The 131,635-nt window shown below is 47.4% G+C and overlaps 2 protein-coding genes across 6 annotated transcripts; one reads left to right on the top strand and one right to left on the bottom strand.

Annotated features, from left to right (window-relative positions):
* The first annotated feature begins 11,128 nt into the window (after window positions 1-11,128).
* LOC138657313 (uncharacterized) lies at window positions 11,129-44,710 on the top strand. Of its 4 annotated transcripts, none has more exons than XM_069745022.1 (4): window positions 11,129-11,264; window positions 40,979-41,140; window positions 41,375-41,541; window positions 42,315-44,710. In XM_069745022.1, exons 2-4 carry the CDS (start codon window positions 40,990-40,992, stop codon window positions 43,626-43,628), a joined length of 1,632 nt encoding a protein of 543 aa, XP_069601123.1. In that variant the 5' UTR covers window positions 11,129-11,264; window positions 40,979-40,989; the 3' UTR covers window positions 43,629-44,710. The 4 variants fall into 4 exon arrangements, with proteins under 4 accessions (XP_069601123.1, XP_069601124.1, XP_069601125.1 ...); XM_069745023.1 differs by having other exon boundaries at window positions 11,156-11,468; XM_069745024.1 differs by having other exon boundaries at window positions 11,168-11,257.
* On the bottom strand, window positions 44,680-95,173 carry LOC138657314 (retinol dehydrogenase 14-like). Of its 2 annotated transcripts, none has more exons than XM_069745025.1 (6): window positions 94,949-95,173; window positions 54,620-54,859; window positions 49,015-49,104; window positions 48,531-48,722; window positions 46,915-47,024; window positions 44,680-45,064 (listed from the first exon to the last, which is right to left on the bottom strand). In XM_069745025.1, exons 1-6 carry the CDS (start codon window positions 95,103-95,105, stop codon window positions 44,867-44,869), a joined length of 987 nt encoding a protein of 328 aa, XP_069601126.1. In that variant the 5' UTR covers window positions 95,106-95,173; the 3' UTR covers window positions 44,680-44,866. The 2 variants fall into 2 exon arrangements, with proteins under 2 accessions (XP_069601126.1, XP_069601127.1); XM_069745026.1 differs by lacking the exon at window positions 94,949-95,173 and adding an exon at window positions 86,402-86,536.
* Window positions 95,174-131,635: the final 36,462 nt, after the last annotated feature.

The raw sequence follows: 131,635 nt of genomic DNA, 5'->3' as shown, positions 1-131,635 counted from the left end.
GGTCCAGGTTGGGGGCTATAGTCCATGGCATAGGGGAGGTGGATGGGGCAGGTTCACTGTGGGGGCTATAGTCCATGGCATAGGGGAGGTGGATGGGGCAGGTCCAGGGTGGGGGCTATAGTCCATGGCATAGGGGAGGTGGATGGGGCAGGTCCAGGGTGGGGGCTATAGTCCATGGCATAGGGGAGGTGGATGGGGCAGATCCATTGTGGGGGCTATAGTCCATGGCATAGGGGAGGTGGATGGGGCAGGTTCACTGTGGGGGCTATAGTCCATGGCATAGGGGAGGTGGATGGGGCAGGTCCAGGGTGGGGGCTATAGTCCATGGCATAGGGGAGGTGGATGGGGCAGATCCAGGGTGGGGGCTATAGTCCATGGCATAGGGGAGGTGGATGGGGCAGGTCCATTGTGGGGGCTATAGTCCATGGCATAGGGGAGGTGGATGGGGCAGATCCAGGTTGGGGGCTATAGTCCATGGCATCATAGTTCTCTTTCTCGCAGTCTATGGCATTCGCTCACATACCGCGCTGCTATCTCCACTGCTCTCTCTTCTTCCCCCAGCAAGATCTATGTTTTCTCTTCCTCCTTCATGGTGATGAAGTCTGGGAAGAGATGTGAGAGTCTCCTGAAGTGAGTGTCCCTCACTGCTGAGTATTTGGAGCAGTGTAGCAGGAAGTGGGTTTCGTCCTCTATGGCCTCCTGATCACAGTGTTGGCACAGTCTTTCCTCCCTGGGCTTGTAGCTCTGCCTGTGTCGGCCACATTCGATGGCCAGACTGTGGGCACTGAGTCTATATCGGCTCAGGATCTGGCGGTCTCTGGGGTCCGGGAGTTTCTCCAGATATGGGGCCAGTCTGTAGTCTCTCTGTAGGCTCCGGTACATGGTCAGTTTCTGTGAGCTGATGATATCATTCTTCCAGTCACTGACATACCTCTCCTGGCCTTCATCTGCCATCTTCCTAATTCCGGCTTTTGTCAGGTTGTTATATATATATATATATATATCACTGCTCCCCCTATATGTATATATATCACTGCTCCCCCTATATGTATATATATATATCACTGCTCCCCCTATATGTATATATATCACTGCTCCCCCTATATGTATATATATCACTGCTCCTCCTATATGTATATATATCACTGCTCCCCCTATATGTATATATATATCACTGCTCCCCCTATATGTATATATATCACTGCTCCTCCTATATGTATATATATCACTGCTCCTCCTATATGTATATATATCACTGCTCCCCCTATATGTGTATATATATCACTGCTCCCCCTATATGTATATATATCACTGCTCCCCCCATATGTATATATATCACTGCTCCCCCTATATGTATATATATCACTGCTCCCCCTATATGTATATATATCACTGCTCCCCCTATATGTATATATATCACTGCTCCCCCTATATGTATATATATCACTGCTCCCCCTATATGTATATATATCACTGCTCCCCCTATGTGTGTATATATCACTGCTCCCTCCATATATATGTATATATATATACTGTATGTATATATATATCACTGCTCCCCCTATATATATGCATATATATTTTACTGCTCCCCCTATGTATATTGTCACGATAATGTATAAAATGTAATATGATTTTTAGTTTTCCCTGTTAGCACACTGTGGGCTTTTGACCCTCCTTCTCTCTGTGTTTCTGCTTGCTGAGATGTGTGTGTGTATGGATCCCAAATCCCTCATTCCCTTCCACGAAAATAATTTTTACGACACCTGTAGCTGCAATAGACAATTGTACCAGCTAAAACTGGTCTGATATCTCTCTTAAGACAGGAGGTTCTTTGTTCTAATATAGTAAGATATTGGGCCACCGATTTGGGCTAGGAAAATAAGTACATATTGCTTACTTCCATCGGTAGATCTGCCAAACACTGTAAGCACGAGCCTCTAATCCCAACAGGTACAAAGTACGGATTTCTCCGGAACTGTGTGCCAACTAGCCCGAATTTGGTAACAATAGAAAGCCAATTGTAAAAGAAGATGAATTAGGGATGTGCTGTGATTCTGACATGTGCTGGAGTGAAGATGACAGTTATAAAAATTGTTGGAGAAAACTGAACAGCTGAGGAGAGGGGAGGGCCTTTAGTGATGTCACCAGGCTGCAGGTATAAGTGACTCCACTTAACCCAGCCTTCAGTTTTGCCTGAGGAGCTGTTCCAATCCAGACCTCCTGATGCACTGGGACATTTGGGGCTCCGCCTACCAGCATGGTTTTGCCTGAAATTATCTGAGCACATGTGAGTTTCATCTTTCTTCTTTAATCCATGTTATTTTACAATTGCTTTGTACATACTTTGTCTCATATTGTAACATCGTTATATACCTTGTTACTAGATGGTAGCTTGATTCTAACACATCAGCTATTCTAGAATATGTATGTAGTTTATTTATGAAGATTTTAGAATAATACATTGAATACACAGGATTCGGCTGGCCGCGACCAATTAGCGAAGCGTGTTTCAAATCCCGCCCCAATTCGCGGCCGGACTGCGCCTTTCGCTGATTGTTCGCGGCTGCCCACGTAGTATATTGCCCAGCCCGCGTAGTATATTGCCCAGCCCACGTAGTATGTTGCACAGCCCACGTAGTATATTGCACAGCCCACGCAGTATATCGCAATGTGGGCATCATATCCCTGTTAAAAAAAAGAATTAAAATGAAAAATAGTTCTATACTCACCTTCCGTTGGCCCCCGGATCACGGCGAAGCGGTTACCGACGCTCCTCGTGCACTCCGGTCTCAAGAGTGCATTGCGGTCTCACGAGATGATGACATAGCGGTTTCGCGAGACCGCTACATCATCATCTTGCGAGATTGCAATGCATGGAGCGGTCACCGGAGCGTCGCGAGGAGCGGGAAAGGCCTGTTCTGGATCCGAGGGGCCGACGGACGGTGAGTATATAACGATTTTTTTATTTTTAACATTAGATCTTTTTACTATTGATGCTGCATAGGCAGCATCAATAGTAAAAAGTTGGTCACACAGGGTTAATAGCAGGATTAACAGAGTGCGTAACACCACGGCATAACGCGGTCCGTTAGCGCTGCCATTAACCCTGTGTGAGCGCTGACTGGAGGGGATTATGGAGCGGGAACTGACTGCGGGGAGGAAGGAGCGGCCATTTTGCCGCCGGACTGTGCCCGTTGCTGATTGGTCGTGGCTGTTTTGCCACGACCAATCAGCGACTTGGATTTCCATGACAGACAGAGGCCGCGACCAATGAATATCCGTGACAGACAGACAGAAAGACAGAAGTGACCCTTAGACAATTATATAGTAGATAAACACTGCCTGTTCTTTTATGGAGTAAAATATTTAAAATACTAGCTTCGTTCTCCTGCTCTAAAATGTACCCTAAGTCTCCTGAAGGGAATTACTCTACTGTTTTGGGTTAGCTTCGGACCCGTTAATCGAAGCTGGTGGCAGCATATCTGGCTCTGTGCCTTTGGGAGTCGTGGTAGTGATGGCGGCGTTGATAATTATTGTTCTTGCCTGAGTGGGAGTAGTTATATCGCCCTCGCTGCAGCGTGCCCAATAGCCAGTACATAGCAGGCAGCCTTTCTGACGACTAATTACCCAGGGTGCAGTACCTAATCTGACCTGAGGGCAAAGGGGGCGCCAGAGAGCTGCAAGTTCTCAAGTGGAACTGTAAGCGGGATATACATAAATCCCTGCAGTTCGTGATATATTGAAGAGCAGTGGGATAACTAGAATAAGCCCCTGCTGTAAACTAAGAGGTCAATAGCCTTGTGTGTGTTTTCATCACATTGGAGCAGTGGAGGGATAACTAAGATAAGCCCCCCTGCACATGTGATAGTTATGGGCTGGCCAAAGGTCACCCCGTTCGTGGCATCTTGCTGACAGTCACGGTGCGAATCATGACAAAATTGCACAGTACCGCTCCTCCTGTATATATACACTGCACAGTACCGCTCCTGTATATATACACTGCACAGTACCGCTCCTGTATATATACACTGCACAGTACCACTCCTGTATATATACACTGCACAGTACCACTCCTGTATATATACACTGCACAGTACCGCTCCTGTATATATACACTGCACAGTACCACTCCTGTATATATATACACTGCACAGTACCGCTCCTCCTGTATATACAGTACAGATCAAAAGTTTAGACACATTCTCATTTAAAGATTTTTCTGTATTTTCATGACTATGAAAATTGAAAATTTACACTGAAGGTATCAAAACTATGAATTACCACATGTGAAAGTATATACTTAACAACTGCAATTATGTCTTATATTCTAGGTTCTTCAAAGTAGCCACCTTTTGCTTTGATGACTGCTTTGCACACTCTTGGCATTCTCTTGATGAAGAGGTAGTCACCGGGAATGGTCTTCCAACAATCTTGAAGGAGTTCCCAGAGATGCTCAGCACTTGTTGGCCCTTTTGCCTTCACTCTGCGTCCAGCTCACCCCAAACCATCTCGATTGGGTTCAGGTCTGGTGACTGTGGAGGCCAGGTCATCTGGAGTAGCCCCCCATCACTCTCCTTCTTGGTGAAATAGCCCTTACACGGCCTGGAGGTGTTTGGGGTCATTGTCCTGTTGAAAAATAAATGATGGTCCAACTAAACGCAAACCGGATGGAATAGCATGCCACTGCAAGATGCTGTGGTAGCCATGCTGGTTCAGTATGCCTTCAATTTTGAATAAATCCCCAACAGTGTCACCAGCAAAGCCCCCCCACACCATCACACTCCTCCTCCATGCTTCACGGTGGGAACCAGGCATGTAGAGTCCATCCGTTCACCTTTTCTGCTTCGCACAAAGACACTTTGGTTGGAACCAAAGATCTCAAATTTGGACTCATCAGACCAAAGCACAGATTTCCACTGGTCTAATGTCCATTCCTTGTGTTCTTTAGCCCAAACAAGTCTCTTCTGCTTGTTGCCTGTCCTTAGCAGTGGTTTTCTAGCAGCTATTTTACCATGAAGGCCTGCTGCACAAAGTCTCCTCTTAACAGTTGTTGTAGAGATGTGTCTGCTGCTAGAACCCTGTGTGGCATTGACCTGGTGTCACGATATTGTATGAAATATCATATAAGTTTTGTTTCTCTGCCAGCACACTTAGGGTGGGCGGTAACCCCCCCCTTTCCTTTAAGTCAGGGTTTAGCTTTTCTTTTCAATGGATGTAGAAGAGCTTGCCTTGTCAATGCATGTGGGGGAGTTTTATTGAAGAAAGGTATTTACGACTAGGCTCAAATCTGCCTCCAGCAGAAAACCGGATTAGAAGCTTCCAGAATCCATGAGAGTCTTTGTTCTATTATTGTAAGATATTGGACCAACGACTGGGGCTAAGAGAATATTAAATAGATATTGCTAAAGTCCATCGGAGCCTCTATCCATCACGGTAAACATGAGCTTCTAACTCCATCAGGTAAAAAGTAGGGATTTCTCTGTAATTATGCATCACACATAGGACATATTTGATCTCATTAGAATCCCAATGTTATTACGAGATGAATGCTGGGTTTTGTTATGACCATGACATGTTCTGTAGCGGAGTTACAGGCAGACAAATTTAGGTTAAAGTTAGTTAAACTGAAGAGGTAGGAGGGACGGGGTAAACCAACCCCTTTCTGTGATGCCACAGGCTGCAGCTATAAGTTTTTTTTGGCCAGACCCCAACAGTGAGTCTTTCTGCTGGAGCCCATGTGAGTGAGTCTGAGTCTTACCTGGGAAGCCCTGACTGCTAGCCTGATGCACTGGGACAGATGGAAACTCCACTAGCCTGGTTGCCTGCAATGCTCTGAACACATGTGAGTGTTACTTCTAATTTAACCCCTGCTTATTTTATAATTACCTTGTAAATATTTTCAATTGTAACATCTTTATATGACTTTTTATAAACACTGCCTGAAACTTTTGACGGAGTATAATATTTAATACTAGTCGTTCTTCATCCTCTAAAACGTACCCTAAGTCTCCTGAAGGGAATTGCGCTACTGTTTTGGGTTAGCTTCGGACCCGTTTAATCAAAGCTGGTGGCAGCATACATTTGTACTGGGTAGTTTGGTGTCGTTGTAGCGACTACGGCATTGATAATTATTGTTCCTGCCTGAGTGGGAGTAGTTCATCGCGTCGCTGCAGCGTGCCCAATAGCCAGTACATAGCAGGCAGCCTTTCTGGCGACTAATTACCCCAGGTGCAGTACCTAATCTGACCTGAGAGTAAGGGGGGCGCCAGAGAGCTGCAAGTGTTAAGTGGAACTGTAAGCGGGATATGCATAAATCTCTGCAGTTCGTGGTATATTGAAGAGCAGTGGGATACCTAGAATAAGTACCTGCTGTAAACTAAGAGGTCAATAGCCTTGTGTGTGTTTTTTTTTTCATCACATTGTGGAGTGGAGGGATAACTAAGCCCCCCTGCACATGTGATAGCCGTCTGTTGGCCTAAAGTCACCCCGATCCGTGATGTGGGGGGTGACGGTCACGGTGTGAATCGTGACAAATTGGTGGCAGCGGTGGGATTCATGACACCTGGTCTCTACTCTGAGCTGCTGTTACCCTGCGATTTCTGAGGTTGGTGACTCGGATAAACTTATCCTCAGAAGCAGAGGTGACTCTTGGTCTTCCTTTCCTGGGGCGGTCCTCATGTGAGCCAGTTTCTTTGTAGCGCTTGATGGTTTTTGCCACTGCACTTGGGGACACTTTGAAAGTTTTCCTAATATTTCGGATTGACTGACCTTCATTTCTTAAAGTAATGATGTCCACTCGTTTTCTTTACTTTGTTTTTTTTTTTTTCGCCATAATACAAATTCTAACGGTCTGTTCAGTAGGACTATCAGCTGTGTATCCACCAGACTTCTGCACAACACAACTGATGGTCCCAACCCCATTTATAAGGCAAGAAATCCCACTTATTAAACCTGACAGGGCACACCTGTGAAGTGAGAACCATTCCAGGTGACTACCTCTGGGAGCTCATCAAGAGAATGCCAAGAGTGTGCAAAGCAGTCATCAAAGCAAAAGGTGGCTACTTTGAAGAACCTAGAATATAAGACATATTTTCAGTTGTTTCACACTGTTTTGTTAAGTATATAATTCCACATGTGTTAATTCATAGTTTTGATGCCTTCAGTGTGAATGTCCAATTTTCATAGTCATGAAAATAAAGAAAAATCTTTAAATGAAACTTTTGGTCTGAACTGTATATACACTGCACAGTACCGCTCCTCCTGTCCTGTATATATACACTGCACAGTACAGCTCCTCCTGTCCTGTATATATACACTGCACAGTACCGCTCCTCCTGTCCTGTATATATACACTGCACAGTACCACTCCTCCTGTCCTGTATATATACACTGAACAGTACCGCTCCTCCTGTCCTGTATATATACACTGCACAGTACCGCTCCTCCTGTCCTGTATATATACACTGCACAGTACCACTCCTCCTGTCCTGTATATATACACTGAACAGTACCACTCCTCCTGTCCTGTATATATACACTGCACAGTACCACTCCTCCTGTCCTGTATATATACACTGAACAGTACCACTCCTCCTGTCCTGTATATATACACTGCACAGTACCACTCCTCCTGTCCTGTATATATACACTGCACAGTACCACTCCTCCTGTCCTGTATATATACACTGCACAGTACCACTCCTCCTGTCCTGTATATATACACTGCACAGTACCGCTCCTCCTGTATATATACCCTGCACAGTACCACTCCTCCTGTATATATACACTGCACAGTACCACTCCTCCTGTCCTGTATATATACACTGCACAGTACCGCTCCTCCTGTCCTGTATATATATACACTGCACAGTACCACTCCTCCTGTCCTGTATATATACACTGAACAGTACCGCTCCTCCTGTCCTGTATATATACACTGCACAGTACCGCTCCTCCTGTCCTGTATATATACACTACACAGTACCACTCCTCCTGTCCTGTATATATACACTGAACAGTACCACTCCTCCTGTATATATACACTGCACAGTACCGCTCCTCCTGTCCTGTATATATACACTGCACAGTACCGCTCCTCCTGTCCTGTATATATACACTGCACAGTACCACTCCTCCTGTATATATACACTGCACAGTACCGCTCCTCCTGTCCTGTATATATACACTGCACAGTACCGCTCCTCCTGTCCTGTATATATACACTGCACAGTACCGCTCCTCCTGTCCTGTATATATACACTGCACAGTACCGCTCCTCCTGTCCTGTATATATACACTGCACAGTACCACTCCTCCTGTATATATACACTGCACAGTACCGCTCCTCCTGTCCTGTATATATACACTGCACAGTACCACTCCTGTATATATACACACTGCACAGTACCACTCCTCCTGTCCTGTATATATACACTGCACAGTACCACTCCTCCTGTATATATACACTGCACAGTACCGCTCCTCCTGTATATATACACTGCACAGTACCGCTCCTCCTGTATATATACACTGCACAGTACCGCTCCTCCTGTATATATACACTGCACAGTACCACTCCTGTATATACACACTGCACAGTACCACTCCTCCTGTCCTGTATATATACACTGCACAGTACCCTCCTCCTGTATATATACACTGCACAGTACCACTCCTCCTGTCCTGTATATATACACTGCACAGTACCACTCCTCCTGTATATATACACTGCACAGTACCACTCCTCCTGTATATATACACTGCACAGTACCACTCCTCCTGTCCTGTATATATACACTGCACAGTACCACTCCTCCTGTATATACACACTGCACAGTACCGCTCCTCCTGTATATATACACTGCACAGTACCGCTCCTCCTGTCCTGTATATATACACTGCACAGTACCACTCCTCCTGTATATATACACTGCACAGTACCGCTCCTCCTGTCCTGTATATATACACTGCACAGTACCACTCCTCCTGTATATATACACTGCATAGTACCACTCCTCCTGTATATATACACTGCACAGTACCGCTCCTCCTGTATATATACACTGCACAGTACCGCTCCTCCTGTATATACACACTGCACAGTACCGCTCCTCCTGTATATATACACTGCACAGTACCGCTCCTCCTGTATATATACACTGCACAGTACCGCTCCTCCTGTATATATACACTGCACAGTACCGCTCCTCCTGTATATATACACTGCACAGTACCGCTCCTCCTGTATATATACACTGCACAGTACCGCTCCTCCTGTATATATACACTGCACAGTACCGCTCCTCCTGTATATACACTGCACAGTACCACTCCTGTATATATACACACTGCACAGTACCACTCCTCCTGTATATATACACTGCACAGTACCACTCCTCCTGTATATATACACTGCACAGTACCACTCCTGTATATATACACTGCACAGTACCGCTCCTCCTGTATATATACACTGCACAGTACCGCTCCTCCTGTATATACACTGCACAGTACCACTCCTGTATATATACACACTGCACAGTACCACTCCTCCTGTATATATACACTGCACAGTACCACTCCTCCTGTATATATACACTGCACAGTACCACTCCTCCTGTATATATACACTGCACAGTACCACTCCTCCTGTATATATACACTGCACAGTACCACTCCTCCTGTATATATACACTGCACAGTACCACTCCTCCTGTATATATACACTGCACAGTACCACTCCTCCTGTATATATACACTGCACAGTACCACTCCTCCTGTATATATACACTGCACAGTACCACTCCTCCTGTATATATACACTGCACAGTACCACTCCTCCTGTATATATACACTGCACAGTACCACTCCTGTATATATACACTGCACAGTACCACTCCTCCTGTCCTGTATATATACACTGCACAGTACCACTCCTCCTGTATATATACACTGCACAGTACCGCTCCTCCTGTCCTGTATATATACACTGCACAGTACCACTCCTCCTGTATATATACACTGCATAGTACCACTCCTCCTGTATATATACACTGCACAGTACCGCTCCTCCTGTATATATACACTGCACAGTACCGCTCCTCCTGTATATATACACTGCACAGTACCACTCCTCCTGTATATATACACTGCACAGTACCGCTCCTCCTGTATATATACACTGCACAGTACCGCTCCTCCTGTATATATACACTGCACAGTACCGCTCCTCCTGTATATATACACTGCACAGTACCGCTCCTCCTGTATATATACACTGCACAGTACCGCTCCTCCTGTATATATACACTGCACAGTACCGCTCCTCCTGTATATACACACTGCACAGTACCGCTCCTCCTGTATATACACTGCACAGTACCACTCCTGTATATATACACACTGCACAGTACCACTCCTCCTGTCCTGTATATATACACTGCACAGTACCACTCCTCCTGTCCTGTATATATACACTGCACAGTACCACTCCTCCTGTATATATACACTGCACAGTACCACTCCTCCTGTATATATACACTGCACAGTACCACTCCTCCTGTATATATACACTGCACAGTACCACTCCTCCTGTATATATACACTGCACAGTACCACTCCTCCTGTATATATACACTGCACAGTACCACTCCTCCTGTATATATACACTGCACAGTACCACTCCTCCTGTATATATACACTGCACAGTACCACTCCTCCTGTATATATACACTGCACAGTACCACTCCTCCTGTATATATACACTGCACAGTACCACTCCTCCTGTCCTGTATATATACACTGCACAGTACCACTCCTCCTGTCCTGTATATATACACTGCACAGTACCACTCCTCCTGTCCTGTATATATACACTGCACAGTACCACTCCTCGCGTCCTGTATATATACACTGCACAGTACCACTCCTCCTGTATATATACACTGCACAGTACCGCTCCTCCTGTATATATACACTGCACAGTACCACTCCTCCTGTATATATACACTGCACAGTACCACTCCTCCTGTATATATACACTGCACAGTACCACTCCTCCTGTCCTGTATATATACACTGCACAGTACCACTCCTCGCGTGTCCTCGGTATATGGGAGGGGTCGGTGACTCAGCAGGAAGTTAAGTTGTTGGATGGGAAAGTGTCAGAGCAGACATTTGTAAGGAGGAGCAGAGACTGCAGGACACCGTGATTACAGAAGAGCGCACAGTGTCGGACGGTGAACAGACTCCTGAGGTCACAGGTGACACCCCTGCTGACTTTTGACTTTTCTCCTGTCATTTCCATGTTTTCAGGATGAGTTGGTGACGTCTGACGCTGCTGCTGTCACCTGCACCCGACCACCGGGCAGAACAGCTGGACCCCATAGTGGGGTGTGGTGGCCCCGATATCACTGATCGTCTCTGGGGTCGTCAGTGCAGAAGACGAAGAATCCTGAATATAAGAAGTAAAAGAGCGCTTATCTCTCTGAAATGTCTCTGTACAGAATTAGACCGCCCTTCTCCTCAGTGTGATATAGTAATATATATATAGTAATATGGCCGCCCTTCTCCTCAGTGTGATATAGTAATATATATAGTAATATGGCCGCCCTTCTTCTCAGTGTGATATAGTAATATGGCCGCCCTTCTCCTCAGTGTGATATAGTAATATATATAGTAATATGGCCGCTCTTCTCCTCAGTGTGATATAGTAATATATATAGTAATATGGCCGCCCTTCTCCTCAGTGTGATATAGTAATATATATAGTAATATGGCCGCCCTTCTCCTCAGTGTGATATAGTAATATATATAGTAATATGGCCGCCCTTCTCCTCAGTGTGATATAGTAATATGGCCGCCCTTCTCCTCAGTGTGATATAGTAATATATATATATAGTAATATGGCCGCCCTTCTCCTCAGTGTGATATAGTAATATATATATATATAGTAATATGGGCGCCCTTCTCCTCAGTGTGATATAGTAATATATATAGTAATATGGCCGCCCTTCTCCTCAGTGTAATATATATAGTAATATGGCCGCCCTTCTCCTCAGTGTGATATAGTAATATATATAGTAATATGGCCGCCCTTCTCCTCAGTGTGATATAGTAATATGGCCGCCCTTCTCCTCAGTGTGATATAGTAATATATATAGTAATATGGCCGCCCTTCTCCTCAGTGTGATATAGTAATATATATATAGTAAAATGGCCGCCCTTCTCCTCAGTGTGATATAGTAATATATATATAGTAATATGGCCGCCCTTCTCAGTGTGATATAGTAATATGGCCACCCTTCTCCTCAGTATGATATAGTAATATGGCCGCCCTTCTCCTCAGTGTGATATAGTAATATATAAAGTTATATGGCCGCTCTTCTCCTCACTGTGATATACTAATATATATAGTAATATGGCCGCCCTTCTCCTCAGTGTGATATAGTAATATATATATAGTAATATGGCCGCTCTTCTCCTCAGTGTCATATAGTAATATATATATAGTAATATGGCTGCCCTTCTCTTCAGTGTGATATAGTAATAAATATAGTAATATGGGCGCCCTTCTCCTCAGTGTCATATAGTAATATGGGCGCCCTTCTCCTCAGTGTGATATAGTAACATATATAGTAATATGGCCGCCCTTCCCCTCAGTGTGATATAGTAATATATATATATATATAGTAATATGGCCGCCCTTCTCCTCAGTGTGATATAGTAATATATATAGTAATATGGCCGCCCTTCTCCTCAGTGTGATATAGTAATATGGCCGCCCTTCTCCTCAGTGTGATATAGTAATATATATATAGTAATATGGCCGCCCTTCTCCTCAGTGTGATATAGTAATATATATAGTAATATGGCCGCCCTTCTCCTCAGTGTGATATAGTAATATGGCCGCCCTTCTCCTCAGTGTGATATAGTAATATATATAGTAATATGGCCGCCCTTCTCCTCAGTGTGATATAGTAATATATATATAGTAATATGGCCGCCCTTCTCCTCAGTGTGATATAGTAATATGGCCGCCCTTCTCCTCAGTGTGATATAGTAATATATATATAGTAATATGGCCGCCCTTCTCCTCAGTGTGATATAGTAATATATATATATAGTAATATGGCCGCCCTTCTCCTCAGTGTGATATAGTAATATGGCCGCCCTTCTCCTCAGTGTGATATAGTAATATATATAGTAATATGGCCGCCCTTCTCCTCAGTGTGATATAGTAATATATATATAGTAATATGGCCGCCCTTCTCCTCAGTGTGATATAGTAATATATATATATATAGTAAAATGGCCGCCCTTCTCCTCAGTGTGATATAGTAATATATATATATAGTAATATGGCCGCCCTTCTCCTCAGTGTGATATAGTAATATATATATATATAGTAATATGGCCGCCCTTCTCCTCAGTATGATATAGTAATATGGCCGCCCTTCTCCTCAGTGTGATATAGTAATATGGCCGCCCTTCTCCTCAGTGTGATATAGTAATATATATATAGTAATATGGCCGCCCTTCTCCTCAGTGTGATATAGTAATATATATAGTAATATGGCCGCCCTTCTCCTCAGTGTGATATAGTAATATGGCCGCCCTTCTCCTCAGTGTGATATAGTAATATATATAGTAATATGGCCGCCCTTCTCCTCAGTGTGATATAGTAATATGGCCGCCTTTCTCCTCAGTGTGATATAGTAATATATATAGTAATATGGCCGCCCTTCTCCTCAGTGTGATATAGTAATATATATAGTAATATGGCCGCCCTTCTCCTCAGTGTGATATAGTAATATATATATAGTAATATGGCCGCTCTTCTCCTCAGTGTCATATAGTAATATATATATATATATATATATATATATATATATATATATATATATATATATATATATATATATAGTAGTATTGCCGCCCTTCTCCTCAGTGTGATATAGTAATATGGCCACTCTTCTCCTCAGTGTCATATAGTAATATATATAGTAATATGGCCGCCCTTCTCCTCAGTGTGATATAGTAATATATATAGTAATATGGCCGCCCTTCTCCTCAGTGTGATATAGTAATATATATATATAGTAATATGGCCGCCCTTCTCCTCAGTGTGATATAGTAATATATATAGTAATATGGCCGCCCTTCTCCTCAGTGTGATATAGTAATATATATAGTAATATGGCCGCCCTTCTCCTCACTGTGATATAGTAATATATATAGTAATATGGCTGCCCTTCTCTTCAGTGTGATATAGTAATAAATATAGTAATATGGGCGCCCTTCTCCTCAGTGTCATATAGTAATATGGGCGCCCTTCTCCTCAGTGTGATATAGTAACATATATAGTAATATGGCCGCCCTTCCCCTCAGTGTGATATAGTAATATGGCCGCCCTTCTCCTCAGTGTGATATAGTAATATGGCCGCCCTTCTCCTCAGTGTGATATAGTAATATATATATAGTAATATGGCCGCCCTTCTCCTCAGTGTGATATAGTAATATATATAGTAATATGGCCGCCCTTCTCCTCAGTGTGATATAGTAATATGGCCGCCCTTCTCCTCAGTGTGATATAGTAATATATATAGTAATATGGCCGCCCTTCTCCTCAGTGTGATATAGTAATATGGCCGCCTTTCTCCTCAGTGTGATATAGTAATATATATAGTAATATGGCCGCCCTTCTCCTCAGTGTGATATAGTAATATATATATATATATATATATATAGTAGTATTGCCGCCCTTCTCCTCAGTGTGATATAGTAATATGGCCACTCTTCTCCTCAGTGTCATATAGTAATATATATAGTAATATGGCCGCCCTTCTCCTCAGTGTGATATAGTAATATATATAGTAATATGGCCGCCCTTCTCCTCAGTGTGATATAGTAATATATATATAGTAATATGGCCGCCCTTCTCCTCAGTGTGATATAGTAATATATATATATATATATAGTAATATGGCCGCTCTTCTCCTCAGTGTCATATAGTAATATATATATAGTAGTATTGCCGCCCTTCTCCTCAGTGTGATATAGTAATATGGCCGCTCTTCTCCTCAGTGTCATATAGTAATATATATATAGTAGTATTGCCGCCCTTCTCCTCAGTGTGATATAGTAATATATATATAGTAATATGGCCGCCCTTCTCCTCAGTGTGATATAGTAATATATATATAGTAATATGGCCGCCCTTCTCCTCAGTGTGATATAGTAATATATATATATATATATAGTAATATGGCCGCCCTTCTCCTCAGTGTGATATAGTAATATATATAGTAATATGGCCGCCCTTCTCCTCAGTGTGATATAGTAATATATATAGTAATATGGCCGCCCTTCTCCTCAGTGTGATATAGTAATATATATAGTAATATGGCCGCCCTTCTCCTCAGTGTGATATAGTAATATATATAGTAATATGGCCGCCCTTCTCCTCAGTGTGATATAGTAATATATAGAGTAATATGGCCGCCCTTCCCCTCAGTGTGATATAGTAATATATATATAGTAATATGGCCGCCCTTCTCCTCAGTGTGATATAGTAATATATATAGTAATATGGCCGCCCTTCTCCTCAGTGTGATATAGTAATATGGCCGCCCTTCTCCTCAGTGTGATATAGTAATATATATAGTAATATTTCCGCCCTTCCCCTCAGTGTGATATAGTAATATATATAGTAATATGGCCGCCCTTCTCCTCAGTGTGATATAGTAATATATATATAGTAATATGGCCGCCCTTCTCCTCAGTGTGATATAGTAATATATATATATATATATATATATATATAGCCGCTCTTCTCCTCAGTGTCATATAGTAATATATATATATAGAAGTATTGCCGCCTTTCTCCTCAGTGTGATATAGTAATATGGCCGCCCTTCTCCTCAGTGTGATATAGTAGTATATATAGTAATATGGGCGCCCTTCTCCTCAGTGTGATATAGTAGTATATATAGTAATATGGGCGCCCTTCTCCTCAGTGTGATATAGTAATCTATATATAGTAATATGGGCGCCCTTCTCCTCAGTGTGATATAGTAATCTATATATAGTAATATGGCCGCCCTTCTCCTCAGTGTGATATAGTAATATGGCCGCCCTTCTCCTCAGTGTGATATAGTAATATGGCCGCTCTTCTCCTCAGTGTGATATAGTAATATATATAGTTATATGGCCGCTCTTCTCCTCAGTGTGATATAGTAATATATATAGTTATATGGCCGCTCTTCTCCTCAGTGTGATATAGTAATATATATAGTAGTATTGCCGCTATTCTCCTCAGTGTGATATAGTAATATATATAGTAATATGGCCGCCCTTCTCAGTGTGATATATATAATCTACTATATAAAGCTGAATGTGTGTGTGTGTGTGTGTGTATGTCCGGGATTGGCATCTGCACCGTCGCAGTTACAGCCACAAAATTTTGCACAGTCACATGTCTGGACCCCGAGAGCCTCATAGGCTATGTTATGAGGTGAAATTTTAACCCCGCGCTTTCCAATTCACCAAACAATTTTGCCCCTATCTACATAATGGTGAAAAGTGAAAGGAAAAGTGTTGGAGGCAAATTGACAGCTGCCAGATGTGAACAAGAGCGATGGCGCCAAAGAGTATATACCGTACAGTTGCTAAGGTGGGGCCCCGACATGGGATACTCACCACACACGGGGATATGAGCAAACACACAAAATGGGCCACACACTACCACGTGCTTGAACACATATACCACCCTCAGCACACATTTCACCACACATACACCAACCTCGCCACATAAAAGTCGAAACACAAAAGTCGCCACTCAAAACTCGCCATGCGCAAAACTCGCCACATGCAAAAACTAGGCTCACGCAAAACTCGCCACAAGTGCAAAACTCACCTCGTGGAAAACTCGCCACATGCAAAACTTGCACACGTGGAAAAATTGCCACATGCACAAAATTTGCAACACATGCAAAAGTTGCCTCACACAAAACTTGCACATACTCAAAAGGCACCACACATAAAACTCACCATGCGCAAAACTCGCCATGCGCAAATCTTGCTGCACACAACTTGCTACACTAACCTGTCACATGCAACTCGACACACAAAAAGTTGCTACACGCATGCCGCCACACGCAACTCAACACACACAACTTGACAAACGAAACTCGCCCTAAAACACACACAAGTCTGGTATTATCCTTCAAAAATAAAAATCTGATTAATAAGCAGACAAACTACAAGAGCAACAAATTATGTGTATGTGTGAGCTAATATATACTGCCAGGGGGAGGGCTTCCTGTTGGCTGGGGATTTATCAGGCTGCCAATTTAGCTTACAAATACTGAGGTAAAAATACTGAGCAAATAACGTGTGAACGAGGTCTAATTCAGGAGGAGATGACACACAGGTATATACTATATACAGGGGAGATGACACACAGGTATATACTATATACAGGAGGAGATGACACACAGATATATACTATATACAGGAGGAGATGACACACAGATATATGCTATATTCAGGAGGGATGACACACAGGTATATACTATATAGAGGAGGAGATGACATACAGGTACATAATATATACAGGAGGAGATGACTTACTGAGCAAATAACGTGTGAACGAGGTCTAATACAGGAGGAGATGACATACAGGTATAAACTATATACAGGAGGAGATGACACACAGGTATATACTATATACATGAGCAGATGACCTACAAGTATGTACTATATACAGGAGGAGATGACATACAGGTATATGCTATATATAGAAGATGACATACAGGTATATACTATATACAGGAGGAGATGACCTACAAGTATGTACTATATACAGGGGAGATGACACAGCAGGTATATACTATATACAGGGGAGATGACATACAGGTATATACTATATACAGGAAATGACATACAGGTGTATACTATATATAAGGGAGATGCAAACATGTATATACTGAGGTGAAAATGAGGGGTGTGAGGTGAAAATGAAAAGGTGTGAGTGCAAAATGAGAGGAGCGAGGGAAAATAGTGGAGTGATCGGAAAATGACAGATGTGAGGTCGAAATGACAAGTGTTAGGGGGGAATGAGAGGAGTGAGGGGGAAAATGAGAGGCGTGATGGGAAAATAAGAGAAGTGAGGTGCTATAACTAACCACAGATATTTACTATGCCCAGGCAACGCCGGGCTCTTCAGCTAGTATATATATATACATATACTATAGTAATATGGCCGTCCTTCTCAGTGTGATATAGTAATATGGCCGACCTTCTCTTCAGTGTGATATAGTAATATATATATAGTAATGACTGCCCTTCTCTTCAGTGTGATATAGTAATATATATAGTAATATGGCCGCCCTTCTCCTCAGTGTGATATAGTAAAATATATATAGTAATATGGCCGCCCTTCTCAGTGTGATATAGTAATATATATATATATATATATATATATATATATATATATATATATATATATATATATATATATATATATATATATATAGTAATATGGCCGCCCTTCTCAGTGTGATATAGTAATATATATATAGTAATATGGCCGTCCTTCTCAGTGTGATATAGTAATATATATATATAGTAATATGGCCGCCCTTCTCAGTGTGATATAGTAATATATATATAGTAATATGGCCGCCCTTCTCAGTGTGATATAGTAATATATATATATAGTAATGTGGCCACCCTTCTCCTCAGTGTGATATAGTAAAATATATATATTAATATGGCCGCCCTTCTCCTCAGTGTGATATAGTAATATATATATAGTAATATGGCCGCCCTTCTCCTCAGTGTGATATAGTATTATATATAGTAATATGGCCGCCCTTCTCCTCAGTGTGATATAGTATTATATATAGTAATATGGCCGCCCTTCTCAGTGTGATATAGTAATATATATATATATAGTAATATGGCCGTCCTTCTCCTCAGTGTGATATAGTAATATATATAGTAATATGGCCGTCCTTCTCCTCAGTGTGATATAGTAATATATATAGTAATATGGCCGTCCTTCTCCTCATTGTGATATAGTGTTATATAGTAATTAAAAGGCCTTTGATTCAGTGTGGCACCCGGGCTTCTTCCTGAAACTGCTGGAGAGTGGAATAGGAGGAAAGACCTACGATGTCATCAAAAGCTCCTACACAGAGAACCGCTGCAGCGTGAGTGTGAACGGCAAAAGAACGGCTTATTTCCAGCAGATCCGCGGAGTCAGACAAGGCTGCAGCCGAAGTCCAACGCTCTTCAATATCTACATCAACGAGCTGGCTACCGCCCTGGAATCCTCCTCAGCACCAGGTCTCACCCTCCACGATGCTCAGGTGAAATTCCTGCTGTATGCAGATGACCTGCTGCTGCTGTCACCAACCGAGAAAGGCCTCCAGGACAACCTGAAAATCCTAGAGAAATTCAGCTCCACCTGGGCTCTACCGGTCAACCTAAAGAAAACCAACACCATGGTGTTCCAGAGGAGAAAGAGAAGATCAGACCAACACCCATCATTCGTCCTCAACAACTGCGACCTCACAGGAACGGACAAATATACCTACCTGGGCCTAGAGATTCACCGGTCAGGGAGCTTCAAACAAGCCATAGAGACCCTGAAAGACAAGGCCTGCAAAACCTTCTATACCATCCGAAGGACACTCTGCCATCTGAAGCCACCAGTGAGGGTCTGGCTAAAAATCTTCGACTCCATCATCGCCCCAATCCTCCTGTATGGCAGCGAAGTCTGGGGTCCTCACACCTACCCTGACTGGTCAAAGTGGGACTCCAGTCCAACAGAAATATTCCACCTGGAATTCTGCAAGCACCTTCTCCAGGTCCATCGGAGCACCTCCAACAGTGCTTGTCGGGCCGAGCTGGGCAGATTCCCTATACACCTAACAGTTCTAAAGAGGGCGCTGTCATTCCGGGCTCACCTGCATAGGAGCAATCCAAGCTCCCATCACCATAAAGCCCTGATACATGAAGGTGAAACAGAAAAACCAGAACCCCCGGAACAGCCCAGCCAAACCGAACCGGACCAGAACACCAATCACAACAACCTGACAAAAGCCGGAATCAGGAAGATGGCAGACGAAGGCCAGGAGAGGTATGTCAGTGACTGGAAGAATGATATCATCAGCTCACAGAAACTGACCATGTACCGGAGCCTACAGAGAGACTACAGACTGGCCCCATATCTGGAGAAACTCCCGGACCCCAGAGACCGCCAGATCCTGAGCCGATATAGACTCAGTGCCCACAGTCTGGCCATCGAATGTGGCCAACACAGGCAGAGCTACAAGCCCAGGGAGGAAAGACTGTGCCAACACTGTGACCAGGAGGCCATAGAGGACGAAACCCACTTCCTGCTACACTGCTCCAAATACTCAGCAGTGAGGGACACTCACTTCAGGAGACTCTCACATCTCTTCCCAGACTTCATCACCATGAAGGAGGAAGAGAAAACATATATCTTGCTGGGAGAAGAAGAGAGAGCAGTGGAGATAGCAGCGCGGTATGTGAGCGAATGCCATAGACTGCGAGAAAGAGAACTATGATGCCATGGACTATAGCCCCCAACCTGGATCTGCCCCATCCACCTCCCCTATGCCATGGACTATAGCCCCCACAATGGACCTGCCCCATCCACCTCCCCTATGCCATGGACTATAGCCCCCACCCTGGATCTGCCCCATCCACCTCCCCTATGCCATGGACTATAGCCCCCACAATGGATCTGCCCCATCCACCTCCCCTATGCCATGGACTATAGCCCCCACAATGGACCTGCCCCATCCACCTCCCCTATGCCATGGACTATAGCCCCCACAATGGATCTGCCCCATCCACCTCCCCTATGCCATGGACTATACCCCCCACAGTGAACCTGCCCCATCCACCTCCCCTATGCCATGGACTATAGCCCCCACAATGGATCTGCCCCCATCCACCTTCCCTACAGCTCCTACCCAACATCCCCACAGTCCCTATCCCTATTGCCTTTATACACTTGCTTTGGCAAAACTGATATGTATTTGGTCCTGCCAATAAAGCTTCTTAGAATCTTGAATATGGCCGCCCTTCTCTTCAGTGTGATATAGTAATATATATATATATATATATATATATATATATATATATATATATATATATATATATATATATATATATATATATATAATTACAGTGGGGCAAAAAAGTATTTAGTCAGTCAGCAATAGTGCAAGTTCCACCACTTAAAAAGATGAGAGGCGTCTGTAATTTACATCATTGGGAGACAAACTGAGAAAAAAAAATCCAGAAAATCACATTGTCTGTTTTTTTAACATTTTATTTGCATATTATGGTGGAAAATAAGTATTTGGTCAGAAACAAACAATCAAGATTTCTGGCTCTCACAGACCTGTAACTTCTTCTTTAAGAGGCTCCTCTGTCCTCCACTCATTACCTGTAGTAATGGCACCTGTTTAAACTTGTTATCAGTATAAAGAGACACCTGTGCACACCCTCAAACAGTCTGACTCCAAACTCCACTATGGTGAAGACCAAAGAGCTGTCAAAGGACACCAGAAACAAAATTGTAGCCCTGCACCAGGCTGGGAAGACTGAATCTGCAATAGCCAACCAGCTTGGAGTGAAAAAATCAACAGTGGGAGCAATAATTAGAAAATGGAAGACATACAAGACCACTGATAATCTCCCTCGATCTGGGGCTCCACGCAAAATCCCACCCCGTGGGGTCAGAATGATCACAAGAACGGTGAGAAAAAATCCCAGAACCACGCGGGGGGACCTAGTGAATGAACTGCAGAGAGCTGGGACCAATGTAACAAGGCCTACCATAAGTAACACACTACGCCACCATGGACTCAGATCCTGCAGTGCCAGATGTGTCCCACTGCTTAAGCCAGTACATGTCCGGGCCCGTCTGAAGTTTGCTAGAGAGCATTTGGATGATCCAGAGGAGTTTTGGGAGAATGTCCTATGGTCTGATGAAACCAAACTGGAACTGTTTGGTAGAAACACAACTTGTCGTGTTTGGAGGAAAAAGAATACCGAGTTGCATCCATCAAACACCATACCTACTGTAAAGCATGGTGGTGGAAACATCATGCTTTGGGGCTGTTTCTCTGCAAAGGGGCCAGGACGACTGATCCGGGTACATGAAAGAATGAATGGGGCCATGTATCGTGAGATTTTGAGTGCAAACCTCCTTCCATCAGCAAGGGCATTGAAGATGAAACGTGGCTGGGTCTTTCAACATGACAATGATCCAAAGCACACCGCCAGGGCAACGAAGGAGTGGCTTCGTAAGAAGCATTTCAAGGTCTTGGAGTGGCCTAGCCAGTCTCCAGATCTCAACCCTATAGAAAACCTTTGGAGGGAGTTGAAAGTCCGTGTTGCCAAGCGAAAAGCCAAAAACATCACTGCTCTAGAGGAGATCTGCATGGAGGAATGGGCCAACATACCAACAACAGTGTGTGGCAACCTTGTGAAGACTTACAGAAAACGTTTGACCTCTGTCATTGCCAACAAAGGATATATTACAAAGTATTGAGATGAAATTTTGTTTCTGACCAAATACTTATTTTCCACCATAATATGCAAATAAAATGTTAAAAAAACAGACAATGTGATTTTCTGGATTTTTTTTTCTCAGTTTGTCTCCCATAGTTGAGGTCTACCTATGATGTAAATTACAGACGCCTCTCATCTTTTTAAGTGGTGGAACTTGCACTATTGCTGACTGACTAAATACTTTTTTGCCCCACTGTATATATATATATATATATATATATATATATATATATATATATATATATATACAGGTCCTTCTCAAAAAATTAGCATATAGTGTTAAATTTCATTATTTACCATAATGTAATGATTACAATTAAACTTTCATATACAGGTCCTTCTCAAAAAATTAGCATATAGTGTTAAATTTCATTATTTACCATAATGTAATGATTACAATTAAACTTTCATATATTATAGATTCATTATCCACCAACTGAAATTTGTCAGGTCTTTTATTGTTTTAATACTGATGATTTTGGCATACAACTCCTGATAACCCAAAAAACCTGTCTCAATAAATTAGCATATCAAGAAAAGGTTCTCTAAACGACCTATTACCCTAATCTTCTGAATCAACTAATTAACTCTAAACACATGCAAAAGATACCTGAGGCTTTTATAAACTCCCTGCCTGGTTCATTACTCAAAACCCCCATCATGGGTAAGACTAGCGACCTGACAGATGTCAAGAAGGCCATCATTGACACCCTCAAGCAAGAGGGTAAGACCCAGAAAGAAATTTCTCAACAAATAGGCTGTTCCCAGAGTGCTGTATCAAGGCACCTCAATGGTAAGTCTGTTGGAAGGAAACAATGTGGCAGAAAACGCTGTACAACGAGAAGAGGAGACCGGACCCTGAGGAAGATTGTGGAGAAGGACCGATTCCAGACCTTGGGGAACCTGAGGAAGCAGTGGACTGAGTCTGGTGTGGAAACATCCAGAGCCACCGTGCACAGGCGTGTGCAGGAAATGGGCTACAGGTGCCGCATTCCCCAGGTAAAGCCACTTTTGAACCATAAACAGCGGCAGAGGCGCCTGACCTGGGCTACAGAGAAGCAGCACTGGACTGTTGCTAAGTGGTCCCAAGTACTTTTTTCTGATGAAAGCAAATTTTGCATGTCATTCGGAAATCAAGGTGCCAGAGTCTGGAGGAAGACTGGGGAGAAGGAAATGCCAAAATGCCTGAAGTCCAGTGTCAAGTACCCACAGTCAGTGATGGTGTGGGGTGCCATGTCAGCTGCTGGTGTTGGTCCACTGTGTTTCATCAAGGGCAGGGTCAATGCAGCTAGCTATCAGGAGATTTTGGAGCACTTCATGCTTCCATCGGCTGAAATGCTTTATGGAGATGAAGATTTCATTTTTCAGCACGACCTGGCACCTGCTCACAGTGCCAAAACCACTGGTAAATGGTTTACTGACCATGGTATTACTGTGCTCAATTGGCCTGCCAACTCTCCTGACCTGAACCCCATAGAGAATCTGTGGGATATTGTGAAGAGAAAGTTGAGAGACGCAAGACCCAACACTCTGGATGAGCTTAAGGCGGCTATTGAAGCATCCTGGGCCTCCATAACATCTCAGCAGTGTCACAGGCTGATTGCCTCCATGCCACGCCGCATTGAAGCAGTCATTTCTGCCAAAGGATTCCCGACCAAGTATTGAGTGCATAACTGAACATTATTATTTGATGGTTTTTTTGTTTGTTATTAAAAAACACTTTTATTTGATTGGATGGGTGAAATATGCTAATTTATTGAGACAGGTTTTTTGGGTTATCAGGAGTTGTATGCCAAAATCATCAGTATTAAAACAATAAAAGACCTGACAAATTTCAGTTGGTGGATAATGAATCTATAATATATGAAAGTTTAATTGTAATCATTACATTATGGTAAATAATGAAATTTAACAGTATATGCTAATTTTTTGAGAAGGACCTGTATTATAGATTCATTATCCACCAACTGAAATTTGTCAGGTCTTTTATTGTTTTAATACTGATGATTTTGGCATACAACTCCTGATAACCCAAAAAACCTGTCTCAATAAATTAGCATATTTCACCCATCCAATCAAATAAAAGTGTTTTTTAACAACAAACAAAAAAACCATCAAATAATAATGTTCAGTTATGCACTCAATACTTGGTGGGGAATCCTTTGGCAGAAATGACTGCTTCAATGCGGCGTGGCATGGAGGCAATCAGCCTGTGACACTGCTGAGATGTTATGGAGGCCCAGGATGCTTCAATAGCGGCCTTAAGCTCATCCAGAGTGTTGGGTCTTGCGTCTCTCAACTTTCTCTTCACAATATCCCACAGATTCTCTATGGGGTTCAGGTCAGGAGAGTTGGCAGGCCAATTGAGCACAGTAATACCATGGTCAGTAAACCATTTACCAGTGGTTTTGGCACTGTGAGCAGGTGCCAGGTCGTGCTGAAAAATGAAATCTTCATCTCCATAAAGCATTTCAGCCGATGGAAGCATGAAGTGCTCCAAAATCTCCTGATAGCTAGCTGCATTGACCCTGCCCTTGATGAAACACAGTGGACCAACACCAGCAGCTGACATGGCACCCCACACCATCACTGACTGTGGGTACTTGACACTGGACTTCAGGCATTTTGGCATTTCCTTCTCCCCAGTCTTCCTCCAGACTCTGGCACCTTGATTTCCGAATGACATGCAAAATTTGCTTTCATCAGAAAAAAGTACTTGGGACCACTTAGCAACAGTCCAGTGCTGCTTCTCTGTAGCCCAGGTCAGGCGCCTCTGCCGCTGTTTATGGTTCAAAAGTGGCTTTACCTGGGGAATGCGGCACCTGTAGCCCATTTCCTGCACACGCCTGTGCACGGTGGCTCTGGATGTTTCCACACCAGACTCAGTCCACTGCTTCCTCAGGTTCCCCAAGGTCTGGAATCGGTCCTTCTCCACAATCTTCCTCAGGGTCCGGTCTCCTCTTCTCGTTGTACAGCGTTTTCTGCCACATTGTTTCCTTCCAACAGACTTACCATTGAGGTGCCTTGATACAGCACTCTGGGAACAGCCTATTTGTTGAGAAATTTCTTTCTGGGTCTTACCCTCTTGCTTGAGGGTGTCAATGATGGCCTTCTTGACATCTGTCAGGTCGCTAGTCTTACCCATGATGGGTTTTGAGTAATGAACCAGGCAGGGAGTTTATAAAAGCCTCAGGTATCTTTTGCATGTGTTTAGAGTTAATTAGTTGATTCAGAAGATTAGGGTAATAGGTCGTTTAGAGAACCTTTTCTTGATATGCTAATTTATTGAGACAGGTTTTTTGGGTTATCAGGAGTTGTATGCCAAAATCATCAGTATTAAAACAATAAAAGACCTGACAAATTTCAGTTGGTGGATAATGAATCTATAATATATGAAAGTTTAATTGTAATCATTACATTATGGTAAATAATGAAATTTAACACTATATGCTAATTTTTTGAGAAGGACCTGTAGTATTATATATAGTAATATGGCCGCTCTTCTCCTCAGTGTGATATAGTAATACATATATAGTAATATGGCCGCCCTTGTCCTCAGTGTGATATAGTAATATATATAGTAATATGGCCGCCCTTGTCCTCAGTGTGATATAGTAATATATATAGTAATATGGCCGCTCTTCTCCTCAGTGTCATATAGTAATATATATATAGTAGTATTGCCGCCCTTCTCCTCAGTGTGATATAGTAATATGGCCGCCCTTCTCCTCAGTGTGATATAGTAATATATAAAGTTATATGGCCGCTCTTCTCCTCAGTGTCATATAGTAATATATATATAGTAGTATTGCCGCCCTTCTCCTCAGTGTGATATAGTAATATATATAGTAATATGGCCGCCCTTCTCCTCAGTGTGATATAGTAATATATAAAGTTATATGGCCGCTCTTCTCCTCAGTGTCATATAGTAATATATATATAGTAGTATTGCCGCTCTTCTCCTCAGTGTCATATAGTAATATATATATAGTAGTATTGCCGCCCTTCTCCTCAGTGTGATATAGTAATATATATAGTAATATGGCCGCCCTTCTCCTCAGTGTGATATAGTATTATATATAGTAATATGGCCGCCCGTCTCCTTAGTGACAATATAATACCTCTGAACACCTTGTACTTCTGTGTCTTGCTCAGTGGTGGTCGGACTCTGCCTCCTCAACCCCAACCGTTTATCTGGATCTTTTTCCTCTGTAGACCAGGGACAATTTGGGACTTGTCCGTGTCGGGAAATCTCTTTTTGGCCATTTTGCCTGAGAACGAGCTGCTAATATTTCAATATACCCTGATAGGTGGGGCATCCTGAGGCCACACCCCCTCATTACACATGCAAACATCACCTGATCTGGTTCATCCAATCAGCATTTAGGGTTTTGCAAGTGGAGGTGAGAAATCTTAAAATGATGATTTGGTGACATGTTCACATGGACATACATAGATATTGTGACGTCCGAGAGACCGGGATACCCAGCACCGGACCAATGGGGTCTGTCTCTTGAGGGGGATGTCACGGGTGGCTTGACCCGGTGCTGTGGCCTCAAGCAATGCACAGTGTAAAGGGTATCATGAGGGAACAGGCACTTACTTGATCAGCAGCAGGTTCTCCCAGCGGTGATGATCCCAATCCTGGATAATAATAATAATAATAATAATTTTTATTTATATAGCGCCAACATATTCCGCAGCGCTTTACAAATTATAGAGGGGACTTGTACATACAATAGACATTACAGCATAACAGAAATACAGTTCAAAACAGATATCAAGAGGAGTGAGGGCCCTGCTCGCAAGCTTACAAACTATGAGGAAAAGGGGAGACACGAGAGGTGGATGGTAACAATTGCTATAGTTATTCGGACCAGCCATAGTGTAAGGCTTGGGTGTTCATGTAAAGCTGCATGAACCAGTTAATTAATTTTTTTTTTTTTTTTTTTTTAATATAGGCCACACAGGGATCGTTAGGTTAATGCATTGAGGCGGTAGGCCAGTCTGAACAAATGAGTTTTTAGGGCACGCTTAAAACTGTGGGGATTGGGGATTAATCGTATTATCCTAGGTAGTGCATTCCAAAGAATCGGCGCAGCACGTGTAAAGTCTTGGAGACGGGAGTGCGAGGTTCTGATTATTGAGGATGCTAACCTGAGGTCATCAGCGGAGCGGAGGGCACGGGTAGGGTGGTAGACTGAGACCAGAGAGGAGATGTAGGGTGGTGCTGAGCCATGGAGTGCTTTGTGGATGAGGGTAGTAGTTTTGTACTGGATTCTTGAGTGGATGGGTAACCAGTGTAATGACTGGCACAAGGTAGAGGCATCGGTGTAACGGTTGGTGAGGAATATGATCCTGGCAGCAGCATTCAGGACAGATTGGAGCGGGGAGAGTTTGGTAAGAGGGAGGCCGATTAGTAGAGAGTTACAATAGTCCAGACGAGAATGAATAAGTGAAACAGTAAGAGTTCTTGCAGAGTCGAAAGTAAGAAAAGGGCGAATTCTAGAAATGTTTTTGAGATGCAGGTAAGAAGAGCGAGCCAGTGATCGGATGTGGGGGGTGAATGAAAGGTCAGAATCAAGGATGACCCCAAGGCAGCGGGCATGTTGCTTTGGAGTAATGGTGGAACCGCAAACGGAGATGGCAATGTCAGGCAAAGGTAGGTTAGTAGAGGGAGAAAACACGAGGAGTTCAGTTTTTGACAGGTTTAGTTTCAGATAGAGGGAGGACATGATGCTAGAGACAGCGGTAAGACAATCACTGGTGTTTTCTAATAAGGCAGGCGTGAGATCAGGAGAAGAAGTGTATAGTTGGGTGTCGTCAGCATAGAGATGGTACTGGAAGCCAAATCTACTGATTGTTTGTCCAATAGGGGCAGTATACAAAGAGAAGAGGAGGGGGCCTAGGACTGATCCTTGAGGAACCCCAACAGTAAGTGGAAGGTGAGAGGAGGAGGAACCAGCGAAACATACAGTGAAGGATCGGTCAGAGAGATAGGAGGAGAACCAGGAGAGAACGGTGTCCTTGAGGCCGATGGAGCGGAGCATAGTGAGGAGGAGCTGATGATCCACAGTATCAAATGCTGCAGAGAGATCCAAGAGAATAAGCATGGAGTAGTGACCATTAGATTTAGCTGTTAGTAGGTCATTAGAGACTTTAGTGAGGGCAGTTTCAGTAGAGTGTAAAGAGCGGAAACCAGATTGAAGAGGGTCGAGAAGAGAGTTATCTGAGAGATAGCGGGTAAGACGGGAGTGGACCAGGCGTTCGAGGAGTTTAGAGATGAAGGGAAGATTAGAGACAGGTCTATAATTAGCGGCACAGTTTTGGTCGAGGGATGGTTTTTTAAGTAATGGATGTATGATGGCATGCTTAAATGAGGAGGGAAAAATACCGGAAGTGAGGGAAAGGTTGAATATTTTTGTTAGGTGAGAGGTGACAGCCGGGGAAAGGGACTGGAGGAAATGTGACGGAATGGGGTCACTGGTGCAAGTGGTCGGGCGAGAAGATGCAAGGAGCCTGCTTACTTCTTCTTCTGTAACTGGTTCAAAGTCAGAGAGTGAACTAGATGCAGTGGGGGAGGGAGGACAGTGCATGGTATGAAGAGATTGGGAGATGATTTCCTGTCGAATATGGTCAATTTTTTCTTTGAAGTAATTGGCCAGATTGTCAGCACGGAGATCCGTGGTTGGGGCCTGCGCTCTTGGGTTGAGTAGGGACTGGAACGTGTCAAAGAGACGTTTAGGGTTATTGGACAGGGAGGTGATGAGGGTGTTGAAGTAGGTTTGTTTGGAGAGGTGAAGGGCAGAATTGTATGTCTTTAGCATGAACTTATAATGGATGAAATCTTCGGGTAGATTAGATTTTCTCCACAGACGTTCTGCGCACCTGGAGCACCGCTGCAGGAAACGTGTTTGCAGCGTGTGCCACGGTTGTTGCCGTCTGTGCCGAGTTGTTTTATGTATAGGAGGAGCAGCTTCATCCAGGGCACTTTGCAGGGTTTCATTGTAATGCTTCAGAGCAGAATCAGGACATGAGATGGAGGAGATTGGGGCCAATGAGGACTGCAAGTTCTTCATAAGTTCCTGGGTGTTAATGGCCTGTATGTTTCTATAAGTGTGGAAAGTGGGGGTGACCTGAGCGGGATGGCAGTTCTTGATAGAGAATGAAAGAAGGTGGTGGTCAGAGAGTGGGAGAGGGGAGTTTGTGAAATCATCCACTGAGCAAAGCCGGGAGAAGACCAAGTCAAGGGAGTTTCCATCTTCATGTGTTGGCGAGTTAGTATGCTGCGAGAGGCCGAAAGAGGAGGTTAGAGCCAAAAGGTGAGAAGCAGATGGGGAGAGGGGAGAGGCAATAGGGATGTTGAAATCACCCATGATAAGGGTGGGGGTGTCACAGGAAAGAAAGTGTGGAAGCCAGGTGGCAAAGTGATCCAGGAACTGATGAGAGGGGCCGGGAGGACGATACACCACCACCACTCGCATGGAGAAGGGGACGTAGAGTCTGACCACATGGACCTCAAAGGAAGGGAAGACAAGTGAGGGTACTTGGGGGATAACTTGGAAAGTACATTTTGGTGAAAGGAGCAGACCAACGCCTCCACCTGCTCTGTTGTCCGATCTTGGGGTATGAGAAAAGTGTAGTGCACCATATGAAAGAGCAGCAGCAGCAGTGGTGTCTGACTGCTGGATCCAGGTTTCAGTAAGAGCCAGGAGATTAAGAGAATTAGAAAGGAAGAAGTCATGAATGAAGGAGAGTTTATTACACACAGAGCGAGAATTCCAAAGGGCACAATTCAAAGAGACAGAAGGCATGCAGGGAATATTAATAAGGTTAGAGGGGTTTCTGGGTGTAGCAATTGGGAGGTTTGACTGGCTATAACATGGGGGGCCGGGGTTTGGAGAGATGTCTCCAGCAACTAGGAGGAGGATCGAAAGAGTGAGCAGATGGTTAAGTGATTTGTGAGAGCGTCTCTTGTGTTGGATGGTGGGACTGAATGGATCTGCGCTGCTAAGCAATGTGAACAGAGCATGAGTGCTATACATAGGAGAGGCAAGGACAGAGGGGCCGATATGGATGGAGTGTAGAGAGTTAATGCAAGGGCGGTGAATGTGAGTGAATGCAGCAGCCAGGATATAGAATATGCAAATAAATATGGTGAGTATTTGTGTTGTTTCAAGTGAATAGGGAATAGATTTAGATTGTCTTACCTGTCTCCTAGATATATAGGATAGATGGCTATTGTCCAAATGAAAGACTGAGGCACTGAAACGTTTAACCAGTTTACTTTAACATAAAAGGACTTACAACCAGTCCTGTCACCGGAGTCTGTATGGGAACTCTGAGTTACTTTGACCCTGCCGGGGTCTTCGCCTCTTATTGTACGCAATATCTGTGTGGCCCTGCTGCTGTATGTGAACTGGCTGCCGGCCCAATCTGTCCCCTCCGGGTCCTGGTTCGACGGGCAACCCGAGTCCTTTTATCGGTTTACCCCCTCCGGGAGTACCGCTGAACTCTGTGTCTGTTGCTGCGTCCGGCCCTAGTGAAGCTGATATCACCTCACGTTTTTCCGGTTGCTGTATTATATGTAATGAATACAGCCACGGATCCGGTATCCGTCTTTGCGCCTGTTCTGGGTAGTGATTAATGCTACCCGGTTCTCACAATGTCCTTTTTCTCTGTCCCTCTTCTCCTCAGGCCGGTGATTTGGGCCTGGAAACCGTCATAGGGCTGTTAGAAATTCAGCTGTATGACCTCTCACTATCAGCTCCTTGGCCCAACTGCCATTTCTTCTCTCAGACCAGAATGGATCAAGGGGAGTCTCTGGAGCTCCCCCTTCTGGCCGGCGGTGGTAATGCAGTTTTGCTATCTTAGTATTTGTATTCAGTGTCAGTAACTATATTTGTGGCAAATACCCCTAGGGGTGCCACATTCCCCCTTAGTTAAGAACAGTATTCCGGGACTGTGGGACGATAACATTTTGAAATAACAATTAATATGTACAGAGTCTTAAAAATGAAAAGTTACAAAAACCACTCAAGGAAACAAAAATAGAGTTCTGTAAAAAGTCACTTCAAATAGCGTCCATTAATACAGTTCTATCCTTGAAGGTACTAGGAAAGGCACTGCACTTTGTGTCCAAGAATTTAGTTCCATTTTTCCAACGGAGTTACCAATATAAAGTCTAAAGAAAGTTCAAAAAGAGCAAAAAGCAAAGTTCAAAAAGCAGTCTTTCCGGAGCTTTGATTTAGCGCCTCCGGGCTGATAAAAAGTTCAAGAATATGCAAGAAGTTCATACAGACAAGTCTCTGTAGGTTCTAGGCTTAAACGTTGCAGAATGATAACAATGACTATAGTTTTATAGTTGGTAATCTGCATACCTGGCCGGTAATTGACCCTGGGTACTACGCTGTGATCTACGTAATAGCGGTGTCTCTTCATGTGGTGTACTACTGTCTACTGCGGATGTAGTATCTGCCCGCTCTGCTAAAGATAATTCCACGACTATGGAGTTGGCAAGTCCACCGTGAATGGGATTACTCTGACCAGGAATCTGTTCTTCCTGGCCTGGAACCTCCTGTAGTACGGGGTCAGCCTCTTCCTGTCTTGGGACTTCTGGTATTGGGTTCGGTGTTGGGTAAAAGGCCACCATGGGAGCCACTACTGCACCATGGTATGTTAGTAGGGTTTTGGGAAAGTCTCCTATACAGGTGTGATACATTTCCTCTTCTTTTTCCTTTACTGGTTGAACCTGTATGGGTTGAATAACTTCTGGTTCTGACTGGACAACTTCTGGCTCTTTCAATGCTTCCGGACACAATTTAAGATTGTCTCTTGACACTAGTACAGATGATAAGCCTCCGTTTTTGCTAATGAGACACATTTTAGGATTATCCATTCTTGTTGGTAAAACTGTGTAGGGTACGGCTTCCCACTGATTGTCTAGTTTATTGGTTCGACGATTTCTCTTGAGCACTTGGTCACCCGGTCTTAATGGGGTCGCTAGAGCATTCTGGTTGAAAGTTCGCTCTTGTCTTTCCCTAGTTTGCTGAAGGCTTCTTTCCACACTCTCTTGCACTTGGCGATACTGCTTTTGCCGTATGATATCCCAATTGGAGTCTTGAACTTCTGCGTCTGGTTTCAGAATTCCCATTTCTAGATCGATTGGTAATTGGCCGGGTCTTGCACGCATAAGGTAAGCTGGGGTGCAATTGGTGGAACTCACCGGGACATGATTATACAGATCCACCAAGTCAGGCAATTTCTCTGGCCATTGATTCCTTTCTGCCTCAGGTAAAGTCTTTAGTAGTTCTATTACAATATGGTTCATCTTCTCGCATAAGCCTTTTGTTTGTGGATGATAGGCCGCCGTCCGGATCTTTTTGCAACCATACATATTACAGAATTCTCTGAAGATCTCTGATTCAAAGGCTGTACCTTGGTCGGTGAGAACCTGTTCCGGATATCCATGGGGTCTACAAAAGTACGTTTGGAACGCTTTCGCTGCTGTTTTTGCTGTCAGATCTTTTACGGGTACTACTACCAAGAAGCGTGAATAATGGTCCACGATGGTCAAGGCATAGACATAGCCGGACCGGCTTGGTGTCAACTTCACGTGGTCCATGGCTACAAGTTCAAGTGGTTGTTTGGTGATTATGGGCTGCAGTGGTGCTCTTTGGTTCTTTTGATCGTTTCTTCTGAGGTTGCACAGGCCACAATTTCTGCACCACTGTTCGATTGATTTTCTCATCCCGACCCAATAAAATCTTTCTCTTAGAAGTACTTCTAACTTTTTCCAACCGAAGTGACCAGCACCATTATGGTAAGCTTCGAGGACCATCTTGACATCTTGTTTAGGCACGATAATCTGCCAAACCAATTCATGTGTTTTCGGATTGGTGTACCTTCTACAGAGCTTCCCTTGATACAGGAACATTTTGCCTCTCTCATACAGGAACATTTTGCCTCTCTCTTTCCAGAGTTGATGCGTCTCTTCTGGGGCATCCTCATCGGGATATGCACTTTGCTCAGTTAACAGTTCCTTCACCAACTTCACAGCCGGATTGCTGTCTTGGGTGTCAGCCCATCTATGGTGTGCTAACGGATTAAAATTCACCTCTTGTTGTTTCTGATAGGTAATTGACTGATGATGTTTTGCCTTGGGATGATGGAAGGCTGGTAGTTCAATTTCTTCAAGCTCCCCCGTTTCTTCTTCTACATCTCTCAAGTGTGGCATCCGGGATAGGGCATCGGCATTTCCATTCTTGCGACCTGCTCGATACTTGATCTTGAAGTTGTAATTAGATAACCGGGCTATCCATCGCTGTTCTAACGCACCTAATTTGGCTGTGTCCAGGTGGGTCAACGGATTGTTGTCAGTATAGACCATAAATTCTGCAGCAGCCAGATAGTGTTTGAAACGTTCAGTCACAGCCCAAACTACTGCCAGTAGTTCCAATTTGAAGGAGCTATAATTTTCTGGATTTCTTTCAGTAGGCCGGAGCTTTCTACTTGCAAAGGCGATGACTTTCTCCCGACCTTCTTGCTTTTGTGACAGCACCGCTCCTAGTCCCACATTACTGGCATCGGTGTAGAGGATGAAAGGTTGATGGTAATCTGGGTATGCCAGAACCTCTTCTCCGGTTAGTGCCTTCTTTAGTTGTTCAAAGGAGTCTTCCCTTTCATCGTTCCACTGAAAAGGAGGGTTTCGGTTTGAAGGTTTCTTCGTCTGCCCTACCAAGGCGTCTTGCAAGGGTGCTGCCAATTTGGTAAATCCTTTTATAAATCTGCGATAGTAACCCACCAATCCCAGGAATTGCCTCACTTCTTTTGCGTTGGTAGGTCTTGGCCAATCCCTTATGGCGCTTATTTTCTCGGGATCCGGTGCTACTCCCTCCGAACTCACGATGTGTCCCAGGTACTGTACCTTTGGCTTGAGAAGGTGACATTTGGATGGCTTGATTTTCATGCCATACCTGGATAAGGCTTCGAACACTTCTGCCAGGTCTATTAAGTGTTGTTCGTAAGTCTTTGAGTAGACGATCACATCATCTAGGTACAGAAGGACGGTCTCGAAGTTCTTGTGTCCGAGGCAGCATTCCATCAGCCGCTGGAAGGTACCGGATGCGTTGCAGAGTCCGAATGGCATGCGATTAAATTCACATAGACCCATTGGTGTGGTGAATGCCGTCTTTTCCTTATCTCTCTCAGCCACAGGGACTTGCCAATACCCGCTTGTTAAGTCTAAGGTGGAAAAATAATTAGCAGATTTCAAAGCAGTCAAGGACTCTTCTATCCTAGGCAAGGGGTAGGCGTCTTTATGGGTGATGTTATTAATCCGCCGGTAGTCTACGCACATTCTCATGGTTCCGTCCTTTTTTTTGACAAGCACTAGAGGGGCCGCCCAGGGGCTACAGCTGTCTCTTATTACCCCGGCCTGTTTCATCTCCATCAGCATATCTTTTGCACATTGATAGTGAGCGGGCGGTATGGGTCTATATCTTTTATTGGGGGATGGTCACTGGTGGGGATTGTGTGTTCTACCCCTTCTATCCGTCCGAAGTCCAATGGGTGTTTACTGAAGACTTGTTCATATTCCGTCACTAGCCTATACACCCCTTGTTTTTGATGGGTAGGTGTTGAATTTATGCCCACGTGTAGCTGTTGGCACCAATCCTCCAATTCTCCATCTGAGCCGTCGCCTTCCACCTGACAGGTTGGTTCTAAGGGCTCAATGGTTGTGATGGCATTGTTGTCAACAGTATATAGCTTTGCCATTGTAGCATACCTTGGCAAAGTGACCTCTTCCTCTCCACAGTTCAAAAGTCGTACCGGCACTCGTCCCCGGTGTACCTCGACTACCCCTCGTGCTGTGAGTATAGTGGGCCTGCTGTCGGTGTACACTGGTTCTATTAAGGCTTGATAATCTCGTCCCTTAGTACCAATGGCTGCTCTACACCATACCAGCATTTCTGTTTTTGGTGGGATTACAATAGATGTTGGATCACTTACCCTCACACTGCCGATTTCTCCACCTGCAACTTCTACCTGTTGCCTTAACATCAATACTTTTATTTCCCTCCGGAGAACTCTCTGCTGGCAGGATTGGGCAGTTTCAGCAATTTGCTGTAAGACAGAAATAACTTCGGAAAAGCAGTTCTCTAACACATTCATTCCTATCAATACAGTTGGTTCACAGTTCCGCCGGTCAACATCAACAACAATTTTATACCCTGTTTCTTCAATTCTACTTTACCAATCTTTATGGTCATCTCCCTGAATCCTAGTTTCGGTACCAACTTACCATTACTGGCCCATATATCTAGTTCAACATCAAAGGACCCTTTGTCAATATCTGCATCAGCCCAGTACCTCTTATAAAGGATATACGGTATAGATGAAATCTGGGAACCTGTGTCCAGCAAAGCGTTGAGGGGAATTCCGTCCAGCACGATAGGGATAATGGGTCGTCCTCCGATGTACCTGTCGTGCCAGGGTGTTGGGCCTTGAAAGTTCATTCCTGCGAAGCGGCCCGCATTCCCAGGGGATTCCCGTTTAAATCACAATCTCGTGCAAAGTGGCCTGGCTGCTGGCAACGGCGGCAAATGGGCTGTCCATCCGGTTGTTAGCGGTCGCGGGGTCGTCCTCTCCATGTCGGGTATCTCCGGGGTCTCATCCATGGAACATCCTCTCTACAGTTTGCCAACTCCATCTTGTGTCCTCTCATCTCCTGCATGGTTTTAGCCATTGAAGCAAAAACATCAGTTAAAGAGTCAAGCTTTTGTTGAAGAGCCTCATTAGTACTGGGCCCCAGGGGCTTAGCAATGGCCCCAGACATAGCTGATGTCACTGGCACTCCCTGTTGTTGAGGTGCCTCTGCCATGGGTTGCGCAGGATCCTGATCCCGAGGTGCCTCTGCCAGCTGGAGACGTATAGCGCTCTCCTTTAATTGGGCAAATGTCAATTCAGGGTTCTTAAAAACAAGCATGCTCACATGCCCCCGGTGAGAAGGGGTGTAGAGTCCCTCAATAAATTGATCTCTTAGCAGTTTATCCGCTCCGGTGTTAAAAATGGGTTCAGCCAGTGTAAGTGATTTAAGGGCTTCCTGCAGGTTTAAGGCAAAGTCTCTCACGCCCTCATTAGCTTTTTGTTTGCAATTAAAGAATCGTACTTTAGCTTTGCTGCTGGCCGTGGTTTCAAATGTAGCTTTTAATCCAGCAAATATGCGTTCAACAGTGCCTTTTAGATCAGCTGCCCATGCTGTGACTTCTCGCTTAGCATGGCCACTTAACTGCATCATCAGGAGACTAACACGCTGAACTTCACCCACAGGGAACATGTCAAAATGGGCCAGCATCTTTTCTCTGAAATCGTCAAGGGTATTAGGCTCACCTTCATACATTGGAAGCCATGGGCCACCCGGGGTATATGGCATCAGCACCGGCATGATGGGCGCCACTCCTTGCACCGCTGCGCTACCAGACGCTCTATCGACACTCTGTCTTTCAGCTGCATTAGCGCCGCCGGGTGCTGCGGCGTCTCCGTGCTGCGACATACTGTGCCCCCTTAGTTAATCCGGACCCTTCCGGTCCTCCGCTTCCGTCGGGATAGTGTAGATTCGTTCCGCTGTGCAGCAGGATTGGTTTTCCCCTTGCTCTGATGTCAGAGCACTCAGCTTGGTGCCGCCCACAATGACACGCCCCCTGCTGCTCCCACCCGCCGCGCGCTCTGTAATGGCGGATTCTGAAGTTTTTCAGTCAGACTGGGGCTCAAGTAATGGCGTAGCTCAATTAACAGTCTCGCGCCTAACGGTTATGAGGTGATTACCTCAGGGGATGGCGGCCATCTTTACTCCATTATAACCAATGGGGAAAAGTCACTTTCAATAGTTTTTAATGGGAAATGGAATTTTCTTTAATAAAGTCAATTTTCACGATTTTTCATCCAAGTTTTCAAAGTTTTGGGCTCCAATCACGGCACACAATACCCGGTATATGGGCTGGCTATATCCTGTTCGTGACACCAATTGTGACGCCCGAGAGACCGGGGTATCCAGCACCGGACCAATGGGGTCTGTCTCTTGAGGGGGATGTCACGGGTGGCTTGACCCGGTGCTGTGGCTTCAGGCAATGCACAGTGTAAGGGGTATCGTGAGGGGACAGGCACTTACTTGATCAGCAGCAGGTTCTCCCAGCGGTGATGATCCTGATCCTGGATAGATGGCTATTGTCCAAATGAAAGACTGAGGCACTGAAACGTTTAACCAGTTTACTTTAACATAAAAGGACTTACAACCAGTCCTGTCACCGGAGTCTGTATGGGAACTCTGAGTTACTTTGACCCTGCCGGGGTCTTCGCCTCTTATTGTACGCAATATCTGTGTGGCCCTGCTGCTGTATGTGAACTGGCTGCCGGCCCAATCTGTCCCCTCCGGGTCCTGGTTCGACGGGCAACCCGAGTCCTTTTATCGGCTTACCCCCTCCAGGAGTACCGCTGAACTCTGTGTCTGTTGCTGCGTCCGGCCCTAGTGAAGCTGATATCACCTCACGTTTTTCCGGTTGCTGTATTATATGTAATGAATACAGCCACGGATCCGGTATCCGTCTTTGCGCCTGTTCTGGGTAGTGATTAATGCTACCCGGTTCTCACAATGTCCTTTTTCTCTATCCCTCTTCTCCTCAGGCCGGTGATTTGGGCCTGGAAACCGTCATAGGGCTGTTAGTGAGAGGTCATACAGTTGAATCTCTATCAGCTCCTTAGCCCAACTGCCAGTTCTTCTCTCAGACCAAAATGGATCAAGGGGAGTCTCTGGAGCTCCCCCTTCTGGCTGGAGGAGGTAGTGCAGTCTTGCTATTTTAGTATTTGTATTCAGTGTCAGTAACTATATTTGTGGCAAATACCTCTAGGGGTGCCACAATATCATATATGAAGTTCTACTGTACCCCCATCGAAAATATTAGGTGGGGTCGCAGAAGAGCATATCTCACAACTTTGCAGCCTTTACAAAGTAACTTTCTTTATAGCAAAGCCCCTAGGATATCCGTTCATTTCCCCCATAAAATATAATGCCAACAAGTGTCCCAACCCCCCCCCCCCAAATCAATATGATACCCCCACCGTGAATTTCACCATAGTACCCAAACATACAGTATAATGACTGTACATTTACCCCCTTAACCCATCTGGCAAAGTTTGGTGACACCATCAGTGTAATTCCCCAACTGTGATCCCCACACATCCCTCCATACAGTATAATCGCCCCAACACAACCCTCCACACTGTTTATTGTCTTCCACTAGTCCTCCAAACAGTGTAATGACCCCACACTAACCTTCAGACTCTATAATTGCTTGCATCAAATATGATGGCCACCATATAGGCCAGCAAACAGTTTTATGACCCCTAAATAACTTTGCAAACAGTATAAAGGTCCCCACATAGCTTTCCAAACTGTTTAATGTGTCCCACATACCCCTCTGTTTTGTATAATGGCCCTCATATAGCTATCCAACTAATATAATGGCCCCGCATAGCCCTACAAATAGTATAATGGGCCCCACACAGCACTCCATATAGTATAATGGCCCCCACATAGCTTTCCATATAGTATAATGGGCCCCACATAGCCTTCCATATAGTATAATGGGCCCCACATAGCCTTCCATCTATATATATAATTGCCTAAGGGTTTTTCCGTCTGTCTGTCTGTCGGTCTGTCTGTCTGTCCTGGAAATCCCACGTCTCTGGCGGCCTCGACCAATCAGCGACATGCACAGCGACGATGATGTCATAAAGGACGTAGAAATCCCACGTTTCTGATTCAGCGACGGGCACAGTATCGACGTAGATTTCATAATGGTTGCCATGGCGACGATGATGTCATAAAGGTTGCCTCGACCAATCAGCGACGGGCACAGTCTGCCGCGAATTCTGGAATCATCATTATCCATATACTACGGGGACATGCATATTCTAGAATACCCGATGCGTTAGAATCGGGCCACAATCTAGTATAGTATAATGGGCCCCACGTAGCCTTCCATATAGTATAATGGGCCCCACGTAGCCTTCCATATAGTATAATGGGCCCCACGTAGCCTTCCATATAGTATAAGGCCCCACATAGCCTTCCATATAGTATAATGGGCCCCACATAGCCTTCCATACAGTATAATGGGCCCCACATGGCCTTCCATACAGTATAATGGGCCCCACATTGCCTTCCATACAGTATAATGGGCCCCACATTGCCTTCCATATAGTATAATGGGCCCCACAATGTTTTTATTGATTTAAAATAAAATTAAATATTCATCTCTCCCAGTTCCCCGTTGGTCCTGTCTCTACAGTGTGTGTGTGTGTTCCGAAGGCCTTCAATGCTCAGCACAGTGGGTGCGATGTAGTGATGTCATTGCACCAGCTGCGCTGAGACGCTGGGAGCTCAGACGTAGTGTCATGCACCATGTGGTAAAACTAAGTGCAGCAAGAAAGGATGAGGGAAAGGAAGCCCAGACTATAGGGAAAGGTGAGTGGAGACTTATAGGCAGATCTGATCACATCCTACCTGCCCCACCGTCCCTAAATTGTTTTATCTCTAAATGCTGAGCAGGAAACCTAAGCCCTGTATATCCCTTGAGCTAGGCCTTGGATAGGGGAGGGGAGGGGATAGCACTGGTCAGTCCCCACTGATAACTAACGACAACAAGGTAGACAAACATGGGGAATGAACTTTGCTTGAGCAGACTCAGAGAGGTAGCACCAAACGTCATCAAACAGCTCCAGAGAGGAAGTTAGCCGCCAAGCCATCACAAGGGAAAAATGTGAATATCACCGGCAATTCTCGGCAGCAGACTGGGGATTTATAAACACCCAGTTCCAGGTGTGTCCTCTAGAGCTGGAGAGGTTGCCACTGGGTCCAAGAGTCAGTAGGATTAACAATGTGCCTGCAAAGCAAACCACAGAGGCCTTCTGCAACCAGATGCAGCGCGACTATCTGTAGCATCTGACACACCCGTAGCACGTAGAGGGAAGATGATGAAGGGAATGGACGGCCCCTATTTTCCAATATTGCTTTCTTCTGTATCAGCATCCAGGATACTGATACAGTTGAAAGTGTGGTTTTTGGGCCCGGTGTCAGCAGCAGTATTGGGCCTTCCCCACTCACGGGCCTCATTGTGGCCGTGTGGTCTGCCACCATTGGCAATACACCACTATCTGCACTGCTGAAAACTCTGCACACAGTGTAATTTTGGGCCCCGTAGTGGTGTGTATTAGTAGGGCCCCTAGTCCTCGGTATTATGAGATACACGTACAGGTGTTATTGTCTTGAAGGTGATGTGCAGCCATTTTGTTGCCATAGGCCCCTTCAGGATGTCACCAGGCAGCGATGTGGAGACACTCACGTCCCTGTGCCTGCAGAACATTGCAGAGAACATGCAGAGCGTCTGGATGGCGGACTATATGGACAAGAACATGGAGGAGTACAACTTCCTATATATCGAGGGGCCCTTCAACCAGCTGGGTGAGTATATGGGTCACCCTACGAATCTGTCACATCTCCTCCACTAATCCAACGTACCTACTGGGGTAGATACATAGAATTTGATGCCCCCACTTTAGACGGTGGCCGGGAACTCATTATCACACCTAAACCTTTTAACTAATCCTGCAGGGATATGGACAAACTAGATTAGATACATGGTCTCCTGGCCCCTGTAGAGGTTTAGTGACCCTTTTTGTTCTCTGTCCTCCACAGCCGGGCCCTTGGTGCAGCAACTAATACGGATCCTCGGAGATTCTCATAAGTTGACTAAGGCCGGACTCCATCTGCTTCTCCATCCTCACCTGACTGAGCTGAGCCTGCGCCCATGTGCCAGCCTAGTCACTAAAGCCATGGTCCAACTCGTGACTGTCCGCTGTAAGGTGAGTGTAATCACCCTCTGCCACATAACACTCCTGTCCTCCTCCTCAGCCTATAACCCTCCGGCTACCCAGCTTTGGCCCTCATCAACTCCTGCTCCTCCCGCTGTGACTCTTCTGCTTCCCAACTCTGAACCCCTGCTGTCATTCTCCTCCCCAGCCTGTGAGCTTTTTTGTTGTCCTCCTTGTCCCCAGCCTTTGGACCCTCCTCTCCTCCTACTCCCCAGCTAGCAACCTTCCTGTCCTACTACTACCCAGCTTTTTCTGCACCCCCTCCTATCTCCTACTCCTCAGCCGTGACCCTTCTGACCTCCTCTTCTCCAACCTGTGACTCTCCTGTTGTCTTCCGTGCCTGTGATCACCCTCCTGCTCCCGTGCTTGTGATCATCGTCCTGCTCCCAGCCTTTGACCCTCCTATCTTCCTGCTTCCCAACCTGTGACCCTCCTTTTCCCCAGCCCATGACCCTTATGTCCTGCTGCTCCCCAGCCCGCGTCCTGCTCCCTAGCCTCTGACCCTCTGTTCTCTTACTCCCCAGCCTGTGTCCCTGTCACTCGCCAGTCCATGACACTACTGGTTCCTAGACTTTGACCCACCTGTTCCCCAACCTTTGACCCTCCTGCTCTCCGTCTGTGACTGTCCTGTCCCCCTCAACCTCATCCTGTTACCATCCTGCCCTGTCCAAGCCTGTGACCGACCTGTCCTCTCTATCCTATTGCCCTCCCTGCCCGTGACCAATCTTCCTCTTCTATTGACACATGTTCTTTGTTCCTTACAGTTCCTGATATCTCTGGACTTGCACTCCTGTAACCGGGTCCCCGCTGCCTCCCTGGCCTTGCTGGTGGAGCGCTTGCCTCGCCTCCAGAAGCTCTACCTCTCAGATACTCAGAGCGATTCACTCGTCTTGGCTGCCATTGGCAGCTTTTGTCAGAGACTCCGTGAGTTGGACTTATCACGATGTAAGAAGATTTCCGCATCCTCCCTGCTGACTTTAGTGTATGATTCAAGGACCGGACGGTTCTGCTGCCAGGCTTTGCGAGTGCTGCTCCTGCAGGATGTAATGCCAAAGGGAAACACTGAGCAGTGGGTCCATGCTGTATGTTTTGTATTACTGGCCCTCCCCTACCTAGAGCAGTTTGCCAACCCTTCTATGGCCGACGCCATGCGTCTTCTGTACCTCAGGAAGTTGAACCCTTCTAATTTCCCCCCAGAAAACTTTCCCTCATTGTCTGAGGTGGCCAAAACCAGACACGCCAGAGTGGGCAAAAAAGAGATCACGAGGACTGTGGCACAAGACACTGTACTATGTCTTAAAAAGCTTGAAGACCTGGATGAAGATGACGCGTGTACAGTGGGATCTTTGTGCCAAGGACTCGAAGAAGTTAGCATCGCCCTCAGTAACCAAACTGAAGGGTCATGGAGTCTTGTCCAGTGGCCAAATCTCACCCGCCTGATTCTGCACTGCCCTGAATGTCCCCAGAGGAGGCTGGAGGAGGTCCTGACCACAATCCATCCCATCAGTAAGAACTTGCGCCTCCTGTCACTGCAGAATCTGCTCTGGTGCCATGAGGAGTCCTTGTCCACCCTGGTAACCTGGTGCCCCAACCTTCAGAGCTTCCAGACTCACCTCACTGTGCCCCGTCATACTGCTTCACACAATGGCCCTGAGCTTCCTCCGTGGCCAGTTGACCCTATCTTGTTACCCCACCTGCACACCTTCAGCCTTCTCCTGGAGGGAGATGATGTTTTGCATCCCACCTTTCTACATAAACTTGGGGGATTCTTGGTATCTCTTTTAAAGGGTTGTCCTAAATTGGAGTCTTTGTCACTCTGTAGGATCCCGGCTCCTCTTGATGGGGTTTTCGAAGCAGTGTATGGGTCACATCAGCCTGAGCCTCTCCAGAAACTGCGGGAGGTGTCACTGTGCAGCAGTAATATCACCCAATGGGGGGTTTCTCTAATACTGAGGGCCAAAAATGACCTAAAGGCTCTTGACTTGTCTCATTGTAAGGACGTGACATGCAGAGACCACCACAAGCTGCAGGAAGGGGCGCGGAAGGACAAGCGGAGCGTGAGGATCACATGGCAGTGACGGGCACTGTATGGCAGTAATGCATGGACTGAGGTGACCTCACAAAGGCGGCAACATCATCACGGTTAACCTACCAGAGAACATATTGCTCCTGAATGTCTACTGTGGCGATAACCAAACCTCCGTGATGTCACAGGGTCCTGAGGAAGCTCGAGGGCCTTGATGAGGGCGACATGTCTACACCGCAACCCTAATCATGAATTTATAGATAGAGGTTGTACAGGCTGAGAAAAACATGACTGCTTAATGGTGCTGAGCTGTAAGGCTATGTGCACACGTTCAGGAATTCTAGCAGAAATTTCCGGAGAAAATCCGGACATTTCTGCCAGAATTCCGCTACAAATCTGCATGCAGAATTACCGCGGTTTTACCGCGGAAATACCGCGGATTTGCCGCGGAATTTGCGCGGATTTTCCCAAAAATTTCTCACTGCTTAGCCAGTGGGAAATCCGCGCAAATTCCGCAAAATTAATGGACATGCTCATTATTTTTCCGCAAAGCGTTTTTTTCGCGGAAAATAACGCTGCATGTGCATTAAAATTGCGGAATTCATGTTAAATGATTGGATGCTTAAAGTATGCGGATTATTTGCGGATTTATAGCGTTTTTATAGCGCAAAAACGCTTAAAATCCGCAAATAATCCGGAACGTGTGCACATAGCCTAATACCGGCCATCACCTGTGTGTGACAGGCTCTCTCTATCTGGAAGTAGGAGCCATATTTTTCTAATTCTGATGAATATGTTCCTTGCCTTTCCCCTGTACACATTCACACGTGAAGGGGAGTTCCTGAGGGTCCCATTAGTTACAGGTTGTGCTCTTACTGTCTGCATTGGAGATTTTTGTAGGCAGAGTCTACGTCGTGGTAAGATTTGAGTCCCTGCTATCTAGAATGTAAGCTCTTGTGGTTCAGACTCTCAGTGGGGTCCTTATGTCTGTTATCTAGTAAGTTCTCCTGTCCGCTCTCTACAATCCTCCTGTCACTTCTTTGTAGATTGTAAACTCTGGTGGCTCAGGATTTCCATAATTTGTAGAATTATTTTGCCTCTGATCATTTTATAAATTACACACGTTTTTATTGATCTTTTGTGATATTTGGGGGGCTCTCTGGGGTTTTACTACACAGTTCTCACCCTTTTTGGGGTATCTGTCCCATTGGTGGACAGGTCAGTGCCTCGGGCCTCGTCTTCTCTACAGTTTATGGAGAATCTCACGGTTTCTCTTACTCCAAGAGACTTTCATGATTTCCCCAGTTGACTATTGAGACCAGTCGCTGACTCGCAGGCCTCCCATAGTTTCCTGTTGATGGCCGGATCGTGAGTCTTCTCTGAGGGCAGCGCAATGGTGCAGTCACTATCTATGTACTTTCCATTCAGCCCCTCGGCCTCCTCTGATACGCAGCAGTAAATGGTGCTGGTGGCCCCCTCCTCCGCGGACTGAAAACAAGAAAAGGGTGAGCAAAACAACATGGGTGGGAATGATGGAAGAGAGGAGTGGAGGACAGAGAAACAAATGAGGCAGTGAGGACAGGAAGAAGGTAGTAAGGAGGAAGAGAACATAACGAGAAAGGAAGATGTAAGGACGCCCGATGGCAGCTGGGTGTAAGGAGGAAGAGAGAGGGTAAGAGCGGAGACAGGTTGGAGAATGCTAGGATATTAAGGGGAAGGACATGAGAAGGGACAGGAAGATGTAAAGACACACGATGGCAGGGTGTATGGAGGAAGAGATGGAGTAAGAGTGGAGACAGGTTGGAGAATGCTAGGATATTAAGGGGAAGGACATGAGAAGGGACAGGAAGATGTAAAGACACACGATGGCAGGGTGTAAAGAGGAAGAGATGGAGTAAGAGCGGAGACAGGTTGGAGAATGCTAGGATATTAAGGGGAAGGACATGAGAAGGGACAGGAAGATGTAAGGACACACGATGGCAGCTGGGTGTAAGGAGGAAGAGATGGGGTAAGAGCGGAGACAGGTTGGAGAATGCTAGGATATTAAGGGGAAGGACATGAGAAGGGACAGGAAGAGGTAAAGACACACGATGGCAGGGTGGATGGAGTAAGAGTGGAGACAGGTTGGAGAATGCTAGGATATTAAGGGGAAGGACATGAGAAGGGACAGGAAGATGTAAAGACACACGATGGCAGCAGGGTGTAAGGAGGAAGAGATGGGGTAAGAGCGGAGACAGGTTGGAGAATGCTAGGATATTAAGGGGAAGGACATGAGAAGGGACAGGAAGATGTAAAGACACACGATGGCAGCAGGGTGTAAGGAGGAAGAGATGGGGTAAGAGTGGAGACAGTTTGGAGAATGCTAGGATATTAAGGGGAAGGACATGAGAAGGGACAGGAAGATGTAAAGACACACGATGGCAGCAGGGTGTAAGGAGGAAGAGATGGGGTAAGAGTGGAGACAGTTTGGAGAATGCTAGGATATTAAGGGGAAGGACAAGAGAAGGGACAGGAAGAGGAAAAGGCAGGGAGGGCCAAACAAGGAGGAAGGGATGGTGTAAGAAAGAGAAAATGTAGGGACATACAACTATCGGGACATCAAGGAGGACATGATGATGTAAGAGGGGGGATATGAAGATGGAAGGACAAGACCTAAGGAAGAAGAGATGGTATAAAGGAGGGGGGCATGACGGTGCAAGGACATGGAGAGAAGGGACAGAAGGAGCGGGGAGGCAACATGAATATGTAAGGACCTGGAGGGGCAGGACATCAGGAAGGGATGGTGTAAAAGAGGGTACATGAAGGGGTAAGGGTAAGGAAGGGAAGCGTTAGGCTATGTGCACACTTTGCGGATTGGGGTGCAGAATTTTCCACACAAAATCCGCATCTCCTGGCAGAAACCGCAGGTGCGGATTTGCCGCAGATTTTGTGCTGTTTTGATGCGGATTTTGTGCGGTTTTTACCCCAGCGGATTTCTATTATGGAAGTGGTCAGAAACGCTGCAGTGCCACACAAAAGAAGTAGCATGCTCCTTCTTTTGTTCCACAGCGGTTTTCATGCGGATTTTTCCGCACCATTAGCACAGCTTTTTTTTTCCAATTGCGGAACTGCAGCGTTTCTGCTCGGAAAAATCAGCTGCGGATCCGCACTAATTCCGCATCGTGTGCATAAAGCCTAAGAGATGAGACATGAAGATGTAAAGACATGGACGGCAAGGACATGAGAAATGGAAGTAGTAGGCCAGATGAAGGGGTGGAATAGAGAGTGGGGCACAAACCCGAGCCCTAGTTTAAGATGGCGCTTACTGATGACAACACAAGATGTGAACACGTTCTCACCTTAAAGAAGAACCAGCCAATAACATTGAAGATGAATTGTATCAAGAAGTGGTAATGTCGGATCGCGCTAGTCCGCACAATCCCGGGGTTCACACTGTTCACTTGCACTCCTGAGGGTATAAAGATGACCGTGTGAAATGGTGTCCTTCACGTTGCTCCTCATCTGCTATGTCACCATATAGTGCCACGTTCATGGCAGTCATTCACACTGTGAGGATCTGAGGTTGTGGGTTGTAATAATCACCTAGGCAGGATAACACTGAAACTATTTTTATTCCATACATCCATGGTTGTATGACAAATCCAGGTAGAGGGCAACATACAATGTCCTCAGTCCACAAGTTCCCAATCTGAGATTGGTAGTTCCACTGGCCTGTACCAGGTGAAACCCACTGTCTCCCAACGTTGGGTTGTCCCACAGCTTTTGGTATCTCCAGCTGGTATAGTGTGCAGTCACAGACTATGTTCCTCCAGACGATGGATATCATGACCAAAGCTCATGGATACCCCTCCAGCCAACGTCCGATCTCCAAAACTCCATAGATCATCCATCCCAGCTTCGATCCTCTCCCTTCGAAGTCCCTCCAACAACTGCCTGATTCAACCCGTTTCTTTTTCTTCCTGCCTCTTAAAAAATTTTCTTTACCTCACAGAACAAAACATTCCATCACCTGGGGCTGATGTGAGACCCCTTGTGGTAACGTCTCTCTGGGGTCTACTATCTCCATCCACACAATGGGCCTAGGCTGGTAGAACAATGCATTGATGGGATTATTGCTTTAGGGTACCGTCACACAGTGGCATTTTGATCACTACGACGGCACGATCCGTGACGCTCCAGCATCGCACCATTATCGCTCCAGCATCGTAGACTGCTGTCACACTTTGCAATGTACGACGCTGGAGCGATAATTTCATGATGTATGTGCGATGTAGAAGCCGTTGGTTACTATGTGCACATCGTATACAATATCGTGCACACCTTTGTTACACCATGCGATCATGCCGCCACAGCGGGACACTAGACGACGAAAGAAAGTTTCAAACGATCTGCTACGACGCACGATTCTCAGCGGGGTCCCTGATCGCAGGAGCGTGTCAGACACAGCGAGATCGTAAGTATATCGCTGGAACGTCACGAATCGTGCCGTCGTAGCGATCAAAATGCCACTGTGTGATGGTACCCTTACATTTACCTTTCGCAATCTCCTGTCTATTCTTGGGTTTACATAAGATCCAGCTTGCTGGTCATCCTCTGCTTACTATCTCTGATTATGAATATAAACATTGGTTCTAGAGTATGAACTGATGAGCAAGAAAAGACTAATAAACCACAGCAAGAAAATATCTAATAATACAAAACAATATCGACGCAACCGGTGCTCCGTGCTGGAAAAAGTCTCTCGTAGAACTGTGGACTCCACTCTATGTCCTTTTGTCCTATAGTCTTCAGTAAGCGGCCGTATCCTCAAACACACGGACTCTCCACATGAGATCTATGTAATTTGAGGGACGTCAAAACTCAATTGTGGAATGGGGATTATGACATGTTGCTGAGTAGTTGAGTACATCAGAGGTCCGATAGCTCGGCGCTCTTTTCCCGCGTTCACACTTACCTGTTCCTTCCAGCCTGTTGGCGAACTCCTTAGCACAGATAGTGTTCATTAGCTTGGTGCAGTTGTAGGCGACGTTCATGTAGTACTTCTCCATGTTCTTCCCCCACAGGTTGCTGGTATCGATCGTACCTTGTCCATGCATAAACGAGGACAGGAAAACAATGCGGCTTGGTGCCGTTCGCTTCAGGAGGTCTGAAGAGACAGAGAGTTATGGCCACCACATGCCCAAAGCCCAAACACATGCCCCCGAGACACCGTGTCTTCTTACTACAAATGGTGCCTGGTGAGAGATCGCCTACGATTCATCACTATTATCACCATTTTTATCGACCGATTCTTACGGTGAAATTTGAGCTTGACGTTGATGGCTATCTCTCCAGTCACACGGGTTCATACTGGATTTATATATGTCACAATGGCTGTGTATGGGCGACATATGTAAAATGAGCTACAGGGAGAAGTTGTACAGGTGGGAGGTACATACCCAACAGCAGGTGGGTCAGCAGGAACGGGCCCAGGTGGTTTGTGGCAAATGAGGCTTCTAGTCCCTCAGGAGTTATGGAATATGGCAGTCCTGAAAGAACATGACATAACGTTCAGTGTAGCTCTGCAGCTCTCAAAATGTATAATAGAGAACCTGAGTGCCACATGTGTCAGGGCGCGAGGTCGGAGCGTCACGTATGTCGACCCATAGGTTGGGAGCGTCATGTATGTTGGCGGATAGGTCCAGAGCATTACGTATGTAATCGCATAGGACCGGAGCATCACGTATCTAGGTGCATAGGACCAGAGCATCACGTATCTAGGCGCATAGGACCGGAGCATCACGTATCTAGGCGCATAGGACCGGAACATCACGTATCTAGGTGCATAGGACCGGAGCATCACGTATCTAGGCGCATAGGACCGGAACATCACGTATCTAGGTGCATAGGACCGGAGAATCACATATCTAGGCACATAGGACCGGAGCATCACTTATGTAGGTGCATAGGACCGGAGCATCACGTATGACGGTGCACTGGACCGGAGCATTATGTATGCAGGCACACTGTTATGATCTGGTAATTCAGTACCAAAATGGACATAGAAGTCAGAGCACATACAGTGACCTGACAATAACCCAAAAATATAGAACGAGCTCTGAGACGTGGAAACTCTGCTGACCGCAATCCCTAATCCTCTCCAACCAAACTAGAGGCAGCCGTGGATTGCGCCTAACGCTCCCTATGCAACTCGGCACAGCCTGAGAAACTAGCTAGCCTGAAGATAGAAAATAAGCCTACCTTGCCTCAGAGAAATACCCCAAAGGAAAAGGCAGCCCCCACATATAATGACTGTGAGTAAAGATGAAAAGACAAACGTAGAGATGAAATAGATTTAGCAAAGTGAGGCCCAACTTTCTGAACAGAGCGAGGATAGGAAAGGTAACTTTGCGGTCAACACAAAACCCTACAAACAACCACGCAAAGGGGGCAAAAAGACCCTCCGTACCGAACTAACGGCACGGAGGTACACCCTCTGCGTCCCAGAGCTTCCAGCAAGCAAGAAAGAACAAATAAGCAATGCTGGGCAGAAAAAACGGCAAACAAAATAGCAAAGCGGAACTTAGCTATGCAGAGCAGCAGGCCACAGGAACGATCCAGGAGGAAACAGGTCCAATACTAGAACATTGACTGGAAGCCAGGATCAAAGCACTAGGTGGAGTTAAATAGAGCAGCACCTAACGACTTCACCACATCACCTGAGGAAGGAAACTCAGAAGCTGCAGTACCACTCTCCTCCACCAACGGATGCTCACAGAGAGAAACAGCCGAAGTACTACTTGTGACCACAGGAGGGAGCTCTGCCACAGAATTCACAACAGCACACATCACCGGAGTATCACATATGTCAGCGCAAAGGACCGGAGCATCAAGTCCGTAGACAGTCACATAGGACTGGAGCATCATTATATATGTTGGCGCATAGGACCACAGCATCACGTATGTCGGTGCACAGGACCAGAGCATCACATGTGTACAGTGGGTATGAAAAGTATTCAGACCACTTTACAATTTTCACTCTTTGTTTCATTGCAGCCATTTGGTAAATTCAAAAGAGTAATTTTCTCATTAATGTTCACTCTGCACCCCATCTTGACTGAAAAAAGAGAAATGTAGAAATTTTTGCAAATTTATTAAAAAGGAAAAACTGAACTATCACATGGTCATAAGTCTTCAGACCCTTTGCTCATTATTGGGTAGAAGCCCCTTTTGAGCTAGTACAGCCATGAGTCTTCTTGGGAATGATGCCACAAGTTTTTCACCCCTGGATTTGGGGATCCTCGGCCATTCTTCCTTGCAGATCCTCTCCAGTTCCGTCAGGTTCGATAGTGAACGTTGGAGGATGCCATTTTCAGGTCTCTCTCGAGATGCTCATTTGGGTTTAGGTCAGGGCTCTGGCTGGGCCGGTCAAGAATGGTCACAGAGTTGTTCTGAAGCCACTGCTTTGTTTTTTTAGCTGTGTGCTTGGGGTCACTGAACCTTCGGCCAAGTCAGAGGTCCAGAGCCCTCTGGAAGAGGTTTTCATCCAGGATGTCTCTGTACTTGGCCGCATTCATGTTTCCTTCAATGACAACCAGTCGTCCTGTCCCTGCAGCTGAAAAACACCCCCATAGCATGATGCTGCCACCACCATGTTTCACTGTGGGGATTGTATTGGGCAGGTGATGAGCAGTGCCTGGTTTTCTCCACACATACCGCTTAGAATTATCACCAAAGAGGTCTATCTTCATCTCATCAGACCAGAGAATCTTATTTCTCATAGTCTGGGAGTCCTTCATGTGTTTTTTTTAGCAAACTATGCAGGCTTTCATATGTCTTGCTCTGAGGAAAGGCTTCTGTTGGGCCACTCTGCCATAAAGGCCTGACTGGTGGAGGCTGCAGTGATAGTTGACTTTGTAGAACTTTCTCCCATCTCCCTACAGCATCTCTGGAGCTCAGCCACCGTGATCTTGGGGTTCTTCACCTCTCTCACCAAGGCTCTGCTCCAACGATTGCTCAGTTTGGCTGGACGGCGAGGTCTAGGAAGACTTCTGGTGGTCCCAAACTTCTTCCATTAAAGGATTATGGAGGCCACTGTGCTCTTATGTACCCTGAGTACTGCAGTAATTCTGTTGTAACCTTGGCTAGATCTTTGCCTTGCCACAATTCTGTCTCTGAGCTCCTTGGCCAGTTCCTTTGACCTCATAGTAACATAGTTAGTAAGGCCGAAAAAAGACATTTGTCCATCCAGTTCAGCCTATATTCCATCATAATAAATCCCCAGACCTACGTCCTTCTACAGAACCTAATAATTGTATGATACAATATTGTTCTGCTCCAGGAAGACATCCAGGCCTCTCTTGAACCCCTCGACTGAGTTCGCCATCACCACCTCCTCAGGCAAGCAATTCCAGATTCTCACTGCCCTAACAGTAAAGAATCCTCTTCTATGTTGGTGGAAAAACCTTCTCTCCTCCAGACGCAAAGAATGCCCCCTTGTGCCCGTCACCTTCCTTGGTATAAACAGATCCTCAGCGAGATATTTGTATTGTCCCCTTATATACTTATACATGGTTATTAGATCGCCCCTCAGTCGTCTTTTTTCTAGACTAAATAATCCTAATTTCGCTAATCTATCTGGGTATTGTAGTTCTCCCATCCCCTTTATTAATTTTGTTGCCCTCCTTTGTACTCTCTCTAGTTCCATTATATCCTTCCTGAGCACCGGTGCCCAAAACTGGACACAGTACTCCATGTGCGGTCTAACTAGGAATTTGTACAGAGGCAGTATAATGCTCTCATCATGTGTATCCAGACCTCTCTTAATGCACCCCATGATCCTGTTTGCCTTGGCAGCTGCTGCCTGGCACTGGCTGCTCCAGGTAAGTTTATCATTAACTAGGATCCCCAAGTCCTTCTCCCTGTCAGATTTACCCAGTGGTTTCCCATTCAGTGTGTAATGGTGATATTGATTCCTTCTTCCCATGTGTATAACCTTACATTTATCATTGTTAAACCTCATCTGCCACCTTTCAGCCCAAGTTTCCAACTTATCCAGATCCATCTGTAGCAGAATACTATCTTCTCTTGTATTAACTGCTTTACATAGTTTTGTATCATCTGCAAATATCGATATTTTACTGTGTAAACCTTCTACCAGATCATTAATGAATATGTTGAAGAGAACAGGTCCCAATACCGACCTCTGCGGTCCCCACTGGTCACAGCGACCCAGTAAAGGCCCCGTCACACATAGCGACGCTGCAGCGATACCGACGACGATCCGGATCGCTGCAGCGTCGCTGTTTGGTCGCTGGAGAGCTGTCACACAAACAGCTCTCCAGCGACCAACGATCCCGAGGTCCCCGGTAACCAGGGTAAACATCGGGTAACTAAGCGCAGGGCCGCGCTTAGTAACCCGATGTTTACCCTGGTTACCATTGTTAAAGTAAAAAAAAACAAACGCTACATACTTACCTACCGCTGTCTGTCCTCGGCGCTCTGCTTCTCTGGTCTGGCTGTGAGCACAGCGGCCGGAAAGCAGAGCGGTGATGTCACCGCTGTGCTTTCCGGCTGACCAGCGCTCACAGCCAGACCAGAGAAGCAGAGCGCCGAGGACAGACAGCGGTAGGTAAGTATGTAGCGTTTGTTTTTTTTTACTTTAACGATGGTAACCAGGGTAAACATCGGGTTACTAAGCGCGGCCCTGCGCTTAGTTACCCGATGTTTACCCTGGTTACCAGCGAAGACATCGCTGAATCAGCGTCACACACGCCGATTCAGCGATGTCAGCGGGACCTCAACGATCAAAAAATGGCCCAGGCCATTCCGACACGACCAGCGATCTCACAGCAGGGGCCTGATCGCTGCTACGTGTCACACATAGCGAGATCGCTACTGAGATCGCTGTTGCGTCACAAAACTTGTGACTCAGCAGCGATCTCGCTAGCGATCTCGCTAGCGATCTCGCTATGTGTGACGGGGCCTTTTGAGACTATACCATTTATAACCACCCTCTGCTTTCTATCACTAAGCCAGTTACTAACCCATTTACACACATTTTCCCCCAGACCAAGCATTCTCATTTTGTGTACCAACCTCTTGTGCGGCACGGTATCAAACGCTTTGGAAAAATCGAGATATACCACGTCCAATGACTCACCGTGGTCCAGCCTATAGCTTACCTCTTCATAAAAACTGATTAGATTGGTTTGACAGGAGCGATTTCTCATAAACCCATGCTGATATGGAGTTAAACAGTTATTCTCATTGAGATAATCCAGAATAACATCCCTCAGAAACCCTTCAAATATTTTACCAACAATAGAGGTTAGACTTACTGGCCTATAATTTCCAGGGTCACTTTTAGAGCCCTTTTTTTAGGACCTCATGATTCTCATTTGGTCTGACATGCCCTGTGAGCTGTGAGGTCTTATATAGACAGGTGTGCGCTTTTCCAAACCAAGTCCTATCAGTGTAATTACACACAGCTGGACTCCAATGAAGGAGTAGAACCATCTCAAGGAGGATCACAAGGAAATGGACAGCATGGGACTTACATATGAGTGTCTGAGCCAAGGGGCTGAAGACTTATGACCATGTGATATTTCAGTTTTTGTTTAATAAATTTGCAAACATTTCTACTGTTTTTTTCAGTGAAGATGGGGTGCAGAGTGGACATTAATGAGAAAAAAATGAACTTTTTTGAATTTACCAAAAGGCTGCAATGAAACAAAGAGTGGAAAATTTAAAGGGGTCTCACTACTTTCCGTACCCACTGTAGGTGCATAGGATCAGAGCATCACATATGTCAGCGCATAGGAGCGGAGCATCATGTATGTTGGCGTAAAGGGCCAGAGCATCACATATATCGGTGTACAGGACTGGAGCATTATGTATGTCGGTGTACAGGACCGGAGCATCATGTACGTCGACGCACCGGACCGGAGCATCACGTGTGTCGGCGCACAGGACCGGAGCCTCATATATGGCGGAGCACAGGAGTGGAGCATCATGTACGTCGGCGCACAGGACCGGAGCCTCACGTATGTCGGAGCACAGCACCTGAAGCCCCGGCATTGTTGACCAGGATATCCAGTCTCTTCTCCTCCTTTAGGGTCCGTTCGGCAAAGGCTCGGACAGACGCCATGCTGCTGGTGTCCAGGACACTGAGGATAACATTCTTGTTTCTCGTCTTCCTCTTTATCTCATCCACAGCTTCCTGTCCTCGCTCACGGCTACGACATGCCAGGATCACACGGGCGTTCCTCCTGGCAAAGTCCAAGGCCACATGTTTCCCGATACCTGAAAAAAAGAGGAAAATGAGAGCTGGCAGCTGCAGATGAGTGGCGTCCATACAACCAACACCCATGCGATGGTCACTAAAAAAAGGGTCGCCAGGAACCAGTGTCATGTCCCCTTCAATATCTGACAGGAAAACTAAAATATCCTTCTCGTGCAAACCTCAGAGATTGCTGACCCCACCCTCTTATGAGATGACTGCTGACCCAGCCCTCTAAAGATAATGAGATGACTCTGATGACATCACCTACTAATGATAATATGATAACTGCTGATCCCGCCCTCTAAAGATAATGAGATGACTCTGATTACATCACTCCCTAATAATGAGATGACTCTGCTGACCCCACCCTCTGATTTTGAGATAACGGATGACCCTGCCCTCTAATAATGAGATGACTCTGCTCACTTTGCCAAATAATGATAATGAGATAACTCTGCCCTCTAATGATAAAGAGGTGACTCTGCTGACCTCACCCTCTGATTTTGAGATAACTGCTGACCCCGCCCTCTAATAATAATGAGATGACTCTGCTAACCCTGCCAACTGATGATAATGAAATGACTCTATTGACCCTGCCCTCTAATAATAATGAGATCTTTTGTAAGTGCATTGAACAGCAGGGTGGATTGCTAATGGGAGGGAAAAAAACCTCTTTAAATCTGCTTACTGAGTGTGAACGAGCTGAGTGTGACCAGAGCGTAAGTGCGAATGGTGGTAAGTGTGTGACTTGTGATACAGTGAAGAGGTATTTGGAAAACCTTTAACAAATATGTGTGTGAATTAGTGTGAGTTGCTGAATTGTTTATTGCTGAGTGCTTTTCTACCTGTTCAATTTTGGGGGGGCTTTTTTTTAACCTATTTTTTCTCTCTACAGGATTAATCTCTTATTTTAAATCTTGAGGTGCAGCTAAATTCACAAGGGGGGTAATTTAGGGTGGGGGTTCATAATTAAGGGTTTATAAGGGGCAGCTGGTTGGGGCTCAAGTCCCTTTTGAAGTGCATTGAACAGCAGGGTGGATTGCTGCTGAGGGGAAAAAGAATCTCTTTAAATTTTCAGCTTAGCGAGTGTGAGCGAGCTGAGTGTGACCGGAGCGTAAGCGTGAACGGCGGTAAGTGTGACTTGTGATTCAGTGACTTTGGATTCAGGGAGGAATTACTGAATTGCGGTTTGTGTTTTATTAATATTTTGCATTTATTTTTTATTTAACGTTCCTGTCTGGTGCAATCCCCATTAGGAAATGTGCTCCACTCTTGTTAATGCCTCCAGTGCACATCTTGCCACATGTATGCAATCCTTGAGCAGCCGATCGAGGGTGCATACTGCTGTGCGAGATGTGAGCACGTTGAGCATTTGGAAGCCCAGATTCTGGATCTAAATGTGCAGCTGGCAACACTGAGATTCATAGACAATATGGAGAGGAGTCTTCTGCTCACGGAGCAGACGCTCAATGGGACAGATGAGGGGGGGGATGGTGGGATGGAGCAGCAGGACGGTGAAGTAGCAAGCTGGGTGACAGTTAGGAAGCGGGGTAGAGGGAAGAGTGCCAGGGAGGCTAGTCCTGATCTGTTGGCAGATGAGGGGGTGCCAGTACAGGGGTAGCACTGCTGCAGCCAGGCATGTCCTCTGAAAGCCGGGGGAGTGACTGCTCCAGTAAGGAGGGAAATAGGAGAGCAGGGCAGGCCAGACAGGTGCTGGTAGTGGGCGACTCCATTATTAGGGGAACAGATAGGGCAATCTGTCACAAAGACTGGGATCGTCGAACGGTGTGCTGCCTACCTGGCGCTCGAGTCCGACACATCGCTGATCGGGTGGACAGATTACTGGGAGGGGCTGGTGAGGACCCAGCGGTCATGGTGCACATTGGCACAAATGACAAAGTTAGAGGTAGGTGGAAGGTCCTTAAAGATGATTTCAGGGAATTAGGCTGCAAGCTGAAAGCAAGGACCTGCAACGTGGTATTCTCCGAAATACTGCCTGTACCACGTGCCACGCCAGAGAGGCAACGAGAGATTAGGCAGGTTAATAAGTGGCTCAACAATTGGTGCAGGAAGGAGGGGTTTGGGTTCTTGCAGAACTGGGCCGACTTCTCAGTTGGCTACAGGCTCTACGCTAGGGACGGGCTGCACCTCAATGGGGAGGGTGCAGCTGTGCTGGGGGAGAAAATGGCTAGAAGGTTGGAGGAGTGTTTAAACTAGGAATTGGGGAGGAGGGTATTCATTTTATAGGAGGGGAAGATAGTGCAGATAGAGACCTGGGCACAAATAAGGAAGTTGGGGGTGGCGGTGGCATGGGGGGTGGGGTTAGAACAGTTAATAATTTAAGAAAGAATAGAGGTACAGAGAGGAACATCAAGTGCATGTATACTAATGCCAGAAGCCTCGCCAACAAAATGACATGATTGCCTTGTGCAGGCGTGTACTATGGAGGACAGAGAATGAACTGCAATCCAGTATTGCAGCCAGCATGCAGCCAGCAGGTAAGGAAAGGGTGAATCAAACACCCGAAAACCCCGCCCCTATGGCTGAAGATTGTTCCCTCCAAATTCAGGTGACCGAGTCCCTTTAAAGTCTTCCTTCAACCTTAATAACTATGAGTTGATACTGCTCACCCTGCCATCTAATGGTAATCAGATGACTCTGCTGACCCTGCCCTCTAGTGTTAATTAGATGACTCTGCTGAACTCTCTTTCTAATGATAATGAGGTGACACTGCTGACCCTGTCCTCTAATGATGAGATGACTCTATTGACCCCGCCCTCTAATGATAATGAGATGACTTTGCTGACCCAGCTCTCTGATAATGAGATTACTTTTCTGACATCGCCTCTAATGATAATGAGAAGACTGCTGACCTCACCTTCTGATGATAATAAGAAGACTCTGCTGCCCCAACCTCAGATAAAATGACTCTGCTCACCCCACCCTCTAATAACACTGAGATGACCATGCTGACCCCGCCCTTTAATGATAATGAGATGACTCTGCTGACCCCGCTCTCTAATCATAAAGAGGTGACTCTGCTAACTCTGCCCTCTCATGACAATGAGATGACTCTGCTGACTTTGCCTTCTAATGATAATAAGATGACTCTGCTGACCTCTCTAATGATAATGAGGTGACTGCTGACCCTGCCCTCTAATGATGAGATGCCTCTACTGACCCCGCCCTCTAATGATAATGCGATAAATGCTGACCCTGCCCTGTACTGATAAGATGACTCTGCTGACCTCGCCCTCTACTGATAATGAGATGATTCTGCTGACCCCACCCTCTAATGATGAGATGACTCTGCTGACCCTGCTCTCTAATCATAATGAGATGACTATGCTGACCCCGCCCTCTGATGATGAGATGACTCTACTGAACCCGCTCTCTAATGATAATGAGACTACTCGGCTGACCCCACCCTCTAATGATAATGAGGTGACTCTGCCGACCCTGCCCTCTAATGATAATGAGATGACTTTGCTGACCTAGCGCTCTAATGATGAAATGACACTGCTGACCCTGCTCTCTAATGATAATGTGACAACTCTGCTGACCCTGCCCTGTACTGATAAGGAGATGACTCTGCTGACCTCGCCCTCTAATGATAAGGAGATGATTCAGCCGACCCCACCCTCTAATGATAATGAGATGACTCTGCTGACCCCGCTCTCTAATAATGAGATGACCATGCTGACCCCGCCCTCTGATGATGAGATGACTCTGCTGACCCCGCACTCTAACGATAATGAGATTACTCGGCTGACTCTGCTGACCCTGCCCTGTTCTGATAAGGAGATGACTCTGCTGAACTCTCCCTCTAATGATAATGAGATGACTCTGCTGACCTTGCCAGCTAATGATAATGAGATGACTCAGCTGACCCCACCCTCTAATGATAATGAGATGACTCTGCTGACCCCACCCTCTAATGATAATGAGATGGCTCTGCTTACCTCATCCCCTAATGATAGTGAGATGACTTCTGACCCCACCCTCTAATGATAATAGAATGACTCTGTTGACCTCGCCCCTAATAATGAGAGGACTCTGTTGACCCCACCCTCTAATAATAAGATGACTATGCTGACCCTACCCTCTAATGATAATGAGATGACTATACTGACTCTGCCCTTAAATGTTAATAAAATGATTCTGCTGACCACACCCTCTAATGATAATGAGATGCTCTGCTGACCCCACGCTCTAATGATAATGAAATCACTTTGCTGGCCCCGCCCTCTAATGATAATGAGATGACTCTTCTGACCCCACTCTAATGATAGTGAGATGTTATATATGGGTACCGATATGGGCTAGAAAAATAAGAATTATATATTCCGGATGTCCATCGATAGATCACTCACTGAAAGCGCTAGCAGCTAAACGCAACGAGTGCAAAGCATGGATTTCTCCTTAAGCGGTTATCAGGGCACGAAGGAAAGACCCGAAAGTGGACCCTCTGGGTTATAGTTCTAGAGCCCCCAAGGGTGAGCGGACCTGATGAAACAACCCCCTATACAGGGAGCGTTAGGGGCAGGCCCAAGGGGGATGGAACCACAACGGCTGGAGCCAAAGGGGCGACTAAGAATAAGTAAAGAGACTGGGGTATGGAGGCGGTAGATGAGAACAGAGAACAAACGGAAACTAAGGAATATGGGAGGTAGATGGGACCAGGTGGGGAAGAGATGGAGCGGCGGCACGATGCTACAAGAGAGGAACGAAAAAGGTAGTCACTAGCAGGAATAGACAGAACTGTTAGGCATGAGTGGACACAGGGCAGGTATTGCTGAGGCACTGAGTAGGCACGGCAGAAACACGGGGCAGACATGACTGAGACACGGGCAGGTACGGCTGAGGCGCCAAGCAGGTACGGCTAAGAGGCAGGAAGAGCGAACGGAGATAGGGAACCAGGGAACAAGGGAGAATGCCAGCAAGAATGCTAGTGTAACCGCTATAGATAACCAGGCATCTTACCTGTGCAGACACCGAGAAGAAATACCCGATGGGCGCCACATGATGGTGCGGAGCCAGAGGGTCACGACCTCCCAGGGGGCTTAACGGCGGGAAAAGCGCAACCACGCATGCGTGAAGCGCTGACACGCCGCAACCTTGAGAAGACACAAGGAGCGGCGAGGGACCCATGAGACATGCCGGAAGCAGGAGACGGACAGGTGAGTATCCGAAGACGTGACAGCGGTTCATGTAAGTATGCCGTGCTTACACTTAAAAGAATCGCCCCGACGTGGCGCACCTCGGGAACCTGGTATATTTCGTATTTGAGATTCATACAGTGAGATATGCGTAAAAATAGTTTTCATATTCTAAGTAAAGGGGAGGTCACCACAGGCGGAGTGCCTGGGCTTTGAGCTAAGAATAACTTAGTGAGACAGCATTCTTGCAGTGTCTTTGTGTCCGGGGTCCTGCTGCTATATAGGTGTGACATGCATCTAGATGTGTGCATCATACAAAGCCCACAGCCCAGCCATGATGATATGAAATGATCTGAACGCTATGTAAGTGTTTTTTTCAATTGTAATCCTTCTTTTATTTGTAACTGTAATGTACACATGATTTGTCTTCTTTATATTATCTTTTTATACTTTGTAAACACTGCCTACCTTGGAGTAAAATATAAAATTACTAGCTTGTCTCTCCCTGCTCTATAAACGAACTGTTGCATCCTCTGAAGTGAATTACGCTACTGATTTGAATTGGCCCCGGACCCGTTAATCCTAAGAGAATCGGAGCTGGTGGCAGCATACTTTGATCTGTGCGTTTGGGAGGCTTTGTAGGCACCGGCGGCGTTGATAATTATTGCTCCTGCCTGAGTGGGAGTAGTTATATTGCCTTCGCTGCAGTGAGCCCAATAGCCAGTACATAGCAGGCAGCATTTCTGGTGACTAATTATCCTATGTGCAGTACCCTGTCTGACCTGAGGTTAAGGGGGGCACCAGAGAGCTGCAAGTTCCAAACTGGAACTGGGAAGTGGGATATAGATAATCCCCTTCAAGGAACCAGGAGCAACCAAAACAGCCCCGGTTCATGACAAATTGGTGTGAGTGGTTGGGATGATAAAAGTATCTTCCCCGTGAACCGTTACATATTGGTGGGATCCCTGACATAGCCGATGGGATCCGTGACATATTGGTGGCAGCACTGCGGGATCCGTGACACCGCCCTCTAATGATAATGAGATGACTCTGCTGATCCTGTCCTCTAATAAGGAGATGACTCCGCTGACCCCTCCTCTAATGATGAGATGACTCTACTGATCTTGCCCTCTGCTTATAATGAGATGACTGCTGACCTCGCCCTTTTATAATGAGATGACAGCTGACCCCACCCTCTAATAATAATGAGATGACTCTGCTTACCTTGCCCTCTCATGATAATTAGATGACAGCTGATCCCCGGTCTCTAATAATAATGAGATGACTCTGTTGACCCCGACTTCTGATAAGGAAATGACTGCTGACACCTTCTCTGATGATAATGATATGACTGGTGACTCCACCCTCTTATAATGAAATGACTCTGCTGATCCTTCTTCTGTGTATCATGCACTACTTTTAGTCATGTCTCTTGCCCATTATTCCTGGTTGTGATGGGAGGTGATTTGCTCCTGCATGCCTCTGGGATCTTGCATTCCCTTCCCACCATGTGTTTGCATGAGGTGAAGTGTTTGCAAGAAATTCCACTGCAGCCCTTTCTTTGTGGATGTCCAGGAGGGGCGCAGGGTGTCCTCTCGCCATGGTATTTGCAGACAGCAGAAGGATGAGGTCTGCACTCTGTACTGCAGGAATCTGTGGTTCCTTCCAGGGGTTTTCTCCCCTTACTCCTCACTCACACAGGATTGTTTAAGCTGATACATTGTAACAAGTTCCTCAGCTCTGTTAGGTAACTGGTCTTTTTGACCACGCTTGGAGTCAGAAACATCATGTCACAGTTGGGTTGGTGCAGACTACATCATGGACTCGGAGAATGTGTTTGCCCCGCTCTCCTCACGTCTATATCGCCTGATCTAGTGATTTTGGGCACAGGGGGTACTGGTCCTGTGGATGGGCCTGGGGTCAGTGTCTGGATTTACTGTTGTGCACATTGAACCTCACAAGGGCCGTTATCTTATCTGTCCCAGGCCTTGATCTTCTGGAGGACTAGTGGCCTCTCTTTACTGAACCTCTCTTATCTCTACTGTTATGGCCTCGCCCTCCAGGGTCACTGAACTCTGCTCAATATGTCAGGTAATGAACAATGCAGGGCCAAATGCAGTGTGGAGCAGTGAGCTGGTCAAAGAAGAGGCCATGATGAGGACATGTTGATACATGCTAAGTGTAGGTGCACCATCCACCCTCTTCTCACTGGTCACAAGGTCATACTACCCTTCTCACTGAACACTAGGTACACATACCACTCCTACTGAACATCGATCGGGTCATACCGATACCACTCTCTCTTCACTGATCACCGGACCATACCACTCTCTCCTCACTGAACATCGATCGGGTCATAATACTCTCTCCTCACTGAACACGGTCATACTCACCACCTCCTCACTGAAAATCGGGCCATACAGCCCTCATCTCCCCAAATACATTATCATACAACTCTCTCCTCACTGATCACTGGACCATACCACTCTCTTCTCACTGCACATCAATCGGGTCATACCACTCTCTCCTCACTGAAAATCGGGCCATACCACTACCTCCTCACTGAACATCGGGCCATACCACTCTCTCCTCACTGATCACCGGACCAGATCACTTTCTCCTCACTGAACACGGTCATACTCACCACCTCCTCACTGAAAATCGAGCCATACAGCCCTCATCTCTCCAAATACATTATCATACAACTCTCTCCTCACTGATCACTGGACCATACCACTCCCTTCTCACTGAACATCAATCGGGTCCTACCACTCTCTCCTCACTGAACACAGGGTCATACTTACCATCTCCTCACTGAAAACCAGGCCATACATCATCTCACCACATTATCATACTACTCTCTCCTCACTGAACACGGTCATACTCACCACCTCCTCACTGAAAATCGGGCCATACAGCCCTCATCTCTCCAAATACATTATCATACAACTCTCTCCTCACTGATCACTGGACCATACCACTCTCTTCTCACTGCACATCAATCGGGTCATACCACTCTCTCCTCACTGAAAATCGGGCCATACCACTACCTCCTCACTGAACATCGGGCCATACCACTCTCTCCTCACTGATCATCGATTGAGTCATACCACTCTCTCTTCACTGATCACCGGACCAGATCACTCTCTCCTCACTGAACATCGATCGGGTCATAATACTCTCTCCTCACTGAACACGGTCATACTCACCACCTCCTCACTGAAAATCGGGCCATACAGCCCTCATCTCTCCAAATACATTATCATACAACTCTCTCCTCACTGATCACTGGACCATACCACTCCCTTCTCACTGAACATCAATCGGGTCCTACCACTCTCTCCTCACTGAACACAGGGTCATACTTACCATCTCCTCACTGAAAACCAGGCCATACATCATCTCACCACATTATCATACTACTCTTTCCTCACTGAACATCGGGCCATACCACTCTCTCCTCAATGAAGAACACCAGACCATACCACCCCTTCCTTACAGAACACAGGATCATACCACCCCATCCTTACAGAACACCGGATCATACCACCCCTTCCTTACAGAACACCAGACCATACCACCCCTTCCTTACAGAGCACCAGACCATACCACCCCTTCCTAACAGAACACCGGATCATACCACCCCTTGCTTACAGAACACAGGATCATACCACCCCTTCCTTACAGAACACCGGATCATACCACCCCTTCCTTACAGAACACCAGACCATACCACCCCTTCCTTACAGAACACCGGATCATACCACCCCTTCCTTACAGAACACCAGACCATACCACCCCTTCCTTACAGAACACCGGATCATACCACCCCTTCCTTACAGAACACCGGATCATACCACCCCTTCCTCACAGAACACCAGACCATGCCACCCCTTCCTCACAGAACGCCAGACCATACCACCCCTTCCTTACAGAACACCGGATCATACCACCCCTTCCTTACAGAACACCAGACCATACCACCCCTTCCTTACAGAACACCGGATCATACCACCCCTTCCTCACAGAACACCGGATCATACCACCCCTTCCTTACAGAACACCGGACCATACCACCCCTTCCTTACAGAACACCAGACCATACCACCCCTTCCTTACAGAACACCGGATCATACCACCCCTTCCTTACAGAACACCAGACCATACCACCCCTTCCTTACAGAACACCGGATCATACCACCCCTTCCTTACAGAACACCAGACCATACCACCCCTTCCTTACAGAACACCGGATCATACCACCCCTTCCTCACAGAACACCGGATCATACCACCCCTTCCTTACAGAACACCAGACCATACCACCCCTTCCTTACAGAACACCAGACCATGCCACCCCTTCCTCACAGAACACCGGATCATACCACCCCTTCCTCACAGAACACCGGATCATACCACCCCTTCCTTACAGAACACCAGACCATACCACCCCTTCCTTACAGAACACCAGACCATGCCACCCCTTCCTTACAGAACACCAGACCATACCACCCCTTCCTTACAGAACATCGGATCATACCACCCCTTCCTTACAGAACACCGGATCATACCACCCCTTCCTCACAGAACACCGGATCATACCACCCCTTCCTTACAGAACACCAGACCATACCACCCCTTCCTCACAGAACACCGGATCATACCACCCCTTCCTTACAGAACATCGGGCCTTACCACCCTCTTTGTTACTTATTGCAATTGGTGTGTTTAAAGGGGCTTGTAGCCTTATGTGTCTCTCACATCTGAGATTACTTTGTTTTTTTGTTATTATTCATTTTTTTCATTAGTTTTAAAAGAATTTAATAAAATACAATTTTGTGATAATTTTGAATTTGGGCATTTCTGTTCACTCCCTTATGGATGTTGTAGTGTAACGGATGGAATTTGATAGTATGCTTAGCACATTAATATTGATGGATCATTAATTGATAAATACCTTTTCCCTTCTTGTTAAACTTCCTTTAACCCCTTAGTGACAGAGCCAATTTGGTACTTAATGACCGGGCCAATTTTTGCAATTCTGACCACTGTCACTTTATGAAGTTATAACTCTGGAACGCTTCAACGGATCCCGCTGATTCTGAGATTGTTTTTTCGTTACATATTGTACTTCATGTTAGTGGTAACATTTCTTCGATATTACTTGCGATTATTTATGAAAAAAACGGAAATATGGCGAAAATGATTAAAATTTTGCAATTTTCAAACTTTGTATTTTTATGCCCTTAAATCAGAGAGATATGTCACGAAAAATAGTTAATAAATAACATTTCCCATATGTCTACTTTACATCAGCACAATTTTGGAAACAAAATTTTTTTTTGTTAGGGAGTTATAAGGGATAAAAGTTGACCAGCAATTTCTCATTTTTACAACACCATTTGTTTTTAGGATTTTTAGGGACCACATCACATTTGAAGTCATTTTGAGGGGTCTATATGATAGAAAATAACGAAGTGTGACACCATTCTAAAAACTGCACCCCTCAAGGTTCTCAAAACCACATTCAAGAAGTTTATTAACCCTTTACGTGCTTCACAGGAACTGAAACAATGTGGAAGGAAAAAATGAACATTTAACTTTTTTTTGCAAACATTTTAATTCAGAACCATTTTTTTTATTTTCACATGTGTAAAAACAGAAATGTAACCATAAATTGTGTTATGCAATTTCTCCTGAATACGCCAATACCCCATATGTGGGGGTAAACCACTTTTTGGGCGCACCGCAGAACTTGGAAGGAAAGGAGCGCCGTTTGACTTTTTCAATGCAGAATTGGCTGGACTTGAGATCGGACGCCATGTCGCGTTTGGAGAGCCCCTGATGTGCCTAAACAGTGGAAACCCCCCACAAGTGACACCATTTTGGAAACTAGACCCCTTAAGGAACTTATCTAGATGTGTGGTGAGCACTTTGAACCCCCATGTGCTTCACAGAAGTTTATAACGTAGAGCCGTGAAAATAAAAAATCACATTTTTTTCTACAAAAATGATCTTTTTGCCCCCAAATTTTTATTTTCACAAGGGTAACAGGAGAAATTAGACCACAAAAGTTGTAGTGCAATTTCTCCTGAGTACGTCGATACCCAATATGTGGGGGTAAACCACTGTTTGGGCGCACCGCAGAGCTTGGAAGAGAAGGAGTGCCGTTTTACTTTTTCAATGTAAAATTGGCTGGAATTGAGATTGGACGCCATGTCGCGTTTGCAGAGCCCCTGATGTGCCTAAACAGTGGAAACCCCCCACAAGTGACACCATTTTGGAAACTATACCCCTTAAGGAACTTATCTAGATGTGTGGTGAGCACTTTGAACCCCAATGTGCTTCACAGACGTTTATAACGTAGAGCCGTGGAAAAAAAAAAATCGCATTTTTTCTACAAAAATGATCTTTTTGCCCCCAAATTTTTATTTTCACAAGGGTAACAGGAAAAATTAGACCACAAAAGTTGTTGTGCGATTTCCCCTGAGTACGTCGATACCCAATATGTGGGGGTAAACCACTGTTTGGGCGCACGGCAGAGCTCGGAAGGGAAGGAGCGCCGTTTTGGAATGCAGACTTAGATAGAATGGTCTGTGGGCGTTATGTTGCGTTTGCAGAGCCCCTGATGTACCTAAACAGTAGTAACCCCCCACAAGTGACCCCGTTTTGGAAACTAGACCCCCCCAAGGAACTTATATATAGATGTGTGGTGAGACCTTTGAATGCCCAAGTGCTTCACAGAAGTTTATAATGCAGAGTCATAAAAATAAAAAATAAAAATTTTTTCCACAAAAAAAGATTTTGTAGCCCCCAAGTTTTTATTTTCACAAGGGTAACAGGAGAAATTGGACCCCAGAAGTTGTTGTTCAATTTATCCCGAGTACGCTGATGCCCCATATGTGGGGGTAACCCACTGTTTGGGCACACGGCAGAGCTCAGAAGGGAGGGAGCACCATTTGACTTTTTGAGCGCAAAATTGGCTGTCGTGTTTGGAGACCCCCTGATGTACCTAAACAGTGGAAACCCCCCAATTCTAGCTCCAACCCTAACCCCAACACACCCCTAACCCTAATCCCAACCTGATCCATAATCCTAATCACTAACCCTAACGATAATCCCAACCCTTACCCCAAAACAACCCTAATGTCAACCCTAACCATAATCAAAACCCTAAATCCAACACAGCCCTAATCCTAATCTCAACCCTAACCTCAAACCTAACCCTGATCCCTACACCCCTAATCACAACCCTAACCTTAACCCTAATCCCAAACCTAACCCTAATCCCAAGCGTAACCCTAATGCCAACCCTAACCCTAATACCAACCCTAATCCAAACCCTAACCCTAATCCCAGCTCTAACCCTAACTTTAGCCCCAACCCTAGCCCTAACTTTAGCCCCAACCCTAGCCCTAAGGCTACTTTCACACTTGCGTCGTTTGGCATTCCGTTGCAATCCGTCGTTTTGGACAAGAAACGGATACTGCAAATGTGCCCGCAGGATGCGTTTTTTGCCCATAGACTTGTATTGCCGACGGATCGTGACGGATGGCCACACGTCGCGTCCGTCGTGCACTGGATCAGTTGTGTTTTGGCGGACCATCAGCACAAAAAAAGTTCAATGTAACGTTTTTTTGTACGTCGCATCCGCCATTTCTGACCGTGCATGCGTGGCTGTAACTCCGCCCCTTCCTCCCCAGGACATAGATTGGGCAGCGGATGCGTTGAAAAACTACATCCACTGCCCACGTTGTGCACAATTTTCACAACGTGCGTCGGTATGTCGGGCCGATGCATTGCGACGGCCCCGTACCGACGTTAGTGTGAAAGAAGCCTAACCCTAAATTTAGCGCCAACCCTAACCCTAAATTTAGCCCCAACCCTAATCCTAAATTTAGCCCCAACCCTAACCCTAAATTTAGCCCTAACCCTAACCCTAAATTTAGCCCCAACCCTAATCCTAAATTTAGCCCCAACCCTAACCCTAAATTTAGCCCTAACCCTAAATTTAGCCCCAACCCTAACCCTAAATTTAGCCCTAGCCCTAACCCTAGCCCTAACCCTAGCCCTAACCCTAGCCCTAACCCTAGCCCTAGCCCTAACCCTAGCCCTAACCCTAACCCTAATTTTAGCCCCAACTGCTCTTCTTCTGCCAGCCGGCAGATGGAGACAGATGGCGGGCGCACTGCGCATGCGCCCGCCATTTTCTTTTGCCCAGAAGATGCCGACGGCCAGGAGGAGCAGCAGGAGGACCCAGGGACACCGGTAAGTATGATAGGGTCCCCGAATCCCCCTATTTCTCTGTCCTCTGATGTGCGATCACATCAGAGGACAGAGAATTACACTTTGCTTTTTTTTTTTTTGCGGTCGCCGGTAAACAGTTAATTACCGGCGATCGCAAAACAGGGGTCGGTAAAATCGACCCCGATCATGCTCTTTGGGGTCTCGGCTACCCCCAGCAGCCGAGACCCCAAAGATTCTCCCGGGGCCCGTCGGCGGGCGCACTGCGCATGCGCCCGCCATTTTGAAGATGGCGGCGCCCACCGGGATCCACAAGGAGCACCGGGGGAGATAGGTGAGTATCGGGGGGCTATCTGGGACCCCCTTTCTCTGTCCTCTGATGTGCGATCACATCGGAGGACAGAGAAATTAAAAAGAGATCGCGTTTTTTGTTTTTTTGCGATCGCCGGTAAACGGTTAATTACCGGCGATCGCAAATGCGGGGTCGGTAAAAAAAACCCCCGAATCATGTTCTCTGGGGTCTCGGCTACCCCCGGCAGCCAAGACCCCGGAGAAAATCCGACTCTGGTGGGCGCTATTCACTTTTTCCACAGCGCCGTTAACGGCGCTGTGGTTTAAGTACCCTTAGCGGCCGCCGTTAAAAGGCGTATCGGCGGTCGCTAAGGGGTTAATAAATATCTTTGGTTTTATGAAGCTTATTCTCCTGTCTCTTGAGTATCGGGTATACAGCTACCACTGCACCATCAGTGGTCTAGTGAGTCTGTAACAAGGTGGCATGGGGTGGTAGTCATGGGCGAGTCTACTAAGTCACAGTCAGTGAGCACCCCAGCGCCTTGCACATGAAAAGACAGATCCAGTCCCAGCCCTATGGCATAGTTGGTTACTTCTGGCACACAGTTGTTCTCCATACTGGAATGGCATCCTCTGGATGCAGTACACGTCACACTTCGGTTCCAACAGCGGCAAAACTTTAATAACGAGGAAAAAGAAGAGATAATAATTCCGGAGCTGTCCCTAGGCAAAGATGCTGCTCCATCAGCAACAACAGAAGCATCAGCTCCCAATTGGCTTCAGGGAGCTAACAGTCTCTTGGAGGGCACCTCTTCAGTCCTAGTGCCCATTCCAGCAGTCCTTTTGGCAGCACTTTCTCCTCTATGGGAGAATTAGTATATTATGGTCCCATCAGAGGAGCACGTCTTGCCATGGGCAAGCCTGCCTGGGCTCTGCTGCAGAAGCAGGGAATTGCTGCTTCTTCCAGGCTACTAACCCAGACCCTTTTTGTTAACCCTTACTGTCCCTGAAGTAGTCATTCAATACCGTGCCATATAATACAAAGACATGAAATAAGGTAAGTGCAACACCCCAGGAAGCCGATTGTTACAGTGGTATTGCCTGCCTCACAGGGAGGGTGTTACCATGCCTGGAAGCGAGGAAGGATCCTTTAACAGGTGACACGAACACACAACACTGTTCTGACTCCAGGCCAGAAGGGGGAGCTCTGATCCAGTTTGTGGGTGGCTTCACTATATATTCTGGCTGGAAGAGGAGTTAGGTAGTCAGCAGAAGAGCTGGAGCCGTGCAGACACGAGGTTCTGCAGCTCCTGTCAAAACAGTCTGTGAGAGACTGTGAGGGAAAAGAGGCGAAGGAAAGGAAAGATACTGGGAGTGGAGCTGCGAGAGGGCTCACTCCAGAATCAGTGCAAGAAACCGGAAGCCGGAATTCCGAGGTTGTGGGGGGGTAACCCTATGCCCCACAGCAGAAACTGGCAGGCAGGAGATTTCAAGTCTCCTGTCCACCATTACATCCAAAGGCACAGCAGCATATAGAGCCCACAGTCACCGCAACCAGGACCACCTGTAAAAAGGCTCGAGTTGCCTGCCATGCGGATATTGTCCTGCTAATAGGACAGAGAGATAGAGAGGGCCTTGTGTGAAGCCTCAGGCAGCAAGGGACGCACATTACAGCGCAGTAAGGAAGGCTTCCAACCCCACCTGGCTAGGGGGATTCCGAATCGCTTCCAGGCTGGCCGGACCTCACCAGCATCTGTGATCCGCCCCCTGGACTGTGGCTGTATACCACCAGTAAAGGTACAGAGATTGCAACCTTGTGTCCTCCAATTCTTTCCGGCACTACACCGTCTGTCATCTTTACCCACTACATCGGGAGCCCTGGGGATCAAGCTTCACCTGTGGGAAGCCATACCATCTCTGCTGCACTACCATCATCCCTAGTGGACCCCTTTAAGCAGCGCCAGTTATCCCTGACCAAATGCCACAGGTGGTGTCACGAACATTCTTTATTCACAAGAACCCCTTTAACCCCTTCATGACCAGGGGTATTTTCATTTTTCGTTTTTCGCTCCTCTCCTTCCCAGAGCCATAACTTTTTTTTAATTTTTCCGTCAATTTGGCCACGTGAGGGCTTATGTTTTGCGGGACGAGCTGTACTTTTGAACGACATCATTGGTTTTACCATGTCGTTTACTAGAAAACGGGAACAAAATTCCAAGTGCGGTGAAATTGCAAAAAAATTGCAGTCCCACACTTGTTTTTTGATTGGCTTTTTTTTGCTAGGTTCACTAAATGCTAAAACTGAGCTGCCATTATGATTCTCCAGGTCATTACGAGTTCATAGGTGGAAAATGTAACCGTGAGCACTACTAGAGAAGGGGAGCTAAGTACAGGTTCCCAAACCATACAGATTAATAGTAAGAGACCTAGCACTCAACTTTAGGTAAGATGCAGCAGGAAAAATGTATCGTAGTAAATACAGGAAAACGTTTCGGTCAATTGTGACCTTGAGACAAGCGGTGGATGCCGCGTCGGAGAGCGCTGCAGCTCCAGGGATCTTCCCATTTGCTCATAGCAGTTTTGCCTACAACAACCACGCGGAACTAATTTTGATATATTAACTGATGAAGGTCACAATTGACCGAAACGTTTTCCTGTATTTACTACAATACATTTTTCCTGCTGCATCTTACCTAAAGTTGAGTGCTAGGTCTCTTAGGCTACTTTCACACTAGCGTTGGAATCACCCGTCGCATTGCGTCTGGCAGAGATTCCGATGCTAGCGTTTGACGCACTGCACAACGGGTGCAGCGGATGCATTTCTCCGGCGCATCCGCTGCCCCATTGTGAGGTGAGGGGAGGTGGGGCGGAGTTCCGGCCGCGCATGCGCAGTCGGAAAAAGCGGTCCGTCAGGAGCAAAAAATGTTACATTTAACGTTTTTTGCTCCCGGCGGTCCGCCACAACACGGTGCAACCGTCGATGAAACCGTGATGAAAAAAAATTCCAAACTTTGCTAAAAAAAAAAAAAATTCCGATACCCGTAGCGTCTCCATTTTTCGGGATCTCGGGCCGGGTGAGGGCTTATTTTTTGCATGTCAAGGAGAGGGAGCAACTGGGGGTCCTCGCCATCTCCTTACAAGTCACTATACATCATCACACCCTGTGGGCGTAACAACAGCCCTCCCTCCTCACTGAATACAGGGCCAGACCACCCAACTTCACTGAATACAGGGCCAGACCACCCGACCCTCACTGAATACAGGGCCAGACCACCCGACCCTCACTGAATACAGGGCCAGACCACCCGACCCTCACTGAATACAGGGCCAGACCACCCGACCCTCACTGAACACTGGACTATACAGCCCTCTCCTCACTGACACTGGACTATACAGCCCTCTCCTTACTGACACTGGACTATACAACCCTCTCCTTACTGAACATCAGTCCATACACCTTCTCCTTATTGAACACTGGTCCATCCTACCCCCTTCTCAATGGATCCTGGGCCCTACAACCCTCGCCTCACTGGACGCCGGACCACACCATGCCTCTTTACTAGATGCCAGGTGATACCACCCATCCTCATTTGACAACAGGCCATACCATCACCCCTCACTGTGCGTCACCATTTGGATTATTGGACCCCCTACTTACAAAACAATGGGCATTACAACCTCCTTCCTGAAAGCATAAGAGGTTATGATAACATTCCCCCACACTCACTGGATGCAACATAATAAAAGCCCCCACATGGTAATATAATCATCCAGTCTCTGCCCCTCGCTTACACAGCTCCACAGTCCTGTCCTCCTTCTGCAGCATCTGGTCAGACGAGTGACCACTGCCATACTGTACGTCAGAGATATCACCAGCTCCCGCTCTCACATGTAGGCCTGAGGACTGCACAGGACGGTGATACTCCGGGACCAGAGCTCCACCATCATTCAGCTGCTCACACTCTATACGCTTCCAACCATATGGGTTAAAGGGCGGCCAAACGTTTTCTTAATGTCAGAATATTAGAATTACAATAGGTCTGATCCTTTTTCTAGAGAAGTCTGGAAGAGGTGGACAGAAGAATGTTTCAGAAGGGTTGTAAGATGGTGGTTGGAGGATCTTGCACGCCCTGAGGACTACTCTGCTGTTTTATAATGTGTGAATGTATTTTATACTAAGCCGTAGTGTGGTAGTATGTTTATAGGACAGCAGATGGCACCTTTGATTTAAGAGTAATCTTTGTGGCACAGTATATGTCAGGTTTTTATCTAGGGTTAATTGTAAGTCTGGCCCAGGTTCAGGCAGGTAGGGACTGAGTGCTAGCAAGGCAGGAAGTACAGGATACCCTCAGGAAAGAAGAAGATCGTTCTTCGGTGTGTGGAAATTGGTGACAAAGGAAGCAAGTGTCCTCAACAACACTTCATTGGTGGCCGTGTTCTACCTGGCACTTGCAAGTTGGGAGACCTACAGTGAGAGAAGAGAGGAACATCTCTTAGAGAATTGGTGGCAACGGCCCTAGTGATGGACGGGCCTGAAAGCTGGAGTCAGTGAGATAGTGTCAGCGGGTCTGTTCACGTAAAGGAAGAAGATAGTGGGAGAATCTACCTGACTTCTCTTCCCAAGGAAAGATGGGTCTGAGTGCAGTTCCACTGAGAAACACGTTGACCTGGGTGGCGCTACACCAGTAATACGGAGGTCCTTTGCTCAAAACTGTGAACAGTCAGCAATGTTTGACTTTGTTTTAAAATAAACGGTCTATGGGAACGCCAGGGTCTGGTGCAACACAGACCGTGGCTCGGAAGAACCTATCGACAGTAACCACATCATGCACACAAGGACCCTGTTTATCTATAACGTGCCGTAACGTGCTGGGGTGTCAGACTAATGACACTCTCCTATGACTACCACCCCAGGTACGTTTACAGAGGGAAAGAGGAGACTGGAGGAAGAGGATAGAGGAGCTTGGAGGGAGGAGTGTGGAGGAAGGAGACAGAGGAGTCTGGAGGAGGACAAGTCTGAGGAGGAAAATAGAGAAGTCTGTGGGAGGGGTGACAGGGAAGTCAGGAAAAAGGGACAGTGGAATATATAAAAAAAGGGTCAGTGGAATCTAGGGGAGGACAGAGGAGTAAAAAGGAGAGGACAATGGAATCTGGATAATGGACACTAGCGTCTGGAGAACGGTAGTAAAGTAGTTTGGAGGAGGGAGACAGAGAGGTCTGGAGGAGGAGTATAGAAAAATATGGAGGAATAGGATAGAAAAATCCAGAAGAGAAGGACTGAGAAGTCTGGTTGATATTACCGGGACTCTAGATGAGAATATATAGATGTCTGGAAAAGGGGACAAAGCGTTCTAAAGTAGGAGAAAATGGGTTTTGGGGAGACCAAGATGTCAGGAGAATCGATCAGGGAAGTAAGAAGGAGTCTTGTGGAAATGACAGAGGAATCTGAAGGAAAGGATAGAAGACCATAGAGTGTGGTAGAGTGGATAACAGGTCAGAGAAAAACTGGTCTGAGAGTTACAGAGGTTTCTGGAAGAAAGGACAAAGGTGTCTGAAAGAACGGCCAGATGAGTCTGTGGCACCCCAGGAGTTCGGGTACCACAGTAGTGCTGCCTTCCTCTCGGGGAGAGTAGTGCAATGTCTGGAGACAAGTGAGATTCCCTTTGGTAGGTTATCACACACACACACACACAACACCTTCCAAATCCAGGCCAGGAGGGGGAGCTCAAAACCCTGCGTTAGGGCAGCTTCCCTGGATAAAAATCCTGGTTTGGAGGCGGAGTTAGTTCAGTTAATACAGACAGTCTGTGTGCGAGGACAGACAGGGACAGGGCACAGTGGAGATACAGGACTCCAGGAAGGGACTAGGAAGGCCTCCAGGGAGTCAGAGAACAGTAGCTGGGTACCGGGAGCCTGAGGCTTTTGTGGACTATAAGACACAGAGCACAACCAGAGGGCATTGAATTACATGGACTTTGCCCATATTTACCTGTGGCACAGCAGCACCTTGGAGCCTGGAGTCACGGTGAAAGGACCCCAGTAGGCACGGCTCAAGCTGCCTGCCATACAGGTACCTGTCCCTGGACAGGAGAACGAATAAGGACTTTGCTTAGGACACTTAGTGGCAGCAGGGACCTCAGAGACAGTAAGCGCATAGTGGAAGGCTCCTACCTAACCTGCCAAGGGGATTCCATTTGTCTCTGGACTACCCGGACTTCTAATTCACCTGTTGCCGGTGCCCTGGACTGTGGCCTCTCACCCACAAGTAAACCAGGTAAAGACTTACAACCTGTCTCCTCCATTTATTCACGGGCCTTACCATTTACGTCACACACCATAGGACCCCTGGGGACCCCGCTTCACCTGTGGGAAGAGTAACATCTGGGATGCCACAACATCCCCCAGGGGACCCCTCTAATGCAGCGTCGGTCCCCCTATTGACCGAACTCCACAGGTGGTGTCATGACAAACTTTGAACATTTAACCCACTTTAACGTTGATGCCCAGGGCCATGGACCGGGTCGCAGCCACCGTGACATCACCCCTTTGCAAACGGACCCGGTACCGAGTATCCCACTGCCCTGTGGGCGCGTCAAGTTTATAAGAGAACAGCGAACTCATGAAGTGAAGGACGGAAGCGTTTAGAGGTGAAGTATGGAGAAGTCTGGAGGATGGGACAGAGAATTCTGGTGCAGAAAGAAGGGAATTTGAAGGAGAAAACACAGGAGTCTGTAGGGGAAAAAATGAGTCTGGGGAGTGCGAGAGGGGTCAATAGGAGGGGACAGACAGATGTGGAGGAAGTGACAGAGAATTCCCATGGAGGAGACGGGAAGGTTATGAAGGTGAAGACAGTAAAGTTTGCAACAGAAAAGCATTTTTTCAAGAGGGGACAAAAGAGTCTGGAGGAGGACAGAGGAGTCTGTGGTATGACTACAAAATAATTTGTTGGGGAGGACAGTGGAGTCTGGTAAAGCAGAGGGGTGTGGGGGAGGATAGAGGAGTCTGCGGAGAGGTCCACAGGAATCTGGTGTGGGGAAAGTAAAGTCTGGTAGGGAGGACACAAATATCTGATGGAGAGAATAAAGGAGTCTTGAGGAAAGGACAGGGTTATCTGAAAGGAGGTAAAAAGGAGTCGGGGAGGACACAGGAGTCAGAAGTGAGGATAGATGGGTCTAGTGGATGACAGAGGGATCTGAAGGAGAACAGAGGAATTTGGTAGGCGGACAGTGGTGCCTGGTTAGAGGAGTCTGGTGGAGGAGGACAATGGAGTCTGGAAGAAAGGATTGATGGGTCAGAAGGAGGAAAGAGCAATTTGGAAGACCGGACAAAAGATTCTGGAGGAGGACAGAAGAATTTGGAAGAAATGGCAAAGGAGTTAGGAAGAAGTGACAGATAAGTCTGGAGGATGAGATACAGGATTCTGGAAGAAGTGGTCAGAGACGTTTGTAGCAGTAATCGATGCCTGTGGAAGAGAAAAAGAGCAGTCCAAAGGACAGAGGAATCTGAAGGAATAAGACAGAGTGGTCTAAAATGAGGGCAGAGGAGTCTGGAGCAGGACAGAGAGTTCTGGAGGAGGTCACAATGAATCTGACGTAAGAGGATAGAGGTCTGACGAATCTGGTACAGGTGACAGAGGGGTCTGGATGAGGAGGACAGAAGAATTTGGAGGATCACAGAGGGGTCAGTAGAATTGGAAAGAGCTGTAAGAAGGTGTGGACAGGGGAGTCTAGTGGTGTACAGAGAAGTGGAGGAGGAGGACAGAGGGATCGACAGGAGAAGAAATGTGTCTAAAGAAGAGATGCGAAGAGCCCTATGGGCTTTACATGGAAGCCTGTAGGAGTAAACATAAATTTTGAGGAAGGGACTGAGGAATCGAGAGGAGGACAAACAAGTCTCAAAAAGGACCAAAGGAGTCTGGAGGTAAAGCTGGTGCAAAAATGTTTGAGAACCTGCAACCCCTCAACATCTGTTAATTATCACTTTGCCTCTTCACTATCTCACTGCACTTTGTTCATCTTTTTCTGCACTTCAGGAATTTTTTTTATGACACCTAAACGGAGTGAAGTATTTAGCCAGGAATTTATAGGACCTGAAGAGTTCTAATGACCAAGTAATGTCATATACACGAGCCACTGCTCTATACACTAAATGGAGAAAACTCGATGTGGGGGGACATACTTCCTCCATATTAATGTCTATGGATGTAGATGAGGACAGTGAAGCCCCCGGAGGAGGATGTGGGGGGGGGGACATACTTCCTCCATTTTAATGTCTATGGATGTAGATGAGGACAGAGAAGCCCCCGGAGGAGGATGTGGGGTGTTATGAAAAGGTAATTCAGTACCACAATGGACATAGAGGTCAGAGCACATACAGTGATCTGACAATAACCCAAAAACATTGAACGAGCTCTGAGACGTGGGAACTCTGCTGACCGCAATCCCTAATCCTCTCCAACCACACTAGAGGCAGCCGTGGATTGCGCCTAACGCTCCCTATGCAACTCGGCACAGCCTGAGAAACTAGCTGGCCTGAAGATAGAAAATAAGCCTACCTTGCCTCAGAGAAATACCCCAAAGGAAAAGGCAGCCCCCACATATAATGACTGTGAGTTAAGATGAAAAGACAAACGTAGAGATGAAATAGATTTAGCAAAGTGAGGCCCGACTTTCTGAACAGAGCGAGGATAGGAAAGGTAACTTTGCGGTCAACACAAAACCCTACAAAAACAACACATACAGTGATCTGACAAACACCCAAAATTAAAGAACGAGCTCTGAGACGTGGGAACTCTGCAGACCGCAATCCCTGATCCTATCAAACCTCACTAAAGGCAGCCGTGGAGCGCTCCTGACCAGAACCTAGGCGCCTCGTCACAGCCTGAGAAACTAGCTATTCCTGAAGATAGAAAAATAAGCCTACCTTGCCTCAGAGAAATTCCCCAAAGGAAAAGGCAGCCCCCCACATATAATGACTGTGAGTAAGATGAAAACACAAACATAGAGATGAAACAGATTTAGCAAAGTGAGGCCCGACTAGCTGGATAGAACGAGGATAGGGAAGATAACTTTGCGGTCAGCACAAAAACCTACAAATAACCACGCAGAGGGGGCAAAAAGACCCTCCGTACCGAACTAACGGCACGGAGGTACACCCTCTGCGTCCCAGAGCTTCCAGCAAGCAGGAAAAAACAAATATACAAGCTGGACAGGAAAAAACAGCAAACAAAACAGCAAAGCAAAACTTAGCTATGCAGAGCAGCAGGCCACAGGAACGATCCAGGAGGAAACAGGTCCAATACTAGAACATTGGAGGCCAGGATCAAAGCACTAGGTGGAGTTAAATAGAGCAGCACCTAACGACTTCACCACATCACCTGAGGAAGGAAACTCAGAAGCCGCAGTACCACTTTCCTCCACCAGCTCACAGAGAGAATCAGCCGAAGTACCACTTGTGACCACAGGAGGGAGCTCTGCCACAGAATTCACAACAGTACCCCCCCTTGAGGAGGGGTCACCGAACCCTCACCAGAGCCCCCAGGACGACCAGGATGAGCCATATGAAAGGCACGAACAAGATCGGGAGCATGGACATCAGAGGCAAAGACCCAGGAATTATCTTCCTGAGCATAACCCTTCCACTTAACCAGATACTGGAGTTTCCGTCTTGAAACACGAGAATCCAAAATCTTCTCCACAATATACTCCAACTCCCCCTCCACCAAAACCGGGGCAGGAGGATCAACAGATGGAACCATAGGTGCCACGTATCTCCGCAACAATGACCTATGGAATGGATGGAAAAAGAATCTGGAAGGGTCAGACGAAAAGACACAGGATTAAGAACCTCAGAAATCCTATACGGACCAATGAAACGAGGTTTAAACTTAGGAGAGGAAACCTTCATAGGAATATGACGAGAAGATAACCAAACCAAACCAAATCCCCAACACGAAGTCGGGGACCCACACAGCGTCTGCGATTAGCGAAACGTTGAGCCTTCTCCTGGGACAAGGTCAAATTGTCCACTACATGAGTCCAAATCTGCTGCAACCTGTCCACCACAGTATCCACACCAGGACAGTCCGAAGACTCAACCTGCCCTGAAGAGAAACAAGGATGGAACCCAGAGTTGCAGAAAAACGGTGAAACCAAGGTAGCCGAGCTGGCCCGATTATTAAGGGCGAACTCAGCCAAAGGCAAAAAGGACACCCAGTCATCCTGATCAGCAGAAACAAAGCATCTCAGATATGTTTCCAAGGTCTGATTGGTTCGTTCGGTCTGGCCATTAGTCTGAGGATGGAAAGCCGAGGAAAAGGACAAGTCAATGCCCATCCTACCACAAAAGGCTCGCCAAAACCTCGAAACAAACTGGGAACCTCTGTCAGAAACGATATTCTCTGGAATGCCATGTAAACGAACCACATGCTGGAAGAACAACGGCACCAAATCAGAGGAGGAAGGTAATTTAGACAAGGGTACCAAATGGATCATCTTAGAGAAGCGATCACAGACCACCCAAATGACTGACATCTTTTGAGAGACGGGAAGATCTGAAATAAAATCCATAGAGATATGTGTCCAAGGCCTCTTCGGGACCGGCAAGGGCAAAAACAACCCACTGGCACGAGAACAGCAGGGCTTAGCCCGAGCACAAATCCCACAGGACTGCACAAAAGAACGCACATCCCGCGACAGAGATGGCCACCAAAAGGATCTAGCCACTAACTCTCTGGTACCAAAGATTCCAGGATGACCAGCCAACACCGAACAATGAACCTCAGAGATAACTTTATTCGTCCACCTATCAGGGACAAACAGTTTCTCCGCTGGGCAACGATCAGGTTTATTAGCCTGAAATTTTTGCAGCACCCGCCGCAAATCAGGGGAGATGGCAGACACAATTACTCCCTCTTTGAGGATACCCGCCGGCTCAGATAAACCCGGAGAGTCGGGCACAAAACTCCTAGACAGAGCATCCGCCTTCACATTTTTAGAGCCCGGAAGTTACGAAATCACAAAGTCAAAACGGGCAAAAAACAGCGACCAACGAGCCTGTCTAGGATTCAAACGCTTAGCAGACTCGAGATAAGTCAAGTTCTTATGATCAGTCAAGACCACCACGCGATGCTTAGCTCCTTCAAGCCAATGACGCCACTCCTCGAATGCCCACTTCATGGCCAGCAACTCTCGATTGCCCACATCATAATTTCGCTCAGCAGGCGAAAACTTCCTGGAAAAGAAGGCGCATGGTTTCATCACCGAGCAATCAGAACTTCTCTGCGACAAATCAGCCCCTGCTCCAATCTCAGAAGCATCAACCTCGACCTGGAATGGAAGCGAAACATCTGGTTGGCACAACACAGGGGCAGAAGAAAAACGACGCTTCAACTCTTGAAAAGCTTCCACAACAGCAGAAGACCAATTGACCACATCAGCACCCTTCTTGGTCAAATCGGTCAATGGTTTAGCAATACTAGAAAAATTGCAGATGAAGCGACGATAAAAATTAGCAAAGCCCAGGAACTTTTGCAGACTTTTCAGAGATGTCGGCTGAGTCCAATCATGGATGGCTTGGACCTTAACAGGGTCCATCTCGATAGTAGAAGGGGAAAAGATGAACCCCAAAAATGAAACCTTCTGAACACGAAAGAGACACTTTGATCCCTTCACAAACAAAGAATTAGCACGCAGGACCTGAAACACCGTTCTGACCTGCTTCACATGAGACTCCCAATCATCCGAGAAGATCAAAATGTCATCTAAGTACACAATCAGGAATTTATCCAGGTACTCTCGGAAGATGTCATGCATAAAGGACTGAAACACCGATGGAGCATTGGCAAGTCCGAACGGCATTACTAGATACTCAAAATGGCCCTCGGGCGTATTAAATGCAGTTTTCCATTCATCGCCTCGCTTAATACGCACAAGATTATACGCACCACGAAGATCTATCTTGGTGAACCAACTAGCCCCCTTAATCCGAGCAAACAAATCAGATAACAACGGCAAGGGGTACTGAAATTTAACCGTGATCTTATTTAGAAGGCGGTAATCTATACGAGGTCTCAGCGAACCATCCTTCTTGGCTACAAAAAAGAACCCTGCTCCTAATGGCGACGATGACGGACGAATATGCCCCTTCTCCAAGGACTCCTTCACATAACTCCACATAGCGGCGTGCTCAGGCACAGATAAATTAAACAGTCGACCTTTTGGGAATTTACTACCAGGAATCAAATCGATAGCACAATCACAATCCCTATGCGGAGGTAGGGTATCGGACTTGGGCTCATCAAATACATCCCGGTAATCAGACATGAATTCTGGGACCTCAGAAGGGGTGGATGACGAAATAGACAGAAATGGGACATCATCATGTACCCCCTGACAACCCCAGCTGGACACAGACATGGATTTCCAATCTAATACTGGATTATGGACTTGTAGCCATGGCAACCCCAAAACGACCACATCATGCAGATTATGCAAAACCAGAAAGCGAATAACCTCCTGATGTGCAGGAGCCATGCACATGGTCAGCTGGGTCCAGTACTGAGGCTTATTCTTGGCCAAAGGCGTAGCATCAATTCCTCTCAATGGAATAGGACACTGCAAGGGCTCCAAGAAAAACCCACAACGCCTAGCATACTCCAAGTCCATCAAATTCAGGGCAGCGCCTGAATCCACAAATGCCATGACAGAATACGATGACAAAGAGCAGATCAAGGTAACGGACAGAAGAAATTTTGACTGTACCGTACCAATGGTGGCAGACCTAGCGAACCGCTTAGTGCGCTTAGGACAATCAGAGATAGCATGAGTGGACTCACCACAGTAGAAACACAGCCCATTCAGACGTCTGTGTTCTTGCCGTTCAACTCTGGTCAAAGTCCTATCGCACTGCATAGGCTCAGGTTTAAGCTCAGGTAATACCGCCAAATGGTGCACAGATTTATGCTCACGCAAGCGTCGACCGATCTGAATGGCCAAAGACATAGACTCATTCAGACCAGCAGGCATAGGAAATCCCACCATGACATCCTTAAGGGCTTCAGAGAGACCCTTTCTGAAAATAGCTGCGAGCGCACCTTCATTCCATTGAGTGAGTACGGACCACTTTCTAAATTTCTGACAATATACCTCGATCTCATCCTGACCCTGACACAGAGCCAGCAAATTTTTCTCTGCCTGATCCACTGAATTAGGTTCATCGTACAGCAATCCAAGCGCCAGAAAAAACGCATCAACATTACTCAATGCAGGATCTCCTGGCGCAAGGGAAAATGCCCAGTCCTGAGGGTCACCACGTAAAAAAGAAATAATGATCCTAACTTGTTGAACTGGGTCACCAGAGGAGCGAGGTTTCAAAGCCAGAAACAGTTTACAATTATTTTTGAAACTCAGAAATTTAGTTCTATCTCCAAAAAACAAATCAGGAATAGGAATTCTTGGTTCTAACATAGATTTCTGATCAATAGTGTCTTGAATCTTTTGTACTCTTGCCGAGAGCTGATCCACACATGAAGACAGACCTTTAATGTCCATCGCTACACCTGTGTCCTGAACCACCCAAATGTCTAGGGGAAAAAAAAGGCAAAACACAGTGCAGAGAAAAAAAAATGGTCTCAGAACTTCTTTTTTCCCTCTATTGAGAATCATTAGTACTTTTGGCCTCCAGTACTGTTATGAAAAGGTAATTCAGTACCACAATGGACATAGAGGTCAGAGCACATACAGTGATCTGACAATAACCCCAAAACATTGAACGAGCTCTGAGACGTGGGAACTCTGCTGACCGCAATCCCTAATCCTCTCCAACCACACTAGAGGCAGCCGTGGATTGCGCCTAACGCTCCCTATGCAACTCGGCACAGCCTGAGAAACTAGCTGGCCTGAAGATAGAAAATAAGCCTACCTTGCCTCAGAGAAATACCCCAAAGGAAAAGGCAACCCCCACATATAATGACTGTGAGTAAGATGAAAAGACAAACGTAGAGATGAAATAGATTTAGCAAAGTGAGGCCCGACTTTCTGAACAGAGCGAGGATAGGAAAGGTAACTTTGCGGTCAACACAAAACCCTACAAAAACCACGCAAAGGGGGCAAAAAGACCCTCCGTACCGAACTAACGGCACCGAGGTACACCCTCTGCGTCCCAGAGCTTCCAGCAAGCAGGAAAAAACAAATATACAAGCTGGACAGGAAAAAAACAGCAAACAATAAAGCAAAGCAAAACTTAGCTATGCAGAGCAGCAGGCCACAGGAACGATCCAGGAGGAAACAGGTCCAATACTAGAACATTGACTGGAGGCCAGGATCAAAGCACTAGGCGGAGTTAAATAGAGCAGCACCTAACGACTTCACCACATCACCTGAGGAAGGAAACTCAGAAGCCGCAGTACCACTTTCCTCCACCAACGGAAGCTCACAGAGAGAATCAGCCGAAGTACCACTTGTGACCACAGGAGGGAGCTCTGCCACAGAATTCACAACAGTGGGGGGCACATACAGGGCACATTGAGAAGTGGAAACCATTTCCTGTGACTACCTCTTAAAGCGCATCAAGAGAATGCCAAGAGTGCGCAAAGCAGTCATCAAAGCAAAAGGTGGCTACTTTGAAGAACCTAGAATATAAGACATAATTTCAGTTGTTTCACACTTTTTTGTTAAGTATATAATTCCACATGTGTTAATTCATAGTTTTGATGCCTTCAGTGTGAATGTACAATTTTCATAGTCATGACAATACAGAAAAACCTTTAAATGAGAAGGTGTGTCCAAACTTTTGGTCTGTAACATAGTAACATAGTAACATAGTTAGTAAGGCCGAAAAAAGACATTTGTCCATCCAGTTCAGCCTATATTCCATCATAATAAATCCCCAGATCTACGTACTGTATATGCCAAACAAAGTATATGATCTGTCCTCACACAAGAAGGAAGAGTTCAAGGGCAACATTATCTTTATGTTTGCCCTTGGAGCCCCAATGTGAGGAATAGCTATTATTGTTGTCGGATGCCCAAAAGTGGTAATGAATTAAAATATTGGCACTGATATTGCAGATCAACCAGGAATCCGGGACTCTAAGGTATAAGAACAGAGCAAACAGAAGGAATAAAGACAGGTCCCTGCAATCCTTTCCTAACGACCCCAGTATATTAAAGACCGTCAATGCTATCAGCAGTAGTCAAAAGTGGTTAAGTGTATTAGACATAAGTAACCATATGATGCATTATTATTATTTATATAGCACCATTGATTCCATGGTGCTGTACATGAGGAGGGGTTACATACAAAATACAAATATCACTTACAGTAAACAAAACTAACAATTACAGACTGGTACAGAGGGGCGAGGACCCTGCCCTTGTGGGCTTACATTCTACAGGATTATGGGGAAGGAGACAGGAGGTCGGGGTTGCAGTAGCTCCAATGGTGTTGGGTGGCCGTGTGGTCATTACAGGCTGTAAGCTTCTTTATAGAGATGGGTTTTCAGGTTCCGTTTGAAGGATCCAAATGTGGTGGATAACCGGACGTGTTGGGGCACAGAATTCCAGAGGATGGGGGATATTCAGGAGAAGTCTTGGAGGTGATTGGGTTGTCCTCTCCATATGAAACGGACTTAAGACCCAACATCAACCATAATTTGAACCTCCCAACTCCGTCTCCAAGACTTCTCCTGTGCTGCGCCATTTCTCTTGGCGCACTACCCCAATCTGACTGCTACCTAGCTCCCATGTTTTTAAGTTTGCTTTAAAAAAACATCTTTATCCCCTTAACGACCTGATGTATTTTTGGTTTTGCATCTTCATTTTTTGCTCCCCTTCTTCCCAGAGCCATAACCCTTTTATTTGTTGGTCAATATGGCCATGTGAGGGCCAGCTCCTCGCGAGACGAGTTGTACCCTTGAACGACACCACTATGATGCATTATTATTATACATTTATATAGTGCCATTTATTCCATGGCGCTTTACATGTGAAAAGGGGCAAATATAGACAAGCACAATAAACATGAGCAAAACAAGGCACACACAAGTACAGAGAGAGAGAGGACCCTGCTCGCGAGGGCTCACAGTCTGGAGAGGATGGGTGAGGATACAGGAGGAGAGAGAACCCTGCCCACGACGGCTCACAGTCTGCAGGGGATGGGTGAGGATACAGGAGGAGGGAGAACCCTGCCCGCGAGGGCTCACAGTCTGCAGGGGATGGGTAAGGATACAGGAGGAGGAGGGAGGACCCTGCCCGCGAGGTCTCACAGTCTGGAGGGGATGAGTGAGGATACAGGAGGAGGGAGAACCCTGCCCGCGAGCGCTCACAGTCTACAAGGGATGGGTGAGGATACAGGAGGAGGAGGGAGGACCCTGCCCGCGAGGTCTCACAGTCTGGAGGGGATGAGTGAGGATACAGGAGGAGGGAGAACCCTGCCCGCGAGCGTTCACAGTCTACAAGGGATGGGTGAGGATACAGGAGGAGGAGGGAGGACCCTGCCCGCGAGGTCTCACAGTCTGGAGGGGATGAGTGAGGATACAGGAGGAGGGAGAACCCTGCCCGCAAGCGCTCACAGTCTACAAGGGATGGGTGAGGATACAGGAGGAGGAGGGAGGACCCTGCCCACGAGGTCTCACAGTCTGGAGGGGATGAGTGAGGATACAGGAGGAGGGAGGACCCTGCCCGCGACGGCTCACAGTCTGCAGGGGATGGGTGAGGATACAGGAGGAGGAGGGAGGACCCTGCCCACGAGGTCTCACAGTCTGGAGGGGATGGGTGAGGATACAGGAGGAGGGAGGACCCTGCCCGCGACGGCTCACAGTCTGCAGGGGATGAGTGAGGATACAGGAGGAGGGAGGACCCTGCCCACGAGGGCTCACAATCTACAAGGGATGGGTGAGGATACAGGAGAAGGGAGGACCCTGCCCACGAGGGCTCACAATCTACAAGGGATGGGTGAGAATACAGGAGGAGAGAGGACCCTGCCCGCGAAGGCTCACAGTCTACAAGGGATGGGTGAGGATACACTAGGAGGGAGGACCCTGCCCACGAGGGCTCACAGTGTGCAGGGGATGGGTGAGGATACAGGAGGAGGGAGGACCCTGCTCGCGAGGGCTCACAATCTACAAGGGATGGGTGAGGATACAGGAGGAGAGAGGACCCTGCCCGCGAGGGCTCACAATCTACAAGGGATGGGTGAGGATACAGGAGGAGAGAGGACCCTGCCCGCGAGGGCTCACAATCTACAAGGGATGGGTGAGAATACAGGAGAAGAGAGGACCCTGCCCACGAGGGCTCACAATCTACAAAGGATGGGTGAGGATACAGGAGGAGAGAGGACCCTGCCCGCGAGGGCTCACAATCTACAAGGGATGGGTGAGAATACAGGAGGAGAGAGGACCCTGCCCACGACGGCTCACAGTCTACAAGGGATGGGTGAGGATACACTAGGAGGGAGGACCCTGCCCGCGAGGGCTCACAGTGTGCAGGGGATGGGTGAGGATACAGGAGGAGGGAGGACCCTGCCCGCAAGGACTCACAGTCTGCAGGGGATGGGTGAGGATACAGGAGGAGAGAGGACCCTGCTCGCGAGGGCTCACAATCTACAAGGGATGGGTGAGGATACAGGAGGAGGGAGGACCCTGCCCGCAAGGACTCACAGTCTGCAGGGGATGGGTGAGGATACAGGAGGAGGGAGGACCCTGCCCGCGAGGACTCACAGTCTGCAGGGGATGGGTGAGGATACAGGAGGAGGGAGGACCCTGCCCGCGAGGACTCACAGTCTGCAGGGGATGGGTGAGGATACAGGAGGAGAGGGTAGAGCTGGTCGTGCGGCGGTTCAGCAGAAATAAGTGATGCATAAATGAAGTTACCTTTGTAGCTGAGGGTGTTCCCTTGTTGAATGGACGGTCTGGGCTGCATTTAAGAAAAGCTGGGGACGTGTATGAGAAAAGCTGGGTAGGTCGGCGGTTCGAAGGCGTTGAGTGAGAGCAGCTGCGGGAAAAGATGTCAGGAGGCGATGTTTCTACACCCCAGGCTCTCGCAGCTCTCCAAGCTGTCACCCGAGGGCTGACAGCTAAACACATATAGCAGCGCGCCTTCCTCGTGTCTGTAGAACGCCGAGCACAAGGAGGTAATAGTGCCTGCAGGGGAAGGTCTGTTACAGAAAGTCATGTACCGTCCCCGGGCACTGGCGGCTCAGCTGTACTGACACCTGAACACCAGCCTGTGTACTTTAGATCACAAGTCTCCATGGGTCCCCGCATGCAAATTGGAATGGTGAACATAAGAAAGTATTAGTGACTAAAGTATAATGGAAGATATATAATAGAAAAAAGTGCAAAGAGGCGGGTGATCTTCCACCACACTCTCTGCAGAAAAGTCTGGAATATGATAATTCCGCAAGAAGTAAATGTTGCATAAGATTATCCAAGGTGAATGCTGGTATAATAACTAATGTTTTTGGAGGCTTAATTTTCAGAAGTTAGAAATGTGAGAAACACCGTAAATAATATGAGCATCATTGTTTAGACCATGCGGTTGGCCTGTATTTACTTTGAAGATCCTTTCGGTCTCTATACGTGGCATTTCCTTAATGTAGTCGCCCCCTCCAGTCTTTCTACACAATTTGTATGCCCCATACTTGTGTCCCTTTAATATTCCCCCCATGTTTCTCTAGGTCGTGTTTTGACTGAGGATGATCCGCTGTTTTCTTAGTTATATTGTTAATATGTTCCCCAATCCTTCTATGTATTTTTTATGAGATGGGCACTCAATGCAATAAATCCTTTAGGGTCACGGGAAATAGAATCTTTGATTTTTACTGCTTTGTGATCCTGTTGGAAACAAGTTCTTTTATTAGGTTTTAGCGTGTGACATACTTGGCATTTCCTGCATGGAAATAACCCTTTCAGCTCCACGCATGGAGTGATCAGACCGGCGGTAATGTCGCCAATATTTCTGGCTTTTCTATATATGAAGATTGGTTGGCGTGGTAATAATTCCCCAGAATTGTATCTTCTTTCAACATGTTCCAATGTTTCTTAATGATTTTTTTGAATACATAATCCTGGGGGTTATATTGTAAAATGATTGGAATATTTAGAAAAGTCCCCTCTTGTAGTTTATTAATTTTATGACTCTTGGTGTTTTCCCCACATCCTCTTTGAATCTATCTAAAAAAATCTTCTGAGTATCCTTTTTCTATGAATTTATCTTTTAAATGGTTAGCTTCTTCAAAGTGTGTGTCCCTGGTACAGTTGCGATGCAAACGGATAAATTGCCCCCTTGGGATATTTAGTAGCCATTGGGGTAAATGTCAGCTATTTAGGGGGATATAACTGTTACTGTCTGTTGGTTTGGTGAATGAACATGTGCATATGTCATTGTTCTGAATAAAAATGGTCAGATCTAAAAAAAAACTGAGGGACTCTTTACTAACGGTGGATGTAAAATGTAAATAAAAATCATTTTTATTAATAGACTCTAAAAACATTGACAAAGAAGTTGAGTCTCCTGACCAAATAAAAAAATATATCATCAATAAACGTGTCCATAGGACCAGGTCCGCACCCAGCTCGCACTGTGGGTATATGTGTAAATGATAACTATTTATTAATATACCATTAAAACCATGCCACAAATACAACCAAATAGTCACATAGAACACACAACCGTGCACGCTAGATAGCCCTGCCAAGCAGAACCTATTTGTGCTGCCTACCTATCAGTGGAGGTTGGCACCCTAAACACAGATACGAGAATGGCGCCCCCACTCACCGTCGGCTGTCCCTATATCTCCTAGTATGGATCCTAGTACCGGTGTCACGTATACCAGACAGGAAAAGATTGGCAGACTTAATGGCTAATTGTACATACATACGTATATATATTTGTATGTATCAGCTAGGTTTGTGGCAGGGTGAGATACACGGACAGAAAACCAACAATGTGCATAACAAAAAAGTGCTCGTGTATTAAAAATGGGCCTCACTACCTCTGTACCCTGCTGCTGTGCAGCCTGCCTGGCTGTGGAGGTTGGCACCCTACTGGTCAGCGGAAGTGGCGCCCCCACTCAGCGACGACTGACCCTGGGAGACCCTATTATTTAGTCCCAGACTGATAGTGGTCAGAAACTGTGTGAATATACAAAACTGACAAGGCACAAGAAAATGCAGGCAAACTTGTGCTAATCTTCAGCCGAAGATAGCCTAATGTTTAGATAGCATGCATGATAAACAGAGGGTGAGACCGATACTTATCAGTATTTGATGTTTCATACGCCTCTACGTGTTTCACCCCAGCGGATCATCAGGAGGCCTTGATATGTAGACAGTGAGTGGGGGCGCCATTCTCGTATCTGTGTTTAGGGTGCCAACCTCCACTGATAGGTAGGCAGCACAAAGAGGTTCTGTTTGGCAGGGCTATCTAGAGTGCACGGTTGGGTGTTCTATGTGACTATTTGGTTGTATTTGTGGCATGGTTTTAATGGTATATTAATAAATAGTTGTATTTTATCTGTATCATCATAAGTATATAAAGTTTTTTTGGTGATTTAAAAATTTTGGTTGACCTTTAATTGGCTGTCAGTACAGCTCAAGTGTTGTTGTATATGTGTAAATGATCCCACAGGCCTACGTAAAGGTTGGCATAACTGGGCGTGAACGTGGTCCCCATGGCAGTTCCCCATTGCTGGAGATAAAAATCTCTCATATTCAAAAAAAATATGGGTTAAAATAAAATTCATAAATTCTCTGATAAATTGAACCTAGTCACCAGGTATAGTTCTAAAAGAGTTTAAGAAAAACTTAGGCTTCACAGCCTTTTCCATGTTCTATGACCGTATACAACGAAGTTACGTCTAGTGTCCCCGTAATATAATCTTCCTTCCATACAAAGTTCTTTAGGATTTGTAGTATGTGTTTGGTGTCTTTCAGATAAGCAGGTAAAAGAGGTTTGCACATATTTGGAAAGGTTAGATGTAAGACATCTAATCCCCGAGATTATGGGGCGGCCTGGGGGATTTGTTGTGCATTTCTGCACCTTTCGTAATGAAAAATGGCCAATTTGAGATGGTGAATATAGATGAATTCAACTTCCTTCTTGGTAATAATTCCACTATCCGCTTAGGACTAAATAATTTAATTCTTGAAGAAAAGTATTGGTAGGATCGTGGGGAATTTTGGTGTAAGTTTTGCCATCTCCTAATATTCTACTGGCTTCACTGTGATATTGAGTGTGGTCCAGGATTACTATACTACCCCCTTTGTCTGCCGGGCAGATAACAATTTGATGGTTATTTTGTAAAGTCTTTAACGCTTGTGTTTCTTGGGGAGTAAGGTTGGTTTTTCTGCTTTTGTGTATTGTTGTTGATTTAAGCTTTCGGATATCTTCAGTAACTCCCTTCATAAATGTCTCCATTGCATTTGAATACTCATGAATGGGGTGAAAATTAGATTTATTTCTGAGATTGTAGAATCAGCTATGGAGGATATCCATTATTAAAACATAACTTTTAATAATATGCGATTAAAATATATCGAACACCCAACAAAAGACACAAACAAAAACAAAGTGCTCAAGTGAACCAGTGCTAAAGAATAAAAATTGGATTGGTCTCCCCAATAAGGACGGACATGTAGCAGTATACTTCCCAGTCTCTCCAACTGAAGGAACATGGTCCTTCTGGATGTTTGACCCGGTACCGAGTGTATCATTCATTTTGGCCTTGATATATATGGCAATTTGCCCGAGGAGACCTCCTCCCTCTTGTTGCTCGCTCAGCGATTGTAACACACCGTGGACCCTGTTCCAATAATTTTTATGGCTGCACCGATGGTCTGGTATTTTTGGCCTCGGTGTTTCAGTGTTCCAGTCCTATTATCGTGAACACTGGGGACCGGCACTAACTAGTAAGTGACGCATGCAACACGGCGTCGCTACATCCGGTCATTCTGCGTTCCACCTTGTTGAGCTCTTAGGCCGGGGTAATAGGCTTTTCCGGCCAGGATGTGACGTATTCAATATGGCGTCAGAACTTCCGGTACACATGCGCCCCTTGCACAAAGACGCAACTACCGGGCTGACACACCATCGGCTATACGTGCTGTGAGTATACACCTCCATTTTTCTGTAACGCTTGCGGTGCACAGGGAAGCCGCTTTGCACCCTATTAGTTACAAGCTTACTTACGTCATCCATTAGGGGCGGGCTTTTTTGCTTAAAAAGAGATTCTCTTGAGTCGGTGGTGAGGATTCATTTAAGACTGCGGACACAGACAGTGATCTCAGCTCTGGGGCACCAGCCACTGCAGGACCCATGACATATACGGACTTCTGTTTGGACTCTTTGTGCCCATTGGCACGTATTTCCATTTAAACTCCCCTGATGATTCTCCGGGACCGGAGTTGAAACGCGTAGGGAGAAAAAGGAACCTTGTTTCATCTACACTCCTGTTGTGGTGGTTGTCCATAGTAGGGTCCACTTGGGGCCTGTCCTTGTAAGGACAGGAGTTACAGAGGGGTATACAGGGTAGACAGCACTATTGAACCCTACCCCCTTTTCTACAGCCCCGGACCATGCTCCTTCAGTTGGAGAGACTGGGACGTATACTACTACTTGTCCGTCCTTATTGGGGAGACCAATCCAATTTTTATTCTTTAGCACTGGTTCACTTGAGCACTTTGTTTTTGTTTGTGCCTTTTGTTGGGTGTACGATATATTTTAATCGCACATTATTAAAAGTTATGTTTTAATAATGGATATCCTCCATAGCTGATTCTACTTGTGGACCCAGAGGGTATGTTTATGGTATGGTTACTCAACACTATTGCTTTTTGCAGTTATTTCTGAGATTGGTATGAGAGTAAGTGATATATTTATATACCAGCCTCATTGCAGAGTGCCCCGAATACCAGTACGTGACAGGGTAGCCTCTCCGGCGACTACTTATCCAAGGTGCAGTTCCCTGACTGACCTGAGAGTAAAGGGGTGCCAGTGACCTGTGACTGTGTAAGCGCCATCACAGATTGGTGACTGCGGGGGGATAACCACATCCCCGGCTCTCTTGTGTGAGAGGGCTTTCATGACAATGGATGTAAATGAGGACACAGAAGCCCCCGGAGGTGGATGTGGGGGGCACATACTTTCTCCATATTAATGTCTATGGATGTAGATGAGGACACAGAAGCCCCCGGAGGTGGATGTGGGGGGCACATACTTTCTCCATATTAATGTCTATGGATGTAGATGAGGACAGTGAAGCCCCCGGAGGTGGATGTGGGGGGCACATACTTTCTCCATATTAATGTCTATAGATAGGGGCTGTGTTAGGGTTGGCTTTAGGGTTGTGTTAGGGTTGGGGTTGGGTTTAGGATTGTGTTAGGGTTGAAGTTAGGGTTGTGTTCGAGTTAGAGTTAGGGTTGAGGCTGTGTTAGGGTGGGATTTAGGGTTGTGTTAAGGTTGGGTTTAGGGTTGTGTTAAGGTTGGGTTTAGGGTAGGGTTAGGGTTGTGTTAGGTTTAGGGTTAGGGTTGTGTTAGGATAAGGGTTGGGGCTATGTTAGGGTTGGCTTTAGGGTTGTGTTAGGTTTAGGGTTAGGATTGTGTTAGGGTTGAAGTTAGGGTTGTGTTTGAGTTAGAGTTAGGGTTGAGGCTGTGTTAGGGTGGGATTTAGGGTTGTGTTAAGGTTGGGGTTAGGGTTGTGTTGGGGTTAGGGTTGTGTTAGGTTTAGAGTTGGGGCTAGGATTGTGTTAGGGTTGGGGTTGGATTTAGGATTGTGTTAGGGTTGAAGTTAGGGTTGTGTTCGAGTTAGAGTTGTGTTCGAGTTAGAGTTAGGGTTGAGGCTGTGTTAAGGTGGGATTTAGGGTTGTTTTAAGGTTGGGGTTAGGGTTGTGTTAGGGTTAGGGTTGGGGCTATGTTAGGGTTGGCTTTAGGGTTGTGTTAGGGTTGGGGTTGGGTTTAGGATTGTGTTAGGGTTGAAGTTAGGGTTGTGTTTGAGTTAGAGTTAGGGTTGAGGCTGTGTTAAGGTGGGATTTAGGGTTGTGTTAAGGTTGGGGTTAGGGTTGTGTTGACTTTAGGGTCGTGCTAGGATTGGGCACAGGGTTGTCTTAGGGTTGAAGTTAGGGTTGTGTTAGGGTTGGGGACAGGGTTGTGTTAGCGTTGGAGTTAGGACTGTATTAGGGTTGGGATTAGAAGTGGGGTTTTTCAAAAGCAAAAAAATGATTATGATATGCCGGCTAGTGTTGAGCACAAGTGATCGCTGCTTGAGTTTGCATTGGGTGCTCTGGTTTGCATGTTTTTTTGGGGGGGTGTCTAACAGCCACTAAACATGGGGGGCAGGGACTCGAGCATGTCACTCAAGCATCCATGATATTCGGTGAATACCCGAGCACCCGCTGCAAACTGAAGTAGCGAGTACTTGTGCTCAACACTAATGACACCATATTTAATATGACAAGCTAATGTTATCAAACCCTGTGTTGTACCTGTCGGTTAAAAATACTCACCAGACCCATGTATAAAATCTTTGAGGGGTGTGGTTTCCAAAATGGGGTCACTTGTGGGGGTTTCCACTGTTTAGGTACATCAGGGGCTCTGCAAACGCGATGTGGCGCTGCCATTGATTCCAGACAATTTTGCGTTCAAAAAGTCAAACGGCGCTCCTTCCCTTCTAAGCTCTGCCATGCGCCCAAACAGTGGTTTACCCCCACATATGGGCATCAGCATAATCAGGAGAAATTGCACAACAACTTTTGTGGTCCATTTTCTCCTAATACCCTTGGGAAAACAAAAAAATTGGGGGTCTAAAGTAATTTTTTTGTGCAAAAAGTTGAATGTTAATTTTTCCTTTCCACATTGCTTTAGTTTTCGTGAAGTACCTGGAGGGTTAATAAACTTTCTGATTGTGGTTTTGAGCACCTTGAGGGGTGCAGTTTTTAGAATGGTGTCACTTTTGGGTATTTTCTATCATATAGACCCCTCAAAGTGACTTCAAGTGTGAGATGGTCCCTGAAAAAAATTGTTTGTAAATTTTGTTGGAAAAATGAGAAATCGCTGGTCGACTTTTAACCCTTATAACTTCCTAACAAAATATTATGTTTTCAAAATTGTGCTGCTGTAAAGTCGACATGTGGGAAATGTGATTCATTAACTATTCTGTGTGACATCTCTGTGATTTATGGGCACAAAAATTAAAAGTTTGAAAATTGCAAAATTTTCAAAATTTTTGGCCAAATTTCCATTTTTTTTCACAAATAAAAACAAGTTATATCAAATATATTTTACCACTAACATGACGTACAATATGTCACCAGGTAGTGATGATGGAGGTGATGGGCGGCCACCAGGTACTGATGACGGAGGTGACGGGCGATCACCAGATACTGATGATAGAGGTGATGGGCGGTCACCAGATACTGATGATGGAGGTGATGGGCGATCACCAGATACTGATGACGGAGGTGATGGGCGGTCACCAGATACTGATGATGGAGGTGATGGGCGATCACCAGGTACTGATGATGGAGGAGACGGGCGATCACCAGATACTGATGATGGAGGTGATGGGCGGTCACCAGATACTGAGGATGGAGGAGACGGGCGGTCACCAGATACTGATGATGGAGGTGATGGGCGGTCACCAGATACTGATGACGGAGGTGACGGGCGATCACCAGATACTGATGATAGAGGTGATGGGCGGTCACCAGATACTGATGATGGAGGTGATGGGCGGCCACCAGGTACTGATGACGGAGGTGACGGGCGATCACCAGATACTGATGATAGAGGTGATGGGCGGTCACCAGATACTGATGATGGAGGTGATGGGCGATCACCAGACACTGATGACGGAGGTGATGGGCGGTCACCAGATACTGATGATGGAGGCAATGGACGGTCACCAGATACTGATGATGGAGGAGATGGGCGATCACCAGATACTGATGATGGAGGTGATGGGCAATCACCAGATACTGATGACGGAGGTGATGGGCGATCAGCAGATACTGATGACGGAGGTGATGGGCAATCACCAGATACTGATGATGGAGGTGATGGGCGATCAGCAGATACTGATGACGGAGGTGATGGGCAATCACCAGATACTGATGATGGAGGCGATGGGCGATCAGCAGATACTGATGGTGGAGGTGATGGGCGATCAGCAGATACTGATGACGGAGGCGATGGGCGATCAGCAGATACTGATGGTGGAGGTGATGGGCGGTCACCAGATACTGATGACGGAGGTGATGGGCAATCACCAGATACTGATGACGGAGGTGATGGGCGATCAGCAGATACTGATGGGATGTCCCTTTCCCTTCTGTCACTTTGTTGCTAACGATAAACTATCAACCCTTCGGACTCTGCAGCACTTTTCCAGCACAGTACTGTACGTGTGGCGGTTTATTACTCACCGGTGTTAGCTCCAGTCACGATGGCGGTTTTCCCCGTCAGGTCAGCGTAGCATTTCCGTGGCTCCCAGCTTCCCTTCCTCTGTAGGCGCAGCACCACGGCCAGGACCACGGAGCACAGGAACCAGGCCGGGTGACTGAGGACTGACAGCAGCTCCATGACCGGCAGCGACTGAGTGCTGGGACGAGTGCGCTGCACAACCTGCTCTGCACTCTGCACCTGCTGAGCTGCTGGGTCCTAGAGCCGCCTGCTCTGTTGTGGGCACAGCTGCCTGTAATCTGCAGTCTGCCAATAACAAGGTCCAAGGCCTGATTACACGGCAGCATTAACACTCTCCTCTCCGGAGCGCAGCTGCACACGCACAGCACAGACCGCAGCCGACGTCATCACTGTGGAAAAACCGCACAAGAAAACGCAGCGTTTAGAAAACCTCTGCTTACTGTCAATGAATGAGAACACTGCGCATTGGTCAGTACCCGGCGAGTGCAAGTCTGAGCTGAGGGTTTGTTACAGTGGCATCTGGTGTAAACAGTTCCCTGTGATGGACGGAAAATCAACGGCACCAATCTCCGCAGTATGGCCACCTGGTATCTATCTGACTGCGAGGGGCCCAAAGACAGAAGCCCAAGATCAGCACATCTAATACTCACAGTGATGTCATCTGTTAGTGGGCGTGGTGTCAGTGATGTCATCTGTTAGTGGGCGTGGTGTCAGTGATGTCATCTGCTAGTGGGCGTGGTGTCAGTGATGTCATCTGTTAGTGGGCGTGGTGTCAGTGATGTCATCTGCTAGTGGGCGTGGTGTCAGTGATGTCATCTGTTAGTGGGCGTGGTGTCAGTGATGTCATCTGCTAGTGGGCGTGGTGTCAGTGATGTCATCTGTTAGTGGGTGTGGTGTCAGTGATGTCATCTGTTAGTGGGTGTGGTGTCAGTGATGTCATCTGTTAGTGGGTGTGGTGTCAGTGATGTCATCTGCTAGTGGGCGTGGTGTCAGTGATGTCGTCTGCTAGTGGGCGTGGTGTCAGTGATGTCATCTGTTAGTGGGCGTGGTGTCAGTGATGTCATCTGTTAGAGGGCGTGGTGTCAGTGATGTCATCTGTTAGTGGGGTGGTGTCAGTGATGTCATCTGCTAGTGGGCGTGGTGTCAGTGATGTCATCTGTTAGAGGGCGTGGTGTCAGTGATGTCATCTGTTAGTGGGCGTGGTGTCAGTGATGTCATCTGCTAGTGGGGGTGGTGTCAGTGATGTCATCTGCAAGTGGGCGTGGTGTCAGTGATGTCATCTGCTAGTGGGCGTGGTGTCAGTGATGTCATCTGCTAGTGGGCGTGGTGTCAGTGATGTCATCTGTTAGTGGGCGTGGTGTCAGTGATGTCATCTGTTAGTGGGCGTGGTGTCAGTGATGTCATCTGCTAGTGGGCGTGGTGTCAGTGATGTCATCTGTTAGAGGGCGTGGTGTCAGTGATGTCATCTGTTAGTGGGTGTAGTGTCAGTGATGTCATCTGTTAGTGGGTGTGGTGTCAGTAATGTCGTCTGTTAGTGGGCGTGATGTCAGTGATGTCATCTGCTAGTGGGCGTGGTGTCAGTGATGTCATCTGTTAGAGGGCGTGGTGTCAGTGATGTCATCTGTTAGTGGGGGTGGTGTCAGTGATGTCATCTGTTAGTGGGTGTGGTGTCAGTAATGTCGTCTGTTAGTGGGTGTGGTGTCAGTGATGTCATCTGCTAGTGAGCGTGGTGTCAGTGATGTCATCTGTTAGAGGGCGTGGTGTCAGTGATGTCATCTGTTAGTGGGGGTGGTGTCAGTGATGTCGTCTGTTAGTGGGTGTGGTGTCAGTGATGTCATCTGTTAGTGGGTGTGGTGTCAGTAATGTCGTCTGTTAGTGGGTGTGGTGTCAGTGATGTCATCTGTTAGAGGGCGTGGTGTCAGTGATGTCATCTGTTAGTGGGCGTGGTGTCAGTGATGTCATCTGCTAGTGGGGGTGGTGTCAGTGATGTCATCTGCAAGTGGGCGTGGTGTCAGTGATGTCATCTGCTAGTGGGCATGGTGTCAGTGATGTCATCTGCTAGTGGGCGTGGTGTCAGTGATGTCATCTGTTAGTGGGCGTGGTGTCAGTGATGTCATCTGCTAGTGGGGGTGGTGTCAGTGATGTCATCTGCTAGTGGGCGTGGTGTCAGTGATGTCATCTGTTAGTGGGTGTGGTGTAAGTGATGTCATCTGTTAGTGGGTGTGGTGTCAGTGATGTCATCTGCTAGTGGGCGTGGTGTCAGTGATGTCATCTATTAGAGGGCGTGGTGTCAGTGATGTCATCTGTTAGTGGGGGTGGTGTCAGTGATGTCATCTGTTAGTGGGTGTGGTGTCAGTGATGTCATCTGTTAGTGGGCGTGGTGTCAGTGATGTCATCTATTAGAGGGCGTGGTGTCAGTGATGTCATCTGTTAGTGGGGGTGGTGTCAGTGATGTCATCTGTTAGAGGGCGTGGTGTCAGTGATGTCATCTTTTAGTGGGTGTAGTGTCAGTGATGTCATCTGTTAGTGGGTGTGGTGTCAGTAATGTCGTCTGTTAGTGGGCGTGGTGTCAGTGATGTCATCTGCTAGTGGGCGTGGTGTCAGTGATGTCATCTGTTAGAAGGCGTGGTGTCAGTGATGTCATCTGTTAGTGGGGGTGGTGTCAGTGATGTCATCTGTTAGTGGGTGTGGTGTCAGTAATGTCGTCTGTTAGTGGGTGTGGTGTCAGTGATGTCATCTGCTAGTGGGCGTGGTGTCAGTGATGTCATCTGTTAGAGGGCGTGGTATCAGTGATGTCATCTGTTAGTGGGGGTGGTGTCAGTGATGTCGTCTGTTAGTGGGTGTGGTGTCAGTGATGTCATCTGTTAGTGGGTGTGGTGTCAGTAATGTCGTCTGTTAGTGGGTGTGGTGTCAGTGATGTCATCTGTTAGTGGGTGTGGTGTCAGTAATGTCGTCTGCTAGTGGGTGTGGTGTCAGTGATGTCGTCTGTTAGTGGGCGTGGTATCAGTGATGTCATCTGTTAGTGGGGGTGGTGTCAGTAATGTCATCTGTTAGTGGGTGTGGTGTCAGTAATGTCGTCTGTTAGTGGGTGTGGTGTCAGTGATGTCATCTGCTAGTGGGCGTGGTGTCAGTGATGTCATCTGTTAGAGGGCGTGGTATCAGTGATGTCATCTGTTAGTGGGGGTGGTGTCAGTGATGTCGTCTGTTAGTGGGTGTGGTGTCAGTGATGTCATCTGTTAGTGGGTGTGGTGTCAGTAATGTCGTCTGCTAGTGGGTGTGGTGTCAGTGATGTCGTCTGTTAGTGGGCGTGGTGTCAGTGATGTCGTCTGCTAGTGGGTGTGGTGTCAGTGATGTCGTCTGTTAGTGGGCGTGGTGTCAGTGATGTCGTCTGTTAGTGGACGTGGTGTCAGAGATGTAGTCTGTTAGTGGGTGTGGTGTCAGTGATGTCGTCTGTTAGTGGGCGTGGTGTCAGTGATGTCGTCTGTTAGTGGGTGTGGTGTCAGTGATGTCGTCTGTTAGTGGGCGTGGTGTCAGTGATGTCGTCTGTTAGTGGGCGTGGTGTCAGAGATGTAGTCTGTTAGTGGGTGTGGTGTCAGTGATGTCGTCTGTTAGTGGGCGTGGTGTCAGTGATGTCGTCTGTTAGTGGGTGTGGTGTCAGTGATGTCGTCTGTTAGTGGGCGTGGTGTCAGTGATGTCGTCTGTTAGTGGGTGTGGTGTCAGTTATGTCGTCTGTTAGTGGGTGTGGTGTCAGTGATGTCATCTGTTAGTGGGTGTGGCGTCAGTGATGTCATGTTAGTGGGTGTGGTGTCAGTGATGTCATGTTAGAGGGTGTGATGTCATGTTAGAGGGTGTGGTGTCAGTGATGTCATCTGTTAGTGGGTGTGGTGTCATCTGTTAGTGGGTGTGGTGTCAGTGATGTTGTCTGTTAGTGGGTGTGGTGTCAGTGATGTCATCTGTTAGTGGGTGTGGCGTCAGTGATGTCATGTTAGTGGGTGTGGTGTCAGTGATGTCGTCTGTTAGTGGGTGTGGTGTCAGTGATGTCATCTGTTAGAGGGCGTGGTGTCAGTGATGTCATCTGTTAGTGGGTGTGGCGTCAGTGATGTCATGTTAGTGGGTGTGGTGTCAGTGATGTTGTCTGTTAGTGGGCGTGGTGTCAGTGATGTCATCTGTTAGAGGGCGTGGTGTCAGTGATCTCATCTGTTAGTGGGTGTGGTGTCAGTGATGTCATCTGTTAGTGGGTGTGGTGTCAGTAATGTCGTCTGTTAGTGGGTGTGGTGTCAGTGATGTCATCTGCTAGTGGGCGTGGTGTCAGTGATGTCATCTGTTAGAGGGCGTGGTGTCAGTGATGTCATCTGTTAGTGGGGGTGGTGTCAGTGATGTCATCTGTTAGTGGGGGTGGTGTGATTGATGTCATCTGTTAGAGGGCGTGGTGCCAGTGATGTCATCTGTTAGTGGGGGTGGTGTCAGTGATGTCATCTGTTAGTGGGTGTGGTGTCAGTGATGTCATCTGTTAGTGGGGGTGGTGTCATTGATGTCATCTGTTAGTGGGGGTGGTGTCAGTGATGTCATCTGTTAGTGGGGGTGGTGTCATTGATGTCATCTGTTAGTGGGGGTGGTGACAGTGATGTCATCTGTTAGTGGGCGTGGTGTCAGTGATGTCATCTGTTAGTGGGGGTGGTGTCAGTGATGTCATCTGTTAGTGGGGGTGGTGTGATTGATGTCATCTGTTAGAGGGCGTGGTGCCAGTGATGTCATCTGTTAGTGGGGGTGGTGTCAGTGATGTCATCTGTTAGTGGGTGTGGTGTCAGTGATGTCGTCTGTTAGTGGGTGTGGTGTCAGTGATGTCGTCTGTTAGTGGGCGTGGTGTCAGTGATGTCGTCTGTTAGTGGGTGTGGTGTCAGTGATGTCGTCTGTTAGTGGGCGTGGTGTCAGTGATGTCGTCTGTTAGTGGGCGTGGTGTCAGTGATGTCGTCTGTTAGTGGGTGTGGTGTCAGTAATGTCGTCTGTTAGTGGACGTGGTGTCAGTGATGTCGTCTGTTAGTGGACGTGGTGTCAGTGATGTCGTCTGTTAGTGGGCGTGGTGTCAGTGATGTCGTCTGTTAGTGGACGTGGTGTCAGTGATGTCGTCTGTTAGTGGACGTGGTGTCAGTGATGTCGTCTGTTAGTGGACGTGATGCCAGTGATGTCATCTGTTAGTGGGGGTGGTGTCAGTGATGTCATCTGTTAGTGGGTGTGGTGTCAGTGATGTCGTCTGTTAGTGGACGTGGTGCCAGTGATGTCATCTGTTAGTGGGGGTGGTGTCAGTGATGTCATCTGTTAGTGGGGGTGGTGTCAGTGATGTCGTCTGTTAGTGGACGTGGTGCCAGTGATGTCATCTGTTAGTGGGGGTGGTGTCAGTGATGTCGTCTGTTAGTGGGTGTGGTGTCAGTAATGTCGTCTGTTAGTGGACGTGGTGTCAGTGATGTCGTCTGTTAGTGGGCGTGGTGTCATTGATGTCATCTGTTAGTGGGCGTGGTGTCAGTGATGTCATCTGTTAGTGGGGGTGGTGTCATTGATGTCATCTGTTAGTGGGGGTGGTGACAGTGATGTCATCTGTTAGTGGGTGTGGTGTCAGTGATGTCATCTGTTAGTGGGTGTGGTGTCAGTGATGTCATCTGTTAGTGGGGGTGGTGTCAGTGATGTCATCTGTTAGTGGGGGTGGTGTCAGTGATGTCATCTGTTAGTGGGGGTGGTGTGATTGATGTCATCTGTTAGAGGGCGTGGTGCCAGTGATGTCATCTGTTAGTGGGGGTGGTGTCAGTGATGTCATCTGTTAGTGGGTGTGGTGTCAGTGATGTCGTCTGTTAGTGGGTGTGGTGTCAGTGATGTCGTCTGTTAGTGGGTGTGGTGTCAGTAATGTCGTCTGTTAGTGGACGTGGTGTCAGTGATGTCGTCTGTTAGTGGGCGTGGTGTCAGTGATGTCGTTTGTTAGTGGGCGTGGTGTCAGTGATGTCGTCTGTTAGTGGGTGTGGTGTCAGTGATGTCATCTGTTAGTGGGTGTGGCGTCAGTGATGTCATGTTAGAATTTGATATAATCAAATAGTGTGAGCCCATCAACCAATCGTCAAGGTGGTCTCATAAATCTGATGGGTCCCTGATCTCCCTGTCCAAATGTGAACACTTATCGAAGGCCAATGTCTGTATGCCTGGGTGAATGTGGATACCTCTGTTCAGCAAAGCCTACTTATGGGTTGACCGGGACCAAGTGTGACGAGATGCAATTAAAAACCACATGGTGATGGGAGGAGTGCGCAGTCAGTCAGCTAACATAGAAATGACAGAAAAAAGACTCGCACATCCAAACTAGTGTGAATAGGTTAAATATTTTCCTAATGTTCAAAAGCCATTTTGCTATTCATATTTCATATATTTCATATTAGACATGCTTTTGCACGATAGAGTGCAACCTTTTTTTGTATATTTATGTATGGAGGTAGCTGCTCCTGGTATGCACCTATTCACACTAGTTTGGATGTGCGAGTCTTTTTTCTGTCATTTCATTGTGGTGTCAGTTATGTCATCTGCTAGTGGGGGTGGTGTCAGTGATGTCATCTGTTAGTGGGGGTGGTGTCAGTGATGTCATCTGTTAGTGGGCGTGGTGTCAGTGATGTCATCTGTTAGAGGGCGTGGTGTCAGTGATGTCATCTGTTAGTGGGGGTGGTGTCAGTGATGTCATCTGTTAGTGGGGGTGGTGTCAGTGATGTCATCTGTTAGTGGTTGTGGTGTCAGTGATGTCATCTGTTAGAGGGCGTGGTGCCAGTGATGTCATCTGTTAGTGGGGGTGGTGTCAGTGATGTCATCTGTTAGTGGGTGTGGTGTCAGTGATGTCATCTGTTAGTGGGAGTGGTGTCAGTGATGTCATCTGTTAGTGGGTGTGGTGTCAGTGATGTCATCTGTTAGTGGGGGTGGTGTCAGTGATGTCATCTGTTAGTGGGTGTGGTGTCAGTGATGTCATCTGTTAGAGGGCGTGGTGCCAGTGATGTCATCTGTTAGTGGGGGTGGTGTCAGTGATGTCATCTATTAGTGGGTGTGGTGTCAGTGATGTCATCTGTTAGTGGGGGTGGTGTCAGTGATGTCATCTGTTAGTGGGTGTGGTGTCAGTGATGTAATCTATTAGAGGGTGTGGTGTCAGTGATGTCGTCTGTTAGTGGGTGTGGTGTCAGTGATGTAGTCTGTTAGTGGGCGTGGTGTCAGTGATGTCGTCTGTTAGTGGGTGTGGTGTCAGTGATGTCATCTGTTAGTGGGCGTGGTGTCAGTGATGTCATCTGTTAGTGGGGGTGGTGTCAGTGATGTCATCTATTAGTGGGTGTGGTGTCAGTGATGTCATCTGTTAGTGGGGGTGGTGTCAGTGATGTCATCTGTTAGTGGGTGTGGTGTCAGTGATGTAGTCTATTAGAGGGTGTGGTGTCAGTGATGTCGTCTGTTAGTGGGTGTGGTGTCAGTGATGTCATCTATTAGTGGGTGTGGTGTCAGTGATGTAGTCTGTTAGTGGGCGTGGTGTCAGTGATGTCGTCTGTTAGTGGGCGTGGTGTCAGTAATGCCGTCTGTTAGTGGACGTGGTGTCAGTGATGTCGTCTGTTAGTGGGCGTGGTGTCAGTGATGTAGTCTGTTAGTGGGCGTGGTGTCAGTGATGTCGTCTGTTAGTGGGTGTGGTGTCAGTGATGTCATCTATTAGTGGGTGTGGCGTCAGTGATGTCATGTTAGTGGGTGTGGTGTCAGTGATGTCATGTTAGAAGGTGTGGTGTCAGTGATGTCATCTGTTAGTGGGTGTGGTGTCATCTGTTAGTGGGTGTGGTGTCAGTGATGTCGTCTGTTAGTGGGTGTGGTGTCAGTGATGTCATCTGTTAGTGGGTGTGGCGTCAGTGATGTCATGTTAGTGGGTGTGGTGTCAGTGATGTCGTCTGTTAGTGGGTGTGGTGTCAGTGATGTCATCTGTTAGAGGGCGTGGTGTCAGTGATGTCATCTGTTAGTGGGTGTGGTGTCAGTGATGTCATCTGTTAGTGGGTGTGGTGTCAGTGATGTTGTCTGTTAGTGGGCGTGGTGTCAGTGATGTCATCTGTTAGAGGGTGTGGTGTCAGTGATGTCATCTGTTAGTGGGTGTGGTGTCAGTGATGTCATCTGTTAGTGGGTGTGGTGTCAGTAATGTCGTCTGTTAGTGGGCGTGGTGTCAGTGATGTCATCTGCTAGTGGGCGTGGTGTCAGTGATGTCATCTGTTAGAGGGCGTGGTGTCAGTGATGTCATCTGTTAGTGGGGGTGGTGTCAGTGATGTCATCTGTTAGTGGGGGTGGTGTCATTGATGTCATCTGTTAGTGGGCGTGGTGTCAGTGATGTCATCTGTTAGTGGGGGTGGTGTCATTGATGTCATCTGTTAGTGGGGGTGGTGACAGTGATGTCATCTGTTAGTGGGTGTGGTGTCAGTGATGTCATCTGTTAGTGGGTGTGGTGTCAGTGATGTCATCTGTTAGTGGGGGTGGTGTCAGTGATGTCATCTGTTAGTGGGGGTGGTGTCAGTGATGTCATCTGTTAGTGGGGGTGGTGTGATTGATGTCATCTGTTAGAGGGCGTGGTGCCAGTGATGTCATCTGTTAGTGGGGGTGGTGTCAGTGATGTCATCTGTTAGTGGGTGTGGTGTCAGTGATGTCGTCTGTTAGTGGGGGTGGTGTCATTGATGTCATCTGTTAGAGGGCGTGGTGCCAGTGATGTCATCTGTTAGTGGGGGTGGTGTCAGTGATGTCATCTGTTAGTGGGTGTGGTGTCAGTGATGTCATCTGTTAGTGGGGGTGGTGTCATTGATGTCATCTGTTAGTGGGCGTGGTGTCAGTGATGTCATCTGTTAGTGGGGGTGGTGTCATTGATGTCATCTGTTAGTGGGGGTGGTGACAGTGATGTCATCTGTTAGTGGGTGTGGTGTCAGTGATGTCATCTGTTAGTGGGTGTGGTGTCAGTGATGTCATCTGTTAGTGGGGGTGGTGTCAGTGATGTCATCTGTTAGTGGGGGTGGTGTCAGTGATGTCATCTGTTAGTGGGGGTGGTGTGATTGATGTCATCTGTTAGAGGGCGTGGTGCCAGTGATGTCATCTGTTAGTGGGGGTGGTGTCAGTGATGTCATCTGTTAGTGGGTGTGGTGTCAGTGATGTCGTCTGTTAGTGGGTGTGGTGTCAGTAATGTCGTCTGTTAGTGGACGTGGTGTCAGTGATGTCGTCTGTTAGTGGGCGTGGTGTCAGTGATGTCGTTTGTTAGTGGGCGTGGTGTCAGTGATGTCGTCTGTTAGTGGGTGTGGTGTCAGTGATGTCATCTGTTAGTGGGTGTGGCGTCAGTGATGTCATGTTAGAATTTGATATAATCAAATAGTGTGAGCCCATCAACCAATCGTCAAGGTGGTCTCATAAATCTGATGGGTCCCTGATCTCCCTGTCCAAATGTGAACACTTATCGAAGGCCAATGTCTGTATGCCTGGGTGAATGTGGATACCTCTGTTCAGCAAAGCCTACTTATGGGTTGACCGGGACCAAGTGTGATGAGATGCAATTAAAAACCACATGGTGATGGGAGGAGTGCGCAGTCAGTCAGCTAACATAGAAATGACAGAAAAAAGACTCGCACATCCAAACTAGTGTGAATAGGTTAAATATTTTCCTAATGTTCAAAAGCCATTTTGCTATTCATATTTCATATATTTCATATTAGACATGCTTTTGCACGATAGAGTGCAACCTTTTTTTGTATATTTATGTATGGAGGTAGCTGCTCCTGGTATGCACCTATTCACACTAGTTTGGATGTGCGAGTCTTTTTTCTGTCATTTCATTGTGGTGTCAGTTATGTCATCTGCTAGTGGGGGTGGTGTCAGTGATGTCATCTGTTAGTGGGCGTGGTGTCAGTGATGTCATCTGTTAGAGGGCGTGGTGTCAGTGATGTCATCTGTTAGTGGGGGTGGTGTCAGTGATGTCATCTGTTAGTGGGGGTGGTGTCAGTGATGTCATCTGTTAGTGGTTGTGGTGTCAGTGATGTCATCTGTTAGAGGGCGTGGTGCCAGTGATGTCATCTGTTAGTGGGGGTGGTGTCAGTGATGTCATTTGTTAGTGGGTGTGGTGTCAGTGATGTCATCTGTTAGTGGGGGTGGTGTCAGTGATGTCATCTGTTAGTGGGTGTGGTGTCAGTGATGTAATCTGTTAGTGGGGGTGGTGTCAGTGATGTCATCTGTTAGTGGGTGTGGTGTCAGTGATGTCATCTGTTAGAGGGCGTGGTGCCAGTGATGTCATCTGTTAGTGGGGGTGGTGTCAGTGATGTCATCTATTAGTGGGTGTGGTGTCAGTGATGTCATCTGTTAGTGGGGGTGGTGTCAGTGATGTCATCTGTTAGTGGGTGTGGTGTCAGTGATGTAATCTATTAGAGGGTGTGGTGTCAGTGATGTCGTCTGTTAGTGGGTGTGGTGTCAGTGATGTAGTCTGTTAGTGGGCGTGGTGTCAGTGATGTCGTCTGTTAGTGGGTGTGGTGTCAGTGATGTCATCTGTTAGTGGGCGTGGTGTCAGTGATGTCATCTGTTAGTGGGGGTGGTGTCAGTGATGTCATCTATTAGTGGGTGTGGTGTCAGTGATGTCATCTGTTAGTGGGGGTGGTGTCAGTGATGTCATCTGTTAGTGGGTGTGGTGTCAGTGATGTAATCTATTAGAGGGTGTGGTGTCAGTGATGTCGTCTGTTAGTGGGTGTGGTGTCAGTGATGTAGTCTGTTAGTGGGCGTGGTGTCAGTGATGTCGTCTGTTAGTGGGCGTGGTGTCAGTAATGCCGTCTGTTAGTGGACGTGGTGTCAGTGATGTCGTCTGTTAGTGGGCGTGGTGTCAGTGATGTAGTCTGTTAGTGGGCGTGGTGTCAGTGATGTCGTCTGTTAGTGGGTGTGGTGTCAGTGATGTCATCTGTTAGTGGGTGTGGCGTCAGTGATGTCATGTTAGTGGGTGTGGTGTCAGTGATGTCATGTTAGAAGGTGTGGTGTCAGTGATGTCATCTGTTAGTGGGTGTGGTGTCATCTGTTAGTGGGTGTGGTGTCAGTGATGTCGTCTGTTAGTGGGTGTGGTGTCAGTGATGTCATCTGTTAGTGGGTGTGGCGTCAGTGATGTCATGTTAGTGGGTGTGGTGTCAGTGATGTCGTCTGTTAGTGGGTGTGGTGTCAGTGATGTCATCTGTTAGAGGGCGTGGTGTCAGTGATGTCATCTGTTAGTGGGTGTGGTGTCAGTGATGTCATCTGTTAGTGGGTGTGGTGTCAGTGATGTTGTCTGTTAGTGGGCGTGGTGTCAGTGATGTCATCTGTTAGAGGGTGTGGTGTCAGTGATGTCATCTGTTAGTGGGTGTGGTGTCAGTGATGTCATCTGTTAGTGGGTGTGGTGTCAGTAATGTCGTCTGTTAGTGGGCGTGGTGTCAGTGATGTCATCTGCTAGTGGGCGTGGTGTCAGTGATGTCATCTGTTAGAGGGCGTGGTGTCAGTGATGTCATCTGTTAGTGGGGGTGGTGTCAGTGATGTCATCTGTTAGTGGGGGTGGTGTCAGTGATGTCATCTGTTAGTGGGTGTGGTGTCAGTGATGTCATCTGTTAGAGGGTGTGGTGCCAGTGATGTCATCTGTTAGTGGGGGTGGTGTCAGTGATGTCATCTGTTAGTGGGTGTGGTGTCAGTGATGTCATCTGTTAGTGGGGGTGGTGTGATTGATGTCATCTGTTAGTGGGCGTGGTGTCAGTGATGTCTTCTGTTAGTGGGGGTGGTGTCATTGATGTCATCTGTTAGTGGGGGTGGTGTCAGTGATGTCATCTGTTAGTGGGTGTGGTGTCAGTGATGTCATCTGTTAGTGGGGGTGGTGTCAGTGATGTCATCTGTTAGTTGGGGTGGTGTCAGTGATGTCATCTGTTAGTGGGTGTGGTGTCAGTGATGTCATCTGTTAGTGGGGGTGGTGTCATTGATGTCATCTGTTAGTGGGTGTGGTGTCAGTGATGTCATCTGTTAGTGGGGGTGGTGTCAGTGAAGTCATCTGTTAGTGGGTGTGGTGTCAGTGATGTAATCTATTAGAGGTTGTGGTGTCAGTGATGTCGTCTGTTAGTGGGCGTGGTGTCAGTGATGTCGTCTGTTAGTGGGCGTGGTGTCAGTGATGTCGTCTGTTAGTGGGTGTGGTGTCAGTGATGTCATCTGTTAGTGGGTGTGGCGTCAGTGATGTCATGTTAGTGGGTGTGGTGTCAGTGATGTCATGTTAGAGGGTGTGGTGTCATCTGTTAGTGGGTGTGGTGTCAGTGATGTCGTCTGTTAGTGGGTGTGGTGTCAGTGATGTCATCTGTTAGTGGGTGTGGCGTCAGTGATGTCATGTTAGTGGGTGTGGTGTTAGTGATGTCATGTTAGAGGGTGTGGTATCAGTGATGTCATCTGTTAGAGGGCGTGGTGTCAGTGATGTCATCTGTTAGTGGGTGTGGCGTCAGTGATGTCATGTTAGTGGGTGTGGTGTCAGTGATGTTGTCTGTTAGTGGGCGTGGTGTCAGTGATGTCATCTGTTAGAGGGCGTGGTGTCAGTGATGTCATCTGTAAGTGGGTGTGGTGTCAGTAATGTCGTCTGTTAGTGGGTGTGGTGTCAGTGATGTCATCTGCTAGTGGGCGTGGTGTCAGTGATGTCATCTGTTAGAGGGCGTGGTGTCAGTGATGTCATCTGTTAGTGGGGGTGGTGTCAGTGATGTCATCTGTTAGTGGGGGTGGTGTCAGTGATGTCATCTGTTAGTGGGTGTGGTGTCAGTGATGTCATCTGTTAGAGGGCGTGGTGCCAGTGATGTCATCTGTTAGTGGGGGTGGTGTCAGTGATGTCATCTGTTAGTGGGTGTGGTGTCAGTGATGTCATCTGTTAGTGGGGGTGGTGTCGTTGATGTCATCTGTTAGTGGGCGTGGTGTCAGTGATGTCATATGTTAGTGGGGGTGGTGTCATTGATGTCATCTGTTAGTGGGGGTGGTGTCAGTGATGTCATCTGTTAGTTGGTGTGGTGTCAGTGATGTCATCTGTTAGTGGGGGTGGTGTCAGTGATGTCATCTGTTAGTGGGTGTGGTGTCAATGATGTCATCTGTTAGTGGGGGTGGTGTCAGTGATGTCATCTGTGAGTGGGTGTGGTGTCAGTAATGTCATCTGTTAGAGGGTGTGGTGTCAGTGATGTCGTCTGTTAGTGGGTGTGGTGTCAGTAATGTCGTCTGTTAGTGGACGTGGTGTCAGTGATGTCGTCTGTTAGTGGGCGTGGTGTCAGTGATGTCGTCTGTTAGTGGGCGTGGTGTCAGTGATGTCGTCTGTTAGTGGGTGTGGTGTCAGTGATGTCATCTGTTAGTGGGTGTGGCGTCAGTGATGTCATGTTAGTGGGTGTGGTGTCAGTGATGTCATGTTAGAGGGTGTGGTGTCAGTGATGTCATCTGTTAGTGGGTGTGGTGTCATCTGTTAGTGGGTGTGGTGTCAGTGATGTCGTCTGTTAGTGGGTGTGGTGTCAGTGATGTCATCTGTTAGTGGGTGTGGCGTCAGTGATGTCATGTTAGTGGGTGTGGTGTCAGTGATGTCATGTTAGAGGGTGTGGTGTCAGTGATGTCATCTGTTAGTGGGTGTGGTGTCATCTGTTAGTGGGTGTGGTGTCAGTGATGTCGTCTGTTAGTGGGTGTGGTGTCAGTGAGGTCATCTGTTAGTGGGTGTGGCGTCAGTGATGTCATGTTAGTGGGTGTGCTGTCAGTGATGTCATGTTAGAGGGTGTGGTGTCAGTGATGTCATCTGTTAGTGGGTGTGGTGTCATCTGTTAGTGGGTGTGGTGTCAGTGATGTCGTCTGTTAGTGGGTGTGGTGTCAGTGATGTCGTCTGTTAGTGGGAGTGGTGTCAGTGATGTCGTCTGCTAGTGGGCGTGGTGTCAGTGATGTCGTCTGCTAGTGGGCGTTGTGTCAGTGATGTCGTCTGCTAGTGGGCGTGGTGTCAGTGATGTCGTCTGTTAGAGGGTGTGTTGTCAGTGATGTCGTATGTTAGTGGGCGTGGTGTCAGTGATGTCGTCTGTTAGAGGGTGTGGTGTCAGTGATGTCATCTGTTAGTGGGTGTGGTGTCATCTGTTAGTGGGTGTGGTGTCAGTGATGTCGTCTGTTAGTGGGTGTGGTGTCAGTGAGGTCATCTGTTAGTGGGTGTGGCGTCAGTGATGTCATGTTAGTGGGTGTGCTGTCAGTGATGTCATGTTAGAGGGTGTGGTGTCAGTGATGTCATCTGTTAGTGGGTGTGGTGTCATCTGTTAGTGGGTGTGGTGTCAGTGATGTCGTCTGTTAGTGGGTGTGGTGTCAGTGATGTCGTCTGTTAGTGGGAGTGGTGTCAGTGATGTCGTCTGCTAGTGGGCGTGGTGTCAGTGATGTCGTCTGCTAGTGGGCGTTGTGTCAGTGATGTCGTCTGCTAGTGGGCGTGGTGTCAGTGATGTCGTCTGTTAGAGGGTGTGTTGTCAGTGATGTCGTATGTTAGTGGGCGTGGTGTCAGTGATGTCGTCTGTTAGAGGGTGTGGTGTCAGTGATGTCGTCTGCTAGTGGGCGTTGTGTCAGTGATGTCGTCTGCTAAAGGGTGTGGTGTCAGTGATGTCGTCTGCTAGTGGGCGTTGTGTCAGTGATGTCGTCTGCTAGTGGGCGTGGTGTCAGTGATGTCATGTTAGTGGGTGTGGTGTCAGTGATGTCATCTATTAGAGGGTGTGGTGTCAGTGATGTCGTCTGTTAGTGGGTGTGGTGTCAGTAATGTCGTCTGTTAGTGGGCGTGATGTCAGTGATGTCGTCTGTTAGTGGGCGTGGTGTCAGTGATGTCATCTGTTAGTGGGTGTGGTGTCAGTGATGTCGTCTGCTAGTGGGCGTTGTGTCAGTGATGTCGTCTGTTAGAGGGTGTGGTGTCAGTGATGTCCTCTGCTAGTGGGCGTGGTGTCAGTGATGTCGTCTGTTAGTGGGCGTGGTGTCAGTGATGTCATGTTAGTGGGTGTGGTGTCAGTGATGTCGTCTGTTAGTGGGTGTGGTGTCAGTGATGTCATCTGTTAGTGGGTGTGGTGTCAGTGATGTCATGTTAGAGGGTGTGGTGTCAGTGATGTCATCTGTTAGTGGGTGTGGTGTCATCTGTTAGTGGGTGTGGTGTCAGTGATGTCGTCTGTTAGTGGGTGTGGTGTCAGTGATGTCTGATAGTGGGTGTGGTGTCAGTGATGTCATGTTAGAGGGTGTGGTGTCATCTGTTAGTGGGTGTGGTGTCAGTGGTGTCATCTATTAGAGGGTGTGGTGTCAGTGATGTCGTCTGCTAGTGGGCGTTGTGTCAGTGATGTCGCCTGCTAGTGGGCGTGGTGTCAGTGATGTCGCCTGCTAGTGGGCGTGGTGTCAGTGATGTCGTCTGTTAGTGGGCGTGGTGTCAGTGATGTCGTCTGTTAGAGGGTGTGGTGTCAGTGATGTCATCTGTTAGTGGGTGTGGTGTCAGTGATGTCGTCTGTTAGAGGGCGTGATGTCAGTGATGTCGTCTGTTAGTGGGTGTGGTGTCAGTGATGTCATCTGCTAGTGGGCGTGGTGTCAGTGATGTCGCCTGCTAGTGGGCGTGGTGTCAGTGATGTCGTCTGTTAGTGGGCGTGGTGTCAGTGATGTCGTCTGTTAGAGGGTGTGGTGTCAGTGATGTCATCTGTTAGTGGGTGTGGTGTCAGTGATGTCGTCTGTTAGTGGGCGTGGTGTCAGTGATGTCGTCTGTTAGAGGGTGTGGTGTCAGTGATGTCATCTGTTAGTGGGTGTGGTGTCAGTGATGTCGTCTGTTAGTGGGCGTGGTGTCAGTGATGTCGTCTGTTAGTGGGTGTGGTGTCAGTGATGTCATCTGCTAGTGGGCGTGGTGTCAGTGATGTCGCCTGCTAGTGGGCGTGGTGTCAGTGATGTCGTCTGTTAGTGGGCGTGGTGTCAGTGATGTCGTCTGTTAGAGGGTGTGGTGTCAGTGATGTCATCTGTTAGTGGGTGTGGTGTCAGTGATGTCGTCTGTTAGTGGGCGTGGTGTCAGTGATGTCGTCTGTTAGAGGGTGTGATGTCAGTGATGTCGTCTGTTAGTGGGTGTGGTGTCAGTGATGTCGTCTGCTAGTGGGTGTGGTGTCAGTGATGTCATCTATTAGAGGGTGTGGTGTCAGTGATGTCGTCTGTTAGTGGGTGTGGTGTCAGTAATGTTGTCTGTTAGAGGGCGTGATGTCAGTGATGTTGTCTGTTAGTGGGCGTGATGTCTGTGATGTCATCTGTTAGTGGGCGTGGTGTCAGTGATGTCGTCTGTTAGTGGGTGTGGTGTCAGTGATGTCATCTGTTAGTGGGGGTGGTGTCAGTGATGTCATCTGTTAGTGGGTGTGGTGTCAGTGATGTCATCTGTTAGTGGGGGTGGTGTCAGTGATGTCATCTGTTAGTGGGTGTGGTGTCAGTGATGTCGTCTGTTAGTGGGTGTGGTGTCAGCAATGTCGTCTGTTAGTGGACGTGGTGTCAGTGATGTCGTCTGTTAGTGGGCGTGGTGTCAGTGATGTCGTCTGTTAGTGGGTGTGGTGTCAGTGATGTCGTCTGTTAGTGGGTGTGGTGTCAGTGATGTCATCTGTTAGTGGGTGTGGCGTCAGTGATGTCATGTTAGTGGGTGTGGTGTCAGTGATGTCATGTTAGAGGGTGTGGTGTCAGTGATGTCATCTGTTAGTGGGTGTGTTGTCATCTGTTAGTGGGTGTGGTGTCAGTGATGTCGTCTGTTAGTGGGTGTGGTGTCAGTGAGGTCATCTGTTAGTGGGTGTGGCGTCAGTGATGTCATGTTAGTGGGTGTGGTGTCAGTGATGTCATGTTAGAGGGTGTGGTGTCAGTGATGTCATCTGTTACTGGGTGTGGTGTCATCTGTTAGTGGGTGTGGTGTCAGTGATGTCGTCTGTTAGTGGGTGTGGTGTCAGTGATGTCGTCTGTTAGTGGGAGTGGTGTCAGTGATGTCTGTTAGTGGGTGTGGTGTCATCTGTTAGTGGGTGTGGTGTCATCTGTTAGTGGGTGTGGTGTCAGTGATGTCATCTATTAGAGGGTGTGTTGTCAGTGATGTCGTCTGCTAGTGGGCGTGGTGTCAGTGATGTCGTCTGTTAGAGGGTGTGGTGTCAGTAATGTCGTCTGTTAGAGGGCGTGATGTCAGTGATGTTGTCTGTTAGTGGGCGTGATGTCAGTGATGTCATCTGTTAGTGGGCGTGGTGTCAGTGATGTCGTCTGTTAGTGGGTGTGGTGTCAGTGATGTCATCTGTTAGTGTGGGTGGTGTCAGTGATGTCATCTGTTAGTGGGTGTGGTGTCAGTGATGTCATCTGTTAGTGGGGGTGGTGTCAGTGATGTCATCTGTTAGTGGGTTTGGTGTCAGTGATGTCATCTGTTAGTGGGTGTGGCGTCAGTGATGTCATGTTAGTGGGTGTGGTGTCAGTGATGTCATGTTAGAAGGTGTGGTGTCAGTGATGTCATCTGTTAGTGGGTGTGGTGTCATCTGTTAGTGGGTGTGGTGTCAGTGATGTCGTCTGTTAGTGGGTGTGGTGTCAGTGATGTCATCTGTTAGTGGGTGTGGCGTCAGTGATGTCATGTTAGTGGGTGTGGTGTCAGTGATGTCGTCTGTTAGTGGGTGTGGTGTCAGTGATGTCATCTGTTAGAGGGCGTGGTGTCAGTGATGTCATCTGTTAGTGGGTGTGGTGTCAGTGATGTCATCTGTTAGTGGGTGTGGTGTCAGTGATGTTGTCTGTTAGTGGGCGTGGTGTCAGTGATGTCATCTGTTAGAGGGCGTGGTGTCAGTGATGTCATCTGTTAGTGGGTGTGGTGTCAGTGATGTCATCTGTTAGTGGGTGTGGTGTCAGTGATGTCGTCTGTTAGTGGGCATGGTGTCAGTGATGTCATCTGCTAGTGGGCGTGGTGTCAGTGATGTCATCTGTTAGAGGGCGTGGTGTCAGTGATGTCATCTGTTAGTGGGGGTGGTGTCAGTGATGTCATCTGTTAGTGGGGGTGGTGTCAGTGATGTCATCTGTTAGTGGGTGTGGTGTCAGTGATGTCATCTGTTAGAGGGTGTGGTGCCAGTGATGTCATCTGTTAGTGGGGGTGGTGTCAGTGATGTCATCTGTTAGTGGGTGTGGTGTCAGTGATGTCATCTGTTAGTGGGGGTGGTGTGATTGATGTCATCTGTTAGTGGGCGTGGTGTCAGTGATGTCTTCTGTTAGTGGGGGTGGTGTCATTGATGTCATCTGTTAGTGGGGGTGGTGTCAGTGATGTCATCTGCTAGTGGGTGTGGTGTCAGTGATGTCATCTGTTAGTGGGGGTGGTGTCAGTGATGTCATCTGTTAGTGGGGGTGGTGTCAGTGATGTCATCTGTTAGTGGGGGTGGTGTCAGTGATGTCATCTGTTAGTGGGTGTGGTGTCAGTGATGTCATCTGTTAGTGGGGGTGGTGTCAGTGATGTCATCTGTTAGTGGGTGTGGTGTCAGTGATGTCATCTGTTAGTGGGGGTCGTGTCAGTGATGTCATCTGTTAGTGGGTGTGGTGTCAGTGATGTAATCTATTAGAGGTTGTGGTGTCAGTGATGTCGTCTGTTAGTGGGCGTGGTGTCAGTGATGTCGTCTGTTAGTGGGCGTGGTGTCAGTGATGTCGTCTGTTAGTGGGTGTGGTGTCAGTGATGTCATCTGTTAGTGGGTGTGGTGTCATCTGTTAGTGGGTGTGGTGTCAGTGATGTCGTCTGTTAGTGGGTGTGGTGTCAGTGATGTCATCTGTTAGTGGGTGTGGCGTCAGTGATGTCATGTTAGTGGGTGTGGTGTTAGTGATGTCATGTTAGTGGGTGTGGTGTCAGTGATGTTGTCTGTTAGTGGGCGTGGTGTCAGTGATGTCATCTGTTAGAGGGCGTGGTGTCAGTGATGTCATCTGTAAGTGGGTGTGGTGTCAGTAATGTCGTCTGTTAGTGGGTGTGGTGTCAGTGATGTCATCTGCTAGTGGGCGTGGTGTCAGTGATGTCATCTGTTAGAGGGCGTGGTGTCAGTGATGTCATCTGTTAGTGGGGGTGGTGTCAGTGATGTCATCTGTTAGTGGGGGTGGTGTCAGTGATGTCATCTGTTAGTGGGTGTGGTGTCAGTGATGTCATCTGTTAGAGGGCGTGGTGCCAGTGATGTCATCTGTTAGTGGGGGTGGTGTCAGTGATGTCATCTGTTAGTGGGTGTGGTGTCAGTGATGTCATCTGTTAGTGGGGGTGGTGTCGTTGATGTCATCTGTTAGTGGGCGTGGTGTCAGTGATGTCATATGTTAGTGGGGGTGGTGTCATTGATGTCATCTGTTAGTGGGGGTGGTGTCAGTGATGTCATCTGTTAGTTGGTGTGGTGTCAGTGATGTCATCTGTTAGTGGGGGTGGTGTCAGTGATGTCATCTGTTAGTGGGTGTGGTGTCAGTGATGTCATCTGTTAGTGGGGGTGGTGTCAGTGATGTCATCTGTGAGTGGGTGTGGTGTCAGTAATGTCATCTGTTAGAGGGTGTGGTGTCAGTGATGTCGTCTGTTAGTGGGTGTGGTGTCAGTAATGTCGTCTGTTAGTGGACGTGGTGTCAGTGATGTCGTCTGTTAGTGGGCGTGGTGTCAGTGATGTCGTCTGTTAGTGGGCGTGGTGTCAGTGATGTCGTCTGTTAGTGGGTGTGGTGTCAGTGATGTCATCTGTTAGTGGGTGTGGCGTCAGTGATGTCATGTTAGTGGGTGTGGTGTCAGTGATGTCATGTTAGAGGGTGTGGTGTCAGTGATGTCATCTGTTAGTGGGTGTGGTGTCATCTGTTAGTGGGTGTGGTGTCAGTGATGTCGTCTGTTAGTGGGTGTGGTGTCAGTGATGTCATCTGTCAGTGGGTGTGGCGTCAGTGATGTCATGTTAGTGGGTGTGGTGTCAGTGATGTCATGTTAGAGGGTGTGGTGTCAGTGATGTCATCTGTTAGTGGGTGTGGTGTCATCTGTTAGTGGGTGTGGTGTCAGTGATGTCGTCTGTTAGTGGGTGTGGTGTCAGTGAGGTCATCTGTTAGTGGGTGTGGCGTCAGTGATGTCATGTTAGTGGGTGTGGTGTCAGTGATGTCATGTTAGAGGGTGTGGTGTCAGTGATGTCATCTGTTACTGGGTGTGGTGTCATCTGTTAGTGGGTGTGGTGTCAGTGATGTCGATTGTTAGTGGGTGTGGTGTCAGTGATGTCGTCTGTTAGTGGGAGTGGTGTCAGTGATGTCTGTTAGTGGGTGTGGTGTCATCTGTTAGTGGGTGTGGTGTCATCTGTTAGTGGGTGTGGTGTCAGTGATGTCATCTATTAGAGGGTGTGTTGTCAGTGATGTCGTCTGCTAGTGGGCGTGGTGTCAGTGATGTCGTCTGTTAGTGGGCGTGGTGTCAGTGATGTCGTCTGTTAGAGGGTGTGGTGTCAGTAATGTCGTCTGTTAGAGGGCGTGATGTCAGTGATGTTGTCTGTTAGTGGGCGTGATGTCAGTGATGTCATCTGTTAGTGGGCGTGGTGTCAGTGATGTCGTCTGTTAGTGGGTGTGGTGTCAGTGATGTCATCTGTTAGTGTGGGTGGTGTCAGTGATGTCATCTGTTAGTGGGTGTGGTGTCAGTGATGTCATCTGTTAGTGGGGGTGGTGTCAGTGATGTCATCTGTTAGTGGGTGTGGTGTCAGTGATGTCATCTGTTAGAGGGTGTGGTGTCAGTGATCTCGTCTGTTAGTGGGTGTGGTGTCAGTAATGTCGTCTGTTAGTGGGCGTGGTGTCAGTGATATCGTCTGTTAGTGGGTGTGGTGTCAGTGATGTCGTCTGTTAGTGGGTGTGGTGTCAGTGATGTCATCTGTTAGTGGGTGTGGTGTCAGTGATGTCATCTGTTAGTGGGTGTGGCGTCAGTGATGTCATGTTAGTGGGTGTGGTGTCAGTGATGTCATGTTAGAGGGTGTGGTGTCAGTGATGTCATCTGTTAGTGGGTGTGGTGTCATCTGTTAGTGGGTGTGGTGTCAGTGATGTCGTCTGTTAGTGGATGTGGTGTCAGTGATGTCATCTGTTAGTGGGTGTGGCGTCAGTGATGTCATGTTAGTGGGTGTGGTGTCAGTGATGTCATGTTAGAGGGTGTGGTGTCAGTGATGTCATCTGTTAGTGGGTGTGGTGTCATCTGTTAGTGGGTGTGGTGTCAGTGATGTCGTCTGTTAGTGGGTGTGGTGTCAGTGAGGTCATCTGTTAGTGGGTGTGGTGTCAGTGATGTCATCTGTTAGTGGGTGTGGCGTCAGTGATGTCATGTTAGTGGGTGTGGTGTCAGTGATGTCATGTTAGAGGGTGTGGTGTCAGTGATGTCATCTGTTAGTGGGTGTGGTGTCATCTGTTAGTGGGTGTGGCGTCAGTGATGTCATGTTAGTGGGTGTGGTGTCAGTGATGTCATGTTAGAGGGTGTGGTGTCAGTGATGTCATCTGTTACTGGGTGTGGTGTCATCTGTTAGTGGGTGTGGTGTCAGTGATGTCGTCTGTTAGTGGGAGTGGTGTCAGTGATGTCTGTTAGTGGGTGTGGTGTCATCTGTTAGTGGGTGTGGTGTCATCTGTTAGTGGTTGTGGTGTCAGTGATGTCATCTATTAGAGGGTGTGTTGTCAGTGATGTCGTCTGCTAGTGGGCGTTGTGTCAGTGATGTCGTCTGCTAGTGGGCGTGGTGTCAGTGATGTCATGTTAGTGGGTGTGGTGTCTGTGATGTCATCTATTAGAGGGTGTGGTGTCAGTGATGTCGTCTGTTAGTGGGTGTGGTGTCAGTAATGTCGTCTGTTAGTGGGCGTGATGTCAGTGATGTCGTCTGTTAGTGGGCGTGGTGTCAGTGATGTCGTCTGTTAGTGGGTGTGGTGTCAGTGATGTCATCTGTTAGTGGGTGTGGTGTCAGTGATGTCGTCTGCTAGTGGGCGTGGTGTCAGTGATGTCATGTTAGTGGGTGTGGTGTCTGTGATGTCATCTATTAGAGGGTGTGGTGTCAGTGATGTCGTCTGTTAGTGGGTGTGGTGTCAGTAATGTCGTCTGTTAGTGGGCGTGATGTCAGTGATGTCGTCTGTTAGTGGGCGTGGTGTCAGTGATGTCGTCTGTTAGTGGGCGTGGTGTCAGTGATGTCGTCTGTTAGTGGGTGTGGTGTCAGTGATGTCATCTGTTAGAGGGCGTGGTGTCAGTGATGTTATCTGTTAGTGGGTGTGGCGTCAGTGATGTCATCTGTTAGTGGGTGTGGTGTCAGTGATGTTGTCTGTTAGTGGGCGTGGTGTCAGTGATGTCATCTGTTAGAGGGCGTGGTGTCAGTGATGTCATCTGTTAGTGGGTGTGGTGTCAGTGATGTCATCTGTTAGTGGGTGTGGTGTCAGTAATGTCGTCTGTTAGTGGGCGTGGTGTCAGTGATGTCATCTGCTAGTGGGCGTGGTGTCAGTGATGTCATCTGTTAGAGGTTGTGGTGTCAGTGATGTCATCTGTTAGTGGGGTTGGTGTCAGTGATGTCATCTGTTAGTGGGTGTGGTGTCAGTGATGTCATCTGTTAGAGGGTGTGGTGCCAGTGATGTCATCTGTTAGTGGGGGTGGTGTCAGTGATGTCATCTGTTAGTGGGTGTGGTGTCAGTGATGTCATCTGTTAGTGGGGGTGGTGTGATTGATGTCATCTGTTAGTGGGCGTGGTGTCAGTGATGTCTTCTGTTAGTGGGGGTGGTGTCATTGATGTCATCTGTTAGTGGGGGTGGTGTCAGTGATGTCATCTGTTAGTGGGTGTGGTGTCAGTGATGTCATCTGTTAGTGGGGGTGGTGTCAGTGATGTCATCTGTTAGTGGGGGTGGTGTCAGTGATGTCATCTGTTAGTGGGTGTGGTGTCAGTGATGTCATCTGTTAGTGGGGGTGGTGTCATTGATGTCATCTGTTAGTGGGTGTGGTGTCAGTGATGTCATCTGTTAGTGGGGGTCGTGTCAGTGATGTCATCTGTTAGTGGGTGTGGTGTCAGTGATGTAATCTATTAGAGGTTGTGGTGTCAGTGATGTCATCTGTTAGTGGGCGTGGTGTCAGTGATGTCGTCTGTTAGTGGGCGTGGTGTCAGTGATGTCGTCTGTTAGTGGGTGTGGTGTCAGTGATGTCATCTGTTAGTGGGTGTGGCGTCAGTGATGTCATGTTAGTGGGTGTGGTGTCAGTGATGTCATGTTAGAGGGTGTGGTGTCAGTGATGTCATCTGTTAGTGGGTGTGGTGTCATCTGTTAGTGGGTGTGGTGTCAGTGATGTCGTCTGTTAGTGGGTGTGGTGTCAGTGATGTCATCTGTTAGTGGGTGTGGCGTCAGTGATGTCATGTTAGTGGGTGTGGTGTTAGTGATGTCATGTTAGAGGGTGTGGTATCAGTGATGTCATCTGTTAGAGGGCGTGGTGTCAGTGATGTCATCTGTTAGTGGGTGTGGCGTCAGTGATGTCATGTTAGTGGGTGTGGTGTCAGTGATGTTGTCTGTTAGTGGGCGTGGTGTCAGTGATGTCATCTGTTAGAGGGCGTGGTGTCAGTGATGTCATCTGTAAGTGGGTGTGGTGTCAGTAATGTCGTCTGTTAGTGGGTGTGGTGTCAGTGATGTCATCTGCTAGTGGGCGTGGTGTCAGTGATGTCATCTGTTAGAGGGCGTGGTGTCAGTGATGTCATCTGTTAGTGGGGGTGGTGTCAGTGATGTCATCTGTTAGTGGGGGTGGTGTCAGTGATGTCATCTGTTAGTGGGTGTGGTGTCAGTGATGTCATCTGTTAGAGGGCGTGGTGCCAGTGATGTCATCTGTTAGTGGGGGTGGTGTCAGTGATGTCATCTGTTAGTGGGTGTGGTGTCAGTGATGTCATCTGTTAGTGGGGGTGGTGTCGTTGATGTCATCTGTTAGTGGGCGTGGTGTCAGTGATGTCATATGTTAGTGGGGGTGGTGTCATTGATGTCATCTGTTAGTGGGGGTGGTGTCAGTGATGTCATCTGTTAGTTGGTGTGGTGTCAGTGATGTCATCTGTTAGTGGGTGTGGTGTCAGTGAGGTCATCTGTTAGTGGGTGTGGCGTCAGTGATGTCATGTTAGTGGGTGTGGTGTCATCTGTTAGTGGGTGTGGTGTCAGTGATGTCGTCTGTTAGTGGGTGTGGTGTCAGTGATGTCGTCTGTTAGTGGGTGTGGTGTCAGTGATGTCATCTGTTAGTGGGTGTGGTGTCAGTGATGTCATGTTAGAGGGTGTGGTGTCAGTGATGTCATCTGTTAGTGGGTGTGGTGTCATCTGTTAGTGGGTGTGGTGTCAGTGATGTCGTCTGTTAGTGGGTGTGGTGTCAGTGATGTCTGTTAGTGGGTGTGGTGTCAGTGATGTCATGTTAGAGGGTGTGGTGTCATCTGTTAGTGGGTGTGGTGTCAGTGATGTCGTCTGCTAGTGGGCGTTGTGTCAGTGATGTCGCCTGCTAGTGGGCGTGGTGTCAGTGATGTCGCCTGCTAGTGGGCGTGGTGTCAGTGATGTCGTCTGTTAGTGGGTGTGGTGTCAGTGATGTCATCTGTTAGTGGGTGTGGTGTCATCTGTTAGTGGGTGTGGTGTCAGTGATGTCGTCTGTTAGTGGGTGTGGTGTCAGTGATGTCATCTGTTAGTGGGTGTGGCGTCAGTGATGTCATGTTAGTGGGTGTGGTGTTAGTGATGTCATGTTAGTGGGTGTGGTGTCAGTGATGTTGTCTGTTAGTGGGCGTGGTGTCAGTGATGTCATCTGTTAGAGGGCGTGGTGTCAGTGATGTCATCTGTAAGTGGGTGTGGTGTCAGTAATGTCGTCTGTTAGTGGGTGTGGTGTCAGTGATGTCATCTGCTAGTGGGCGTGGTGTCAGTGATGTCATCTGTTAGAGGGCGTGGTGTCAGTGATGTCATCTGTTAGTGGGGGTGGTGTCAGTGATGTCATCTGTTAGTGGGGGTGGTGTCAGTGATGTCATCTGTTAGTGGGTGTGGTGTCAGTGATGTCATCTGTTAGAGGGCGTGGTGCCAGTGATGTCATCTGTTAGTGGGGGTGGTGTCAGTGATGTCATCTGTTAGTGGGTGTGGTGTCAGTGATGTCATCTGTTAGTGGGGGTGGTGTCGTTGATGTCATCTGTTAGTGGGCGTGGTGTCAGTGATGTCATATGTTAGTGGGGGTGGTGTCATTGATGTCATCTGTTAGTGGGGGTGGTGTCAGTGATGTCATCTGTTAGTTGGTGTGGTGTCAGTGATGTCATCTGTTAGTGGGGGTGGTGTCAGTGATGTCATCTGTTAGTGGGTGTGGTGTCAGTGATGTCATCTGTTAGTGGGGGTGGTGTCAGTGATGTCATCTGTGAGTGGGTGTGGTGTCAGTAATGTCATCTGTTAGAGGGTGTGGTGTCAGTGATGTCGTCTGTTAGTGGGTGTGGTGTCAGTAATGTCGTCTGTTAGTGGACGTGGTGTCAGTGATGTCGTCTGTTAGTGGGCGTGGTGTCAGTGATGTCGTCTGTTAGTGGGCGTGGTGTCAGTGATGTCGTCTGTTAGTGGGTGTGGTGTCAGTGATGTCATCTGTTAGTGGGTGTGGCGTCAGTGATGTCATGTTAGTGGGTGTGGTGTCAGTGATGTCATGTTAGAGGGTGTGGTGTCAGTGATGTCATCTGTTAGTGGGTGTGGTGTCATCTGTTAGTGGGTGTGGTGTCAGTGATGTCGTCTGTTAGTGGGTGTGGTGTCAGTGATGTCATCTGTCAGTGGGTGTGGCGTCAGTGATGTCATGTTAGTGGGTGTGGTGTCAGTGATGTCATGTTAGAGGGTGTGGTGTCAGTGATGTCATCTGTTAGTGGGTGTGGTGTCATCTGTTAGTGGGTGTGGTGTCAGTGATGTCGTCTGTTAGTGGGTGTGGTGTCAGTGAGGTCATCTGTTAGTGGGTGTGGCGTCAGTGATGTCATGTTAGTGGGTGTGGTGTCAGTGATGTCATGTTAGAGGGTGTGGTGTCAGTGATGTCATCTGTTACTGGGTGTGGTGTCATCTGTTAGTGGGTGTGGTGTCAGTGATGTCGATTGTTAGTGGGTGTGGTGTCAGTGATGTCGTCTGTTAGTGGGTGTGGTGTCATCTGTTAGTGGGTGTGGTGTCATCTGTTAGTGGGTGTGGTGTCAGTGATGTCATCTATTAGAGGGTGTGTTGTCAGTGATGTCGTCTGCTAGTGGGCGTGGTGTCAGTGATGTCGTCTGTTAGTGGGCGTGGTGTCAGTGATGTCGTCTGTTAGAGGGTGTGGTGTCAGTAATGTCGTCTGTTAGAGGGCGTGATGTCAGTGATGTTGTCTGTTAGTGGGCGTGATGTCAGTGATGTCATCTGTTAGTGGGCGTGGTGTCAGTGATGTCGTCTGTTAGTGGGTGTGGTGTCAGTGATGTCATCTGTTAGTGTGGGTGGTGTCAGTGATGTCATCTGTTAGTGGGTGTGGTGTCAGTGATGTCATCTGTTAGTGGGGGTGGTGTCAGTGATGTCATCTGTTAGTGGGTGTGGTGTCAGTGATGTCATCTGTTAGAGGGTGTGGTGTCAGTGATCTCGTCTGTTAGTGGGTGTGGTGTCAGTAATGTCGTCTGTTAGTGGGCGTGGTGTCAGTGATATCGTCTGTTAGTGGGTGTGGTGTCAGTGATGTCGTCTGTTAGTGGGTGTGGTGTCAGTGATGTCATCTGTTAGTGGGTGTGGTGTCAGTGATGTCATCTGTTAGTGGGTGTGGCGTCAGTGATGTCATGTTAGTGGGTGTGGTGTCAGTGATGTCATGTTAGAGGGTGTGGTGTCAGTGATGTCATCTCTTAGTGGGTGTGGTGTCATCTGTTAGTGGGTGTGGTGTCAGTGATGTCGTCTGTTAGTGGATGTGGTGTCAGTGATGTCATCTGTTAGTGGGTGTGGCGTCAGTGATGTCATGTTAGTGGGTGTGGTGTCAGTGATGTCATGTTAGAGGGTGTGGTGTCAGTGATGTCATCTGTTAGTGGGTGTGGTGTCATCTGTTAGTGGGTGTGGTGTCAGTGATGTCGTCTGTTAGTGGGTGTGGTGTCAGTGAGGTCATCTGTTAGTGGGTGTGGTGTCAGTGATGTCATCTGTTAGTGGGTGTGGCGTCAGTGATGTCATGTTAGTGGGTGTGGTGTCAGTGATGTCATGTTAGAGGGTGTGGTGTCAGTGATGTCATCTGTTAGTGGGTGTGGTGTCATCTGTTAGTGGGTGTGGCGTCAGTGATGTCATGTTAGTGGGTGTGGTGTCAGTGATGTCATGTTAGAGGGTGTGGTGTCAGTGATGTCATCTGTTACTGGGTGTGGTGTCATCTGTTAGTGGGTGTGGTGTCAGTGATGTCGTCTGTTAGTGGGAGTGGTGTCAGTGATGTCTGTTAGTGGGTGTGGTGTCATCTGTTAGTGGGTGTGGTGTCATCTGTTAGTGGTTGTGGTGTCAGTGATGTCATCTATTAGAGGGTGTGTTGTCAGTGATGTCGTCTGCTAGTGGGCGTTGTGTCAGTGATGTCGTCTGCTAGTGGGCGTGGTGTCAGTGATGTCATGTTAGTGGGTGTGGTGTCTGTGATGTCATCTATTAGAGGGTGTGGTGTCAGTGATGTCGTCTGTTAGTGGGTGTGGTGTCAGTAATGTCGTCTGTTAGTGGGCGTGATGTCAGTGATGTCGTCTGTTAGTGGGCGTGGTGTCAGTGATGTCGTCTGTTAGTGGGTGTGGTGTCAGTGATGTCATCTGTTAGTGGGTGTGGTGTCAGTGATGTCGTCTGCTAGTGGGCGTGGTGTCAGTGATGTCATGTTAGTGGGTGTGGTGTCTGTGATGTCATCTATTAGAGGGTGTGGTGTCAGTGATGTCGTCTGTTAGTGGGTGTGGTGTCAGTAATGTCGTCTGTTAGTGGGCGTGATGTCAGTGATGTCGTCTGTTAGTGGGCGTGGTGTCAGTGATGTCGTCTGTTAGTGGGTGTGGTGTCAGTGATGTCATCTGTTAGAGGGCGTGGTGTCAGTGATGTTATCTGTTAGTGGGTGTGGCGTCAGTGATGTCATCTGTTAGTGGGTGTGGTGTCAGTGATGTTGTCTGTTAGTGGGCGTGGTGTCAGTGATGTCATCTGTTAGAGGGCGTGGTGTCAGTGATGTCATCTGTTAGTGGGTGTGGTGTCAGTGATGTCATCTGTTAGTGGGTGTGGTGTCAGTAATGTCGTCTGTTAGTGGGCGTGGTGTCAGTGATGTCATCTGCTAGTGGGCGTGGTGTCAGTGATGTCATCTGTTAGAGGTTGTGGTGTCAGTGATGTCATCTGTTAGTGGGGTTGGTGTCAGTGATGTCATCTGTTAGTGGGTGTGGTGTCAGTGATGTCATCTGTTAGAGGGTGTGGTGCCAGTGATGTCATCTGTTAGTGGGGGTGGTGTCAGTGATGTCATCTGTTAGTGGGTGTGGTGTCAGTGATGTCATCTGTTAGTGGGGGTGGTGTGATTGATGTCATCTGTTAGTGGGCGTGGTGTCAGTGATGTCTTCTGTTAGTGGGGGTGGTGTCATTGATGTCATCTGTTAGTGGGGGTGGTGTCAGTGATGTCATCTGTTAGTGGGTGTGGTGTCAGTGATGTCATCTGTTAGTGGGGGTGGTGTCAGTGATGTCATCTGTTAGTGGGGGTGGTGTCAGTGATGTCATCTGTTAGTGGGTGTGGTGTCAGTGATGTCATCTGTTAGTGGGGGTGGTGTCATTGATGTCATCTGTTAGTGGGTGTGGTGTCAGTGATGTCATCTGTTAGTGGGGGTCGTGTCAGTGATGTCATCTGTTAGTGGGTGTGGTGTCAGTGATGTAATCTATTAGAGGTTGTGGTGTCAGTGATGTCGTCTGTTAGTGGGCGTGGTGTCAGTGATGTCGTCTGTTAGTGGGCGTGGTGTCAGTGATGTCGTCTGTTAGTGGGTGTGGTGTCAGTGATGTCATCTGTTAGTGGGTGTGGCGTCAGTGATGTCATGTTAGTGGGTGTGGTGTCAGTGATGTCATGTTAGAGGGTGTGGTGTCAGTGATGTCATCTGTTAGTGGGTGTGGTGTCATCTGTTAGTGGGTGTGGTGTCAGTGATGTCGTCTGTTAGTGGGTGTGGTGTCAGTGATGTCATCTGTTAGTGGGTGTGGCGTCAGTGATGTCATGTTAGTGGGTGTGGTGTTAGTGATGTCATGTTAGAGGGTGTGGTATCAGTGATGTCATCTGTTAGAGGGCGTGGTGTCAGTGATGTCATCTGTTAGTGGGTGTGGCGTCAGTGATGTCATGTTAGTGGGTGTGGTGTCAGTGATGTTGTCTGTTAGTGGGCGTGGTGTCAGTGATGTCATCTGTTAGAGGGCGTGGTGTCAGTGATGTCATCTGTAAGTGGGTGTGGTGTCAGTAATGTCGTCTGTTAGTGGGTGTGGTGTCAGTGATGTCATCTGCTAGTGGGCGTGGTGTCAGTGATGTCATCTGTTAGAGGGCGTGGTGTCAGTGATGTCATCTGTTAGTGGGGGTGGTGTCAGTGATGTCATCTGTTAGTGGGGGTGGTGTCAGTGATGTCATCTGTTAGTGGGTGTGGTGTCAGTGATGTCATCTGTTAGAGGGCGTGGTGCCAGTGATGTCATCTGTTAGTGGGGGTGGTGTCAGTGATGTCATCTGTTAGTGGGTGTGGTGTCAGTGATGTCATCTGTTAGTGGGGGTGGTGTCGTTGATGTCATCTGTTAGTGGGCGTGGTGTCAGTGATGTCATATGTTAGTGGGGGTGGTGTCATTGATGTCATCTGTTAGTGGGGGTGGTGTCAGTGATGTCATCTGTTAGTTGGTGTGGTGTCAGTGATGTCATCTGTTAGTGGGTGTGGTGTCAGTGAGGTCATCTGTTAGTGGGTGTGGCGTCAGTGATGTCATGTTAGTGGGTGTGGTGTCATCTGTTAGTGGGTGTGGTGTCAGTGATGTCGTCTGTTAGTGGGTGTGGTGTCAGTGATGTCGTCTGTTAGTGGGTGTGGTGTCAGTGATGTCATCTGTTAGTGGGTGTGGTGTCAGTGATGTCATGTTAGAGGGTGTGGTGTCAGTGATGTCATCTGTTAGTGGGTGTGGTGTCATCTGTTAGTGGGTGTGGTGTCAGTGATGTCGTCTGTTAGTGGGTGTGGTGTCAGTGATGTCTGTTAGTGGGTGTGGTGTCAGTGATGTCATGTTAGAGGGTGTGGTGTCATCTGTTAGTGGGTGTGGTGTCAGTGATGTCGTCTGCTAGTGGGCGTTGTGTCAGTGATGTCGCCTGCTAGTGGGCGTGGTGTCAGTGATGTCGCCTGCTAGTGGGCGTGGTGTCAGTGATGTCGTCTGTTAGTGGGCGTGGTGTCAGTGATGTCGTCTGTTAGAGGGTGTGGTGTCAGTGATGTCATCTGTTAGTGGGTGTGGTGTCAGTGATGTCGTCTGTTAGAGGGCGTGATGTCAGTGATGTCGTCTGTTAGTGGGCATGGTGTCAGTGATGTCATCTGTTAGTGGGTGTGGTGTCAGTGATGTCGTCTGTTAGAGGGCGTGATGTCAGTGATGTCGTCTGTTAGTGGGTGTGGTGTCAGTGATGTCGTCTGCTAGTGGGTGTGGTGTCAGTGATGTCATCTATTAGAGGGTGTGGTGTCAGTGATGTCGTCTGTTAGTGGGTGTGGTGTCAGTAATGTCGTCTGTTAGAGGGCGTGATGTCAGTGATGTTGTCTGTTAGTGGGCGTGATGTCAGTGATGTCATCTGTTAGTGGGCGTGGTGTCAGTGATGTCGTCTGTTAGTGGGTGTGGTGTCAGTGATGTCATCTGTTAGTGGGGGTGGTGTCAGTGATGTCATCTGTTAGTGGGTGTGGTGTCAGTGATGTCATCTGTTAGTGGGGGTGGTGTCAGTGATGTCATCTGTTAGTGGGTGTGGTGTCAGTGATGTCATCTGTTAGAGGGTGTGGTGTCAGTGATGTCGTCTGTTAGTGGGTGTGGTGTCAGCAATGTCGTCTGTTAGTGGACGTGGTGTCAGTGATGTCGTCTGTTAGTGGGCGTGGTGTCAGTGATGTCGTCTGTTAGTGGGTGTGGTGTCAGTGATGTCGTCTGTTAGTGGGTGTGGTGTCAGTGATGTCATCTGTTAGTGGGTGTGGCGTCAGTGATGTCATGTTAGTGGGTGTGGTGTCAGTGATGTCATGTTAGAGGGTGTGGTGTCAGTGATGTCATCTGTTAGTGGGTGTGGTGTCAGTGATGTCGTCTGTTAGTGGGTGTGGTGTCAGTGAGGTCATCTGTTAGTGGGTGTGGCGTCAGTGATGTCATGTTAGTGGGTGTGGTGTCAGTGATGTCATGTTAGAGGGTGTGGTGTCAGTGATGTCATCTGTTACTGGGTGTGGTGTCATCTGTTAGTGGGTGTGGTGTCAGTGATGTCGTCTGTTAGTGGGTGTGGTGTCAGTGATGTCGTCTGTTAGTGGGCGTGGTGTCAGTGATGTCGTCTGCTAGTGGGCGTGGTGTCAGTGATGTCGTCTGTTAGTGGGCGTGGTGTCAGTGATGTCGTCTGTTAGAGGGTGTGGTGTCAGTAATGTCGTCTGTTAGAGGGCGTGATGTCAGTGATGTTGTCTGTTAGTGGGCGTGATGTCAGTGATGTCATCTGTTAGTGGGCGTGGTGTCAGTGATGTCGTCTGTTAGTGGGTGTGGTGTCAGTGATGTCATCTGTTAGTGTGGGTGGTGTCAGTGATGTCATCTGTTAGTGGGTGTGGTGTCAGTGATGTCATCTGTTAGTGGGGGTGGTGTCAGTGATGTCATCTGTTAGTGGGTGTGGTGTCAGTGATGTCATCTGTTAGAGGGTGTGGTGTCAGTGATGTCGTCTGTTAGTGGGTGTGGTGTCAGTAATGTCGTCTGTTAGTGGGCGTGGTGTCAGTGATATCGTCTGTTAGTGGGTGTGGTGTCAGTGATGTCATCTGTTAGTGGGTGTGGTGTCAGTGATGTCATCTGTTAGTGGGTGTGGCGTCAGTGATGTCATGTTAGTGGGTGTGGTGTCAGTGATGTCATGTTAGAGGGTGTGGTGTCAGTGATGTCATCTGTTAGTGGGTGTGGTGTCATCTGTTAGTGGGTGTGGTGTCAGTGATGTCGTCTGTTAGTGGGTGTGGTGTCAGTGATGTCATCTGTTAGTGGGTGTGGCGTCAGTGATGTCATGTTAGTGGGTGTGGTGTCAGTGATGTCATGTTAGAGGGTGTGGTGTCAGTGATGTCATCTGTTAGTGGGTGTGGTGTCATCTGTTAGTGGGTGTGGTGTCAGTGATGTCGTCTGTTAGTGGGTGTGGTGTCAGTGAGGTCATCTGTTAGTGGGTGTGGTGTCAGTGATGTCATCTGTTAGTGGGTGTGGCGTCAGTGATGTCATGTTAGTGGGTTTGGTGTCAGTGATGTCATGTTAGAGGGTGTGGTGTCAGTGATGTCATCTGTTAGTGGGTGTGGTGTCATCTGTTAGTGGGTGTGGCGTCAGTGATGTCATGTTAGTGGGTGTGGTGTCAGTGATGTCATGTTAGAGGGTGTGGTGTCAGTGATGTCATCTGTTACTGGGTGTGGTGTCATCTGTTAGTGGGTGTGGTGTCAGTGATGTCGTCTGTTAGTGGGAGTGGTGTCAGTGATGTCTGTTAGTGGGTGTGGTGTCATCTGTTAGTGGGTGTGGTGTCATCTGTTAGTGGTTGTGGTGTCAGTGATGTCATCTATTAGAGGGCGTTGTGTCAGTGATGTCGTCTGCTAGTGGGCGTGGTGTCAGTGATGTCGTCTGTTAGAAGGTGTGGTGTCAGTGATGTTGTCTGCTAGTGGGCGTTGTGTCAGTGATGTCGTCTGCTAGAGGGTGTGGTGTCAGTGATGTCGTCTGCTAGTGGGCGTTGTGTCAGTGATGTCGTCTGCTAGTGGGCGTGGTGTCAGTGATGTCATGTTAGTGGGTGTGGTGTCTGTGATGTCATCTATTAGAGGGTGTGGTGTCAGTGATGTCGTCTGTTAGTGGGTGTGGTGTCAGTAATGTCGTCTGTTAGTGGGCGTGATGTCAGTGATGTCGTCTGTTAGTGGGTGTGGTGTCAGTGATGTCATCTGTTAGTGGGTGTGGTGTCAGTGATGTCATCTGCTAGTGGGCGTTGTGTCAGTGATGTCGTCTGTTAGAGGGTGTGGTGTCAGTGATGTCGTCTGCTAGTGGGCGTGGTGTCAGTGATGTCGTCTGTTAGTGGGCGTGGTGTCAGTGATGTCATGTTAGTGGGTGTGGTGTCAGTGATGTCGTCTGTTAGTGGGTGTGGTGTCAGTGATGTCATCTGTTAGTGGGTGTGGTGTCAGTGATGTCATGTTAGAGGGTGTGGTGTCAGTGATGTCATCTGTTAGTGGGTGTGGTGTCATCTGTTAGTGGGTGTGGTGTCAGTGATGTCGTCTGTTAGTGGGTGTGGTGTCAGTGATGTCGTCTGTTAGTGGGAGTGGTGTCAGTAATGTCTGTCTGTGGGTGTGGTGTCAGTGATGTCATGTTAGAGGGTGTGGTGTCATCTGTTAGTGGGTGTGGTGTCAGTGATGTCATCTATTAGAGGGTGTGGTGTCAGTGATGTCGTCTGCTAGTGGGCGTTGTGTCAGTGATGTCGCCTGCTAGTGGGCGTGGTGTCAGTGATGTCGTCTGCTAGTGGGCGTGGTGTTAGTGATGTCGTCTGTTAGTGGGCGTGGTGTCACTGATGTCGTCTGTTAGAGGGTGTGGTGTCAGTGATGTCATCTGTTAGTGGGTGTGGTGTCAGTGATGTCGTCTGTTAGAGGGCGTGATGTCAGTGATGTCGTCTGTTAGTGGGCCTGGTGTCAGTGATATCATGTTAGTGGGTGTGATGTCAGTGATGTCATCTATTAGAGGGTGTGGTGTCAGTGATGTCGTCTGTTAGTGGGTGTGGTGTCAGTAATGTCGTCTGTTAGAGGGCGTGATGTCAGTGATGTTGTCTGTTAGTGGGCGTGATGTCAGTGATGTCATCTGTTAGTGGGCGTGGTGTTAGTGATGTCGTCTGTTAGTGGGCGTGGTGTCACTGATGTCGTCTGTTAGAGGGTGTGGTGTCAGTGATGTCATCTGTTAGTGGGTGTGGTGTCAGTGATGTCGTCTGTTAGAGGGCGTGATGTCAGTGATGTCGTCTGTTAGTGGGCCTGGTGTCAGTGATATCATGTTAGTGGGTGTGATGTCAGTGATGTCATCTATTAGAGGGTGTGGTGTCAGTGATGTCGTCTGTTAGTGGGTGTGGTGTCAGTAATGTCGTCTGTTAGAGGGCGTGATGTCAGTGATGTTGTCTGTTAGTGGGCGTGATGTCAGTGATGTTATCTGTTAGTGGGCGTGGTGTCAGTGATGTCGTCTGTTAGTGGGTGTGGTGTCAGTGATGTCATCTGTTAGTGGGTTTGGTGTCAGTGATGTCGTCTGCTAGTGGGCGTTGTGTCAGTGATGTCGTCTGCTAGTGGGCGTGGTGTCAGTGATGTCGTCTGTTAGTGGGCGTGGTGTCAGTGATGTCATGTTAGTGGGTGTGGTGTCAGTGATGTCGTCTGTTAGTGGGTGTGGTGTCAGTGATGTCATCTGTTAGTGGGTGTGGCGTCGGTGATGTCATGTTAGTGGGTGTGGTGTCAGTGATGTCATGTTAGAGGGTGTGGTGTCAGTGATGTCATCTGTTAGTGGGTGTGGTGTCATCTGTTAGTGGGTGTGGTGTCAGTGATGTCGTCTGTTAGTGGGTGTGGTGTCAGTGATGTCATCTGCTAGTGGGCGTGGTGTCAGTGATGTCATCTGTTAGAGGGCGTGGTGTCAGTGATGTCATCTGTTAGTGGGGGTGGTGTCAGTGATGTCATCTGTTAGTGGGTGTGGTGTCAGTAATGTCGTCTGTTAGTGGTTGTGATGTCAGTGATGTCATCTGTTAGAGGGCGTGGTGCCAGTGATGTCATCTGTTAGTGGGGGTGGTGTCAGTGATGTCATCTGTTAGTGGGGGTGGTGTCAGTGATGTCATCTGTTAGTGGTTGTGATGTCAGTGATGTCATCTGTTAGAGGGCGTGGTGCCAGTGATGTCATCTGTTAGTTGGGGTGGTGTCAGTTATGTCATCTGTTAGTGGGGGTGGTGTCAGTGATGTCATCTGTTAGTGGGTGTGGTGTCAGTGATGTCATCTGTTATAGGGCGTGGTGCCAGTGATGTCATCTGTTAGTGGGGGTGGTGTCAGTGATGTCATCTGTTAGTGGGGGTGGTGTCAGTGATGTCATCTGTTAGTGGGTGTGGTGTCAGTGATGTAATCTATTAGAGGGTGTGGTGTCAGTGATGTCGTCTGTTAGTGGGTGTGGTGTCAGTAATGTCGTCTGTTAGTGGACGTGGTGTCAGTGATGTCGTCTGTTAGTGGGCGTGGTGTCAGTGATGTAGTCTGTTAGTGGGCGTGGTGTCAGTGATGTCGTCTGTTAGTGGGTGTGGTGTCAGTGATGTCATCTGTTAGTGGGTGTGGTGTCACTGATGTCATCTGTTAGAGGGCGTGGTGCCAGTGATGTCATCTGTTAGTGGGGGTGGTGTCAGTGATGTCATCTGTTAGTGGGGGTGGTGTCAGTGATGTCATCTGTTAGTGGGTGTGGTGTCAGTGATGTAATCTATTAGAGGGTGTGGTGTCAGTGATGTCGTCTGTTAGTGGGTGTGGTGTCAGTAATGTCGTCTGTTAGTGGACGTGGTGTCAGTGATGTCGTCTGTTAGTGGGCGTGGTGTCAGTGATGTCGTCTGTTAGTGGGTGTGGTGTCAGTGATGTCATCTGTTAGTGGGTGTGGTGTCAGTGATGTCGTCTGTTAGTGGGTGTGGTGTCAGTAATGTCGTCTGGTAGTGGGCGTGGTGTCAGTGATGTAGTCTGTTAGTGGGCGTGGTGTCAGTGATGTCGTCTGTTAGTGGGTGTGGTGTCAGTGATGTCATCTGTTAGTGGGGGTGGTGTGATTGATGTCATCTGTTAGTGGGCGTGGTGTCAGTGATGTCATCTGTTAGTGGGGGTGGTGTCATTGATGTCATCTGTTAGTGGGGGTGGTGTCAGTGATGTCATCTGTTAGTGGGTGTGGTGTCAGTGATGTCATCTGTTAGTGGGGGTGGTGACAGTGATGTCATCTGTTTGTGGGTGTGGTGTCAGTGATGTCATCTGTTAGTGGGGGTGGTGTCATTGATGTCATCTGTTTTGGGTGTGGTGTCAGTGATGTCATCTGTTAGTGGGGGTGGTGTCAGTGATGTCATCTATTAGAGGTTGTGGTGTCAGTGATGTCGTCTGTTAGTGGGCGTGGTGTCAGTGATGTCGTCTGTTTGTGGGTGTGGTGTCAGTGATGTCATCTGTTAGTAGGTGTGGCGTCAGTGATGTCATGTTAGTGGGTGTGGTGTCAGTGATGTCATGTTAGAGGGTGTGGTGTCAGTGATGTCATCTGTTAGTGGGTGTGGTGTCATCTGTTAGTGGGTGTGGTGTCAGTGATGTCGTCTGTTAGTGGGTGTGGTGTCAGTGATGTAATCTGTTAGTGGGTGTGGCGTCAGTGATGTCATGTTAGAGGGTGTGGTGTCAGTGATGTCATGTTAGAGGGTGTGGTGTCAGTGATGTCATCTGTTAGAGGGCGTGGTGTCAGTGATGTCATCTGTTAGCGGGTGTGGCGTCAGTGATGTCATGTTAGTGGGTGTGGTGTCAGTGATGTTGTCTGTTAGTGGGCGTGGTGTCAGTGATGTCATCTGCTAGAGGGCGTGGTGTCAGTGATGTCATCTGTTAGTGGGT

This window comes from Ranitomeya imitator, chromosome 1 (genome assembly GCF_032444005.1).
Source record: "Ranitomeya imitator isolate aRanImi1 chromosome 1, aRanImi1.pri, whole genome shotgun sequence".
In the NCBI taxonomy this organism is placed as follows: Eukaryota; Metazoa; Chordata; class Amphibia; order Anura; family Dendrobatidae; genus Ranitomeya; species Ranitomeya imitator.
This window is presented reverse-complemented; position numbering and strand designations above follow the sequence as displayed.

Excerpts from the sequence above, each read along its gene's own strand:
- LOC138657314 (XM_069745025.1), bottom strand. The coding sequence starts at position 95,105 with ATGGAGCTGCTGTCAGTCCTCAGTCACCCGGCCTGGTTCCTGTGCTCC. Across the intron at positions 49,105-54,619 it reads CAACAATGCCGGGGCTTCAG|GACTGCCATATTCCATAACT; the intron begins GTGCTGTGCTCC and ends ATGTTCTTTCAG. Across the intron at positions 47,025-48,530 it reads CAACAGGCTGGAAGGAACAG|GAGTGCAAGTGAACAGTGTG; the intron begins GTAAGTGTGAAC and ends TTATACCCTCAG.
- LOC138657313 (XM_069745021.1), top strand. The coding sequence starts at position 38,410 with ATGGATCAAGGGGAGTCTCTGGAGCTCCCCCTTCTGGCTGGAGGAG. Across the intron at positions 41,141-41,374 it reads GGGGCCCTTCAACCAGCTGG|CCGGGCCCTTGGTGCAGCAA; the intron begins GTGAGTATATGG and ends TGTCCTCCACAG. Across the intron at positions 41,542-42,314 it reads TCGTGACTGTCCGCTGTAAG|TTCCTGATATCTCTGGACTT; the intron begins GTGAGTGTAATC and ends TGTTCCTTACAG.